The sequence below is a fragment of the Meriones unguiculatus genome, chromosome 16 (genome assembly GCF_030254825.1).
Source record: "Meriones unguiculatus strain TT.TT164.6M chromosome 16, Bangor_MerUng_6.1, whole genome shotgun sequence".
Classification (NCBI taxonomy): domain Eukaryota; kingdom Metazoa; phylum Chordata; class Mammalia; order Rodentia; family Muridae; genus Meriones; species Meriones unguiculatus.
This window is the reverse complement of record NC_083363.1, coordinates 1,360,222-1,497,049: the sequence shown is the minus strand read 5'-3', so window position 1 is coordinate 1,497,049 and position 136,828 is coordinate 1,360,222. Positions and strand designations below refer to the sequence as shown.

The 136,828-nt window shown below is 53.9% G+C and overlaps 6 protein-coding genes, 2 long non-coding RNA genes, 1 other non-coding gene and 3 pseudogenes across 18 annotated transcripts; 8 read left to right on the top strand and 4 right to left on the bottom strand.

Moving 5' to 3' along the window:
* The first annotated feature begins 2,322 nt into the window (after positions 1-2,322).
* LOC110543764 (H-2 class I histocompatibility antigen, Q10 alpha chain-like) lies at positions 2,323-6,533 on the top strand (annotated as a pseudogene).
* A 21,207-nt stretch (positions 6,534-27,740) lies between these two features.
* Positions 27,741-28,140, bottom strand: LOC132648283 (large ribosomal subunit protein eL22-like; annotated as a pseudogene).
* Positions 28,141-32,753: 4,613 nt separating this feature from the next.
* Positions 32,754-35,871, bottom strand: LOC132648284 (uncharacterized). The gene is made up of 2 exons (XR_009586650.1): positions 35,748-35,871; positions 32,754-35,201 (listed from the first exon to the last, which is right to left on the bottom strand). It is a non-coding gene; the product is annotated as an uncharacterized LOC132648284 (long non-coding RNA).
* LOC110542889 (H-2 class I histocompatibility antigen, Q10 alpha chain-like) lies at positions 35,421-49,874 on the top strand (annotated as a pseudogene).
* LOC132648425 (U6 spliceosomal RNA) lies at positions 42,127-42,233 on the top strand. Its single transcript, XR_009586827.1, has one exon. It is a non-coding gene; the product is annotated as a U6 spliceosomal RNA (small nuclear RNA).
* An 8,728-nt stretch (positions 49,875-58,602) lies between the features above and the next one.
* Pou5f1 (POU class 5 homeobox 1) lies at positions 58,603-62,628 on the top strand. The gene is made up of 5 exons (XM_021651357.2): positions 58,603-58,998; positions 61,546-61,666; positions 61,820-61,950; positions 62,075-62,233; positions 62,362-62,628. The coding sequence occupies exons 1-5, from the start codon at positions 58,603-58,605 to the stop codon at positions 62,626-62,628; spliced, it is 1,074 nt and encodes a 357-aa protein (XP_021507032.1).
* A 361-nt stretch (positions 62,629-62,989) lies between these two features.
* Positions 62,990-67,270, bottom strand: Tcf19 (transcription factor 19). 3 transcript variants are annotated; one of them, XM_060369004.1, is made up of 4 exons: positions 67,118-67,269; positions 66,314-66,863; positions 64,826-65,408; positions 62,990-64,059 (listed from the first exon to the last, which is right to left on the bottom strand). In XM_060369004.1, exons 2-4 carry the CDS (start codon positions 66,549-66,551, stop codon positions 64,053-64,055), a joined length of 828 nt encoding a protein of 275 aa, XP_060224987.1. In that variant the 5' UTR covers positions 66,552-66,863; positions 67,118-67,269; the 3' UTR covers positions 62,990-64,052. The 3 variants fall into 3 exon arrangements, with proteins under 3 accessions (XP_060224987.1, XP_021506961.1, XP_021506962.1); XM_021651286.2 differs by having other exon boundaries at positions 66,314-67,268; XM_021651287.2 differs by lacking the exon at positions 62,990-64,059 and having other exon boundaries at positions 64,822-65,408; positions 66,314-67,270.
* A 170-nt stretch (positions 67,271-67,440) lies between these two features.
* Positions 67,441-79,036, top strand: Cchcr1 (coiled-coil alpha-helical rod protein 1). Of its 7 annotated transcripts, none has more exons than XM_060369003.1 (19): positions 67,441-67,635; positions 68,299-68,356; positions 68,643-68,708; positions 68,956-69,163; positions 70,683-70,986; positions 73,913-74,076; positions 74,170-74,305; positions 74,396-74,506; positions 74,575-74,724; positions 75,241-75,351; positions 75,480-75,586; positions 76,330-76,442; positions 76,729-76,774; positions 76,921-77,069; positions 77,149-77,337; positions 77,412-77,513; positions 78,047-78,198; positions 78,496-78,619; positions 78,731-79,036. In XM_060369003.1, exons 3-19 carry the CDS (start codon positions 68,693-68,695, stop codon positions 78,865-78,867), a joined length of 2,319 nt encoding a protein of 772 aa, XP_060224986.1. In that variant the 5' UTR covers positions 67,441-67,635; positions 68,299-68,356; positions 68,643-68,692; the 3' UTR covers positions 78,868-79,036. The 7 variants fall into 7 exon arrangements, 5 of the variants coding, with proteins under 5 accessions (XP_060224986.1, XP_060224984.1, XP_060224983.1 ...); XM_060369001.1 differs by having other exon boundaries at positions 68,299-68,379; XM_060369000.1 differs by having other exon boundaries at positions 68,169-68,356.
* A 154-nt stretch (positions 79,037-79,190) lies between these two features.
* On the top strand, positions 79,191-81,732 carry Psors1c2 (psoriasis susceptibility 1 candidate 2). Of its 2 annotated transcripts, XM_021651364.2 has the most exons (3): positions 79,191-80,235; positions 80,388-80,578; positions 81,033-81,732. In XM_021651364.2, the coding sequence occupies exons 1-3, from the start codon at positions 80,223-80,225 to the stop codon at positions 81,471-81,473; spliced, it is 645 nt and encodes a 214-aa protein (XP_021507039.1). In that variant the 5' UTR covers positions 79,191-80,222; the 3' UTR covers positions 81,474-81,732. The 2 variants fall into 2 exon arrangements, with proteins under 2 accessions (XP_021507039.1, XP_021507040.1); XM_021651365.2 differs by having other exon boundaries at positions 79,191-80,578.
* Positions 81,733-94,172: 12,440 nt separating this feature from the next.
* Cdsn (corneodesmosin) lies at positions 94,173-98,464 on the top strand. The gene is made up of 2 exons (XM_021651285.2): positions 94,173-94,274; positions 96,385-98,464. The coding sequence occupies exons 1-2, from the start codon at positions 94,190-94,192 to the stop codon at positions 97,908-97,910; spliced, it is 1,611 nt and encodes a 536-aa protein (XP_021506960.1). The 5' UTR covers positions 94,173-94,189; the 3' UTR covers positions 97,911-98,464.
* A 1,144-nt stretch (positions 98,465-99,608) lies between these two features.
* LOC132648277 (uncharacterized) lies at positions 99,609-112,032 on the bottom strand. Its single transcript, XR_009586642.1, has 3 exons — positions 111,666-112,032; positions 105,147-108,129; positions 99,609-103,578 (listed from the first exon to the last, which is right to left on the bottom strand). It is a non-coding gene; the product is annotated as an uncharacterized LOC132648277 (long non-coding RNA).
* On the top strand, positions 103,747-105,225 carry C16H6orf15 (chromosome 16 C6orf15 homolog). The gene is made up of 2 exons (XM_021651278.2): positions 103,747-103,873; positions 104,026-105,225. The coding sequence occupies exons 1-2, from the start codon at positions 103,789-103,791 to the stop codon at positions 104,886-104,888; spliced, it is 948 nt and encodes a 315-aa protein (XP_021506953.2). The 5' UTR covers positions 103,747-103,788; the 3' UTR covers positions 104,889-105,225.
* Positions 112,033-136,828: the final 24,796 nt, after the last annotated feature.

Genomic DNA, 136,828 nt, shown 5'->3' with positions numbered 1-136,828 from the left:
GCACCTGTAGGTGTAAGGTACCAACACACAGGAACATATGCACAGGCACACACACACACACACACACACACACACACACATAAAATAAATACATTTTAAAAATGTTTTTCAATTCTCCACATTATAGACGCAAATGTAGGCAGATCTCTGAGTGTGAGACCAGCATGGTGCATATCGCCAGCCAGTTCCAGGGCCACATAGTGAGAGACTGTCTCAACACCAACAAATGTCCTCCTGACCAAATTCTCTCATCTTCTGAGGAATGGGCAAGACCTTTTCAGAAAGTAGAAACCTCTTGGAGTGAATTCTGCTCCTCAGTATTGCCAGGACACTTGCTCTGAGCAGGGAACTCTGAGCCCCGCCCCCATCTGAGCAGATGAGCTTCACATTGACCATCTGGGCTGTCCCCAGCCTCATCCGGGGTGTGGCTAGGGAAGCTAAGGTTGATCTGGTCACCTGCCTGAGGTGGAGATAAGGCGCTTCAGCCTGTCTCCCAGGCCTCTTTAGCAGCTCAGATGGCCGGCCTAACGCCTGTGGCTGACAAAAATGCAGCCCTCCTGGAAGCAAGGAGGCAATAAAGGAGCCCATGGTCCCTGAAACTGCTTCTACCAAGTGTGACCTCACACCATGCAGAAAAATACCCTGGAGAGGGGGCCGGAGAGATGGCTCAGTGGTTAAAGGCACTGTCTGCTCTTCCAAAGGTCCTGGGTTCCACTCCCAGCACCCACATGGCAGCTCACAACTGTCTGTAACTCTACTTCCAAGGGAGCTGACACCTTTACACCTTCACAAAATGAAAATTAAGTAAATACTATGAGTCATCCTGAACCAGCAACCCACCAAGATACTCTATCCTTCCTCTTTTTTTTCTTTAAGATGTATTTATTCATTTCTAATAATTTATTTGATTTTATTTTATGTATATTGGCATGAGGGTGTCAGACCACCTAGAACTGCTCAGGGACAGCTGTGAGCTGCCATGTGGCTGCTGGGACTTGAACCCAGGTCTCTGGAAGAGCAGACGGCGCTCCTAACCACTGAGCCATCTCTCCGGCCCTATTTGCTTATTTATTCATTGGGTTTTGAGACAGGGTTCCTGTTAGGACCAACTCATTAATTGGTCCTAACAATAGATTTTATATGAAAGAGGATTTTTAGATGGAGATGAAGAGAGAGGGAGAGCAAGAGGGAGAGATGATGGGTGGGAAAAGAGAGAGGGGCGCCCTGACAGAGAAAGGGGAGATGGCGAGAAGCCAAGAGGGCAAGAGAGGCTGAGACAGAGCAAGAGCAAACAAGAGGGGGACACCATGGCCAGCCTTTAAGGAGCAACCACAGCTTCCAGATGCTGTGCTGCTGGGTCCCGAAGGCCTCCACCAGGTCAGCAGAGATAGATGCTCTAGACGCCTGGCACTCAGGCTGACCCTCAGCCCTGGGCAGAAGCTAAGCCAGGGACCGCTGGACACAGGGGTGTAGTGTTCACTGTCTCTACTTTCTCCAGTTCTGCGGAGTCCCGACCAGGCCGCAGCAGAGCCAGCCTCACAGCAGACGCCTGAGCTCTGGGGGACCTAAGGCCAGTGAACCACAGCTGGAAACAGTGGTCCCCATCACCAGGCACTAATGAGTTCCGGCTCAGCTGTGCTCAGCTGTGCAGACCATTTGCCCAGCTGGGGAGCAATCCCCTCCCGTGTTCTCTGACCTTTATAGGGCACTGTGAGCCTTCCTAAGCCCACAGAGTGAGGCGGTAAGACGGGGTCCCTCAGAGGCTGGCTGCCCAACCCTCCGACTTATTTGATTTTGTGGGTTTGGTTGTTTTAGGGGGGCTCTTGCTGTAGGCCCGGGAGATTGTCCTGGTAGCTGCTGAGTCTCCGTCATTTTTAATAGATTCTGGAGCTGCTTGGTCTGCAGGTGGACAGAGCCTGGTCACTGTGGGGTCCGTGAGGGGCTTGAAGGCCTCTGCTTAAGGACAGCTTCTCTCCCTGTGTCCCCAACTGCTTGTTGTTGCCACTGTATGCCCGGAAGTGGCTTTTCTCCTAGAAAACTCCAGGGTGCGACTTCTGAAGAGAAGAGGCAGAGGAAGGGTGGAGAATGATGATGAGTTTGGCCTGTGTTTCTGTCCTGGTGTCCAGACAGCTTCTGGGGGAGAACGCGGAGACACCATGACACCCAGCGCTCTGTCCCCAGTTTCACTTCTGCTCCTAACCTTGTCAGGTCCTTCTGCCCGGACACTGATGACGCACAGGCGCTCCTCTCCCCCATTGGGTGGCGACATCCTGGGGAGCCAATCAGCGTCGCCGTGGGAACCGGTTATAAAGTCCACGCAGCCCGCAGGGCTCAGGCGCGCGGGATCCAGATGGGTGCGATCGCGCCGCGCACGCTGCTCCTGCTGCTGGCGGCCGCCCTGGCCCCGACCCAGACCCGCGCGGGTGAGTGCGGGGTCGGAGGGAAACGGGCTCTGCGGGGAGGGCGGGGCGGCCCCGTGGAAGCCGCGTGTCCGCGACCCCCGGACCCTCCGCCGTCCCCACGCGCGTCCCGAGCCCCGCGCTGCTCCCCTCCCGGCCCGCGCACCCGCCGGGGTCCCGGGAGGAGGTCGGGGTCTCACCGCGCGCCACCCCCAGGCTCACACTCGCTGCGGTATTTCTCCACCATCGTGTCCTGGCCCGGCCTCGGGGAGCCCCGGTACGTGGAAGTCGGCTACGTGGACGACACGGAGTTCGTGCGCTTCGACAGCGCCGCGGAGACGCCGAGATACGAGCCGCGCGCGGCGTGGATGGAGCGGGAGGGGCCGGAGTACTGGGAGAGGGAGACGCGGGGAGCCAAGAGCAGCGAGCAGATTTTCCGAGTGAACCTGAGGACCCTGCTCGGCTACTACAACCAGAGCGAGGGCGGTGAGTGACCCCGGGTCAGAGGTCACAACCCCTGCATGCCCGGACACGGGGGCCCGGAGATGTCTCGGGACCAAGTCCGAGGTTCGGGAGGAGACGCGCGACCCGGGACCGGTTTCCCTTTCGGTTTAGAGGAGTCCGCGGGTGGGCGGGGCCGCGGGTGATCACGTGGGGAAGATGGGCAGAACTGACCTCAGGGTCCTGCAGGCTCTCACACCATCCAGAGTATGCAAGGCTGTCACGTGGGACCGGACTGGCACCTCCTCCGTGGGTTCCATCAGGTCGCCTACGATGGTAAAGATTACTTCTCCCTGAACGAGGACATGAGGTCGTGGACAGCGATGGACACATCGGCACTGATCACCAAGCACAAGTGGGAGGAGGCTGGTCTAGCAGACATATACAGGGCTTACCTGGAGGGCACGTGCCTGGAGTGGCTCCGCAGATACCTGGAGCACGGGAAGGACACGCTGCTGCGCACAGGTGCAAGCCGCGGGCATCTCCTCCTCTCCCTCGGGCTGGGCTCAGTCCTGAGGAAGGAGAACCCTCCGCTGGGTCACGCCCCTGTCTCTGAGGGAACCGGGTCCCTGGGTCTCCTGATCCCCATCGCGGTGACTGCACTGACTCCAGGGCTCCCCTTCTCCCTGACAGTTCCCAGTCTGTCTCCAGGGGAGGAGAGAGGGTCCCCACATGACAACAGGGGCCCCTTCAGCCTGCAGCCCGCTGTCAGCCATGGCCTCTCCCAGGCCGGGGTCTCTGCCCACACCCACTGTCTGTGGAACTGACTCCTGTCCTGCTGAGTGTGTCAGCCTTACACTTCAGGACCGGAAGTCTGCTTTACCTGGTGGGAGACATGGACTCCCCTACCCTAGGCCGGCTCCCCCAGTTTCTAGTTCTTTCCAAACAGTACCTTCTCCCAGATGCCTGTGTGTGAGGGGGAGGGGTTGAGTCCCTTCCACACCCCAATTCTATCTGTTCCTAGAATGGTCACAGGAGCACTTAGAGGTTGATGAATGCTAAATAGTAGAATTTTTTCTTTTTCTGTTTATTCCTTTTCCTTTTCTCTCTTTTTGCTTTTTGTGTGTTTGTCTTTTGAAGGTATTTTGCTCTTAGTTTTTCCTCCTCACTTGTTGATACTGTTTCTCCACCCTTGTGTTATCATTTGTATCACTCAGAAGCCTTTGTCCTTTAAGGTAACATTGTTTCCTGCAGAATTCACCCTCCAGCTCTTCCTGCTCCTCCTCTGCCCCAACAAGCTACATTGCTCCCCTAGGGAATCAGGGATTGACCTTTCTCAGAGGCAGGGTCTTCTGCAGTGGAGGACTGGAGTGACAGGGAAGGTCCCCTCACCCTGTGAGCCTTTGTGCTCCAGTGAGTGTTGCACTGGGGTCCACAGCACACTCAGGGATCCTGTGTGACACACCTTGTATCTTGTCCCCCAGAGGCAGGGGCTGGGAGCCATTTTCTGTACCTGAGGGTCAGAGCTTGACCACATTTCTGCTACACACTTTGTGGTGGCTGCTCACAAGTGATAGTTTAATGCTGGTCAGCAAGATGACCACGGGGCTGTGCCTCAATGGTGGCAGCACTAGTTGGTGGCACCCTTCCTGTAGCCCTGCCCCTAATTCCTTACTGTGATATGAAGTTAAACAGATACTGTGTTAATTGTTTTCTGTTCCTTCTTCCGTTCTTTTACTACCTGTCTTATGCTCTAGAACTCCTCATCAGGAAGACCCTGTTGACCTGCTGGCTCATGTGGATTGTCTCTTAGCTTCGGATTCTCCCCAGGAAATGTGCAGTTCTGTGCTGAGGGGACAGCTCTGCCTGCAGGTCCCTAGTGTGTTGACAGTTGACGTGTTCAAACAGACACATAGGGCGTTGTCATTGGTTTAACTTTGTGCAGATTTCACTCTACCTTGTCAATTGTGGATTAAAAAAAAAACCAAACATTCATTTGTTTTATGTATGAGTGCTCTATCTGGATGTACACTTTCATGCCAGTAGAGGGCACTAGATCCCAGAGTAGGTGATTGTGAACTACAATCTATTTGCTGGGAATTGAACTCAGGACCTCTGGAAGAGCAGACAGAGCTCTTAACCTCTGAGCCATCTCCAGCCCCTTAATTTGTGAATATTTTTAAATCTTCTGCACAGATCCCCCAAAGGCACATGTGACCCTTCACCCCAGACCTCAAGGTGACGTCACCTTGAGGTGCTGGGCCCTGGGCTTCTACCCTGCGGACATCAGCCTGACCTGGCAGTTGGATGGGGAGGACCTGACCCAGGACATGGAGCTTGTGGACACCAGGCCTTCAGGGGATGGAACCTTCCAGAAGTGGGCAGCTGTAGTGGTGCCTCCTGGGAAGGAGCAGCATTACACATGCCATGTGCAGCATGAGGGTCTGCCTGAGCCCCTCACCCTGAGATGGGGTAAGGAGGGTGTGGGAGGAGAGCTGGGGTCAGGAGAGCTGGAGCCTTGTGCAGACCCTGAGCAGGTCAGGGCTGAGAGCTGGGGTCATGAGCCTCACCTTCCCTTCCTGCCCTTCTCTTCCCAGAGCCTCCTCAGCCCACTGTCCCCATCATGGCAGTCATTGCTGCTCTGGTTGTCCTTGGAGCTGTGGTCATCATTGGAGTTGCGGTGGCTGTTGTGAGGAAGAGGAGGAGAAACAGGTAGGAGAGGGCAGGGTCTGGGTTTTCTCTCAGCACATTTAGAAGTGTGCTCTGCTCACTAATGGAAACACATCTACACTCTCATTGCTTCTGTCTCTAATGGGGTCTGCTGTCAGTTCTGGAAATGTCCTAGGGCTGGGATCTTCCCTAGTCTCTCACAGCTTTTCTTCTCACAGGTGGAAAAGGAGGGAACTATGCTCCAGCTCCAGGTAAGTGTGGGGTCAGGATTGTCCCTGAGGCCCTTGGGGTTGAAGCTGGACATGATAGGAAGCTCAGCCAGACCATAATAGCCCCTTTACAAAAATCTTGGCGCTGTATTTGTACCTTGTAATAAAATCTTTCTTTCTTTTCCTTTCTTTTTTTCCCTAGGGAGGGACAGCGCCCAGAGCTCTGATGTGTCTCTCCCAAAATGTAAAGGTGACACTCTGGGATCTGATTTGGGGAGGGGCAAAGTGGACATGACTGAGATTCAGGGACTCCTGGAATCTCCTTTGAGTGAGGGGTAGTTTGTTGGATGTTGTCTTCAGACTGACTGTTCATGACTTGCTTTCTCTAGCATGAAGACAGCTGCCTGAGTGGACAGTGACAGATGGTATTTTCAGGTTCATCCTGTGACCGTCCAGAGTCCTCAGTTCTCTTTAGTCTATGGTGTCTCAAGTTCCCTGTGATCCTATGGGCTCAGCAGGAAGAACTGGACAGCCCAGCCCACCCCTGCACACCACCACCCTCTCCCTGCACTGCCCTGTCTTCCCTTCTACAGCCAACCTTCCTGGTCCAGACAGGCAGGAGGGGACATCTCCATCCTGTCAGCTCTTTGCTGCCCTGAGCTGCAGCTGCTCACTTCCCCACTGAAAATAAGAATCTGAATATGAACTTGATTGTTCGTGTCCTTGATCTGATAGGTTGATTGGCAGGAAAATGAAAGAATTGAGAATATTAGAGTTTTATGCAGAAAATACATGGCAGATGGAGAACCTTCCAGAGTCTGTGTCATTGTGCTGTTGTACCTGGTGGGACAGGATGAGGCTGTGGGAGCTGAGTGTGAACAGGGCTGTGTCCAGGTGGAGCTCAGTCCATTGTCATCTGTGACCTGGTCACTCCTCAGCTCTGTCACCTCCTGGCTCTGTTCCCTTCATCCCTGTGAACCACGTGCTGAGATCTGTGATCACAGGACACAGGGATGGTCAGAGCCTTGTTCTGTCCCAGAGTTATGGGCCCCAGGGCTGTGGTCCTGGCTGGGGCTCTTCATGTTGTCTTCCCTGTTTATTTCTTGTGTTTTTAGTTTGTATGGAGAACTAGGCCTGTCCTTGTTCTTGCGAGTGGTGTCTGTCTCATTGTCCTTTGGGATACCCAAGTGTGACAGCAGTAGGAGGTGTTTTTCCTGTTCTTGTCCCCACAGACAGCACAGGGCCCTTTACTCTGGAGACTGTGGGCTGAGATGAACTTCAGTCCTGAGCTCCTGTCTTGTTCCAGATGCCTCCCTGGAGGTTCTCTTCGTCTTTCCCATCTCTCAGCATCTAACCCCAGATTGTAGGATCCACAGAGAGGAGAGATCCACAGGGTCTCAGCTCAGATCTGGTCCTGTTGGATCTGTGTTCTGTCTGATGACCCCTCTCCTTCCCTGGCTCTGGGAATCCTGGTGCTATAGTGCTCATGTTAAAAAATTCTTTATTTGGGGTATTTAAGCCTCTCCCTCCTTTCCACCAATGCCCCAAAACTAGATAGGAGAAAGAAGGTTAGTGGGGGTAGTGGGTCTCCATGGAGCAGGATGGACCATTAGCACATGACCAAGAGAATTCCCCCTGAGGACAGATAGCCACAGCAGAAACAGCCGTGGCAGGACTAATTGGCAAAGTGACATTTGGCACATGGCTGAGAAATGGCAAAGTGGCACAGACAGTTAATATCTGCCCAGCTCTGGTGCTTCAAAGCTTATTAAATAAAGCTAAGAGGTCTCTGTCTCATTTATAGACAGGAGAAAAACACCCCATCCCCTTTAAATTTATTTCTGCACAATGTGGAAATTCTGCTAAGAGAACTTTCACACACTGAAGCAAGCAGTTGAGGAGGACACTAGAGAATGGGAAGACATGCCATGCTCACTCAGAGGCTGAGAGAATTAACATTAGGAATGACAGGTCCACCGAAAGCAATCTGCAGGTCTAAAGCAACTGATCAGAATTTCAGTGCTGTTTTTCACAGATACAAGGGAAAAATTAAAATCCATAAGCAGCAGAAAGACCCTAGACAGTAGAGCAATCCTGAGCTCTGGGGTTGTGCTGGAGCATGGGGGCGCACAGCTTTAGTCCTAGCAGTGAGGACACAGAGGCAGGTGGATCTCTTTGAGCCCTAGGTCAATCTGGTCCACACAGTGAGTTCCAGGCCAGCCAGGACTACACAGTGAGACCCTGTCTCAGAACAGCAACAACAACCAAACAACAAGAACATTGCTGGAAGGATCATCATATCTCATTTCAAGTCATACTTCACAGGCGTAGCCATACAACCAGCATGGCACCCACACACAAGGTTTATGTGTGTGAGTGTTCTGCCTGCGTGTGTTTGTGTGTACAACATGTGTGCTAGTGCCCTAGGAGATACAAAGATGGCCTCAGAACCTCTGGAGTTGTAGGTGGTTGTGAGCCACCACCTATGAGCTGGGATTAGAACCTAGGTCCTTTGACAGCTATAAGCACTCTCACCTCCAAACCAGTGGTTCTCAACCTGAGGGTCACATAGTGGAGGTCCTGCACCCCAGATATTTAAGTTAAAATTTATAAGAGCAGCAAAATTACAGTTATGAAATAGCAACAGAATCATTTTGTAATTGGGGGGTCACCATAATATGAGAAACTGTATTAACAGGTCACAGCATTAGGAAGGCTGAGGACCACGGCTCTAAACAATCTTTCCACTCCCCAGACAGCCAATTTATGCAAAAGAGCCAAGGCTAGATATTGGAGGAAAGAAAACATCTTCAAGAAATGGTGCTGATAATGTGCTATTTCATGATGAAGAATGAATCTCGATTTTATCTCTCTGCACACAGACCAGCCCCAAGTGTGTTAAGCACTCCAGTGTAAGACCCCAAACTCAGCCTGGCTGTGGTGGTACACATCTTTAAGCCCAGGATGAGGGAGGCAGAGACAGGTGAATCTCCAGAAGAGCCAGGAACACACAGAGAAAGTCTGTCTTTAAAATGAGAAAAACCGGAAACTCTCAGGATGCTAGAAGGGAAAGTAGAGAAAACACTTTTTAAAAAGGCAGAGGCAGGGGCATCTCTGTGAGTTTAAGGCTAGCCTGATCTACGTATGGAGTTCCAGGACAGTCAGGAGCACAGGACAATCAAAACTACATAGACTCCATCTCAAAACAGAAACAGAAACTGAAATTCAGAAGCAGAGCAAAGCACTTTCTAGTCACCTAGGAAATAAGACAACAAAGGGACAACATGGAACTCAAAAGCTTCTACTTCCTTCACAGGTTGATATCCAGAATACTCAGGCACTAAAGGAAAGCACTAAGAAAGCAAACAACCCAGTGAAACAGTGGACCATGACACTGAACAGAAATCTCTCAAAAGAATTACACACTCAGGAGGCTGAGGCAGGGGCATCTCAGTGTCTGAAGCCAGCCTGCTGTACATTGTATAGCAAGCAGCAGTGAGATGCTGTCTCAAAAAGGCTATTTCCAAAACCAGGGGTTGCTAAAAATGGTACCGACTTCTAGAGCTGAGCCATTTCCCTGTGTGTTTTTAGGCAGAGAGGCCCCAACAACAACACAGGAAACTGCCAGTGTTCTGGGCTGCCCACAGGAACCAGACAGCATGACCATGGCTGAGGATACCACATACTCTAAGGGCAGGACTGTTGGTATAATGTTCTTTTGGAATGTATACACCTTACCCTTTTTCATTCAAATGCTGATTTCTTTATCCCACTATTTTCAATCCAGACATTGCGTTTTGATGCTTATTCTAAGCATCACCTGTCTCAAATTTGTGTAAACATGCCACCATTTGTTCTCTGTATTGTCAGTTAAACAACCAGCCCCAATGGGGCATCCTAGTCAGGAGGGGAGAGAGAGGAATCAAGGGGTGAGGAGGAGCAGAGAAAATCTGCAGGAGAGGTCTTGGAATCACACAGAGAGATGAATCGGACCTAAGATATGACTTAAAGTAAGTATGATGGGTGAAATCTGAATGGTAGGAAACTAGGCAGGTTTGGAGGTTTAGGGTGGAGTAATCATTGCCCAGCATTGTTGAGGTAGCCATTCCATTGGATATGAGATGGTCATGTGCATGAAAGTCCTGCTGGCTCGCTATTCTTGTTGTTATCAGCAGACACCTCCTGTTTTGCCTAGTTAAGCCTCCTGTTTTGCTCAGTTAAGCCTCCTGTTTTGCTTAGATATGTTTACTTGGAAACCTGTATAAGTAGTTGACTCTGTAATAAAGATGAAACCTTGATCGGAGCACTGTCTTGGCATCACTTCTTCATGTTCTGTCTCTTTTAATTCCCAGACCCTTGTGCCGGGGGTTACTGTTGGTGGTCGTGGGCGACTACACATTGTGCTCTAGGTTAATTAAATAAGTCCCTGTCTCTGTGTGGTAATTTGGATAAACATCTGGTTTAGGAATAACCACTGGTGAACTAAAAGATAAAGCAATAATTAATATTAATACTCAACAACAAATGGTGCCCAACTAATCTAAGCATCCACACCCTTTAAATCATGCTTTAACATAATTTGGTGGGGGGAATAAGCTCCCAGTGACACAACACATACTTAAAACCTAAAAACTCCCATGTCAATTACTGTCTCTTTAAGAGACTCTTAAACAGGCCCAGGAGGAAAATACAGCCTACCATGGGCAGACCTGAGTCTTCCATAACAAAACTGGCTGCAGCCACAGTCTAACAGGATAGGAGAAACAGTAAAACAGACTTCCTGGAGCTTGGCTGATAGACTCTTCTACTGCTTTAAGCCAGAAATAAAGGAAAGTTTAGAAATTGTGACTACGGTTACATTCATAGTTCTCAATTTAACTTTAATCATTGGATTCACCTTTTATGTCTTCTGAAAGGCAAAGGCTTTAGAAAAGATTCTGGAACACAGCAAAGAACAAGTAAAACAAGATAAAGAAAAAAATGAAGGTTGGAAACAGGACACAAAACAAGAGATACAAAAACTTGCAGAACAGAATAAAGTAGGGCAGAGGTTTTAGAAAAGATACTGGAACAGCACAAAGAACAACTAGAACAATATAAAGGAAAATAAAAGTTAGAAATGAAGCATAAAACAAGAGATTCAAGAGATTCTTGAACAATACAAACAACAGACAGGTGTGAAATATGGGTACAGACCTTAAGAGAAGAATTTAGAATACTAAGTAAAGAAAATACTCAGGCAGAGACAAAAAGATAAAAATAAAGAAAGCCAACCAAAGATGGTTAGAAAACAAACATTAGCTCATCCAGTCAGTATACAGCGAGACCAGCAGCTGATGGTCATCCACTGGATTATCATAAAGCGGAATGATGCCCCGATGAAGTGCTAGATCTGAGGAAATTCAGGGAAAGTGTCACTCATTTTGGAATGCATTCACCATGTGTAAAACAAATGCTGACTTCCTGGCCAGTCAGAAGTAGAGTAATCCCAAAGGACTGGGAGGATATGGCAAAGCCAATGTTAGAACCTGGGCCATATTTACACTGGCTTTCATGGTGGAGAGAAGAGGCTAGAGAGATAGCACACAAAAATAGAGCCAGAGGTGCTGGTGTTTCCAAGGAACAGCTGCTTGGTGATGGCCAGTATGTTGACACAGATACAAGCTTTATATAATGAAGAAACCTTGGCATTATGTCGCCTAGCAGCCTTAAATGCCTGGGACAAGGTTGAGGAATCAGGAAAAAGGCTTGAGCCATTCTCCCAGGTCATACAAGGTCCAAGTGAAACATTCACTAACTTTTTGCAAAGATTGACCTCAGCTGTGGATAGAAGTATATCAGATCCACTAGCTAGAAAAGCACTAATAGCATCTTTAGCTTTTGAAAATGCTAATACTGAATGCAAAGAGGCAATAAGGCCATTAAGAGAAAGATCTGCTCCAAAAGACGAATGTCTTAGAAACTGACATCAGACCTCATTCACCCAATGTGACCTTGATAGGAGAAGCTACCCCTAAAGACCTTGGGAAATGCCTTAATTGTGATGGGCAAGGTTGCTACCAAGGGAGTTACAAGGAAAACCAAAATCATTCAAAAAGGGAGCCTGTGCTTCCTAGACTCTGCATTGGCTTAGTGAATATAGCTCAGTCACAGACAAATGGGGTAATCCTTTCTCAAAAAACAGCCAAGTAGGTCTCTTGCAGGCCCCAATACAGGCCAGGGATACTCCTCCACAAGAAAGTTAAACACCACTGCTCTGGGAATAAACATTAAAAAATTAGACAGTGAGGCCAGAGCAGATTCTATAGATAAATCAAAAAACCAGGAAGAGAACAAAAACCAAATATATTGGCAAACCTCTATAAATGATCAAAGGCCGAAGTTAAAGATAATTTTAAATAATATTGAAATTGAAGGCATGGTGGATACTGGGGCTGATGTCACAGTTATCACTCCTAAATCCTTGCCTCCAAATTGGCCACTTCACGAGGTGGATATCCAATCCCAAGGAGTTGGAACTTTATCTAAAGTTAAACAAAGTGTCAGGTGGCTTAAATGCACAGAAGGTCAAAGAGGAAAATTAAGGCCGTATGTGGCTGAGATAGCCATAAACTTATGGGGAAGAGATCTGCTACAACAATGGAAAACCCAGATTAACCTCCCCCCAATTTCAGAGGCAAGCCAAAAAACAGCTAACACTCCTGACAAAGAAGTTAAAATTATTTAAAAATGCCATCAAAAACAGTTACAGACTGTCCAGGCTGTCCATAAACAAAATACAGCAGAGGCCATCTTTTCAACTTCACATTGGGAAGACACTGTTGATAAAACCCCACAGCCTTACCACTAAGGTGGCTGGCCGACCAACCTATTTGGATTGAACAATGGTCTATGAGTGAAGAAAAATTACTGGCACTAGAACAGCTAGTCCTGGAGCAGCTGGAAGCTCAACATAGAGAGGAGTCCAAGAGCCCTGGGAATTCTCCCGTATTTGTCATTAAAAAGAAATCTGGCAAAAGGAGGATGTTAGCAGAACTCAGAGCAATTAACAAAATTATTCAGTCAATAGGATTGTTATAATCCGGAATCCCATTGCCTTCCTTGTTAGTTAAGGAATGGCCTGTTATAGTGACTGATTTAAAGATTGCTTTTTCACAATTCCTTTACACGAACATGATAGGGAAAGGTTTGCTTTCTCAGTACCCACTTTGAACAGAAGCTGTCCAATAAAGAGATATCACTGGAGGGTCTCACCACAGAGGATGTTAAACAGTCTTACTTCATGCCAATATTTTATACAATAGCCATTGGAGATAATTCGTAAGCAATTTCCTCAATCCATAATTTGCCATATATGGATGATATTTTATTAGCTGATTCGGATACAAAAACATTAGAAAAAAATTTTTGATGAAATAAATAAGGCTTTGCCTTGTTGGGGATTACAGATTGCTCCCAAAAAAATACAAAGAGGAGATTCTATTAATTACCTAGGATACAAAATAGGTCTACAGAAAATTTGACCACAAAAAGTACAAATTAGAAAAAAAAACAATAAAGAACTCTTAATGATTTTCAAAAATTTCAGGGGGATATATAAACATTGGTTTAGCTACTAAAGAGCTAAGTAACTTATTTCAAATCTTACAGGGTGATAAGGACTTAAATAGTCCAAGAACATTATCAACTAAAGCTGAAAAGGAACTGACTCTAAAAGATAGGAATTACAAGATGCACATATAGGGGGCTGGAGAGATGGCTCAGAGGTTAAGAGCCCTAAGAGCCCTGACTGCTCTTCTGAAGGTCCTGAGTTCAATTTCCACCAACCACATGGTGGCTCATAGCCATGTGGCTCTACAATGAGTTCTGGTGCATAAGGAGATCTGATGTATACATAATAAATGAAAAAAAAATTTTAAGATGCATATATAGACCCTATTGATCCAAAGATGCCTGTATTTTGGTTATCTTGCCTTCTACTCATTCTCTCACAGGAGCTCTTATGCAGAGGGAGGACTTTGTCTTAGAATGAATATTTTTAGCACACAAACACAATAAAAAATTAAAAACCTATATAGAAAAGGTTTCTGAATTGATCCTAAAAGAAAAAATGAGATTTTGTCAATTGGCTGGAGTAGATCCAGCTGAAATTGTGGTGCCCTTTACCAATGCTGAGATTGTGTCATTATGGACAGACAATAAATATTGGCAAAGAGCTTGCTGCAAAGTTTTTGGAGAAATCAACAACAGATACCCAAAAAGCAAGCGACTTCAATTTATAAAAAGAACCAATTGGAGTCTCCCTCACATAATAAAGTGAACTCCAATTTCTGGAGCTCCCACATTTTATATAGATGCCAATCAATCAAAAAGGGCAGATATAAGTCAGAAAATGTGAGTAAAGTGGTGGAGAGTCCTTATGATTCAGTTCAAAATTCAGAATTATATGCAATTCTCTTGGTGTCATCAGATTTTCAAGAATCTCTTAATATAGTCCCTGATTCTCAATATGCAGAAAGAGTTGTTCTGCATATAGAAACTGCTGATCTCAGGACATTTTGGACTTAACTTCACTGTTTCTTCAATTAGAACAAGTAATCAGAAATAGAAATAATCCATTGTATATAACACATGTCAGATCTCATATGGGTCTACCATGCCCTCTAGCACAAGGCAATGAGGAAATTGAGCAACTATTGATAGGAAGCATGTTAGAGGGCTCAGAATTTCATGAAAGACACCATGTTAACAGCAAAGGTTTAAAAAGCAACAAGCGAAAGAAATTGTGAGAAAATGTCTCACTTATTCTTTATATAGCCAAACTCCACTACCTGCAGGAAGTAACCCTAAAGGTAACCAAAGAAATGAAATTTGGCAAATGGACGTGCTTTATTTTACAGAGGTTGGTAAACTGAAATATGTGCATAATACTATAGACACATATTCGGGGTCTCAACGGGCAACAGCCTGAAGTTCTGAAAAGGCTGATTCAGTTATTACACATTTGTTAGAAGTGATGGCAGTTCTGGGTATTCCTAAACAAATTAAGACTGATAATGCTACAGCATGTGTCTCTAATAAAATGGAAGGATTTTTTACATCTTATAAGATAAAACATGTCACAGGTATACCTCACAATCCTATTGGTCATTGAAAGATCCAAACATACTTTAAGGGACAAGCTTAACAAACAGAGAGGAGTATCAAAGACCCCCAGAGATAGATTACATAATGCTTTATTGACCTTAAATTTCCTAAATGTTAATGAACAACAAACAACAGCTGTGGAGAGACAATGGGTTTTAAAAAAAACCTGCCAAATTATTTCAACCTATACATTTCAAAGATAACCTAACTTCACAAGTTGGAGAGCAGGGAATGTGTTACACTGGGGGGGAAGAGGTTTTACATATGTTTATACAGGAAAAGTGAAATTATGGGTTCCTTCAAAACTAATAAAAATCAGATATGACTGAGGAAGACCACCTAAGACCTTGGCCACAAACAAAAAGACAGAAATCACAAGACCAAACAGAACAGGTAACATAAATTGATAATCCCTTCACATGGGAACAACTCTAAAACTGACTGAGACATAAAAAATGTCTCTAGCCAAACTCCAACAAATACATGCCAGTAATTCCTTGAGTATAATATCCTCAAAATTTATTTTCCCATTCTTTTAATTGGCATAGATAAACTTGGTTTACAGTTTAGTTTCATCCTGAACATCTCACACATTTGTAATTTTAGAAGTGTATAATGCTTGTGAGAAATTATCTGTTTGTAGAACAAAAGGACTAGACACCAGAAATGCTGGATAAAACCTTCTTCCAGCATGCGGAGATACTGACACATCTGTTCCAGCATCTTCCATGTTCCAGCGTTCTGTTTGTTCCTGCCTCAGCTGCTTCAATTGCTGTTTTTCATCAAAGCCTGCTCCCAAGAGAGCTTTGAAGAAAGCTACTAATCTCAATTGAGCCAGCATTTTACACTGTTCCAAACAGGACTTGTATTAAGCCTGAAATTTCTCAACATTCAAAGACTGGACAACAAATATTAATGCTTGCTTAATTCACCATTTTTCCCAATTTTATTTGGGCTCCCAAACAGGATTTCTGCATGTTCAAAATGGCAGCTAGAAGAAATCCATAAGAATAACATCCAATTTTCCTTAATGGGGTTTGGGTAGGATTTTGGTTGTTTTCTGTGGCTATGTTTATTGTCACTGGGAGATGGTTATGAATTACTAATAATCTTATTCTGAGAGAAAACAAGGTTAGACTCAGGGATTTCTCTCTTTTCCTCTTTCTCTACCTTTCTTTCTTTGATAAGGAGAAAAGGGGTTGAAAAGAAAGAAAGGGGAATACAGGGATATCTTATAGGAATAATAAGACAAAATGTAGCTTATTGAATCTATTTGTTATTTGTTATTCTCAAATAAAGTTATTTTTAGCTCTGGTATAGGATTTTGTATATTGATGCAAAATAAGTCTATTTTTGATACACTGGTATAAGCTTTAGTATATTGATACACATTCAAGGTTACTTCCAATACTTTTAAACTGCTATTAAATACTGTTTAGGATATTAGGTAATTCAAGCTAATTGCTAGTTAATCAACTCACAGTCATGTCAGACTCTAGTCTAATTTATCACAGGAGTATGCATCCTAGGTTTAACATATATGATTTTGTAGACATATTGATTATATAAAGATAGGTAGTCTTCAAAAACTTCAGAGATCTACAGAATATGGTATTTAAAACTGTTCTACAGAATATGGCATTGTTCTTTTAAATGCCATATTCTGTAGATCTTTTAAATGGCGTTCTTTGAGCCTGAGAGGTAGGGTTGCCGCAGCTACCGCCACAGCAAAGTATTGCACGAAAGACATGACGAGGCCAGATGAGAACCCACGACCGCCCTGAGAGGGAGACACGTGCCTTCCTGAACTGTGGGTTTGAGGGTCCAGAACACGCTGAGTGACTTTAAAAAGGAATGCACACGGCAACGAGGCCGGAGGAAACCCGAGGAGATGCGTTTGGAACCGCCCGGAGCCCCGCTGCGTCTCTGGCAGGTTAGCCAGGGTGGCGGGGTTGACCTGAGCCCTGAGTCACCTGCCCGGAAATCTCTGCTTTCCCTGGAGAAGAGTCCAGAGGAGGCTTCACTCGGAATAGACTCTGCGCTGACTCCAATCTGCTGGAGGAGACAGGGCCTTCCCAGGAGACTGCGGTCTGCAGAGACCGCTTTCCCGCTCTGCGCTCTGCAAACCTGGGGGCTGAGACCCGGGCCTCTGCAGCGAATGCAGGCAGAGCAATACAGCAGTTGCTGCTCCAGAGCAAAGTCAGCTTCATTCGGATCTGCTCCAAAAAGAGGAAATGAGTCGCTCTGGCACGGTGTGGAAACGCAATAAATACCCTAAACTTAGCGGTGTCATGACACCCTTCCCTTTCGACTTCCTGAGGACGCTGTTCCAGAGCATCTTCCCACGGCCCGGCCTGGTTATCCCGGGACCCTCCGCGCCCCGCGGACTCCTCTCCCTCGGCCCCCGCGGAGCTTCCCGGGTCTCTCGGGCTCCTCGGATCAGGCTTCATCCCCGGTAGCCACAGCCTGTCCTGGTTCTAGCTGTGCAGCACCGGCTCCTCCGCCTGAGCCAGCAGCTCACAGATGGAGTAGATGTTGGGTGACCGCGTTGGCAAGGCCGCCGGCGGGGCAGAGGGGAGCGTCTTCCTCTATTTCTATTTAAATTGTCAAATAGTTGGCGGCTTCAGAGCTTCCCGGTTCCTCAGGCAGGAGCCTGGTGTGAACCAACAGCTAATTACGGGAGCCTCATCCTGCACAGGACCGAGGTACATGGGCCAGAGAGTCCTAAGTCTGCATTTAACCTGGCATTAACGTCCAGTTAACCTTGGGTTGACTTGTGTTAACCTTTCTGTTTTGTTGTCTCGTTCATCCTTTCTTTTCTTCTTCCTCTTCTTCTTCCTGTTCTTCCTCTTCTTTTTCTGCTTCCTTTTCTTCTTCCTTCACTTCTTCTTCCTCTTCTATTTCTTCTTCCTCTTATTCTTCCTCATCCTCTTGTTCTTCTTCCTCTTCCACTTCTTTCTCGTCCTCTTCCTATTCCTGTTCTTCCTCTTTTTCTTCCTCTTTTTCTTCTTCCTCTTTTTCTTTTTCCTCGTCTCTGTCTTCCTCTTCCTCTTCTTCCTGTTGCTCTTCATTTCTTCTTCCACTTCCTCATTCTCTTCCTCTTACTGTTCTTCCTCTTCCTTTTTTCCCTCTATTTCCTCTGCTTCCTCTTCCTCTTTGGCTTCTTCCTCTCCTTTGTCTTCATCTTCTTCCTTTTCCTCTTCTTGATCTTCTTCCTATTCCTCTTCTTTCTCCACTTTTTCTTTTCTTATTCTTGTGATTCTTGTTCCTCTTCACTTCCTCTCCCTCTTCCTTTTCCTCATCCTCTTTCTCTTCATCCTCTTCTTCCTCTTCTTGATCTTCTTTCTCTTCCTCTTCTGCTTCCTCTTCTTCTTTGTGATCTTCCTTTTCCAATTCCCATTCCTGTTCTTCCACTTCTTCCTCTGATTCCTCTTATTCCTCTTCCTCATCCACTTCCTCTTCTTCTTCCTCTTTTTTCTTCTTATTGTTCCTCTTCTCTTTCCTCTTCCTTTTCTGCTTCTTCCTCATCCTCTTCTTCCCCTCTTCTTTTTCTTCTTCCTCTTCTTCTTCCACAACTTGTTCTTATTACTCTTCTTCCTCTTCATCTTCCTTCTCTTCTTCCCATTCTTCCTCTTCCTCTTCCTCTCCAACCTCGTCTTCCTCTTCTTGACCGCATCCTCTTCCTCCTCCTCTTCTTCTTCCTTTTCTTCCTCTTCCACTTCATCTTCCTCTTCTTTCTCTTTCTCATCCTCTTTCTTATCCTCTTCCTCTTCTTCCTAGTCCTCTTCTTCTTTCTCTTCTTCCTCTTCTTTTTCTTCCACTTCTTCCTCTTCCTATCCTTCCACTTCTTCCTCTTTCTCTTTTTCATCCTCTTCCTCTACCTTGTCTTCCTCTTCTTTTTTCTCTTCTTCCCCTTCTTCCTCTTCCTCCTTCTTCCTCTTCCTCTTTTTCTTCTTTTTCCTCTTTCTCTTCTTCCTCCTCTTCCTATTCTTTCTTTTTTCCTTTTATTTTGCTTCCTCTTCTTCCTTTTCCTTTTCTTCCTCTCCATCTCCTTCTTCTTGTCTTCCACTTCTTCGTCTTCTTCTTCCTTGTCCTCTTCCTCTTCTTCGTTTTCTTCCTATTCCTGTTCTTCCTCTTCCCCTTCCTCTTCTTCCTCTTTTTCTTTCTCATCCTTGTACTCTTCTATTTCTTCTACTCTGCTTCTTCTCCCTCTTTCTCTTCTTTCTCCACTTCCTCTTCCTTTTTCTCTTCCTCTACTTCCACTTCTTTCTCTTCTTCCTCTCCCCCATTCTCATCCTCTTCCTCTTCTTCTACTTCTTCCTTTTGTTCTTTCTTTTTCTCCCTTTCTTTTGCCTCTTCTTCCTCTTCCTCTTCTTCCTCTTCCTCTTCTCCTTCCACTACTTCTTCTTATTCCTCTTCTTCCTCTTTCTCTTCCTTCTCTTCTTCCTATTCTTCATCTTCCTCGTCCTCTTCCTCTCCTTCCTCCTTTTCTTCCTATTCTTTTTTCTTTTCCTTTTCTCCTCTTCCTTTTCTTCCTCTTCTTCCTCTCCCTCTACTTATTCTTTTCTGGCTCTTTCTCATCTTCCTCTTCTTTCTTTTCCTCCCCAACCTTTCCTTCCTCTTCCTCTTCCTTGGCCTCATCCTCTTCTCCCTCTTCTTTTTTCTTTTTCTTCTTTCTTTTCTTCCTCTTCTTCGTTTTCCTCTTCTCTCTATTTCTCATCCTCTTTCTTGTCCTCTTCCTCTTCTTCCTCTTAAAATTTTTGTTCTTCCTGCTCCTCTTCTTTCTCTTTCTCTTCTTCCTCTTCCTCACCACTTCTACTTCTTTCAATTCTTTCTTCTTATTCTTTTCTTCCTCCTTTTCCTCTTCTTCCTCTTCTTCCTCCACTTCCTCTTCTTCCTCTTCCTCTCCTTCCTTTTTCTTTTTCTCTACTTCCTCTTCTTGTTTTCTTCTTCTTCTTCCCTCTTTTCCTCTTCTTCTTTCTTATTGGTCTTCTTCCTTTTCCTCATCTGCTTCTTCCTCTTCTTTTTCCTCTTCTTTCTTTTTCCTCTTCTCCTGACTTTTCCTCATCCTTGTCCTCTTCCACTTTTTCCACTCCTTCCTCTTCTTCTTCTTCCTCTTCTTTTTACCCTTCTTTTTCCTCTTCCTCTTCTTCCTCTACTTTCTCTTCTTCCTCTTCCTCATTCTCATTCTCTTCCTCTTCTTCTTCTTCCTCTTCCTCTTCTTCCACTTCCTCTTTTCTGTCTTCCTCTTCTTCCTCATCTTTTCTTCCTCTTCTTTGTCTTCTTCCACTCCTACCTCTTCCTCTTCTTTCTTTTCATTCTCTTCTTCCTCTTCCTCATCCTCTTCCTCTTCTTACATCTTCCTCTTCTTTCCTTTCTTTTTCCTCTTCTGTTTCCTCTTCCTCTTCCTTTAGTCTTCCTCTTCTCCCTATATTTCTCCTTCTTTCTCTTACTCATCTTCTTCCTCTTTCTCATCTTCTTTTTCTATGTCTTTCTCTTCTTTCTTCTTAATATTCTTCCTCTTTTACTTCTTCCTCTTCTGCTTCTTCCTCTTCCTCCTTTTCTTCTTTATCTTCTTCTTCCTGTTCCTTTTCTCCCTCTTTTTCCATTTCTTTCTCTTCTTCCTCTTACTCTTCCTTATCCTGTTTCCCTTTTTCTACTTCTTCCTCTTCTTTCTTATTTTTCCTGTTCTACCTCCTTTCCTCTTCTTTCTCTTTTTTTCCTCTTCTACCTCTTCTTCCTCTTCTTCCCTTTCTTCTTCTTCCTCGTCCTTATCCTTGTCCTCTTACTCTTCTTCTATTTCTTCCTCTTCTTTTTTCTTCTTTCTTAGTCTTCCTCTTCTTCTCTCCCTTTTTCCTTTTCATCTTCTGCTTCTTCTTTCTCTTTCTTTTCTTCCTCTTCTTCTCCTTCCTCTTTTCCCTCTTTTCCTCTTCTTTCTCTTCCTCTTCCTTTTTTCCTCTTCTTTCCTATTGCTCTTCTTCTTCCTTTTCCTAGTCACCTTCTTCTTTCTCTTCCTCTTCCTCTTCTTCCTCTTCCTCTTTCTCCTCCTTGTCCACTTCCACTTCTACTTCTTCCTCTTCTTTTTCTTCTTACTCTTCCTCTTCTTCCTCTTACTTTTTCCTCTTTCTCTTCTTCCTCTTCTTTCTCTTCCACATCCTCATACTGTTCCTCTTCTTCTACTGCTTCCTCTTCTTTTATTCTTCCTCTTCTTCCACTTCCTCTTCTTCCTCATTTTCCTCCTCTTCATCTTTCTCTTCCTCATACTTGTCCTCTTCCTTTTCTTCTAGTCCTTTCTCTTAGTCTTCTTCCTTATTCTTTCTCTTCTTTTTCTCTTTGTCTTCTGTTTCTTCCTCCTCTTCCTCTTCTTCCTCCAATTTCTTTTCTTCCTCTCCTTCTGCTTCCTTTTCCTCTACTCTCTCTTCCTTTTTTTCTTAATCTTCTTTCTCTTCATCCTTTTCTTTTTATTCTTCATCATCTCTTTTCTTTCTGTTTTTCCTGTCATTCTTTCTCTTCTTCCTTTTCCTCTTCTTCCTTTTCTCCTCCTCTTCCCCTTCTTCTTCCTCTTCCTCGTCCCCTTCCTCTTCTTCTACTTCTTACTCTTGTTTTTCTTCTTTCTTCTCATTCTTCCTCTTCTGCTTCTTCCTCTTCTCTTCTTCCTCTTCTCCTCTTCCTCTTCCTTCCTCTTCTCTTCCTCTTCTTCTAGGTCTTCCTCTTCTTCTTTTTTCTTCTTCTTCCTCTTTAGCTTCTTCTTCTTCCTTTTTCCTATTCTCCCTCTTCTTTCTCTTCCTCTTCTTCCTACTCTTCTTTTTCTTCATCTTTCTCTTACTCTTTCACATCCTCTTCTTCTGCTTCTTCCTCTTCTTATTTTTCCTCTTCTTCCTCCTTTCTTCTTTTGTCTCTTCCTCTTCATTCTCTACTTCCTCTTTTTCTCTTCATTTTTTCCTCTTCTTCCTCTACTTCCTATTCTTTCTCTTCCTCTACTTCTTCGTCTTCTTCTTCCTTTTCTTTTTCCTCTTCCTCTTCTTCCTCTTCTTCCTCTTTCTCTTTTTCCTCTTATTCTTCTTTTTTCTTATTTTTCTTCTTCCTTTTCCTCTTCTGGTTCTTCTAACTCTTGCTCTTTTTCCTCTTCTGCCTCTTCTTACTCTTTTTTCGGTTCTTCCTCTTCTTCCTCTTTTTCTTCCTCATCCTTGTCCTCTTCCACTTCTACTTCTACCTCTTCTTTCTTTTTATTCTTCTTCCTCTTTTATTTCTTCTTCCTCTACTTTCTCTTCTTCCTCTTTCTGTTCCTCATCCTCATCCTCTTCTTCTTATTCTTCCTCTTCTTCTTCTTCTCCTACCTCTTCTTGCTCTTCTTCTACTTCTTCCTCTTCTTCCTCCCTTTCCTCTTTTTTCTCTTCCTCTTTTTCCTCTTCTTCCTCTTCTTTCTATTCCTCTTCATCTTCCTCTTCCTTTTTCCTCATTCTCGTCCTCTTACTCTTTTTCTACTTCTTCCTCTTCTTTCTTCTTATTCCTCCTCTTACTTTTCCTCTTCTTTTTCCTCTCCTCTTCTGTTTCTTTTTCTTCCTCTTCTTCTTCCTTTTCTTTTCTTCTTCCTCTTCTCCCTCTTTTCTTCTTTCTGTTCCTCTTCTTCCTCTTCCTCTTCTTCTACTTCTTCCTTTTCTTTCCACTTTTTTACTTCTTCTTTTTCCTCTTCCTCTTCTTTTCTTACTCTTTCTCTTCTCCCTCTTTTTCCTCTTCCTCTTCTTCATCCTCTTCCTTTTTCTCTTTTTCTACTTCTTCCTCTTCTTTCTTCTTATTCTTCCTTTTCTTCTTCCTCTTTCTCTTCATTCTCTACTTCCTCTTCTTCCCCTTCTTTCTCTTCATTCTCTTCCTCTTTTTCTTGCTCTACATCCTCTTCTTCGTCCTCTACTTCTTCCTCTTCCTTTTCTTTTTACTCTTCCTCTACTTGCTCTTTTTTCTTTTTCCTATTCTTCCTCTTCCTCATTTTTGTCCTCTTCCACTTCTACTTCTTCCTCTTCTTTCTTTTTCTTTCTTCTTATTCTTTCTCTTCTTTTTCCTTTTCCTTTTCCTCTTCCTCTTTTCCTTCTTCCTCTTCTTCCCCTTACCCTCTTCTTCCTCTACTTTCTCCTTTTCCTTTTCCTCTTCCCCATCCTCATCCTCTTCTTCTAATTCTTCTTCTTCTTCTTTCTTCTTATTGTTCCTCTTCTTTTACCCTTATTTGCTGCTGCTTCTTCCTCTTTCTCTTCCTTTTCCTTTCCTCTTCCTTGACTTCCTCTTCTTTCTTTTCTACCTCTCCTTCCTTTTTCTTCGTCATCCTCTTCTTCCTCTCTTTCCTCTTCTTTCTTTTCTTCTTCCTCTTTCCCTTTTTCTCCTTCCTCATCTTCTTCCTCTTCTTTCTTCTTATACTTCCTCTTCTTCCCCTTCTTTTTCCTCTTCATTTTCTGTTTTTTCTTCCTCTTGCTCTTCTTGGTCTTTTTCCTCTTCTTTTCTTCTTCCTATTCTTTCACTTTCTGTTCTTGCACTTTTCCTCTTCTTCCTCTTCTACCTCTTCCTCATTCTCTTCCTCTTCTCTACTTATTTCTCTTCTTTCTTCTTTTTTTCTTATTCTTTCTCTTCTTCCTCTTCTTCATCCTTGTCCTCTTAGTCTTCTTCTACTTCTTTCTTCTTCCTTTTCTTTTTCCTCTTCCTCTTCTGTGTCCTCCTCTTCCTCTTCTTTCTGTTCTTCTTCCACTTCTTTTTTTCTTTCTCTTCCACTTTTCCCTCTTTGTCTTCTTCTCTTCCTCTTCTCCCTTCTTTCTTTTCCTCATCATCACCTCTTCTTCTACTTCTTCCTTTTCTTTCTTCTTTTTCCTCTTTTCCTCTTCTTCTGCCTCCTCTTCTTTCTCCTCTTTCTCTTCTTCCTCATCCTCTTCCTCTTCTTCTACTTCTTCCTTTCCTTTCTTCTTCTTTTTTCTTCTTATATTTCCTCTTCCTCTTCTTTTTCCTCTTTTCTGCTTCTTCCTCTTCTTCTTCCTCTTCTTTTCTTCTTCCTTTTCTTCCTTTTCCTCTTCTCCCTCCTTTTTTCTTTGTTCTCTTCCTCTTCTTCTTGCTCTTCTTCCTCTTCCTTTTCCTCATCTTCATCCTCTTCTACTTTTTCCTCTTTTTCTTTCTTATTCTTCCTCTTCTTCCTCTTCCTCTTCTTTCTCCCTTTCCTCTTCTTTCTCTTTTTCTTTTTCCTCTTCTTCCTCCCTACTTCTCTCTATTCTTGCTCTTCTTCCTCTTCCTCTTCTTTCTTTTCCTCTTTTTTCTCCCTTACCTCTTCTTTCTCTTCCTCTTCTTTCTCCCTTTCCTCTTCTGTCTCTTTTTCTTCTCCTTCCTCTTCTACTTCTCTTTATTCTTGCTCTTCTTCCTCTTCCTCATCCTCTTCATCTATTTCTTCCTCTTCTCCTCTTTGTCTTATTTTTTCTCTTCCTCTTCTTCTCTCTCCTCTTCTTCTCCATCTTCCTCATCCTCTTTTTCTTCTTCTACTGCTTCCTTTTCTTCTTTCTTCTTTTTCCTCTTCCTCTTTATCTTCCTCATCCTCATTCTCTTCCTCTTCTTCTACTTCTTCTCTTCTTTTTTCTTTTATTCTTCCTCTTCCCTTTCCTCTTCTTCTTCCTTGTCCTCTTCTTCCTCTTTTTTATTTCTATTCTTCCTCTTTTTCTTCTCCTTATTCCTCTACTTCTTCTCCTTCCTCCTCTACTTCCTCTTCCTCTTCTTATTCTTTCTCTCCTTCCTCTGCCTCTTCTTACTCTTCCTTTTTATCCTCTTCCTCTTCTTTTTCTTCTTCTTCCCCTTCCTCTCCTCCTTCTTCCTCTTCCTCTTTCATTTCCTCTTACTCTTCCTCTACTTCCTCTTCTCCCTCTTCCTTTTTTCTCTTCTTCCTCCTCTTCCTCTTCTTCCTTTTGCTCTCAAACCTCTTCCTCTTCTTCCTGTTCCTTGTACTCTTTCTCTTCTTTTCTTTTTTCTTCTTCCTCTTCTTCTCCCTCTTCTTCTTCTGCTTCTTCCTCTTCCTCTTCTTCCTCTTCCTCCTTCTCTCCAAACTCTTCTTCCTCTTCCTCTTCTTCCTTTACTCCCTCTTCCTATTCTTTCTTTTCATCGTCTTTTTCCTATTCTGCTGCTTACTCTTTTTTCTCTACGTTCTCTTTCTCTTTCTGTCCTACTTCTACTTCCTCTTTATCATCCTTGTTTTCTTCATTCATTCTTTCTTATTCTTCTTCCTCTTCTTCCTCTTCATTTTTTTCATTGTATTCTTCCTTGTCCTATTTCTTCCTCTTCCTCCTCTTCCTCTCTGATCTCTTCTTCCTCATTCTTTTTCTTCTTCCTCTTCTTCTAACTTTTCCCCTTCCTCTTCTTCCCCTTCTTCTCATTCTTCCTCTTCTTTTCCTTCTTCCTCTTCTTCTTTTTTCTCTGCTTTCTCTTCTTCCTCTTTGTCTTCCTCTTCTTCCTCTACTCTTGCTTCCTCTTCCTCCTTCTCTTCATCTTTTTTGCTTCTTCTTCCTCTTCTATCTACTTCTCCTACTTCCTCTTCTTCTTCTACCTCTACTAACTGTTCTTTGTCTTTTTCCTATTCTTTCTTTTCTTCTTCCTCTTCCTTTTCTTCCCCTTCTTCCTCTTCATGTTCCTCTTCTTTCTCTTCTTCTTCCTCCTTTTCTCATTCCTCTATTTCCTCTTCTTCCTCTCCCTCTTCCTTGTGCTTGTCCTCATTCTCTTCTTCTACTTCTTCCTCTTCTTCTTTTTCTTCTTCTTCCTCATTTCTTGATTTTCTTCTTTCTTCTTCTTCCTCTTCTTCTCTTTTTCCTTCTCTTCTTCTTCCCCTTTTCCTCTTCTTTCACTTCTTTCTTTTTCCTCTTTTCCTCTTCTTTCACTTCTTTTTCTTTTTCCTTCTCCTTTTCTTCCTTTCCCTCTTCCTCTTCTTCATATTCTTCTTCCTCTTCATTTTCTTCCCCTTCTTCTTCTTCCTATTTTTCCTTTTTTTTCCTCTTTCTCCTTTTCTTCTTCTTCTTCAAAAGGTTTCTGTTAGTAATTAGGCAGCCTGATTATGCATTGTTGAGTAACCTATACTGTCATCATGTGCCCCCACCCAGGTAGACTCAGGAGCTATAAATAGCTATTAATAGCTGTGCAGGATCCTCTTATTTCTCTGTCCTGAGCTCTGTATTGAGCTATCTTGCTCTCTTGCTCTCATCCTCTCTTCCTTTTCTCTGTTGGAGTGCCCTCTCCCCTCTGCCATCTTCTATCTATCTATCTATCTATCTATCTATCTATCCCTATATTTTCCTCTCTCCATCTCCATCCAATAAACCTTTTTTATATAATATATATATAATGATGTTGTGTGCATCATCATTTCAGTTTCTCTAGCATATTAGCCCTGGTTGTCCTGGATCTCTCTTTGTAGACAGGCTGCAAGTGCTGGGATTTGAGACTCCTGGGCTGCTAGCAATTGCTCTTGAGGGTTTTCCTGCCTTCAAGGTCTTTAACTGGCAGAGACAATAAACCAGATCAAGATGCTCTTAGGCTGAATCAATACTAGGTGAGCTTTAAACTTGAGAGTCCATATCTTGATGCTGAAACTGTATTTTGTTTGGTTTTCTGAGTAAGCTCCTTGAAAATTTTCTGGCAGCTGGCAGCACAGTGCAGGACATTTGTGGCTTGGGTGCCTGGAACAGACTAGTCCACGCTGAGCGCTGATTGGCTTACTCTCTCACCTTTCTAACCACTCTGCTGGCCATCACCTCCCCTCCAGCCTTTTACCTCCTCATAGAGTCCACCTCCCAAAGAGCAAAACTTCCAGCTGCTTCAGATGTCTTAGGAATTTGTTCAGTGTTTTAAAAATATTTCTTTATTTATTATGTATACAATGTTCTGTCTCATGTACACCTGCAAGAAGACAGGCTATGGCTATGATGGCTATGAACCACCACGTGGTTGCTAGGATTTGAACTCAGGACCTTTGAAAGAGCAGACAACACTCTTAACCTGTAAACCATCCCTCCAGCCCTTGTTCAGCATCTTCTGGATGTGTAGCAGAGGACGGTGCCTATGTCCTGATGAAATGAGTGTTTCCTAGCCAGGCTCTGTGGTACACAGTTCAAATCTAGGCACTCTGGGTAGTTGGATCCACACATGGGCTGGGGATGGAAACTGGGGCCTCTGATCCCTGAGAGTCTTGCTTCAAGTGGCCTCACCCTGTCTGACCACCCACTGCAGGGTTGCAGTGGCCCCAGCAGTCTGCAGCCTCTGGGGCTGTTATCCCAATGTGCTGTGTACCCTGCGGGATGATTTAGTCTCCCTGGTCATTGTGAGGGCTGCTGTGCCCTTGGCATGGATCCTCCTCCTGGAGGCTCAGGGGTTCCTGCTCACCAGGTGATCTCTAGTTCACCTAGTTCTTCCCTGTAAATGAGGAAAAATTCCACTATTGCAAAGCACGGGCATCACCTGCTTCTCTCATGGTTATCTTTGTCTGTTTTCACCAGTTGAAAGATGTTTTCTACAAACATGTGAATAGACAAAGAAAGAAAGAAAGAAAGAAAGAAAGAAAGAAAGAAAGAAAGAAAGAAAGGGAAAAAGAGAGAAGTCCAAGTTGTCTGTCCTGTGGGCAAGTCGAGCAGGGTCTATCTGAAAGAAGGGGTGGGAGTGAAAGGGGAAGAGACATGAACAAGGAAGTCAAGACAGGGTTCTGAGCAAGACTCGTTTTTTAGGCACTCAAGCAGCTTTTTTATTTTTGTGTGTGTTCCTAAATTTTATTTATGAATTAATACAACACATTCCAGACCAATGTGTCCTAATCCTCCTCCTCCTCCTCCTCCTCCTCCTCCTCCTCCTCCTCCTCCTCCTCCTCCTCCTCCTCCTCCTCCTCCTCCTCCTCCTCATCCTGGTTAATCTGGAAGTAAGGCAATTCATAACTCTCTTTGCTGTTGGCGACAACACGCAACCAGTCTCGAAGATTTTTTTCTTCTTCAAATATTTTTTGGTGAGATATTTCAAATCCCTTTTGGAGAAAGGCACCTCAGAGGTGACAGTGATCTCACTCTTGCTCCGTTCGATGCTCACAACCCTCCGCCAAGATTCCCAGCTTTCCCATTCACCTGATTCTCTCCTGGAGGAACTGCTCAAAATTGGCAGCGTCCATGATTCCATCTTCTACAGGATGGGTGCAGTCAAGGGTGAACTTCAAAACCTGCTTCTTTTTTTGCCCCCCTTCGCCACAAGCTTTTTCACTGGCGCCATGGCGGTAGAGGAGGCGGAAAGGGAGGGGGCGCACTACGCAGGCGCGAAAAGCCCGCAGCGCACAGCCTCAAGCAGCTTTTTTAAAGCAAAAAAACACAAGCAACTTTCTCACGATAACAGCTCATCTGCTTCACTTGGCAAAGCATCTGAGGATTCACTCAAGGTTACACAAAGTTTGCTCTCTGGTTTAAAGGTTGCATGGAGTTTGTTACCTAGTTCTCAGGAGAAGAGCACTCTGCTGGAGAAGCTGCCAAGGTCAGTTTCTGAGAAACTGAACTTCAGGTTAGACCCATATCTGCCAAGGCCAGGAGGCAAAATTCCATTACCAGACCCCTTCAACCAAAGATTTGGGAACTGTGGGGATGTTGACTCTCACCTGTGTGGGTTAACAGGCTCACCAGGAAAGCGGGTAGAGGTAGGAGGGGAGGTGATAGTGAAACAGGCCCAGCAAGGGACAAGGTGCCTAGGCAGCAGGGAAAACAGAAACTGACCTTCAGAAAACCTAGCAGGAGTTTCAAGGATGGAAGAAATAACTGTGTCATGTCAGTGTTCAATGAGATTGTGATGGTCAGTGTTGATCTCCAAAGTGACAGAATCCAGACTCTATTAGGAGAGTGCACGCAGGCTCACCCCAGGGAAGTTTAAGATGAAGTTGCTTCCTGGCAAGCCTGGGAGGCATCTTCTTGATGGCGATGAGTCTGGAAGACCCTTTTTGCCATTTAGTAACTATGGGCAGCTGTCCCGTGCAGCATAGAGGGGAGAGTGTTAGCCAAGCCTGGCCTCTGGAGCTTTCTGCTTCCTGGTGGACGAAGGGTGGGTGAGCTGCTGCTGCTGCTTCCTGACTCCCTGGCCAACCCAGGAGCTGTGAGCCAGCTACACACTTTCTCTCTGGTGCTGCTTTTGTCAGAGTATCCTGTCAGACAAGATACTTTCTTGTCATGGAGAAAGAAACTGAGACAGACACATGCGGAACAGTTGATTTTAGAAAGTTACAAACTGACACTCACTGGGGTTGTGAACTCCCTGCAAATGTCAAAAGGTAAAAGGAAAACTAAGGGAGTTTAGGAGATGACTCAGGCCAGGGAAATATTGCTGTAGGTCATTAATGGAACTCCAGCTCCCAAGCCAATTAAAGGACTCCATATCAGACTGGAGCCTAGCAGAGCTGTCCTCTGAGAGGCTGCACCCAGCAGTGGTTCCAAACAGATGCTGAGCCTCACACCCATACATTGGGCAAAGCACAGGGAGTCTTGGGGAATAGTGGTGGGTGTGAGGGAGGAAGGACAGAAGAACCTGAAGGGGACAGGAGCTCCACAAGAAGACCAACAAAGCCACCTAGCCAGAGCTCAGAGAGTCCTAGGGAGACTAAAGCACCAACCACGGACCATGCATAGACTGGATCTAGACCCCCTACACAGATGTAGCCAATGGGCAGCTCAGGCTTAATGTGGGTGCTCTAGCAAGGAAGAGCAGGGACTGTCTGTTACATGGACTCTGTTGCCTCCTTTCTGATCACTTCCCCCTGGAGGCGCTGCCTCTACAGACCCCAGGGGAAGAGGATGCGCTCATTCCTGATGCAACTTAGTGAGCTGGGGAGGGGGCTCCCCTTCTCTGAGGAACAACAAAGGGGGGAAGGGTGGGACCAGGAGGAGAGAAAGGAGGGAGTTGTAAAGTGAATAAATAAATTAATTAATTTGCAAAACCTATGCTGTGTCTGATTGGGGAAAACTGAGGCGTGTGAGTGCCGGGGAAGCAGGCATGGCTCAGAGACACTGAATAGCCCCCACAGAGGCTCCCACAGACTTCTGAGGAGAGGGTGAGGGTGGAGGTAAGTGAGGACAGTTGTTAGTTACATGAGATAACAAAGAAAGGGAGTGCTGGCAAGGATGTGGGGGAAAGAAACATACATGAAGAAGGGCAGGTTTTCACGAGGAAACTACAGGAAGTGGATAGCAGAGCTGCAGAATGCCGCCTGGGTCATGGGGTAGAGAGCACCCATACAAAGTCCCCTGACACTGAGACTCCAGAAATGCGGGGAGGAAAGAGGGACTGGGCATCCTAGCTCACTCTTGTCTCTGTCAGGGCTCCTTTCTAAGACTTCCTATGACAAACTGCCTGAGGATTCTTCAAGATAGGCCCATTCCCCTCCACACACCCCCTTCACCACCATTATACACTCTGCCCTCCACATGCTCCAGTTCTCTCCCTCTTTTCCCCCCAGATGTGACAGAAAAGCTACTCAGCAGAGCCAGAGAGACGCGGCTCCCAACCCTCCTGTGGTGACCACTATGGCCGCAGTCTTCCAAAGCCTGGGATTGGAGGAGAACCAAAGGAGTCTCAGCCTGGAGGGAGAAGTGTCCCAGGGGCAGAAAGAAGAAGCCGGTGTAGGGAAGCATTCCCTGCCTCACAGAGAGGGGAGCTCTGAGAAAAGCCTCAGGCCTGCGTGGGGAAGGAGGCAGCAGCGTCAGCTCTACTAGAGGGGCCCCTCAATCAAGATTGCACGGAGGCCATGAGGACTTTAGAAAATACGCTCCAATTGACAGTCAAGGAGAGGTGCTTCAAGCGGACAAGCAGGGACAAGGTGCCCTGAGCAGCTGGCCTTGAGAGGCGCTGCAAAGCCTCTGCCAGGACTAAAGGTGGACCGCCCACTTTGTTCAGTGTGCCCATGCTGCCTTGTGTAACGGGAGCAAGGGTCCTGGAGTGAGGTTAGCCTCTAAGACTGAAAGAAAGAAAGGCTGAGGTATGAGAGCTGACCGTGCGATCAGAGAGGGTTACAGAAAAGAAATGTCGACCTCTGCTAGCAAAAATTCATCATGGGAAAAGGTTTTCCACTCCCAGGTCCCAACTCAGGCCTTCCATGCCACCCTGAACCCCTCAATAGTGAGCAACCAGCCACATGGGGGGGTTTGGCCTGTCCCCTCCCCAAACTGTCTTCTCCTGGCTCTCTCACCTGGTACAGACCCCAGATCTGCTTACCAGGAAGAAGACATTCTGCTCCATGGCGAACAGGAGATCCTTCTATTCAGGGACCTGGTGCCCTGCAGATCAGCCGCCTGTGCTGGGCTGAGGGAAGTGAGGGGTCTGTAACTGTGAGTCAGTGGCTAATGTCAGGCCTTATTATGATGGAGGGATGGATCGAATGGGCTAGGCAAACCCATTTTCCTGTCAAAAAGCAGAACGTGTGCTCTCTGCCCCAGTACCCAAAGGAACCGCTTCCTATGAACCAAGAGAGCTTTTTCCTCTCCTCTGCTAGGAAGAACTCACTTCCTCCTTTGGTTTGTGATTTTTCCCCAGAGGTTCAAGAGATTATCTTGCACACTGAGTTGAGCTAGGCGTTGCTAGTGTTGGGACTTCTGGGGCTGGGTTGGCCAGGCGTGCCACAGTTCACCAGGGCATGCCAATCTGGGAGGCAGGAGGGACCCTGACCTCTCCAGGGCCCAGGGTGTGTCAATCTGTGAGGACTGGAAGGAGAGAGCCCGTGTGTGTGTGTGTGTGTGTGTGTGTGTGTGTGTGTGTGTCTGTGTCTCACTGTGACTGCTGTGTTTTTCCTCAGTTGAGCAGACACGGTAGAGGAGTCACCCTTCTGCACTGTGGCAGTCTGTCTTGTAGAAGAGACCCCGGGATCAGGGAGATGCCCCCGCCCCTGACAGCCCTCCTCCTGTCCTGTCCACGCTTCCCTCTGCGGCACCACCACTCCTGAACTGATTCCTGTTTATCAGAGTTGTTTTTGTTTTTTAACAAAACTAAGAATGAAATGACTGTGTCTGTGTTGTCTGTAACTGCTGTTTAGCCTCACCCAGGGTCCGTTACTCTGAGGGCTGCCAGCCCTATTGTGGGGCAGGTCAACGTGAGGAGGGCCCAAACCCAAGAGGCTGTGGCTCCCCAGCCGCCTTCTCTTCCGGCTTCATTCCCACCCTAAAGTGTCTGTGGAAGGTGGGGGTGGGGCAGTGTGCCAGGAAAGGTGAGGACAGCTAGGTCCATGTCCTGCTGTGTCATCTCCTTCCCTGGCTTCCTGTTCCAGGCCTTTCTCATCGGGAGGTGTCTAGGCCAACATCGGTCCAGTTCACACAAGGAACCTCAGGAAATGTGGCGCTCCATGCACCTGGGACATGGGTGCGCAGGGGTGATGGTGAGAATTTCAGATGCTGTGACTCACCTTTGTAGAGCAGCTGAGTGCCCAACATCCCGCTGAAGCACCCCGTTATCCTGCCACAGCCTCGTGAGCAGCCTGCTCCTCACTATCTGTGTTTCCTGGAGATTTCTATTTTTTATTATTATTTTTATTAGTTACATTTTGTTAACTCTGTATCCCAGCTGTATCCCACTCCCTCATTCCCTCCCAATCCCACCCTCCCTCCCTCATCTCCTCCCTGCCCCTTTCCAAGTCCACGGATTGGGGAGGACCTCCTCCCCTTTCATCTGACCCTGTTTTATCAGGTATCTTCAGGACTGGCTGCAAAGTCCTCCTCTGTGGCCTAGCAGGACTGCTCCTCCCTTGGAGGGTGGGGAGGTCAAAGAGCCGCCATTGAGTTCCTTGTAGAAATAGACCTTGTTCCCCTTTCTATGGGAAACCAACTGGTTACTGAGCTACCATGGGCTACATCTGAGAAGAGCTTCTAGGTTATATCCATACATGTACACTTTTAAAATTTTATTTTTATTTCATGTACAATGCTGTTTGACTACATGTATGTCTATATCAGATTCCGTTCTTCATCTGAGAAATGACAGCTGTGCTCCAGATAGGACAGTAATATTTGTCTAGCTTCTTTGTCTTTGACTTCCCCTCTGCTCAGGACTGTTTCTCCATTTCCAAGGGTAGGATCTGGCCGGGCTCTTCTCTTCCTAGGAGGCTGCGGTGTCACTGGTACTGCCACCATCTCCATTTCCAGGCCTTTTCTGCCTGTTCTTTTCTCTTTTGTTTTCACTTCAACATTTTTCTGTTGCAGACCAGAGTCTTCTTTCCTGGAGCAGCTCACTCCTCTTGCTCTCTGCACTCTGATCCTGATTGGCCTTTTGGAGTTCTCGCTGCTTCTGCAAACTGGTGTGCACCTGTCTGAGTACTCTGCTTTCTGGAACCCACCCATCCCGACTAGAGGTCAGGAGGGGTGCTGTGCTGAGGGAGCTCTTCAGGAAGAGGAAAAGGGCTGCACTACCCTCACGGGTCTTCAAAGGTTTTTCAGAGCCACCGGGCCTCACGGCACTTTTTTTTTTATTCCAACCACAGTAATGGATAAAGGATTTCACTTGTTTGTCCTTTATGGCAACCTGTACACACTTTGCTTCCTTAAGAAGAGGCCCGGGAAAGCACAGCACTCACTCTCCCTCCTGGAATTTCGGCTTCATGTCCTGCTTGGGGCCATTTATAAGTGTTGCCTCCTCTGGGGCATTTTCTTGACAGCTGATTCATAGGTAGCAGAGGCAGCCCTGAGTGAGCGAGTTCCTGAGTGAAAGTGTATTTTGACTTGGGCATGGCCGGTTTAGGACGCCAAGAACAAGGGGCCCCTGGTACATTGGCAAAGCCATTATTCATATAGGCCTGGCTCATGAAGGGTGGCAAAGCTTTCCTTGGGAGTCCAAGTGTGAGAGGTTATGAAGTATTGATCAATGTGTGCAAAGATTATCACCTGTGGCCTCCTGTTCCAGCCCGAGACTGCTCACCTATAGAGACCCTGTACCCAGAATAGGTAATCCCTTCCCCCATGTACACTTTTAAAATTTTATTTTTATTTCATGTACAATGCTGTTTGACTACATGTATGTCTATATCAGGTTCTGTTCTTCATCTGAGAACTGACAGCTGTGCTCCAGATAGGACAGTAATATTTGTCTAGCTTCTTTGTCTTTGCCCAACTAGCTAAGCTTTAGTTATCTGGATAAACTGAGTCATACAAAAACTATTATATTCTCTAATGGTACACTGTAAAAAATACCAGTCTGTTTTTAAAAGTTTTTTTTTTCTTTTGAGACAGGGTTCCTCTGTGTAGCCTTGGCTGTCCTAGACTCACTGCCTAGACCAGGCTGGCCTCGAACTCCCAGTGATCCTCCTGCCTCTGCCTCCCAGAGTGCTGGGACTACAGGTGTGTGCCACCACACCCAGCTCAAGATACCAGTTTCCTATGGACTAAAGTTTACTGCCTTGATCGTTTCTTTTGTTGCTAAAGGGTCTTTAACTCGGATTTTTAAAGCTAAAACTTAACATGGATAAAGCTATAAAACCCTAATCTTATGAAAGCTACTGACTTATTGTAAACTGTTGAAGACAAATAAGACATGCTGGTTAATAGGCACCATATAAATGGTCAAATGCTTTCATGTGTGCAAAGCTCTCCCTGCTGTCACGCTAAGTCCTGATGTAATTAATTACAGAAATCAGCTTATTTAGCCTCCTGTATATTTTCTAAAACAAGTAACTAGAAACAAGCAAAGCTTGTTTAGTTTAAATACACTTACCAGATAAAGGTCCTCAAAACCTTTCCAGATCTGTTGACTATGGCATTTAAAATGTTTAACGGAAAAGGCTTACGATGACAAAGACCCCCAGGTTCTAGCAGTGACCCCAAGGTCACACAGCTGATGATGTGGTGGAAGAACTCCACTTGGAGCTTGCTGGGAATGTGGCACAGTCAGCCACTGGATGAAAAACTCCCCTTTCCCTTGCCCGTCGCCAGGACCCTGTCCAAACTGTGGACAAGCAGGACACTGGGGAGTTGACTGTCCTGCGTTGCTGAGACAGAGCAGGCCGGTCCCCCAAGTCCTAGCCCACAGGAAAGTCTGTTAGACCCTCTGAGCCTGGCAGAGAAGACTGACGCTGCCCTGGGCCCTCTGCTCCCAAGGACATCGAGATTACCACAGAGGAACCCGGGAGATTGTCCGGGTAGCTGCTGAGTCTCCGTCATTTTTAGCAGGTTCCGGAGCTGCTTGGTCTGCAGGTGGACAGAGCCTGGTCTCTGTGGGGTCTGTGAGGGGCTCGCAGGCCAGCGCCTCTACTTAAGGACAGCTTCTCTCTGTGTCCCCAACTGCTTGTTGTTGCCACTGTATGCCCGGAAGAGGCTTTTCTTCTGGAAGACTCCAGGGTCGACTTCTGAAGAGAAGAGACAGAGGAAGGGTGGAGAATGATGATGAGTTTGGCCTGTGTTTCTATCCTGGTGTCCAGACAGCTTCTGGGGGAGAACGCAGAGACACCATGACACCCAGCGCTCTGTCCCCAGTTTCACTTCTGCTCCTAACCTGTGTCAGGTCCTTCTGCCCGGACACTGATGACGCGCAGGCGCTCCTCTCCCCCATTGGGTGTCGACATCCTGGGGAGCCAATCAGCGTCGCCGCGGGCAGCGGTTATAAAGTCCACGCAGCCCGCGGGGCTCAGAAGTCCGGGATCCAGATGGGGGCGATGGCGCCGCGCACGCTGCTCCTGCTGCTGGCGGCCGCCCTGGCCCCGACCCAGACCCGCGCGGGTGAGTGCGGGGTCGGAGGGAAACGGGCTCTGCGGGGAGGGCGGGGCGGCCCCGGGGAAGCCGCGTGTCCGCGACCCCCGGACCCTCTGCCATCCCCACGCGCGTCCCGAGCCCCGCGCCGCTCCCCTCCCGGCCCGCGCACCCGCCGGGGTCCCGGGAGGAGGTCGGGGTCTCACCGCGCGCCGCCCCCAGGCTCACACTCGCTGCGGTATTTCCACACCGTCGTGTCCCGGCCCGGCCTCGGGGAGCCCCGGTACATGGAAGTCGGCTACGTGGACGACACGGAGTTCGTGCGCTTCGACAGCGACGCGGAGACGCCGAGATACGAGCCGCGCGCGGCGTGGATGGAGCGGGAGGGGCCGGAGTACTGGGAGACGCAGACGCGGATCGCCAAGAGCAACCAGCAGATTTACCGAGCGAGCCTGAGGACCGCGCTCGGCTACTACAACCAGAGCGAGGGCGGTGAGTGACCCCGGGTCACAGGTCACGACCCCTGCACGTCCCGACACGGGGCCGGAGACTCGGGTCCCAAGTCCGAGGTTCGGGAGGAGACGCGGGACCCGGGACCGGTTTCCCTTTCGGTTCCCCGGAGTCCGCGGGTGGGCGGGGCCGCGGGTGGTCACGTGGGGAAGGTGGGCGGGGCTGACCGCGGGGTCCCGCAGGCTCTCACACCATCCAGCATATGTACGGCTGTCACGTGGGACCGGACGGGCGCCTCCTCCGCGGGTACCATCAGGTCGCCTAAAACGGCAAAGATTACATCGCCCTGAACGAGGACTTGAGGTCGTGGACGGCGGCGGACACGGCGGCGCTGATCACCAAGCGCAAGTGGGAAGAGGCTGGTGAAGCAGAGAGATACAGGGCTTACCTGGAGGGCACGTGCGTGGAGTGGCTCCGCAGATACCTGGAGCACGGGAAGGACACGCTGCTGCGCACAGGTGCAGGCCGCGGGCATCTCCTCCTCTCCCTCGGGCTGGGCTCAGTCCTGAGGAAGGAGAACCCTCCGCTGGGTCACGCCCCTGTCTCTGAGGGAACCGGGGTCCCTGGGTCTCCTGATCCCCCATCGCGGTGACTGCACTGACTCCAGGGCTCACCCTCTCCCTGACAGTTCCAAGTCTGTCTCCAGGGCAGGAGAGAGGGTCCCCACATGACAACAGGGGCCCCTTCAGCCTGCAGCCCGCTGTCAGCCATGGCCTCTCCCAGGCCGGGGTCTCTGCCCACACCCACTGTTTGTGGGAACTGACTCCTGTCCTGCTGAGTGTGTCAGCCTTACACTTCAGGACCGGAAGTCTGCTTTACCTGGTGGGAGACATGGACTCCCCTACCCTAGGCCGGCTCCCCCAGTTTCTAGTTCTTTCCAAACAGTACCTTCTCCCAGATGCCTGTGTGTGAGGGGGAGGGGTTGAGTCCCTTCCACACCCCAATTCTATGTGTTCCTAGAATGGTCACAGGAGCATTTACAGGTTGAAAAACGGTAAATAGTAGAATTCCTTTTTTTTTTTTCCTTTTCCGTCCTGTGTGTCTTTTTGCTTTTTGGGTGTTTGTCTGTTGAAGGTATTTTGCTGTTAGTTTTCCCTGCCCACTTGGTGATACTTTTTTTCCATCCTTGTGTTGTCATTTGTATCGGTCTCCACAGGTGTAGGGGAGGGAACTGATAAACTGGATAATTAGACAAGTTAACTCAGTCTCAGCTCTCAGAAGCCTTTGTCCTTTAAGGTAACACTGTTTCCTGCCAGAATTCACCTCCACCTCTTCCTGCTCCTCCTCTGCCCCAACAAGCTACATTGCTCCCCTAGGGAATCAGGGATTGACCTTTCTCAGAGACAGGGTCTTCTGCAGTGGAGGACTGGAGTGACAGGGAAGGTCCCCTCACCCTGTGAGCCTTTGTGCTCCAGTGAGTGTTGCACTGGGGTCCACAGCACACTTCAGGGATCCTGTGTGACACACCTTGTATCTTGTCCCCCAGAGGCAGGGGCTGGGAGCCATTTTCTCTAGCTGAGGGTCAGAGCTTGACCACATTTCTGCTACACACTTTGTGATGGCTGCTCACAAGTGACAGTTAATGCTGGTCAGCAAGATGACCACAGGCTGTGCCTCAATGGTGGCAGCACTAGTTGGTGGCACCCTTCCTGTAGCCCTGCCCCTAATTCCTTACTGTGATATGAAGTTAAACAGATATTGTGTTAATCATTTTCTGCTCCTTCTTCCATTCTTTTACTACCTGTCTTATGCTCTAGAAATTCACAAAAAAAAAAAAAAAAAAAAAAAGAAAGAAATTCTCATAAGGAAGACCCTGTTGACTTGCTGGCTCATGTGGATTGTCTCTTAGCTTCTGAGTCCCCTCAGAAAATGTGCAGTTCTGTGCTGAGGGGACCAGCTCTGCCTGCAGGTGGCTAGTGTGATGACAGTCAAAGTATTCAAACACATAGTTCAGAGTTACCACTGGTATACCTTTGTCTTTGCAGATTTCACATTACCTTGTTAATTGTGGGAAAAAAATTATTTCATGAATGAGTGCTTTATCTGCAGGTACACCTTCATGACAGAAGAGGGCACCAGATCCCAGGGTAGATAATTGTGAGCCACTCTGTATTTGCTGGGAATTGAACTCAGGACCTCTGGAAGAGCAGACAGAGCTCTTAACCTCTGAGCCACCTCTCCAGCCCCTTAATTGCGAAAAATGTTTAAATCTTATGCACAGATCCCCCAAAGGCATATGTGACCCACCACCCCAGACCTCAAGGGGATGTCACCCTGAGGTGCTGGGCCCTGGGCTTCTACCCTGCTGACATCTCCCTGATCTGGCAGTTGGATGGGGAGGACCTGACCCAGGACATGGAGCTGGTGGAGACCAGGCCTTCAGGGGATGGAACCTTCCAGAAGTGGGCAGCTGTGGTGGTGCCTCCTGGGAAGGAGCAGCATTACACGTGCCATGTGCAGCATGAGGGTCTGCCTGAGCCCCTCACCCTGAGATGGGGTAAGGAGGCTGTGGGTACAGAGCTGGGGTCAGGAGAGCTGGAGCCTCATATAGACCCTGAGCAGGTCAGGGCTGAGAGCTGGGGTCATGATCCTCACCTTCTCTTCCTGCCCTTCTCTTCCCAGAGCCTCCTCAGCCCACTGTCCCCATCATGGCAGTCATTGCTGTTCTGGAGCTGTGGTGGCTGTTGTGAGGAAGAGGAAGAGAAACATAGGTGTGAGAGGGCAGGGTCTGGGTTTTCTCTCAGCACTTTTAGAAGTGTGCTCTGCTCACTAATGGGAACACATCCACACCCTCATTGCTACTGTCTCTAACTGGGTCTGCTGTCAGTTCTGGAAACTCCCTAGGGCTGGTGTCTTCCCTGGTCTCTCACGGCCTTTCTTCTCACAGGTGGAAAAGGAGGGAACTATGCTCCAGCTCCAGGTAAGTGTGGGGGCAGGATTGTCCCTGAGGCCTTTGGGGGTGAAGCTAGAGATGATGGGATTTCAGCCAGACCATAATAGCCCCTGTAGGAAAATCTTTGTGCTGTATTTGTACCTTGTAATGAAATCTTTCTTTCCTCCTTTTTTTTCTCTCCTTCTTTCTTTTTTCCTGTCTCTCTCAGGTTGTAAAGGTGACGCTCTGGGGTCTCACTTGGGGAGGGGCAAAGGGAACATGACTGAGATTCAGAGACTTTTGGGATCTCTTGATTGAGGGGTGGCTTGCTGGATGTTGTCTTCATAGTAACTGTTCAGGTCTCTCATTTTCTAGCATGAAGACAGCTGCCTGAGTGGACAGTGACAGACATTGTGTTCAGGTACCTCCTGTGACATCCAGAGCCTCAGTTCTCTTTAGTCAATGACTTCTTTTTTTTTTTAATTTATTTTTATTTTATGTGCATTGGTATTTAGCCAGCATGTGTGTCTGTGTGGGGTGTCAGGTCTTGGAGTTACAGACAGTTGTGAGCTGCCATGTGGGTGCTGGGAATTGAACTCAGGTCCTCTGGAAGAGCAGTCAGTGCTCTTAACCACTGAGCCATCTCTGCAGCCCCAGTCAATGACTTCTTAAGTGCCCTGTGATTCTATGGGCTCAGTGTGAAGAATTGGGGAGCCCAGCCCACCCCTGCACACCACCACCCTCTCCCTGCACTGCCCTGTGTTCCCTTCCACAGCCAACCTTCCTGGTCCAGACAGGCAGGAGGGGACATCTCCATCCTGTCAGCTCCCTGCTGCCCTGAGCTAAAGCTCCTCATTTCCCCACTGAAAATGAGAATCTGAATGTGACCTTGATTGTTCATGTCCTTGATCTGACAGGTTGATTGGCAGGAAAGAAAAGAATTGAGAATATTAGAGTTTTATAGAGGAAAAACATGGCAGATGGAGAAACTTCAGCAATCTGTGTCATTGTGCTGTTGTACCTGGTGGGACAGGATGAGGCTGTGGGAGCTGAGTGTGAACAGGGCTGTGTCCAGGTGGAGCTCAGTCCATTGTCATCTGTGACCTGGTCACTCCTCAGCTCTGTCACCTCCTGGCTCTGTTCCCTTCATCCCTGTGAACCACGTGTTGAGATCTGTGATCACAGGACACAGGGATGGCCAGAGCCTTGTTCTGTCCCAGGATTATGGGCCCCAGGGCTATGGTCCTGGCTGGGGCTCTTCATGTTGTCTTCCGTGTTTATTTCTTGTGTGTTAGTTTGTATGGAGGACTAGGCCTGTCCTTGTTCCTGTGAATGGTGTCCTTTGCGATGCCCAAGTGTGACAACAGAAGGAGGAGTTTTTCCTGTTCTTGTCCCCACCAGACAGTACAAGGTCCCTGCTCTCAGGAGACTGTGGGCCAAGGAGATGAACTTCTGCCCTGGGCTCGTGCCTCCTTGGAGGTTCTCTCCATCTTTCCTATCTCTCAGCATCTAACCCCGATTGTAGGATGCACAGAGAGGAGGGATCCACAGGGTCTCGCTCAGCTCAGTTCAGGTTCTATTAGATCTGTGTTCTGCCTGAGGACCGCTCTCCCTCCCTGGCTCTGGGAATCCAGGTGTTATAGTGCTCATTTTAAAATTTACTATATTTGGGGTATTTAAGCCTCTCCCTCCTTTCCACCAATGTACCCAACCCTAGGTAGGAGAGAGAAGATTAGTAGGGAGAGGGGTCTCCATGGTGCAGGATGGACCACAAGCACGTCGTCAAGACAATTCAGCCCTGAGGACAGACAGCCACAGGAGAAACAGCCCTCATGGGACTAATTTGCAAGTGACATTGGGCACACAGCTGGGAAATAGCAAAGTAGCAGAGACAGTTAATATCTGCCCAGCTATGGTGCTTTAAAGCTTGTTAAATGAATCTTAAAAGGTCTCTGTTTCATTTATAGACAGGATAAACAGGAGAGATACACCCAGTTCCCTTTAAATTTATTTCTGTACAACATGGAAATTCCGCTAAGAAAACTTTAACACACTGAAGCAAGTGGCTGAGAAAGACACTAGGGAATGGGAAGACCTGCCATGCTCACTCACAGACTGAGAGGATTAACATTAGGAATGGCGGGGCCACCAAAAGCAATCTGCATATCTAAAGCAACTGATCAGAATTGCAGTGCTGTTTTGCACCCTTACCTGGGAAAAATTACAATCCATAAGCAGCAGAAAGACCCTAGACAGTAGAGCAATCCTGAGCACTGGGGTTGTGCTGGAGCGTGGGGGCGCACAGCTTTAGTCCTAGCAGTGAGGAGACAGAAGCAGGTGGATCTCTGTGAGTCCTAGGTCAGTCTGGTCTTCACAGTGAGTTCCAGGCCAGCCAGGACTACACAGTGAGACCCTGTTCCAAAACAGCAACAACAAGAACATTGCTGGAAGGATCATCGTATCTCATTTCAAGTCCTACTTCACAGGCACAGCCATACAACCAGAATGGCACCCACACACAAGGTTTATGTGTGTGAGTGTTCTGCCTGTGTGCATCCATGTGCACAACGTGTGCTAGTGCCCTAGGAGATGCAAAGATGGCCTCAGAGCCTCTGGAGTTGTGGGTGGTTGTGAGCCACCACCTATGGCCTGGGATTAGAACCCAGGTCCTCTGCAAGAGCTGAAAGCACTGTTCACCTCTAAACCAGTGGTTCCCAACCTGTGGGTCACACAGTGGAGGTCCTGCACCTCAGATGTTTAAGTTAAAATTCATAACAGCAGCAAAATTGCAGTTATGAAATAGCAACATAATTATTGTGTAATTGTGGGTCAACATGATATGATAAACTGTATTAACAGGTCGCAGCATTAGGAAGGCTGAGGACCACAGCTCTAAACAACATTTCCACTCCCCTGACATCCAGTTTATGCAAAAGAGCCAAGGCTAGATATTGGAGGAAAGAAAACATCTTCAACAAATGGTGCTGATGTTATGCTGTCTCAGAATGAAGAATGAAACTGGGTTTTATCTCTCACTCTGCACACAAGCCAGCCCCAAATGTGTAAACACTCCAGTGCAAGACCCCAAACTCAGCCTGGCTGTGGTTTAAGCCTCTAAGCCCAGGACGAGGGAGACAGAGACAGGTGAATCTCCAGACCAGCCAGGACTACACAGAGAAAGCCTGTCTTTAAAATGAGAAACAGTGCTTGCTTCGGCAGCACCTATACTAAAATTGGAACGATACAGAGAAGATTAGCATGGCCTCTGTGCAAGGATGACATGCAAATTCGTGAAGCGTTTCATATTTTTCTAAAAAAAAAATGAGAAAAAAACCAAAACTATCAGGATGCTAGAAGGAAAACTAGAAAAAAACACTTTAAAGTAAAGGCAGAGATAGGGGGATCTCTATGAGTCTGAGTCCAGCCTGGTGTCCATTGTATAGCAAGCAGCAGGCTATGGATAGTAAGTGAGATGCTGTCTCAAAAAGGCTATTTCCAAAACCAGAGGTTACTAAAAATGGTGCCCACTTCCAGGGCTGAGCCATCTCCCTGTGAGCTGTCAGGCAGAGAGGCCCCAACAACAACACAGGAAACTGCCAGTGTTCTTGGCTGTCCACAAGAACCAGACAGCATGACCATGGCTGAGGACACCACATACTCTAACTACAGGACGCTGAGAAACCAAGCTGGAAGTGGGCTGGACCTGTGTCCCTGCTGAGTTCATAGGGCTAACAGGTGCTGTGGGAACCAGGGGAGAAGCTTCATCAGCAGTCTCCCTCCGCTGTGGTCCCGTGTGTGTGTGTGTGTGTGTGTGTGTGTGATGAAGTACCCCCAGGACCATGTCCTTCAAGACCCAGGACACTGCAGCAGACAGGACAGAAGGAGGGGTGGAGGTCGGTGAAACTGTCTCTGGGTACGCTATGGCCACTGCAGCATGGAACTCAGGAGACCAGCTTCAGACTGGCCTGCCAAGATGCCAGATGAGGAGGAAAGGCTCCCTTTCTGAGGACGGCTAGTCAGACAGTAGTGGTTGTAGCCACTGGAAAGGAGCTTGCACTCCTATGAGCACCCCCCAATTAAACATGCCGGACCACAACACAAAGCAAGAAAGGCATGGAGGCGATATCCTTGTAGAAGAAGAAGAAGTTGTGTTTCTACAAGGCTGTTAGAGAGGTCAGTGGTCATGGACAGTGCTGGCTGCTCTTCCACAGGACCAGGGTCAGTTCCCAGCTCCCACATGGAGGCCCACAGCCATCTTTAACTCCAGTTCTGAGGGATCCAATGCCCTCTGAGGGCCCCATACACCTACACACACATGCAAGCAAAATGCACACTCACACATACATAAAACAAATGAACCAAATATCCTAGCCAGGGTGTGGCGGGGCACACCTTTAATCCCAGTGCTGGGGAGGCAGAGGCAGGCAGATTTCTGTGAGTTTGAGACCAGCCTGGTCTACAGAACAAGTTCCAGGCCATCCAGGATATGAGCCAAGAGCTCAGTGCTTGGCCATCTCATCACCGTGAACACTGCGTTTCTAGCAAGCGCTGTTGATGCCCCTGCTAGCTGTCCTGAGGCCATGCTGTAAGAGTCTCTGTCCCAAGCCAGCCTGGCTGGGTCCTCAAGTCAGAAAGCAGAGAGAGAGAGGGAGAGGAGAGGGCATAGGAGCAGGCCACACCCTGTCCATCCTGATCCCCAGCACTGACAGACACTTGGGGAGGGAGCAGGCGTGGAGTCAGAGTTGAACCAGAGGCAGAGACTCCACACTGCACAGGCCCCGCAGTGCGCAGGCGCTGTACCGGGCTAGCGGGCCTTCTGGTTGACCCTGTACTGTGGCTGCTCTCAGGGCTACGATGTGAGGAGAGGGGCTCTGGGCCTCCTCTCACCCTCAGACCTAGTGGCAAGGTTTGAGGGCTATGAGCAAACTGCAGGGTTGACACAGGGTGACACAGTGACTCTGAAAATTTGGCAACTGGCTTCAGGTGTGCTGACCTTTGGTGTGCTGGAGCCGAGGGGGCACGAGAGGGCGCGCTGAGCCCGCAGAACCCGCACTCCTGCCCCAGCCACCCAGAACCCTTCCAGGTGGGGCTCTCCTGAAGGCTGGTCACATGGTCCTTTGCTAAACTGAGTTTATGTATCACGACAAGCATCTTGGGCTTTATTTTTTAATTTATTCTATCACTTTATGGGTACGGATGTTTGGCCTTCTATGTATCTGTGTCCCTGGGAAGCCAGAATGGGATCCTGGAACTGGAGTGAACCGGCTTCCTGGTGCTGAGACTCAAACCAAAGTCCCCTGGGAGAGCAGCAAGTGCTCTCAACCACTGAGCATCTCTCCGGCCCTGTGCTTTCCTTTATTTCTCTGGGGAAGGGGTTCTGAAAAAGGATCTCCCCTGTACCCCAGGCTGGCCCAGTGCACCATGTGGTCCAGGCTAGTCTCAGACAAAAGGTGATCCTCCCACCTCAGCGTCTCGAGTGCTGAGATTGTTGGTGTGAATCTCTGAGTTCAGCTTTATGGTGCCTTTTAACCCACATGTAAAGAAAGGTGGGGAAATTAGGAAAACCCTATCAAAATGGTAGGAGGCATCTTCCCTTGAGGGATGCTAATATTCCAGGACAGTTTCTCTCATTCTGGTTCTTTTGTATTACAGATTTATTTATTTATTAGTTTTTGTGCATTGGTGTTGTGCTTGCATGTATGCCTGTGAGGGTGCCTGGAGCCCTAGAACTGGAGTTGCAGACAGTTGGGAGCTCCTTGTGGGTGCTGGGAACTGAATCCAGGTCCTCAGGAAGAGCAGCCAGTGCTCTTAACCCCTGGGCCATCTCTCCAGGCCTCTGGTCGCTTTTATTAATGATTAAAACTCAGGCTGGGTGAGATAGACCTTTAAATCTCCGTACTTGGGGGGCAGAGGCAGGTGGATCCCTAAGAGATCTAGCCTGGTCTACAAGGGGAGTTCCAGGAGAGCCAGAGCTACACAGTCAGGCCTTGTCTCAAACCCAAACACAAAATGGGTGTGTGTGTGTGTGTGTGTGTGTGTGCTTTCATGTGTGTGTGTGCATGTGTATGTCCAGTGCTGGGACACAGACATTTTCCCAGCACGAAGCTCAGCTTTTTAATGTTGTTTTATTAACAATAATGAAGGAAGAAAAACATTGATTTGGGCATAGTTTTTGTGCTTTGTTTTGTGTTTGTGTGTCTTGGTGCTAAGGATCTGTCCCAAATCAATCTTAGCCTGTCCCAAGCCACATCCCAGGTTAAATTTTCACTTTTGTTGTTGTTCTGTTTGCTTTGTCTTTTTTTTTTTTTGCTTTTAAAAATGGACAACTCAAAGGGCTGAAAGTCTCTCTCTCTCTCTCTGTCTCTCTCTCTCTCTCTCTCTCTCAAAGGGCTGAAAGTCTCTCTCTCTCTCTCTGTCTCTCTCTCTCTCTCTCTCTCACACACACACACACTCGCACACAATTTTATTTTGGCCTCAATTTCATGGTCCTCCTGCCTGTTTTTACAGTGCTGGGCTTTCAGACATGGACCACCACAGCTGGCTTCCATCACTGTCCTTCAATTCTGTTCCTTTTTTCATTGTGGAACTACTTCCCAATAACACGTGACTGGGCAAAGCAAATACAGGGAGAGTGGGGCAGCCATTGTGAGGCGGGGGACAATGACAACCTGGTGCTGCTGAGCCCGAGTGACCTTGAGCAGAATGACTTCCAGAGGAATGTGGCCTGAAGCCAGAACAGAACAAAGTGAGGGGGAAGAAAGGTGCCTGAGGAGACAGGGTGGAGGAAGCTGCCGGGCATTCCTCTTTATCTCTGGGACCTAGACAAGGGGGTTCCTGTCGACTTAGCTCCTTCGGCCTCAGAGAACTCTCCTGAAGCAGGTTTTAAAAGCTGAAAACTCCTCCAGCACTTCTAGACCTTTTGGAAAACTACTGTACTGTGGCCCAGTTTCTAACTTCCCAGGAATGTCCAGAGGGCTGGCCCTCACCTCAGGACTTGGGCCACTGTTTCTGATAGTGTGCGATGAAAACACTCAGTAGGTTTTCAGGGTTGACACTAGGCTGAGCAAGGCATCCTTCTCCTCACTCCAGAGGCAGCCAGGAAGAAAAGACAAGGGAGAAGGACCAGCCAGGCAGCTGCCATGACCCAGGCAGCTCACAGTACCCCCAGCTCAGGCACTATCAGGAGTGTGGCTGGAGGGATGGGGGTGTTGATGGAGGCAATGGTTTGGCACACAGAGACCGGGAGGAGGGAGGTTAAGGGCAGCCTGAGCATGAGGGGGTGGGGAGCTGCGATGGGGTCATAGGCATGAAACCACCAATCTGAAGCAGGTGAAATACAATGCTCAGTGCCAGGCGGCCATCACTGGGCCAGACCCTGCATCAAAGAAAGGGACAAAAAAGATGAGAAGCGAAGCCCAAGAACTAAGAAGAGCCTGGCTGAGCTGGTACCCTGCCCGGCCCTCCCCTCCTCTAGAGCAGGACACAGCTCAGTGTCTAGGGTGTACTCTCTTTGTGAGGTGCCTGTGGGGACACACAAAGGATCACAAAGGATTCTGGGATCTTCCAAAGGGATCTGGTTTCTAATATCCCTTTTTGTTTTTATTTTTTTATGGTGGAAAAGTAATATATTTAGAATTAACCAGCTGGACTCAGTTTAGATGACCCGGATCATGTTGGCAACATCCAGAGCATCATAATCAGGAGCCAACGGAACATAGGCCTTCTGCTCTCCATCAGGCCTTGACCGTGTTGACTTTGGCCACATCCGTGTCATAGCTTGCTCACGGCCTGCTTGATCTGGTGCTTGTTGGCCCTGACATCCCCATGAACACAGTGTCTTGCTGTCCTCTATCTTCTTCATGGCTGACTCAGTGGTCGAGGGGAATTGGATGATGGCACAGTGGTCAAGCTTGTTTCTCCTGGGTGCGTGCTCTCCAGGGTATTTAGGCGGCCTGTGGAGCCGCAGGGTCTTGGGCCACCGGAAGGTGGGTGACTGTGAAGTGGGGTCTTCTTTTTGGGGCTGTGGACGCCTTTCAGCACCAACTTCTTAGCTTTCAAGGCCTCTGCTTTGGCTTCGGCTTTGGGAGCGGCAGGTGCTTCCTTCTTTGATTTCTGCGCCAACTTGGTGAAAGCCCCCCTTTCCTTCTTTACGACAGTGATACAACACCTAAAATGTAACATTTTTTTTTTCGGTGGGATTATTTTCTCTGTCTATTTTTGATGCAGGGGATTGAACCCCTGACCTTCCACACTCCAGGCTTTGTTCCAATTTGTCTTAGAACTACCTCCAAAGCCCTAGAGGGGTGAGGGGCTGGAGAGATAGGTCCACAGCTGACAGCACTCTTGCCAAGGACCTAAGTGCAGTTCCCAGTGACCGCTGGGCAGCACATAGCTGCCAGGAACCTCAGCTCCAGGGGATCCGCTGCCCTCTTCCGGCCTCCTCAGGCACCTGTAGGTGTGCGGTACCAACACAGGTACATACACACACACACACACACACACACACACACATATAAAATAAATACATTTTAAAAATGTTTTTCAATTCTCCACATTATAGACACAAATGTAGGCAGATCTCTGTGTGTGAGACCAGCATGGTGCATATCGCCAGCCAGTTCCAGGGCCACATAGTGAGAGACTGTCTCAACACCAACAACAAATGTCCTCCTGACCAAATTCTCTCATCTTCTGAGGAACCGGCAAGACCTTTTCAGAAAGTGGAAAACTCCTGGAGTGCATCTGCTCCTCAGCATTGCCAGGACACTTGCTCTGAGCAGGGAACTCTGAGCCCCGCCCCCGCCCCCATCTGAGCAGATGAGCTTCACATTGACCATCTGGGCTACCATCCAGGGTGTGGCTAGGGAAGCTAAGGTTGATCTGGTCACCTGCCTGAGGTGGAGATAAGGCGCTTCAGCCTGTCTCCCAGGCCTCTTTAGCAGCTCAGATGGCCGGCCGAATGCCTGTGGCTGACAAAAATGCAGCCCTCCTGGAAGCAAGGAGGCAATAAAGGAGCCCATGGCCCCTGAAACTGCTTCTACCAAGTGTGACCTCACACCATGCAGAAAAATACCCTGGAGAGGGGGCCGGAGAGATGGCTCAGTGGTTAAAGGCACTGTCTGCTCTTCCAAAGGTCCTGGGTTCCACTCCCAGCACCCACATGGCAGCTCACAACTGTCTATAACTCTACTTCCAAGGGAGCTGACACCTTTACACCTTCACAAAAAATTAAGTAAAAAATTAAGTAAATACTATGAGTCATTCTGAACCAGCAACCCACCAAGATACTCTATCCTTCCTCTTTTTTTCTTTAAGATGTATTTATTCATTTCTAATAATTTATTTGATTTTATTTTATGTACATTGGCATGAGGGTGTCAGACCACCTAGAACTGCTCAGGGACAGCTGTGAGCTGCCATGTGGCTGCTGGGACTTGAACCCAGGTCTCTGGAAGCGCAGACAGTGCTCCTAACCACTGAGCCATCTCCCCGGCCCTATTTGCTTATTTATTCATTGGTTTTGAGACAGGGTTCCTGTTAGGACCAACTCATTAATTGGACCTAACAACAGATTTTATATGAAAGAGGGTTTTTAGATGGAGATGAAGAGAGAGGGAGAGCAAGAGGGAGAGAGATGATGGGTGGGAAAAGAGAGAAGGGCACCCTGACAGAGAAAGGGGAGAGGGCGAGAAGCCAAGAGGGCAAGCAAGGCTGAGAGAGAGCGAGAGAGAGATGATGGGTGGGAAAAGAGAGAGGGGTGCCCTGACAGAGAAAGGGGAGAGGGCGAGAAGCCAAGAGGGCAAGCGAGGCTGAGAGAGAGCAAGAGCAAACAAGAGGGGGACAATGTGGCCAGCCTTTAAGGAGCAACCACAGCTTCCAGATGCTGTGCTGCTGGGTCCCGAAGGCCTCCACCAGGTCAGCAGAGATAGATGCTCTAGACGCCTGGCACTCAGGCTGACCCTCAGCCCTGGGCAGAAGCTAAGCCAGGGACCGCTGGACACAGGGGTGTAGTGTTCACTGTCTCTACTTTCTCCAGTTCTGCAGAGTCCCAACCAGGCTGCAGCAGAGCCAGCCTCACAGCAGACGCCTGAGCTCTGGGGGACCTAAGGCCAGTGAACCACAGCTGGAAACAGTGGTCCCCATCACCAGGCACTAATGAGTTCCGGCTCAGTTGTGCTCAGCTGTGCAGACCATTTGCCCAGCTGGGGAGCAATCCCCTCCCGTGTTCTCTGACCTTTATAGGGCACTGTGAGCCTTCCTAAGCCCACAGAGTGAGGCGGTAAGACGGGGTCTCTCAGAGGCTGGCTGCCCAACCCTCCGACTTATTTGATTTTGTGGGTTTGTTTGTTTGAGGGGGCTCTTGCTGTAGGCCTGGCTGGCCTAGAGCCCACGATGTAGAGCAGGCTGGTCCAGTCTTTGCTGAGACCCTCCTGCCTCTGCCTTCTGAGGGCTGCAGTCACTGTGAGTTCCAGCACACCTGGCGCATTGCTTTGTGCTTTGAGCAGCTTCTGGGTGTGTCACCACACTGTCCCAGGCTGGAGATCCTCCTGTTTGTTTGTTTATCTATCTATGTATTTATTTATTGAGGGTGGGTTGAGGCAGGGTTTCTCTGTATAGCCCAGGCTCTTCCGGAACTGGCTCTGTAGACCAGACTGGCCTAGAGCTCACAAATATTCTCCTGCCTGCCTCTGCCTCCCTAGTGCTGAGATTAAAGCTTGTGCCACTGCTGCCCAGCTGCGGTGTTTTTTAAATTTATTTTATGTGAACAGTGTTTTACTCCTGTGTCTGTACCAGGTGCCCACAGCCGGAAGACAGCGCTGGACCCCCTGGACCTGTAGTTATGGATGTTTATGTAGGAGCCGGGAACCAGGAACCAAAACCCTGGTCCACTGCAAGAGCGGCCAGGGCCATCTCTCCAACCTTCAATAAATATTCATTTTATTTTGTTGCATTGGCGTTCAGACTGATGCATGTCTGTGCGAGGCACCCAGGACTATTACACAGAGAAACCCTGTCTGGAAAAACAAATCAAAAGCGTCCCATGGAGATGACCACTTAACATGAGCTGAGCAAGGGTGACAGTGGGCATGACAAAGGGATGGAAAGCTCCCACCCTAGACAAAGGACTACAGGCAAGTAAGGAATGCTGGGAGCAGGAGAACTAGCCTTCCCCAGGGAAGAGCACATGAAATGGTAAACCGATACCAAATGGTCAGCCCTGAAAACATGCCTGTAAGTAACATTCCACAGCTGTGTACACACATACACATCCATGTATACATATATACTTATACATACTTAACAGCAGCTACTGCGGAAAATGAGGCCCTGAATTTGAAAGAGAGCGGGGAGGATTTGGAAAGAGCAAGGAAAGCAGGAAATGAGGTGGGGATTTCATTCCTGCTTTACCCTAGTGAGTCTGCAGAGGTGCCAAAGGCCTGCAGGGGGATACTGGAGAGGGAAGAATGAAGCCAAGACCCCCCTCTTCCTTCACTTAGGTTTTCCCCTCTTTAGTCATCGCCTCCAGCCTTCCCTGTAGGGAAAAATCCAACGCAGCCTTTTCAGAGTCAGGAGAAGCTTTCTTCCTGGAGCCCTGGCCCTGCCCCAGCAGTCACAAAGACAGGGTCCTAGGCAAAGGGTATTTCTAGCCTGTGGAAGTGTGTTTCTAACCAGCAAACAACCCTGGGGCTGCTAAGCGTCTAGGTCAGGCTACCCCCAGCCATGGTCTTCCCAGTGGCAGCTGTCCTCACAGTGTGTTTCACATCTATTTGGGCACAGCATCTGGCCTTGCACATCAGCCTGGCCTTGAGAGGAGATCCTGCCTCAGCTTCCCCAGTACTGCCATGACAGGTGTGCCACCACATCTGGCTTGCATCTTTTCTTCTCCTTTTCTTACCCCTCACGTTCTTTTAGACAGGCTCTCACTAGCGCAGGCTAGCCTGGAACACCCAGGGCTCTGCCTGCCTCTGTCTCCTAGCCTTACAGATGGGAGGCAACACACTCAGCGTAAATCATCATCATCTTCTTCTTCTTCGTTTTTGAGACAGCGTTTCTCTGTTTTAGCACCGGCTGTCCTGGAACTCACTCTGTAGACCAGGCTGGCCTTGAACTCACAGAGAGACGCCTGCCTCTGCCTCGCCCTCCATCCCCAATGCTGGGACTAGAAGTGTGCACCACCACTGCCCGGCTTAAATTCTGATCTGTATGGTTTCTGATGTTGTTTTCTGAGCAGTGCTGGGGATGGACTCTGGGGCCATGCGTGTGTTTGGCGTGAGTTCTGCCACGGAGCCTCACTCCCACCTGGGCTGTCTCTTCTAACCTTGTGTGGTAGCAGTGGTGGAGGGGGGGGATGGAAAGCACCCTGTGTGGCCTGCTGCATCCTCGGCTCATTCTCCAGTGAGCAATGCCCAGCCCAGCTACACCACCCCTCCCCCACCCCACCAGGACATCTCAGTGGGAGTTTAAGGGAACCAGCTGTTAAAAAAAAAAGAGGTTCTGCTTTCTGAGTTAGGACTCAGGGAGTGAGAGGAGGGCTGGGCGTGGCGATGTATGACTTAGCCACTCAGAGGCAGAGGCAGGCGGCTCTCTGGGTTTGAGAGCAGCCTGGTCTGAAGGAGGCCTGCTGGGAAGCGGGAGGGAGCCCCTGGCAGCCAGGACAGAGGGTGGAGCACAGCGTGGGGCCTTTTCCTGGCTCCTGTGTGACAGAGAGGATGAGCAGGTGTCTATCAGTGAGACGGGAATTCCAGGCCTTTGGAGGGAGAAGAGCCACTGCCTGGCTTCTTTGTAACAGAGTCAGGCCCTCTTGCCCAGGCTGCTCTCCTGAGCCAGCAGGAAACCAGAGGACCAGGGTAAACCTGCCTGCAATCATAACTGCCAGGACGCACTTCTCAGCTCTGTGGAGTCTTTCAGATCGCTGCGGAACTACCAAGAGGGGCAGATCCTCTCTGGAACCCCCTGACAGCTGGGTCACTGAAAGGGGGGCTGGAGATGCAGAGGACATTGGGGTTGGGGGTGCTGGGAGAGTAGAGCTCTACGCCAGCTGCAGACCCTCCCTTTCAGCCTCTGGGCATGGGGGTAGGGGCCTTACTGCCACACCTGACACCCAGAAGTTCAATTCCTGGCCCCCTACATGGTGGGAGAACACAGCCCACTACCTAAAGCTGTCTGTTCACACACACTAAATAAAAATTAAATTAAGAGATATTTTATTTACTTTGTTTTTTTCATGGCATAGATTCTCTTTGTACCCCTGGCTGTCCTGGAAGTCACTCTCTAGATCAGGCTGGCCTCCAACTGGACATCCCCCAGCCTCTGCATCCTGAATATTAGAGACGTCCACCACAATGCCTAACTGGAGTAGAAATTTCATACTTTCTTTTTCTTTCTCTCTTAGCCTCAGCTGTAATCACCTCTTTAAGCCAGTAGAACTGCAGGATCTCCCTCAGCTGCAAGCTAGAGCACCTAGCTGCGTGCCTCTCCTAAGGCCTGAACTTCACTCTCAAAGTGCGTGGGTCTGACTCCCAACAAGCTGACTTAAGTCCTTCACTCTAGTCTTCTGAAGGTTCTTTTATGTCTAGAATCCAAAACTTGGTTTGGGCATGGCACACGCCTGTAATCCCAGGAGGTGGAGGCCAGCCTGGTGTGCAAAGTAAATTGTAGGCCAGCCAGGGCTACACAGTGAAACCCTGCTATACTCCTTACAGGAACAGGATGGGGATGGGGGGGCATAGGTGGGAGTAAGGGCGGAGACAGGAGGATCCATGGCATGCCAGTCAAGGCAGAGGTCAGGACAGAGGTCTGTTCCCAGCACTAGGACTGAATGTCACCTACGGAGTCATTTGTCCACCTAGCACCTGAGTAATCCTCCTCCCAGCTCCTCCCAGCTTCCTCTCTGTTTTTGCTACCAGCATCATCATGTAGCTCAGGCTAATCTGCAATTTGCCACACTCACACCTCAGCTTCCCGAGGGCCAAGATCACAGGAGTCTGCCCGCTGCCCAGCCTGGGATGTGTTTCTTGATGGGGACAATTAATGAATGATGAGGCTCACAATAGATTTTATATGAAAGATGTTTATTAGATGGAGATGGAGAGAGAGAGAGAGAGACAGAAGGGAGAGCAGGACATGATGGGGGGAAAGAGAGGGAAAAGAAAGAGGGGGAAAGAAAGGGGAGACCGACCGTCAAGAGGGCAAGATGGGGAGCAAGAGGCAAGAGAGAAGAGAAGGCAAGAGCAAGAGAGGGACCACATGGCAGGCTGATCCCTTTAAGGAGAACGTAACCACACCTTCCAGGTGTGGACACCTGGCTAAGGACACATGATGACATCATAGGTTGCTAGGCAACCCAGAAGCAGGTACGTAAATAATAACATTTCTCACGGGCATCCAAGTGCTGAAACCCAAGCCCAAACCCGGCTTTCAGACTGCGCAGGTCCAGCTTGATCAGACCTTGAGAGAGGAGAGACCTTGGCAGCCCTCAGGAAGGCTGTGTGGAGGTGGAGGTGGGGTAGAGAAGGCGTGCTTTCCTTTCACAGACTCCCCCTCCCAGCTCTAATGCCAAGTTTCTCCTTACAGAGAGAACTGCCCACCCCCACCCAATGGGGAGTGAGGAAAATGGGGAATGGGATGGGACCGCAACCCTCTTGCCAAGTTGGAAGGAAATGGAGTTAGGCCAGGCATGGGAGTGCACACACATGCACACACATTCGCACACACGAGTAATCAGCCCCTAGCACTGGCGGTGTGAGAAGGTGGACTTGCGTACTTGGGATAACAAAGTCATAATTTATGGTGCTGAGGGTCGTCACACGAGGGTCACACTATCACTTCCTTACAGCCTACCCGACTGGCTGCTCACTGAGCAGTCTTAGCTGAAGGCCAGGTCCTGCCTCTAAGGAAGTCTCTGATTGGAGGGTCAGGGTCCTGGGGGAGCCTCTCCAGCCGCAGAGCAGGCCAAGCAAGGTGGCTGGTTACCTTCAGTGAGTGACGTCCCTGGGTCCCCGGGTTGTCAGACGCAGCCTTGGACATAGCGGGGGTTCATGACAAAGCTACTGTGTAAAAGGTGTTTACTCTGTGCCTTAGAACTGGGAAAGCCAAGCCAGAGGTCAAGGGCAGCCTCTGCTACATGTAGCCCTGCTTGAGAGCAAAAAGAAAATACAGAATCTTTCATTGCAAGTGGACCTTCCTTTACCTGTCCTTCTCTCTCTCTCTCTCTCTCTCTCTCTCTCTCTCGTTCTCTTGTAGCACGAGGGGTTGAACTCAGGAACTCGGGAATTTTTGCAAGTGTTTCCCTCTGCTACTGACCTACGCTTCAGCTCCTAGACCTTTTATTCACTTTATTTGTTATTGCAGTGTGTGTGTGTGTGTACCCGCGTGCCATAGCATGACTGTGGAGGTCAGAGGTCCACAAAATGGAAGGAGCCAGTTCTCTGCTCTGACAAATGGGCCCCAGGGATCAAATCCAGGTTGTTAGGCTCAGCAAGGGCCCCCACTCTGTGGGCGTCTCCAGCTTCCTCTCCTGAGCCTCCCCAAAGTCTCTTTGACTAGACAGGAAACCCAAGGCAACGAAAGGAGATGCAGTCAGCTGAGGAAGCCATGCCAGGCTGGAGACCCCTGGCTTCCCCAGCTTCCCACTTCTCCAGCTCCCCTCCCAGCCAGAAAAGCCTTCTCCTTTCCAGTCCAGACCATCAGGGTTTGTGAGGGATCCCACAGGGCAGCTGCTGCAGCAAGGGCAGCTCTTCCTGCCTGGGCCCACATCTCTGCCGCCTTCATGTCTTTTCTTCCTTTTCTCCATCAGGAGACAGAACCCACAAGCTAACCTAAGCGGCTTCCCAGCTCTAGTCCACTTCTCCTCCACGTGAGTCCATTTAGGGATTTTCCAGTCAAACTGCAGCTCCAGCCCAGTGAGGGGTGTCTGTGCTCTCCGTAACCAAACTGCCCATTCATTTTGTTTTAGACCAGGTCTCTGTGGCCCTAGCTGGCCGGAAGGCTCTTGTGGTTAAGGTTGGTCTTAAACTCTGTTTGAAAAAAAAAATATATATATATATATATATGTATATGTGTGTGTCCATGTGTGGGTGTGTACATATGACTGCTAAAGCCAATGGAGGTCAGAGATTTGGGTCCCTGAGCGGTGGAGTTTAGGTCATAAGCCACTATGTGGGTGCTGGGAACACAGTTTTAAAAGGGTCCCTGGAAGGACAGTGCACACTCTTAAATGCTGACTATTTCTCCAGCTTCTGGCCTTGCACTGTTGGGTTTGCTGCCTCTGACTCTCCAGGGCGAGGATGATGGCTGTGGAGTAGCACATCTGGCTTCCTGTACCTTTTTGCCACGTCGACGGGTCACCCTTGAAGGAAGTGTGGCCCTGGTTCTCCAGCCAGAACCCTGGGTGTTAGGCTGTGCAGGCAATTCAACCCACCTTCCCTTAGAGACCTTTAGGGACCTGACAATGTCCTATGTCAGAACCTGTGTCCTATGACATCATCTGGGCCAGGTGCATAGTGACCTGTCAGCCCCTCCCCCTGCCTCTTGCTCTCTTACTCTCTTGCTCTTCCTTCTCTTGCTTTCTCTCCCCTCTTTCTGTCTGGGGGGCTTTCCTTTCTCCCACCATGTTTCTCTCTTTCTCTCTCCATCTCCATGCAATTAACCTCCTTCACCTGTTGTGTGTGTGACATCATTTTTAAGTAAATGGGAGTATATAGAGACTTAATGAATTTTAGCTTAAATTTAGGGGATTTAAGATATTATGGTAATTCTTTTTTAAAATTTATTATGTATACAGTGTTCTGCCTGCATGTACACCTGCACACCAGAAGAGGGCACCATGTATTGTTATAGATGGTTGTGAGCCACCATGTGGTTGTTGAGAATTGAACTCAGGCACTTTGGAAGAGCAGCCAGTTCATTTAACCTCTGAGCCAACTCTTCAGCCCTTATGGTGACTCTTAAACCAGGAGTAATGGTGCAGGTCGCTAATCCCAGCCCTCAGGAGGTAGAGGCAGGTTGGTCTCTGTGAGTTCAAGGCCAGCCTGGTCTATATAGGGAGCTCCAAGCCATCAAGTCTATGTAGGGAGACCTGGTCTCAAAAAACAAACAAGCAAACGGTATTGTGAAGATTCCCTAGGGTCCAAGAGGCAAGAAGCCTTAGTCAACCAGCCTTCCAGTTCCCAGGGCAACAGTCTGACAGCACTGCCCAGGCCAGGGAGTGGTTCAGCCTCAGGCAAATTCTGGGAAGATTTACTGGGACTTCAAACAAACTTTGTTTCCTGAGACAGGGTCTCTCTGTGTAGCCCTGGCTGTCCTGAACTCACAGGGATCCAGCCTGCCTCTGCCTCCCAGAGCGCTGGGATCACAGGAGTGTGTCACCAAGCCCAGCTAACTTCAGACAAACTTGATTTGATGTCTGCACTAGACTCCAGGCCTGCTTGGGGTCAGCCTGGCTCAGTCAGCCAAGGACTCAGAATGTGCGGCTTGCCCAGGCCAGGGAGTCACCACGCAGAGCAACTGCACACTGGAACCCACGAAACAAGGTTGGTATTGAGTGGGGATGGGCTGCTGGGAAAACGCAGCAGCGGGGACTGTTGTGGCCGGCTGGAGAAGCTGGGTGTGGGGCCTTCTAGCCTGCTCCTCCCCTCCCCCTCTGGGAGGCCGAGTCGTCAGGGCAGACAGTGGGTAAGTGCATGACAAAGGTGCGTGTGATGGCTCTGTCCTGGGGGCAGAGAATTGGGTGGGGAGGCCAGCCCCTTCCTCCCTCCTTCAATCTGCCTGTAGGGCAGCCTGAGGCGGCCTCCAGCGCAGAGCTCCAGCTTCTCTAGCTGTAGGTCTTCCAATGAACCCGTGGAAAGTTCTACAATTAATGTGGGGGGGGGAGGGTAAGAAGTGAAGGGCGTGGTGCTCGGAAGGGAAGAGCAGAGATCAGCAGACTGAGGGGAAGGCTCCTGCCTCCAAGCCCCTGGACCTAGGTGGTGGAAGGAGGGACCTACACCCCCCCTCCCACACAGACACCCCCCCCACACACACGGAATGTAAGGTCTCACAGAGCGAGGTCGATGCTCACGCTGTAATCCCTGCCTTGGAGAGGCTGAAGCAGAATTATCACGAGGTCAAGGGCAGCTTGGTATACAGGTTAAGGCCCCATCTCCTAAATAAACAGAGGATGAAGGTCATTGAACACCAGCCCGAAGGCTGTCCACAGACACTGCCCCCAGGCGGGCTGGGCCCCGAGCGGCCTGCAGAGGTCAGGGCCCAGGCTCAGAACTCTGCAGAGGTCAGGGCCCAGGCTCAGAACCGTGGCTGTCTACAAGGTGTGACGCTCCAGCCTAGAGCCTTTTGGGGGGGCTGTGTGGTACAGCCTAGGGCCTTCACTTAGGTGTGGGAGCAGACAGGCGCTCCGAGGGCTATTCTCTTGCAAACACAACTAACAACCGGGCCAGCAACAGGACCCAGGAGGGTGCTCCGACCAGGCCCAGAAAATCCCTCTAGGAGAGTTTAAGGAAGGCTTCCTGCACCCCTCCTCCTTAATCCCATCTCCTTGGCACCTTCTCGCCAGCCGACCCCCCAAACAAAGGTCTCCTCGACCTGGGGGCTGGGGGAGGGGTGGGTGACCAGGCCGGACGCCAGAGTCCCTGGAGGAAGGGAGCCGGGTACCTGGGTCTGAGGCTCAGTCTTTGAGGGGAGGTGGGGGGAGCTCTCTGTAGAGCTGAGGGGGAAATCTTGTGTGAGAGGATTGGGTTGGGGGGGTTGGGGAGCAGGAAGTTGTCCCCAGGGGAGCCATTCAAGGCCTGAGCACTTGTTTAGGGTTCCAGCCGCCCCCTCTGGGGATGAGGATTGCTCAGCCAAGGCCATTGTCCTGCCCCCTTCCCCCAATCCTTCCCAGGCTTCTTTGAACCTGAAGTCAGTTTTTTTTCCCCGTCTACACAGCTCCCACCCTTTGGGTTTCTCCACCCAGGAACTAGGCTGGAGGCCTGGGATGGAGTTGGGGGGGAGGAGGAGACTGGGCCTACCGGGAAATGGGAAGCCTAGGTCATGACTGGAGGGACCGGGCCTGAGCCAGGCCTTACGATGGGGGGTGGGGGGCGTCCCCGTGTGGTTGACATCTGCCCGTAGGCGACACAGGTAGGAAAATGTGTGCTGTGAGAAGGGGCCTCTGAAGCCTGGGACCTTTAGGGATGGAGCGGCAGCCTCCTTCCACCCGCCCTGGAGACGGGGTGAAGTGGAGGGTTTCACCAGTATCCCGAACCTAGCATTCTAGACGGCGGTGCGAGCGGCTGGCCAGTGCTCCTGTAAGTTAGAGAACGGCAGCAGACCTGCCCGGCACACGGACACTGTAAAATGTTGTGGGCTCTGAGAGGTTGGCCAGGAGGGCTGCAGAGAGGGGCCGGGGCCGAGGCGCTTTGTGGTGGGATGGGAAGCCAAGCTCCTGCGGAATGTGGAGGTGTTCGGGGGCCCCTGGGGTCCCGTCCTAAGGGCTGCCCCGTCAGGACGTCCCCCCTTCCGCTTCCAGACACAGGCAAACATCCTTCGCCTCAGTTTCTCCCACCCCCATTGACTACTCCTCCACCCACCCAGGGGGCGGGGCCAGAGGTCAAGGCTAAGGGTGGGATTGGGGAGGGAGGGGAAGCAGTCCTGGGTGAGCCCTCCTTGCGTCAGGGCCCCGGCTTGGGGTGCCCGCCTTCCCCATGGCCGGACCCCTGGCTCCAGACTTTGCTTTCTCGCCCCCACCAGGTGGGGGTGATGGGTCGGGAGGGCTGGAGCCGGGCTGGGTGGACCCCCGAACCTGGCTCAGCTTCCAAGGGCCTCCCGGTGTTCCCGGGGTCGGGCCCGGCGTTGCCCCAGGCTCCGAGGTGCTGGGGATCTCGCCGTGCCCCCCGCCATATGAGTTCTGCGGAGCGATGGCGTACTGCGGCCCTCAGGTGGGGCTGGGCCTAGTGCCCCAAGTTGGCGTGGAGCCTTCGCAGCCTGAGGGCCCGGCCGGAGCGGGATCGGAGAGCAGCCCGGAGGGGGCCTCGCCTGGGTCCTGCCCGGTCCGCCCCGGGGCCGTGAAGGTGGAGAAGGTGGAGCCGAGTCCCGAGGAGGTGAGTGGGACCGCCGGGGACCGTCGAGGCACGGCTGCAGGACAGCCATCCTAGGTGTGGAGGCGGTCGCCGAGGGCAGGCAGTCTTGGGGAGCAGGGCAAGGTCTGAACCAGAAGCCAGGATTGCAAGACTCGGGCAGCGGCCTGCATTGGTGCGGCCTGGCCCTGGTCACGGAGGTGCTCTGTGGCCTGTGCCCGCACACTTGCTGCAAACATCACTGTCTGCCAGTGTGTGGCGGGATTCAGCCTTTTCCCCACCGTGTTTGCCCTCCCTGTCAGACTGAGGATCGTGGCCTTGGGCTTAAGCATGGCTGCAGGGTGAAAAACGCCGCCGGTCCTGGAGTCGTCGTTGGTGAAAGGCTTGGGTGTGCCTGGCTGCTGATAGGAGCTCCTGTTCGGGCTGTGTGTGGAGCTGGGCTCACCTGAGTCCATTTTACGCCTGTCTGCCCTCTGCTGCCCCCGGAGCCGTCCTCAGGCTGAGTGCACAGCCGGGCGCCCCTTGGACCGTGCCGGGGTGCGGACTCCGTCCGTTCAGCCCTAACTGCCTTGGGCTGCAGACAAGGACTGACACAGCTGTGTGGGACAGGTTATCTCCAGGCCTTGCTGGGCGCCTGCCGGCCTCCAGCCCTGGGAAGCGAGGGGGCAATCAGCCACGGGGGAGAGAAGGTGGCGCTGGGTACAGGTGGCAGGCAGTAGCCCCGACCTCTTGGCAGTTGGTGTGTCGGTGGGGGCGCCCCCTCTGGGTGCCTGTTTCTCTTCCATCCTTTAGTCACCAGGAGTACCCAGGAAGGCATTAGCTGCTAATCTCATGGCTTAAATGGCCTTAATGAAGGAAGGCCGGGATTGAACTACCGGGATTAGCTTATCCCAAATATCCAAAATAGGATTTAGAAAAGGCTGAGACCCAGCTGAGGGCGCTTGCAAGTTGTGGCCTCCGAGGAGATGGCCTCTGTTGGGGATGATAATCTGTCTGATGGAAGGTCTTAGAAGCCCTTTCCATCGGATCATCTTCCGGAAGGGCTTGAGACGGCCGTTTGGCTTTTCCAGACAGGGAACAGGGTTTTTCGGTGTAGCCTGGGCTGTCCTGGCCTCGCTTTGTAGACCAGGCTTGCCTCTTCCTCCCTGAGGTAACATTTTTGTCAACGGGGTTTTAAAAAACAATTTGTCGGCAGCTGGAAACACTGGGATTCTGGGCCGGCGTTTCTGTTAGAGACAGCCTGCGATGCCGTCAGCCATATTTGCCCCGTCCAGTAGCCGCTCCTCCGCACACTCATCCGGCCTGGCCCCAGCCTCACACCCCTGCTTCCCCTTGCCGCTCCGTTGCTAACACAGCAGTTGGCACTGCTGTTTTAATTTTTTCTTTTTTTGAGAAGATTGTGCGTGCCTGCTTGCCACTGTGCCCCGCAGCTGCCGGAGGTCGCTTTCCCCCTCAGGGTCAGGCTATCCTGCAAGCACCAAATCAGTGCCTTTTTGTCCTGTTTTGTTTTGTTTTTCGAGACAGGGTTTCTCTGTGCAGTCCTGACTCTCCTGGACTCGCTTTGTAGACCAACCAGGCTGGCCTGCAACTCACAGACCTCCGCACACCTTTCTCCCAGAGTGCTGGGATCACAGGCGTGCACCACTGTGCCCAAGTTCTTTTGTTTTCAATTTATTTTTATTTTATGCGCACTGGTGTTTAGCCTGCGTGTAGGTCTGTGTGGGGATGTCAGTTCTAGGGTTACAGACGGTTGTGAGCCGCCATGTGAACGCTGGGAATTGAACCCGGTTTCTCTGGACGAGCAGTCTGTGCTCTTAACCGCTGAGCCATCTCTCCAGCCCCAAGCCCATGTTTTAAAATGTGAGAGCCAGGCAACTTTTGTTTGGTGGAGAGCAGAGCTTCCTAGGCATCTTCTGGCTCTATAGCTCATTGAAATCAGCTCCCCGGCCTCTCCTGCCGTCTCCTCCTGCCGTCTTCGCGCTCTCCATTGCAGGGTAGCAGCCTCCTCTCTCCCCCCCCCCCCGCACACACTGGAAGGTCAGCTTTTGGGGTCAGGGGCGTTTGCTTACTTTGTGTGGTTTCTAGGTCCTCGGGGCTGAGACAGGTGGGATGGGTGGCCCCAGTTTCCACATCCCCACTTGTGCTGTGTCCTACTTTGGGACCTTCAAAGCAAGCTGGGGGAGGGAGAGTGGACCTGATGCTCTTTGTTCCCTTAGTTCCCTGTATTAACAGAGCTGGGGACTCTATTCCCCTGCCTCTGTTTCTTGAGTGCAGGGATTCCTGCCTGCTCTGCCCTGCCTGGTGATTTCCATGGTCCTAACTTCCTCAAAGTGTGGTAATAGCCTGTCAGTGGCCCTGCTACGCAGCAATTGGTTAGCAGGTGGGAACTGCTGGGATGCGTGGAACTCATCCACGCAGGTAGTGTTGTGTGGCCAGCTTTCCCATCACTGGGGATAGAGTGAATGACATTTATACAAGCATTTTTAGTGGGAGCCTGGGGGCGCCGAGGTCTTTCACAGAGCAGGGGTGGGGCCCCCATGTGGGACTCAGATCCCGCCTTTCTCTCCACAGTCCCAGGACATGAAAGCCCTGCAGAAGGAACTAGAAGAGTTCGCCAAGCTGCTGAAGCAGAAGAGAATCACCTTGGGGTACACCCAGGCGGACGTGGGGCTCACCCTGGGCTTTCTCTTTGGTGGGTCTCCATGTTCTTAACCCCACAGCTGGCACAGCCCCTGCACAGGTTATGGGCTGCCGTGGAGAGGGAGAAGACGGGCCTGGGCCGTGAGGGAGGGGTCCTGGGGGCCCTGCCTGCCGCCTCACTCCCCCCTTGACCGGCCTCCCTCAGGAAAGGTGTTCAGCCAGACAACCATCTGCCGCTTTGAGGCCCTGCAGCTCAGCTTCAAGAACATGTGTAAGCTGCGGCCCATGCTGGAGAAGTGGGTGGAGGAAGCCGACAGCAATGAGAACCTTCAGGAGGTGAGGGTCCCGGGGTGGACGGCAGCTGCCGGCCTCGGGGCGCCTGCTGCTCCCACTCCTGCCTTGGCGCTCCCGGGTGGGACCGCTGCCTAGCCAAACCCGTCAGCCCGTCTTCCCTGCCCAGCTTTGCAAAGCGGAGACCCTGGTGCAGGCCCGCAAGAGGAAGCGGACGAGCATTGAGAACCGCGTGAGGGGAAACCTGGAGAGCATGTTTCTGCAGTGCCCAAAGCCCACCCTGCAGCAGATCAGCATCATCGCCAAGCAGCTGGGGCTGGAGAAGGACGTGAGTGCCGGACCCCGCCCCGCGGTGCCCGTTCCCCCACCTCTGACCCCGCCCCGCGGTGCCCTCTCCCCCACCGCTGCCTCCCGCGTCCGTCCCTGAGCTTACAGTCTGTGTGTCCTCCGTCCTAGGTGGTCCGCGTGTGGTTCTGCAACCGGCGCCAGAAGGGCAAACGATCGAGCATTGACTATTCCCAACGGGAAGAGTATGAGGCGGCGGGGTCTCCTTTTCCGGGAGGGCCTGTATCCTTTCCTCTGCCCCCAGGGCCCCATTTTGGCGCCCCAGGCTATGGGAGCCCCCATTTCACCACGCTCTACTCTTCCGTCCCTTTTCCTGAGGGCGAAGCCTTTCCCAACATTCCTGTCACTGCTCTGGGCTCTCCCATGCATTCAAGCTGAGGCGCCATCCCTGCATGTGGATGGCGTGAGCCTGGTAGGCAAGGGGAGGCAGGTAGGCAGAACCTGGAAACCACCACAGCTTTGCGAGTAAGCTCGTTTACCTTACCCGAGGGATTGAAATCACAGAAAGGGGGGTGGGAGGTGGCCTTCAGTGACGCTGTTGATGGCGATCACTCATCATTTCGTTCTTAAATAAAAATAAATTTAATTTTTTTTAATGGGCATCGGTGTTGTATGCTTGTGAGGAACTGGAGAGCTGCCGAGTGGGCTCTGGGAACTGAACCCAGGTCCTCTGGGAGATCAAGCGGCCAGTGCTCTTAACCAATCCAGCCCCTAAATAAGATAAGAAAGCTCGAGACGCTAGATGGCTAAATTCTGTTTTCTGTCAGTCGGGGGATAGAGAAAGCCAATGAGGGGTTCCCACACCCAAAGAGTCCACAAAAGCGTTTCCACGGACACGGGGGAGGGGTTGCAGAACAGCGGAGGAAGGGTTGAGAATGGCTGCAGAGGAAGGCGTCATCGCCTGCTTCAAGCTGAAGAAGCCTCAGCTGGTGGGAGTCCTGTCCGACAGCAGCTGGTCTGCGTCCCGTCGCTCAGGTGGTTTTAAGCTCTGGGTGGGCTCTACATGTAGCCCTGGCTGTCCCGGCTGTAGACCAGGCTGGCTGCGACCTCACAGAGATCTGCCTGCCGCTGCCTCCCCGGGTGCTGGGATGGGTGTCCTGTGTGCACCTATGACAGAAGAGGGCTTTGGATCCTCTGGAACTGGAGTTACAGTTGTGAGCAGCCATGTGCCACCACAGCCTGGCTAGCCCCTGCTAACGCTGAGCAATGGCTCCCACCCAAGAGACCAGTCTTTTGAAGCATTCTTGCTGCCTGCCAGCCCCCCCAGAACCCCACACTCTGGCCTCTGTGCACCAGACACAGGCCACAGGCTCGGCAAGTGCCTTCACTGTGTCACCTCGTGCCCAGCCCTGGGCTTTCTTGACACCAAGGTCCGTTTCATTTCCTGTGGAGAATTCAATCCCATCATTTGAAAAGCAGACTTGGACTCAAGAATAAGTACCCCCCCGTGTAGATGAAGCAGTTTAGTCTTTATTTGGAAAGGAAGGCAGAGCTCTGAAAAGCTAGTCACACACTCAGTCCTCCAGGCTGCCTTAGCTGATGCCATTCAGGAATGGGGGTGGGTCCGGGGTGTGGCTTGGTGACAGAATGCTGGCCTCCGCAGACTAAGACTTCAGCCATCCCCTTCTGTCTTGGGGGATGGGTTCTGTGACTGATGAGCACTAACTGCAGATAGGGGGTGTGGAAACAGGGCTGGTTCCTTATGGCTGGACAGTCCAGCTGGTACACTTGGCAGCAATGTCTTGGACAGGAAGAAGCCATCTTTTTGTCAGCTCAGCCGTGAGGGTTGTCCGGGCCTGTGGTCATTCCCTTTGGAGAAAGACGTTTCTCAAGATCTGTTTTTAACTTTTGGGATGAGTGTTGCCTGTACATACACAGTGGCCACAGGAGAGGCTGTTGGATCCATGGTTGAATCTGACCGTGTACTGGAGGAGCTGAATCCCTGACCTCTGACCTCTTGGATGCTACGATGCAGGCCACTGAACCCAGTGTGAATAACTTGCCTCAGGGTAACCGATCCGCCTAGCTAGACCTGTAACCCCAGCAGGAGTTACTGCGTCCCCTCAGCTTCCCTTTCCCGACCACTATATATTCCCCTGGGGAATTTGAAGCTAGCCTGGGCCACACAGTGAGACCTTGTCCCGAGCTGCTCTTCCAGATGGGTTTGAGTCCTAGCACCTACTTCACGGCTAGTAGCCATCTCCAGGGGATCCAGCGCCACCTCCTGGCCTCTGCGGGTACTGCACGCACAGCACATTGCAATGCAGGCGCGTAAAATAACAAAGCATCCCGAGTTGACCGGCTTACTCCAGTTTTTGCTTCAAGACAAAGGGGCCAGGTTGGGCAAATCCTGTCTGCCTCGACTACCAAGTGCTGGGAAGATATGTTTTATGTGTGCCCCTGGGACTCCAACCCTGGACAAGGCAGGTGCAGGCTGGACAGTGCCCTCCCAGTGAGACATCCCCCAGCCTCACACATAACTAGCCATCTCGTGGCGAAAGCTAACCCAGGGGTCTGCAGGGCCTCACCGCTGCCGTAAGTATGAGGCTGTAACAAACAAGGGGACCCCACTCACCCACTGGATGTCACAGCGGCCTTCTCCATGCGGAGCTTCTTCCTGGGCTCCATAAGGACGGACAGGCCCAGGGAGGCCTCGCTCAGGGAGGCCTCGCTCTCGTCATCCAGCTCCGCCAGTACTCTGTGAGCCGATTTCCTCCGGTTTCTCGTGGGTGGGGCAGGCGGGGCTCCCACGTCCCCAGGCCGGGTGGGAACAGCCAGGCTCTGTGGCCTGCCACTGCTGCCAACGCCGCCACCACCACCACGGGAGAAGGTGAGGGGCTGGGGCTGCAGCTTGCTGAGGCTGCCGATGGAGTTGAGGATCAGTGTGGCCTTGGGGGCAGAGGAGAGGGTGCTGAGCGGCCGCTGGGGCGCCCCCTGCGGGGGCAGCATGGGCTGGAAACCAGTCACAGCCTCTCCCTTCGACCGAGGGACAGTAATCGCAGCGAAGTCCTGAGGTCTGACCCGGACTTGCTGGAACATGAAGTAGAATTCCGAGGAGCTGGCTCCTGCTTGCCCTTCAGGGCCAAAAGTCAGAAGGTCACCATCACTCAGCTCCAGCCTGTGGCCTCTTGGGAGTCGGACATTATTGACCAAAGTCCCTGTTGGTGGTGAGGAACAAGAGAAATGACAGGGATAGAAACATGTCTAGTCAGAAGTGCCAGGACCTGGCCATTAAACGCAAACCCTGCACACCAGCTGTGTCGGCTGGGGACAGGCTTATTCTTCCTGCCTACAAACGGGAAGCTTCCTTGCTGTGCTTAGCTCCTGCCTCACACAGCACTAAGCAGCTTTGTCTCATTCTGAGATGCGGGCCCAGAACTCGATCCTCCTGCCTCAGCTCTGAGGCGCTAAGATCACAGGGTAACCCCCCTCCCCCATGCTCACCTCCTGCTGCCACTCCTTTTTGTCTTTTTGGAGACAGGGTTTCTCTGTGTAGCCCTGACTGTCCTAGACTCACTTTGTAGACCAGGCTGGCCTCGAACTCAGAGATCCATTGGCCTCCGCCTCCCAAGTTCTAGGATTGAGGCGGGCACCACCATGCCTGGCCTCTGCTGTCACTCCTACCCACTTTGTGCCTTATTTTCTTTACTGTAAACGGTATCAGCTCCATCTGCACGTAACAGTGCCGGGCCTGGCCTACACCACATCACTGCTGCCCCAACACCTCAGGTCGGGGTGCTCCAGACCTTGTGTCTGACCTGACAGGAAGCTAAGAACTGAAGCCGGAGGGCTGAACTGTGAACTCCAGCCTTCTGAGGCTGCTTGGGTTGGGGCGGGATGCCTAGGCCACCAGACGGCTCATCACTGCCTTCAGGGGAGCCTGGAAACCGAGTCAAGTGTGCGCTGAGTACTGGAGAGCCCCACTGTGACACTTTGCTGATGACGCCCAGCGCCTCCCTCCCGGGCCCTGTGTGAGCTAAACCAGACGAACAGGTTAGCCCGAGGAGCAGTGCACAGTTCTGACGGCAGACCCGGCCTCCGGGAGGCGGTGGCAGGAGCCTACCTTGGCTGCTGTGGTCCTCCAGGCTGACCCTCCAGTCGTCCCCTTGCAGCTCAGCATGCAGCTCCGCATGGACCCCAGAGATGAGGCCGGGCTCCCGCTGCGGCCGCAGGGCCACATCGCACAGGTCAGCCCTGCAGCCCAGCCGATAGGTGCAGCCGGACCTGGCCGGGGGGTGGAAGGTGTAGAGGTCACCTCCCCGGCCGGCCCCGATGCGCAGCAGCTGGAAGCAGGGCAGCATGGGGGTGCGCCTCTGCACCTCGCCTCCCGCCTCAGCGGCTCATCACCCCTCCTGCTGCCGGGTCCCGCACCCCGCGGGCTTCCGACCGGTTCTGTCGGACGTCAGCAGCTGTCTAGTTAGTGCCAGCTCGGGAAGTGCAGACGCAGGGCGCCAGAGGCTAGACGTGCAACGCGGTGGTGGCTGTCAAGACGAGGCTTAAAGAAAAGCACCTCCAGGAGAGTCCCGCTGCGCCGCAAGACCCGAGCAGGAGCCCGGCGGCACCCCTGGGAAGCCGGATCCTCGGGCCGCTGAACCCCGGAATTCCTTAACAATCTGTGCAAGGCAAAGCCACTTTAGACGGCCGCTGGGGCCTCCGCGCAGACGGGGTGGAGCGGTCCTGCTACACAAACGCGCGTGCGGCACGAGCCTGCCCGCCCAAGTGTAACCCGGGGCCAGGGCGCTGGTGGTCCAGCTTGCTAGTCCAGCCGGCGGAGCTCCCCCTCTCCTCCCCCGCTCGGCGGGCCACTGTCCCCCACACAGGGCGGCGCGGCCCGGGCCCTGACTCTTGCAACGAGAGCGGATCTCACCCTTTCCTCTCTCGCTTGCGGGGTACGCTGAGGAAGGGGCTCCGCATCCCGCGCCCCGCTCCCGCCGCGGTTTTGACAGCCGGGAAGCCGCCCGGAGGGCGCGGCCTGGGCGCGCGCGCCGCGCAGACTCCTCCTCCCGAATTCCCGGGTCCGACTTCGCGCCTGCGGGCCCGCGCCCGCCTCCCGATGGTCTTGATTGGCCGGCCCACTCGCGCTCCTTCTCCCTATTGGACGATGCTCAGAAAGACACCGCCCCTGTCCCTCCCTCCGCCATTCCTGATTGGTCTGCACGTTTTCCCGGGTTCCCGGGGTGGGGAGGGGCCGCCAGGGCGCGGAGCAGGCCTCGGGCGTCTGTGTTCGTGGGTGCACCTTTCTCCTTCCTCTTTCCGGTAGGGAGAAGTGGTGCTTTTAGAGCAGCCCGCCAGCCCGCCCGCCTCGCGCATGCGTGATCAAGAGTGTCCGGCCTGGCCCCGGAGCTAGGTGCAAGGGGCGTGGCAGGACGGCGGATCTCGCGCTGGGTAAGGGGCGTTCGGGAAGAGTCGGTTGGGGGCGGGAGGGTCTGAGAGGGGGTGCTAGGGTGGGTGGAGGGGGTCCACCGGGGAAGAGGGGTGCAGGAGTCCGGCCAAAGAACAGATGAGGGCATCAAGACAGCCTTAGAGCGGGGGTCCTGAGGGGCGGGGGATGAGCCAGGGCTGTGTGCGGGAGAGCAGACGGGAGGCAGCAGGACAGGGAGCGCCCGGGATAATTCCGTCAAGAAAAATGCAGACTAGCGCTAGGAAGGGAAGCGGGTAGGAGTCTGCGGGCCGAGTGAAACAGAAGTTTGAATTCTGATGGAAGTGGGGGAGAGAAGATGCTATAGGACTCCGAAGAGAGAAGGGCATCGGGAATGAAAGCCGAGGGGCTAGAGAGAAACTGAGGCTGGTTCCAGAGAGGCTGAGATGAGATGGCGGGAAGCTGGCGTCCCAGCAACGGGCTCTAGGCTGCTCGGGTTCCCCGGGGATCCTAGGGCAGCCGCTTAATCCCACATGTGGCGTCATTCTTCTGGGGCCAGGGCATGGGCTGACGCTCTGTTAGGAAATGACCCAGAAAGCATGGGTCGGTGGTGCCTCGATGGGCTACCCAGCGACCCTGCCGTGCCGTGGCGAGAACTGTGGAGGCTGAGCTCCCTGCGTTTTGTACAGGCCCTCTCATCTTCAGCCCTGAGCTTCAGGGAATACAGACACTTGCTTACGGAGGAAGGTAAAGGCACCACCCAGAATCCTGTAAGTAGAAGCACGCCTCGGGAGCACCCCGGTCCTCCCGCCTCAGTAGATTTACCTTAAGATCGGTGCCTGGTTCGTTCTATCAGGAGCATGTTTGGGACAAGCGAGCGGTTTGGTTCTTTTTTAGGGAAGTAGGAAGAGAGCAGCTTGGAGCGGGGTGCCTCTGGCAGTAACGAGGGTTATGGCCTTGCTGTTGTAGGCTTTCTCTTTGGAAGGTGGCCTGAAAGCTGAACTGGAGTGTCCTTGTCTCTCCTTTTGTCCAGGGAACATAGATGGCTGGAGACAAGATCTAGAGGCTTCTGATAAGGAGGAGATGCTACCACCTTCAGGTCAGTCAGGCTAATCAAAGAGGCTGGGGATCTCTGTCTCCCCAACTGGCTTTACTCTTGTGACCCTCCCTCCCTCCCTCCCTTCTTTCCTTCCTTCCTCCCTTCCATCCTCCCTCCCTCCCTCCCTCCCTCCCTCCCTCCCTCCCTTCCATCCTTCCTTCCTTCCTCCCTTCCTTCCTCCCTTCCTTCCTTCAGGCTTTGCTGGGTTGGTTCCTCCCTCCCTCCCTTCCTCCCTTTCTTCCTTCAGGCTTTGCTGGGTTGGTCCCTCCCTCCCACTTCCAAGCTCGGCCCTTCTCCACCCTGTCACGAACGACGCAGACCCGGGCTTCAGACATCCCCCTGGTCCAATCCATGGCCAGCCAAGATGTCCCAGAGAGACGGCTAGATGCTGAGAGGCCGACAGTGTGGGAACACGACCTCTGTGGAGATGGGCAGGGGCCCTGGCGGAGAGGCAGGTAGGGACTCTGTTGTCAGCCTTCTCTCACTGGTGCTAATGAGGCCTTGAGCATGCATTCCTCTCTCTCAGCCCTGGCTCCCTAACCTGTGTGGGTTTCTGTAGGTGATGGTTGGGGCCTACACTGCATGTGCCGTGTGATGGGGAGTAACGAAAAGAAATAATCTGGACTTAAATTCTCAGCTCATGAGGAATGTGAATGTCTTAAGAGAGGAGCTGGGTTTCCCAGGAGCTGTTGCGCGCTGTTGAGGGCGCCGTGAAGCTTAGGACACAGTGACCCGGTATGGTGGCATGCTGCTTCTCTCTCTTCCAGAGTAGTTAAAGGGGCCTTTATGGGACTATGGCACAGGAGCTGGCTATGCTCTGTGAATGTGTGTTTTAAGGTTTCATTTTTGAGCGGGAAACAAACAGTCCACCTTTCCTCTCAGCACTAGAGAGGCAGGCAGATCTCTGAGCTCAAGGCCTCTGGTCTACAGACTGAGTTCCAGGACAGCCAGGGCTACATAGGGAAAACATGTCTGAAAAAGCCCGAAACAACAACAAAAACAGCATTCACAGTTGGAGGCCGGAACTGTGGAGCTGGGGTCACAGGCAGCCGTGAGCTGCCGAACGTGGGGCTGTGAGAGCAGCAAACACTCTTAACCACCGAGCCGCCCTCCAGCCCCGTGTCTGTGTGTGAGTGAGTTCTGCCCTGGTGATGAAGGAATGTTAGGAGCCAGCGTCCTCACAGCTAGTTTAGCTGAGTGTGACAGTGAGTCCTCTGGAGATGGAGTACCGCCAGCCTCCCCGCACACTGTATGGAACACTCGCCGCTAGCCCGCGCACCTGAGCAGGTGTCGGGGTGCGTCCCTGGAGCAGGGGCAGCGAGCCCAGGTCGGGACGGCCACCCCTGGCAACTCAGAGGTCGGGAAGGCGCCGCCGAGACCGACAGAGCCCGAGTGGCTTTAGTTGTGCTTTTTGTTGTTGTTAACGTTTACATTTTTGTTGTGGGTGTGGGTGTGTGCACACCATGGAACAGTGGAGGCAGGAGGAACCCAAGTTCAGGCCTCTGCTACATACTTTGTTCAAGGTCAGCCTGGGCTACACGGGACCCTGTCTCAAATGAAACAAAACAACAAAAAAGTCTATTAAAAAATAATAAGTCACCCGGTTCGCCACCACGCTGGTTCCGAAGCCCAGTTCCCACGCCCGTGCTGTCTCCCTGCCCCTGGACTGTGGCTGGAGTCCAGACTGCACGCTGTAATGGGTCTTGCACTCAAAATGTGTGGCCCCCAGCCACCCACCCTTGGGGTTTTTCTTCAGTCTGCTTAAGCGTGGATCTCTGGAGAGATCCGTTTCTCGGCGGGGCCTCCCTACCCCTTAGGTCATCTGAGGCCAGGCGGCAGAGATGGTGGAGGCCTGAATGCCTCCATCCTCCTGCCTCAGCTTCAGCCCCCGCTTCCCACGTTAAGTGGAGGGTCAGTGCCCTCTCTGCTGCCAGCACCCTCCAGCCGCTCACCTGTGCCCACCGTCCTCTGAAGGTCCCTGGAGCTGGAGGTCTCCAGCACCCTGACCCAGCAGTCCGAGCTGATCTCCCGTCACCTCAAAGAGCTGCGGCGGCTGGAGGAGGAGGTCCAGGCCTACCGCGAGACCTCCATGAAGCAGAAGATAAGGTTGGAGGCGCAGGCCATGGAGCTGGATGCGCTGGCGGTGGCGGAGAAGGCTGGCCAAGCGGAGGCTGAGGGCCTGCGTGCCGCCTTGGCAGGAGCCGAAATGGTTCGGAAGAACCTGGAGGAGGGGAAGCAGAGGGAGCTGGAGGAGATGCACAGCGTCCACCAGGAGCAGGTACGCGGGCCGAGGGCCTGGGGGCGGTTCAGGGCGGACCTCAGGGACCCTGCCAAGCCGCCCAGCTGGTCTGGGAAAGAGACTGTTTGGGTTTTCCTTGGGCTGCAGCTGTTTCTTGGGGAGTCGGGCGAGCTTGTGCCGTTTGAAACTCTCCGAAGGAGGACTTCTACCCTGTGTCAAGTACTCTGGAAACCTGGGGGTTCTGGGGAAGGCTGGAAAGGTCAATTTTTCAGGCAGGATGCCCACTGCTTCTCTGTGCTGTCCTCGAGGGAGGAGCCAGCTGGGGATTCAGCTTCCGAGCTGCTAAGCCTGTGCTCAAGCCTGTGCTCGGGGTGCAGCTGACTGCCTAGCGTGGGCCGCTCTCTGTTGCGGCTGGGAGAGCACTGCCAGGGTCAGGACCACCGCTGAGGGCTGCCCAGGTGATGGAGAGGTCGGGAAGGGAGGCCCGTCCTCTAGAACACTGGAGCAGGGACAGCCTTGCTGAGCCACCAAGAAGGCCCTCTGAATTGGCTGCTTCACCGGGCAACGCGCCCGCTTTGGCGTTTGAGAACCTGTGTAATTGGTGCCACGCTCACAAGGCCACTGTGGACGGTCAAAGAGAGGGGTGCGATTGAGCGGTTCTAGCCGAGGATGTAGCTAGCTCAGCGGTAGAGGGCCTGTCCGGTGCACGCAAGGCCATCAGGTCAGCCCCAGTGTCAGCGGAAAAGGAAGGTTTTGGTTTGTTGTTGAGACAGGGTCTCGCTGTGTAGCTCTGGCTGGTCTCGAACTCACAGAGATCCTCTTCTGCCTCCCAAGCACTGGGACTAAAGGTGTGCGCCACCACCCCGAGCCTCAGAAAAGAAGCGGAGAAGTAACGCTGCTGGGTTTGTGTTTTCCGTCTAAAGAGGCTTTGTGTTTCTCAGTTCACAAACCTGACAGTGGTAGTGGAGGCTCTGCTCTCCCTCTCCATCCAGTTCCTCCCCATCCCCTCCATCCTGTGGAACTTGAGGGGTCCGGTGAGAGAGGCCACCTCTCCCTAGAGCATCCCCACGCACACACGCTGCTCAAGTAGGCTCAGGCGGGCTCAGGGAGGCTGCCCATGCAAGAGGAGCAGGGGAGAGGCAAGAGCCACAGGAGGGAGCTTGAGGAAGCATGTTCGACTGGCAGGCCTTGTGGTAAGGCCAATCTTCTTTGGTGGGGAGTGTGAAGGCAGGGTCTTGATAGGTAGCCCTGGCTGCTTTGAACTTGAGGTATCCCTGACTCAGCCTCCCAAGTACTGGGGTGTCTGGGCTGTCTGTTGCCGTGGTAAAGCACTGACAAAAGCAACTTGGGAAGGGAAGGGTTTGTGGCTCCTGGTCCACGGAGAAGAGGCAGGGCGGGAACCAGAGCAGAGGCTGTGGAGGGGGTCGCTTGCTCCTCGAGGCTTGTCCAGCCTGCTTCTCAGTACAACTCAGGACCAGCTCCCTGGGGGCAGAGCCACCCCAGGCACACTGGGCCCCTGCACATCAGTCCCTAATCAAGAGCGGGACCTAAGGGCTCATTTGCTCAGTTGAGTTTCCCTACCCAAACCACTAGCTTGTGTCGAGTTGACCAGAAAGTAGCCAGCACACAAGAGTGTAGGCACTCGCGGCCACCATGCCCAGCACCACTGAGGGGTATATGCACACTCAGATGCGGGCACATGTGGGTGAGGTGTGAGTGTGCGTGGCACATGTGTGAAGGTCAGAGGACAGCCTTGGGTGTGGGTTCTCAAGTTCTTTTGTTTGAAAATTTTTTTTCCTTGGCTGTCCTGGAACTCGGTAAACCTGGCCCGCCTTGAGCTCATGGAGATGGGCCTCTGTGAGTGCTGGATTTGTTTGTTTGTTTTTTGAAACAGGGTTTATCTCTGTGTAACCCTGGCTGTCCTGGAACTTGCTCTGTAGAGCAGGCTGGTCTCAAACTCAGAGATCCAGCTGCCTCTGTGCCTCCAGAGCATTGGGATCAAAGGCATGTGCCATCAATACCACTTACCTGGCTGACATAGTCATCTTTTGTTTTGTTTTGTTTTTAAGACAAGGTTTCTCTGTGTAACCATCCCGGCTGTCCTGAACTCACTTAATAGACCAGGCTGGCCTCGAACTCACAGAGATCCATCTACCTCTGTCGAGTGCTGGATTTAAATGTGCACCACCACTGCCCATTGAGACAGGGTTTTTGCTGGCCTGTACTTTAGCGCGTAGGCCAGAGTAGCTAGCCTGGGGGCTTCGAGGACCTGCCCGTGTCCCCTCCCCTCCACAGAGTGGAGGTAATTGCAGGTGTGCACCGGCCTGCCATAGGGCTTGGGGATCCCAACTCAGGTCTTCACACTTGTGAGGTAAACGCTTTCCCGACGCTTTCCCGTCTCCCCAGTTTACAAACACCAGGCACAAGGTGATGGGCAGTGATGGGGAGGGGAACTGGCAGGAGCTGACGTTGTTGGAAACTAACTGGGGTGAACAATGTGCCAAGATTTCTCCCTCTGCTTAGAGCAGGGGTCCCTGGGAGACAAGGCCCCAAGATGGGGTGAGGTTTGTTTTGTCTACTGAATAAGTAAATTTAAAGATTTATTTATTACGTATAGTGTCCTGCCTGCGTGTACACCTGCACACCAGCAGAGGGCACCAGATCTCACTATAAATGGCTGTGAGCCACCGTGTGGTTGCTGGGAATTGAACTTAGGACCTCAGGAAGAACGGCCAGTGCTCTTAACCTCCGAGCCATCTCTCCAGCCCTAAAGATTTATTTATAAGTTGTTTATTTGTGAGTGTGTGTTCTGTTGGTGAGTGTGTTGTGGGCATACTGGATCCCCCGAGCGCCTGCCGTGGGTGCTGGGTGCTGAGTCCCCTGGAGGAGCAGGGAGTACAGCTGCCGGCTGAGCTCCTCCCAGCCCTGCGGGCCACCCATCCTTGAGTGCTCCCTTCCTCCACAGCTGACTTCCCTGACGCAGGCTCACCAGAAGGCTCTTGCCAGCTTGACCAGCAGGGCTGAGGTCTTGGAGGAGTCTCTGAACAGCCTGGAAATGAAGCGGGCGGAGGAGGTGAAGCAGCTGGCCATGGCCCAGAAGGAGGTGGAGCAGCTCAGGAGCCAGCTGAGGTGGCCAGGGAGCGGGGGTGGCATGGTCGGTTGGTCGGGGTGTCTCTGTGCCACCCCGCCCTGAGGGCCGCCCCCCTTCTGCCTCAACCTCAGTAAGACCCAAGAGGAGCTGGAGGCCCAGGTGACCCTGGTGGCCAGTCTCAGGAAGTACGTGGGCGAGCAGGCCCCTCCTGAGGTGCACAGCCGGGCCTGGGAGCGGGAGCGGAAGGAGCTGCTGGACACCGTGCAGGTGGGAGGAGGGACGGGCCGGGTGGCCTGGAGGAGGGGGCACAACCCCCCGAAAGGGAGGCCCTGTGTGAGGCGTGCTCCACCCACCCAGCACATGAAGGAGGACCGCGCCGACCTCCAGGCCACCATAGAGCTGCTGCAGATCCGCGTGCAGAGCCTCACGCACATGCTGTCCCTGCAGGAAGAGGAGCTGACCAGGAAGGTAGGCCCCTCCCTGGGAGACCCCCCCACCCTCCCCCCCCAGTCCTCACTGTGCCCCGCCCCACACAGATTCAGCCCTCAGAGGCCCTGGAGCCCCAGCTCCCCAGGAAGTGCCGGATGCTGCTGCGCAGCTGGCGGGAGAAGGTGTTTGTCCTGATGGTGCAGCTGAAGGCCCAGGACCTGCAGCACAGGGACGCCACGAAGGGCCTGAAGGACCAGGTCAGGGCACGGGCCTCGGCCACAGTCACAGTGCCGGCGTGCAGGGCGAGTCAGAAAGGTTCAAGCCGGCGTTTCTCTGTGTAGCCCTGGCTGTCCTGGAATTCACTCTGTAGACCAGGCTAGCCTCAAACTCACAGAGATCCACCTGCCTCTGACTCCCAAGTGCTGGGAAGACAGCCAAGGCTATGTAGTAAGACCCTGTCTTAGAGGGGAGAAAAAAAAGATGTATTTTATTTTATCTCGTGTGTGGATATTTTGCCTGCATGTATGTCTGTGTACCATGTGACCATGGAAGTCAGAGGGAGTTGGCTCCCCTAGAATCAGAGTTACGGGTGGTTGTGAGCCGTCGTGTGGGTGAAGGGATCGAACTCAGGTCCTCTGTAAAAACAGCCAGTGCTTTTAGCCCTGAGCCACTCTCCAGCCCCACGTTGGAGACTCCTGCCCTGTGTCCTGCACCCCACGCTCCCCACGGCCTCGGCTCTGGACTGGCCAGCTCAGCCCCTTCTGCTCCTGTAGATCGCGGAGCTCCAGGAACAGCTGACAGCCCAGACCCAGGAGCAGGCCATCCTGCAGCGCGCCCTGCAGGACAGAGCTGCGGAAGTGGAGGTGGAGCGGATGAGCGCCAAGGTCCGAGCAGGGAGACCGCGGGATGAAGCAGTCCCTGGCCAGGGTCTGTGGGCCAGACGCCTGAGAGGGAGGCTTGAAGGGGAACACGCGTGCACGCACACACGCGCGCACACGTGCACCCTTACCAGACCCTGCAGGTGGAGCTGAATCGGGCGCAGGAGGCCAGGCGGAGGCAGGAGCAGAAGGCAGCCTGTGCTGAGGAGCTGCTCAGGACCTTGGTCAGTTCCCTGAGCAGGTAAGGCAGCCCGCAGGGCAGGGAGGGGCTGGAGGGTAGGGGGGCGGCGGGGAGGTGCTGGAGGGGCAGGGGAGCAGAAGGGAGGGGCTGGAGGGAGCGGGGAGGGGCTGGAGGGAGCGGGGAGGGGCTGGAGGGAGCGGGGAGGGGCTGGAGGGCCAGGGGCGGCGCCTCAGTGGCACACCAGCCCGGTCGGGAGCTGCAGCCCAGTTGCAGCCTTTGAGGCTGAGCAGGGCAGTGAGGCAGGCTGTGGCCTCAGGACTCCGTCCCTCCTCCCTCTCTTCCCCCTTCCTTGCTTCCTGTACACATGCCTGCTCATGGAGGAAAGGTGTAACCACGTGGACTGGTGTGTGGTCAGTGACCGGGCACCTGCTTAGCATTCCAGGTCTCTGCTCTCAGGCCCTGGCACCCGGGGAAAACGAATGTTTGAACTTGCAGGGAATCAGGCTAGTGTGGAAGGAGCACTGCCCGGGTTCAAGGTCTCAGAAGTCTCTGAGAGCCGCCCTGTCAGAGGACTGAAAGGAACCAGGGGTTTGTTTTCAGCTGACAGTTACCAAAGCTTAAGCACTGAGGTTCTCTAGGTCTGCTGAGGAGCTTGAGCGACCGGCTATGACCTGTGGGGTTTGCCAGAGCCCTGCTCCTCCCACACTCATGTCACAGGATGGGAAGTTGTGTCCTCTGCGGGACCCTGCAGGGCTTTAAGAGATGAGGGAGTGCAGACGGGCAGTGACCTGTGCCTTTCTCAGCACGCAGGCCAACCTCCACAGCTCCATGACCAGGCTGGACCAGGCTGTAGCCCGGATTCCCAGCCTTAACAACAGGCTCAGCTATGCCATCCGTAAGGTCCACACCATTAAGGGTACGTGCAGCAACTGTGGGGTTCCAGCCTGTCTCCCTCCCTCCCACATTCATCCTCTGTTGCCTTGGAAACCATCCCTCTGCCCTGAGCCCCTGCACCCTTCCATCCTGAGCCCCTGCACATCCCTCTGCCCTGAGCCCCTGCATCCTTCCATCCTGAGCCCCTGCACCCTTCCATCCTGAGCCCCTGCACATCCCTCTGTCCTGAGCCCCTGCACGTCCCTCTGTCCCGTGTCCCTCCACCCTTCTGCACATCCATCTCCCTGCCCTGTGCTTTTCTTTCTCAGGTTTGATGGCTCGAAAACTGACTGTTTCTCAGCTGCGCCTGGAGAGGTGAAGCTCAGGCACATTGAGGTGGAGGGTGTGGATGTCGGGGTCCCTATCGGCTGCCGGGACCCAGAGGGACAAGGCGGGATGGAGGCACCAGTCAGGTAGCTGCTGGGGGAATGTTCTCCGGCTCTTTATTATTTCCGTCCCAGCTGTCCCTCAGACCCACCTGCACCCCCACTGGGTGCAGACCTGAGCCTTGAGCTGGAGCAGCTGCGGGAAGAACGGAACCGCCTGGATGCCGAGCTGCAGCTGAGTGCCCAGCTGATCCAGCAGGAGGTGGGCCGGGCACGGGAGCAAGGTAGGCCCGCACGGGTGCCGAGGGCGGCTCGGGCTGTGCGGGCAGTGCCGGGAGAGGTGAGACAGCAGCTCGCTTTCAGGGGAGACCGAGCGCCGGCAGCTGAACGAGGTGGCCCAGCAGCTGGAGCAGGAGCTGCGGTGCGCCCAGGATTCCCTGCTCAGCGTGGGGCAGCAGCTGCAGGCAGCCCGGCAGGGCCAGCAGGAGAGCACAGAGGAAGCCGCCTGCCTGCGGCAGGAGCTGACGCGACAGCAGAAGATCTACGGGCAAGGTGTGGGGGAGGGCAGGCGTGCCCCCTGCCGGCCGGCCGGGCAGCCCCCTGACTGCCTCGCGCCCTCTCCGCAGCTCTGCAAGAGAAGGTGGCGGAGGTGGAGACCCGGCTGCGGGAACAGCTCACGGACACAAAGAGGAGGCTGAACGAGGCGCGGAGGGAGCAGGCCAAGGCCGGTGAGCTGCCAGCCCCTCCTGCCCTAGCACGCATGCGCAGTGAATTAGTGGAGGGGGGGGACCCTAAGCGATCTCACTTAGTGAACACACCCCAGCCCGGCCAGATCTAGAAACAGCTTGTGACAACTGTGGCTCCTGGGCCTGTCACTGGTGTCCTCACCTCGGCAGCCGCCCTCACCAGAAACTTAACCCTCGGGTGAGCTAGGGTCGTAGGATGATGCTGTGTGGTCCCTCAGTGAGAACGGTCCGCGCCCCCTCTCCTGCCTCTGCGCCCGCGGTTACACGTGTAGACACTGGGGTCAGGTCGGTTGCAGGCGTGGCGCTCTGAGCATGCCCCACCGACGGGAAGTTGTCAGTCTCCTGCGCCATCCGGGTCTCGTCTACGGAGCTGATGTCGGGGATGGGGGTGGGGCAGGCTCACAGAGGACCCCCCTCCCATGCCATCAGCCACCGCGGAAGAGACCCTGAGAGCCAGCGCTGGGAAGTGAGCGTCGATTGTTGGGCTCTGGGCTGACCCACTCCCATCTCCTTAGTGGTTTCCTTGCGCCAGATCCAGCACAAAGCCACTCGGGAAAAGGAGCGCAACCAGGAGCTCAGGCGCCTGCAGGATGAGGCCCGGAAGGAAGAGGGGCAGCGGCTGGCCCGGCGGGTGCAGGAGCTGGAGAGGGACAAGAACCTCATGCTGGTAGGGGTGGCGGGGAGCAGGGCCCGGGAGCTGGCGCTGGGGAGAGGGGTGGAGAGGCCCGGGAGCTGGTACTGGGGAGAGGGGTGGAGAGGCAGGAGCTGGTGCTGGGGAGAGGGGTGGAGAGGCAGGAGCTGGCGCTGAGGAGAGGGGTGGAGAGGCAGGAGCTGGCGCTGAGGAGAGGGGTGGAGAGGCAGGAGCTGGCGCTGGGGAGAGGGGTGGAGAGGCGGGTGGCCAGCCCGGCGCGGCTCGCCCGCTCCCTCCCGGCCTCCCTGAAGCAGGAGGGCCTCTCTTTACAAGCAGCAGCGCCTCCTGGCCGTGCTTCCGGTGCTGCAGAAGAAGCCCACAGGCCCCTGTCCCCCGCCTGCGGAGCCCCCAGAGAAGGAGTCTCCTGCAGCTTCAGGGTCCAGGGAGTCCAGGACAGGTAGATATGCTGGGGGACAAATGGCAGCCCAGAGGCCCTCGGGGCGCGGGCAGGGCAGCCCCGTGCCTGGGCGGCGTGCAGCTCGCTCTCAACCTGATCTCCATCCTGCAGTGTCTTGTGTGTCCAGCTCCCTGAGAACCCTTTTCAAAAACCTGCAAGGCCTGAGCGAGGCCATTTCCAGAGAGGACTCTATTTGTCTGGAAGATAATCACAGCGCCCAGAGCATGTCTCCTGACCACTGCTGCTGAACCGGAGCTGTCAGGAGCAGGAGTGAAGCCAGCCCGGAGCTGGATTCCCCAGGAGGGTTGGAGAGGGAGGACATGGGCGGGGACAGCCTCTGCCTGTTCCCCAGCGAGCCTTGGGACCCAGCTGCCACCAAGTCCAAATTCCGAAATAAATAAAGTCGGCTATCATGGAGACGTTGCTTGGAGAGTTTGGGAGACCAGGGTTCTCCCTGACGCCGGCTCCTGGGGCTGAGGCTATGAACCCTAAGAAAGGGGGTTCCCTTCTTAACTGCTCGGGAAGTTCGGACCAGGCTGGCCTTGAACCACAGATCCATCTGCCTCTGCCTCTGCCTCCCAAGTTTTCTTCCTTCTTTTGACAGGGTTTCTCTTTGTAGCCCTGGATGTACTGGAACTCTTAGACCAGCCGGCCTTGAGCCCCTCTTTTCCCCCCCCAGTGCTGGGATTAAAGGCACATATCACTGCCCTCCCAGACCAAGTTTTTTTTTTTTTTTTTTACTGTCACCTTTATTTTGAAATTACTTTCTTTGGGTGATGATGAATGCATAGAACAAGATACTAAATACTCAACATTCCAGGAGTCTCAGCTGATGCCACCCAAGCCCAGGGCCAAGCGACAGGCGGCCTCAGGAGGGGCAGCAGGCTCAGTCAGGGCTGGAGGGCTGGAGGGCCCGGCAGCCCACAGCTCCCTAGCGCCAGCTCTGACCTCCCCACGCATTGCTGTGTGTCCCATACAGACGCACACGTGTGCAGGCAAAATGCCCGTTCACATAGGAAAATCAAAATCTCTGGATGGGAGGAGTAGCAGCAGGGGGTTAAAACCTTGGGAGCCCGAGTGAGATGGCCCGGGATCAGGATGTGACTCAGGTGGAAGACACTCTGGGGACAGGGCTCCCAGCTCAGCCATGCCCCAAGCAGACCACGTGGGGAGCAAGGTTCCTGGGAAACAGGGCCAAAGAATTCAGATACTCAGACCACCTTAGGGAATCTCTTGGGGGTGTGGCAGGGCCATCCTGAGGAAGGAAGGGAGCCAGCTCACGTTTAGAGCATCTTCCTGATCCTCTTTGGGTTGATGCAATTGTCTCCGCATGGGGTCAGGAACCAGGATATACTGGCTTCTCCTCACCAGGGTGGCTCCCCATGGAATTCCTTAGATGTCACTCCCTGGGAGGTCCCTGAGGCCCGAAGAGCAGCCTGCGAGGTCCAGGGGGCAGGGGAGGGGCCCTGGGGCCGGGATGCTAGTCTAGGGGGTGCTAGCTGACCCAGGCGTCCTGCTTTCGCCTGTAATCACAAAGCTTCCCCACGCGGGCTGTCCTGGCTTCCGGTAACTACGAGGATGAAAGACAGCCTTACCCGTGATTATGAAGATGACAGGTGGGTCCTGACTGGGAAAGGGAAGTGTGAGAACAGGGAGGAGCCTCCTGGGGTCCAAGCCACTGATAGGGAAACCTGGCTGCTGGGACCAGGGCTGGGGGACTGAAAAGATGCTGCCGGCAGGCTTTTAATAAACGGGTTTGACCAGTCAGGCCCAGATGGGGACTCCTCACGTCAGCGGGCCGGCCCCTCCCCACCAGCTGGCCGCCTCCTCTGCTATAAAGCTCTTGGGTTCCAAGCACCTAGAGTGAGAGAGAGTACCCCGCCTCGGGGGTCCAGTAGACAGCCACGATGCCCGCCTGGAAGCTGCTGGGGCTCCTGGTCCTTTGCCTGTGTGCCGGAGGTGAGTCGGACGAGGCCGGGAGCATGGCTGAGGTGGCTCACCCGCAGGGAAGGGATTCTGGGGTGTCCTTAGTGAGAGCCTAAGGGAATGGGGGGAGGGCTGGATTCTGAATATGGTGCTGGGTGTGGTAGGAGCCTGGGCGTATGGAGTCTTGGAACCGGGTGCCTGCTGAGGACAGGTTATGGCAGAGATGCGGCCTGAGTGACAGCTCCAGTGGGGTATCCCAGCCGAGGTTGGACGGGGTCATAGGCTTCGTCATGTGAGTGGTCCCGGTGAGCCCAGGGCTTCCATATCGCGGGAGGACGGATCCGTGTTTGGGAACGTCCGGAGAGCGCGCTGGAGTCACTCAGAGGTCTATCTTGGAGCCAGCTCAGGCTGCGCCGGTTCCCCAACGTGAGGCTCAGCCTTCAGGTATGTGACTGCGTCTCTTCCCTTTCTCTTTTCCCCTCTCCAGGCATCTCGGGCAGTGGAGACCCCTCTCCCAGGCCCACAGACACCCAAGAAGAGGAGGATTCTCCGCCATTGCCTCTGGGCCCCCCAATCCCCGGTGACCCCTGGCCAGGGGTACCTCCCGTGTTTGATGAGCCTCCACCTCCAGGCTCCAACCGCCCCTGGAGAGATCTGCCTGATGCTGGTGCCTGGCCCCCGGAGCCCCCTAGCACTGATCCCCCTCACCCTCCTCTGCCTGATGACCCCTGGCCAGCAGGAACGCAGCCCCCAGAAAACCCCTGGCCACCCGCCCCTGAGATGGGCCACGGATCTCAGGAGGAACCAGACCTTGACCCACCCCAGGAAGAGTACCGATAGGGAGGAGCCAGGGAACTCCACCGAGCGCACCCAAGCCCCCTCTCTCCTGCGCGGACCCTTAGAGACTCAGGTTTTCCCGCTTTCCTAGCTCCCTTGCTCAGGCTCTGGTTGTGCACTGTGTTCAAGTGTGTGCGTCCTGCACCCCCAGTTCACCTTGAGGTCCGTGTGCAGCCGTCACGTTGCCCCTCTTCTTTTCTTGGTCCCCAGAAGGCAAGCACCCCACCTGCTGCATCCTCTTCCCAGGGCGGAGCGCTCTGCACTCCCTGCTGCCATCTGGTGGCCTCAGCTGAGAACTGACAGTTGACCAGGACGGTGCTTCCGATGGAAAAATAAAAGCCACGGTTCCTTACCCCTGAATCTAGGTTGCTTCTTTGCCGCTGCTTGGGTTTTTAAGTATTCGGGTCCTCGCCTCTCAGCCCTTAGCCTGCAGAGATCGAGGCGGGATGTACGCTCCCGTCTTGCTCACGTGCGGCGAGGACGGCTGGGTACGAAGATTCACCGGGTGCACAGACAGACCCACGTTCCCGTTTGTCTGGAATCCCTGGGAAGGAGAAAGCTAGCAGCTCTCCACTGGCTGTGACTTGTCTGCCCCAGCGGTGCGTGCAAGCCTTAGGGAGTATGGGTAGTTTGTTTTGTGTTGGAGACAGGGTTTCTCTGTGTAGCCCTGGCTGTTCTGGAACTTGCTCTGTAGAGCTCCAGGCTGGCCTCAAACTCACAGAGACCACCTGCCTCCCTAGTGCTGGGATCACAGGCGTGTGCCACCCTGCCGGACTCTTCCCAGCCTCTTAATGCATTTTCAGTGGAAGTTTGTGTGTGTGTGTGTGTGTGTGTGCTTAAGCAGTATGTTTAACAGTTGTGTTTTAGTTACACAAATCTTATGAGCTAGCACATTTCTAATCCTGGCACTCCGGAAGCGGAGGCAGGACAGTCCAGCCGTTCAGGTTCATCTGTAACAACAAATCAAGTCAGATGCCATCTGGGATACCGAAACCCTGGCTCACCCAACAGAAAGGGGAATGGCTCAGCTGCTGGAGTGCTGGCCCGGCCTGTTCGCAGCCCTCAGTTCAGTCCTCAGCCTCACTCCAAGTGTGGAGACGTCCCAGATCCACAAGACCCTCAGATACAGTAACAGAAACACAGGAAGGAGGTGCAGCGAAAGCAGCCTGGAACCTGGACAAATATCCCTCAGAGAGGCTGCTCCCAAAGCTGAAGGGAACGGATAGAGACCCACAGCCGAACACGGGCAGAGAGAGAGCCCGGCCTGGCGCTCTCCAGGGATCCCTCCCCTCCACACTCAGGGAACCCTGAAGAAGGGAAGAGGGCTCCAGGAGAGCACAGCCCACAGAACCAACTCAGCAGGGCTCACCGAGACTGAAGCAGCAACGGCAGAGCCTGCATGGGCCTGCACAGGTCCTCTGTACACATGTTATGGCTGTTAGCTCGGTATTCCTTCTTCGTTTGCTTTTCAAGACAGGCTCTCTCTGTGCAGCCTTGGCTGTCCTGGACTCGCTTTGTAGGCCAGGCTGAACTCAAACTCATGAAGATCCGCCTGCCTCTGCCTCCCGAGTGCTGGGATTAAAGGCCTGCAGCTTGGTGATCTTGTCGGATGGGGGTTGTCCCGGACTCTTTTGCCTGCTCTTGGGACCCTTTTCCTCCTACTGGATTGCTTTGCCCAGCCTTGCCATGAGCATTTGTACCTGGTCTTATTGTAACTTGTTATACCGTATTTGGCTCATATCCCCTGGGAGGGCTGTTCTCTGCAGAGAAGCAGAGGAGGACCTAGGTGAGATGGGGTGGGGGCAGGAGACTGGGAGGAGTGGAGAAGGGGAAACTGTGGCCCAGATGTATGAGAAAAAAATACATATTTTTATATATAATATTACATATAAGTATATAAAATATATATTATTTTTATTTATAATAGAAGACTATATGCTTATATATTATATGTAATATATGTATATGGCCTATAATTTATGATATATAATTTATATATAATATATAAAGAAATACAATGACAGACCCTTTTCACGAGGGTAACATTCTAGGGACTGGGAATAGAAAGAAAGGAGGTGATTTCGCACTGGCTGAAAGGTTTGCACGCGGGGCTGGAAAGCTCAGCTGTTCGAGCGCTGGCTGCTCTTGCAGAGGGTCAGGTCTTTCCCAGCTCCCACGTGGTGCCCACAGCTGCCTGTAATTCTAGGTCCAGGGGATCCACACCCTCTCTGTCCTCATGGCATGGCATGCATGTGGCACATACATGCACGTATGCAAAACACTCCTACATAGGGAAATAAAAGGCCTGCACACCTACTTCTGTACAGATGGAGATGAGTGTCTCGGGAGGTTTATGTCCTATCTGTGAAAGGGGTGTGTGACTTTGTTGCTGTTTTGTTTTTAGAAACGGAGTCTGTTAGGCAGCCCTGGCTCTCTTGGAAGTTGCCACATAGACCAGGCTGGTCTCGAACTTGCAGGGATCTGCCTGCCTCTGCCCCCAAGTGCTGGATTAAAGGAGGCAAGGGTCACTACACCTGCCTCGTTTTTTGTTTTGTTTTGTTTTGAATTTTCCCTTTTGAGATTGAGTCTCACCATGTGGCTGAGTCTGCCCTCCACAGATCTGTCTGTGTGCTGGCTAGTTTTATGTCAGCTTGACACAAGCTAGAGCTGTCTGAAAGGAGGGAACCCAACTGAGAAAATGCCTCCGAGAGATCAGGCTGTAGGGCATGTTCTTGATTAATGACTGATGTGGAAGGGCCCAGTCCACTCTGGGCTTTGCCACAGCTGGCCAGGTAGTTCCGGGTTGAGTAAGAAAGCAGGCCAAGCTGGGCAGTGGTGGCACACGCCTTTGATCCCAGCAGAGGCAGAGGTAGGTGGCTTTCTGAGTTCGTGGCCAGCCTGGTCTTCAGAGAGAGAGAGTTCCAGGGCAGCCCAGGCTATACAGAGAAACGCTGTCTTGAAAAGCAAAGCTTAAAAACCTGATTCCACGGGCAGGAACTTGAAGGCAGGAGAGGCAGGATTTGCATTTTAGGTTAACTAATCATGAGCAAGCCTGCCTATGAGGAAATAGCCATGTAAGCCATGTCCTGTGGGCAACGCTTGAGTTCGGGGGAGTCACACTGAGGTGGGTGGGAGTGGTCAGGCAGGACCTGAGCAAGGGCAGGCTGGAGTCGGAGGGTCCCGAAAGCACAACCCAGAGCCCCAGGCGCTCGAAGAAGCTGCTCATGCTTTGTGCCCTGTGCCCTCACCTGAAGCTGGTCACTGTCCTGGCGGGGTCCAGGAGACGCCATCCTGGGGAGGGACTCACGGAGGTCCTGCAGGAGGCAGTGACAGGCTGGGACTCCGGCTGAAACTACTGACCACTCTGAAGCTACATGTGCTCGTCTCTGCCCGCCTGTGAGCGCCTCAGCCCAAGCCCAGCCCAAGCTGTCCTGGCACCCTTAATGCATGTGTGCATTGTTTAAGATTTCTTTATTTTTATGTGTACGGATGTATGAATAGCTTCTCTGCATGTGTGTGTGCGGACCCTGTGCATGCCTGGTGCCCAGGGGTAAGAATGAAAACCCGTGAGATTCCTGGAACTGACGTTAGAGAGGACCGTGTAGGTGCTGGGACTCGAACCCAGCATCTCCCAACTCCTGAGTCCTCTCTCCAGCCTCACAATCTCTATCTTACGGGTAGCTGAAGTCAGTAACAGATGGCAAGAGAGGGGATGAAATGGTGGTTGGGGAGGCTCTGTTGCCTGGACAAGAGACAGACTGGGCGTGTCGGGGAAGGCCCTGGTGCCAGGCTCAAGGTCTCCTTCGCCCCTCCCTGCCCTTCGGCTCCCCTTGCTGCCCCTTGCTGCCCATAGCCTCTTTTCCCCTGTAGTGAGAATTTTGGTTTCTTTAAAAACACAGAAATGTGGGCTGGAGAGATGGCTCAGAAGTTAAGAGCACTGTCTGCTCTTCCTAAAGGTCCTGAGTTCAATTCCCAGCAACCACATGGTGGCTCACAACCATCTGTAGTAAGATCCGATGCCCTCTGCTGTCCTGAGGCACAAATGCAGGCAGAACACTGAATAAATAATAAATAAATCTTTAAAAAATAAAATATTTATTTCCCTTAAAAAAAAAACACAGAAATATTACAAAAGTATGTTTTTGTTTTTTGTTTTTTTTTTTGTGTGTGTGTGTGTTTGCTGGGGGCTGTAGAGATGGCTCAGTGGTTAAGAGCACTGGCTGCTCTTCCAGAAAAGCTGGGTTCAGTTCCCAGCACCCACATGGCAGCTCACAAGTGTCTGTATTTCTAGTCCCAGGGGCTCTGACAGCCTCACACAGACATGAATGCGGACCAATGCACATAAAATAAAACATATTATTTAAAAAAAATACATTTTTGTTTAAATCCCAGGTGTGGGGATATGGCCCTGACTCTGATTCTCAGACCATTGAAGGAGCAAGGATTGAACAAACAAAGCAGTTCTGCAGTCCCTGGGTGGCCCAGGTGAGGAGCAAGGGCTCCTGGCTTCATGGCTAGCACCTGCTTCTGAGCTGTGCTGTTTGCTCTGTGTTTCTGTCTGCTAAGCATGGGCTTCCTGAGACAGGGACTGCGGCTTGCCTGGCTCTGTATTTTTTATTATTATTATTTTGTTCCACGGTGCTTAGCCAAGAGCTGTTTGGCAAACCAAGTTCTTGGTCCCATTTCAAAGGTTAGGTTCTCTGAGCTGGGGGTACGGTGCTGCTTGCCTGGAGCTCCGGCTGCTTCGGCCCGAGGGGGCAGGGCTGACACCGGGCCCTGTAGGGAGAGCCCATCTCAAGGAAAAGAAAGGCAGGCAGGCAGGAGACGGGGAGGGAGGGCAGGGGCAGAGAGGACGGGAGAGGGCAAAGAAGCGGGGGAGGACGGGCCAGTCAGGACAGCGCAGGGCTGCCCGCTCCGGCCCGGCTCAGCTGGCTCCAGCAGTGATGAGCGGGTGGTGAGCTACCCACCTTCCCGGTGCTGTTAAAGGGCCGCCGTGCACCGGCGCCTGCCATGTTTCGCCAGCCGCGGGGTGGGAGAGCCGCGGTGCCAGTGGGCGGCGCTGTGCACCTTGTCCCACCAGGGAGCGCCGCACTGGGCACGCGCCCTCCGTCAACACTACGTCACGGAAGAAAAGGAGGAAACAGACCGGCAGGTTTGCTCAGCAGCGGCAACCAGCCGGGAGGGACAGGCCACAGACGCTCGGCCAGGGAGAGAAGAGCCGCCGGTTTCGCGGGATCAGCTGATTACAGGTGCACCCCAGGAAGCTTGGCGGCTCCTCCAGGGAGGGAGCCCTCCGGGGTACGGTGAGCAGAGAGCTCAGGCGGGGACCTCTAACCACTCATTTGCTCCTGTTGGCACGCACTCAGCTGCCATGTGGGGTGCGGGAGCCGTGACGGGCCAGGAAGGCCCTCCCTGCCCTCCAGGGGCTCCGTGTCCAGGGGAAAACAATAAACACGTCTAGGCTGGAGAGACGGCTCAGCACTGGCTGCTCTTCCAGAGGTCCTGAGTTCAATTCCCAGCACCCACGTGGTGGCTCACAACCATCTAGAGTGGGATCTGCTGCCCCCTTCTGGCGTGCAGGCGTATATTCAGACAGAGCCCCCACATACATAAAATAAATGCACAAATCTTAAAAAACATAAACACGGCAATCACTGCGGCAGTAAGCCGTATTAGGCCACTTAGAGCATCCTCCCCGTGTCGCCTTGAAGCTCTCCTGACTGAGGACTTGCTTCACCGAGAGCTCAGCCTCTCTCACGGACACTGTTTTGTCCCTGCTTTTTCCTTCTTTCTCGGGTCTTGGGATGGTTCCGACGGCTGCTGTTTGACACAGGGTCCAGGCTGCCTTTGAGTTCTGCGGGTGGCTGTGGGTGACCTGGCCTGTCTGCTCCCCTGCCTCCACCTCCCGAGCGCTGTGTGTGCACCGCCATGCCTGGGTTCTGAACCCAGAGCTGCATGCAAGCTCTACCCACAGAGACAGACCTCACTGTGCCGCTCTGGCTGGCCTGGAACGTACCATGTAGACCAGGCTGGCCCACGTCTTCTGCCTCCCGAGTGCTAGGCCTGAAGGTGTGTGCCACCGCACCCGGCTTGAGGTTTGTTTTTGTTTTAGCAGGCTGGCGATTTGTAGCCCAGGCTGGCCTTGAACTGGTGGCCAGCTGTCCTGGTTCAGCCTCCTGAGTGGGGCTGCAGCCGCCACACGGCCACACGCCTCGCTTTTTATTCTGTATGTGGAGACTTGGTTCCTCGTTGCCTGGTTGGACTTGGGCTCCACCGGGCCGGTGCTGGGTTTACAGCCGATACCAGCCCCAGACCAGGCTTCTCCGGGCCCTCACGTCGCCCGCGTGGGGCGGGTGTTCCTCACTCTGCCACCAGGGGGCGGCCGAGCGCCTCCTCACCATGTTCAGAGCGGTGTCAGCTCAGGCAGACCCTCTTGGTTACCAAGGTGAGCCAGGGAGCTGCGGTGAGGTGAGAGAAACTGGAGGCTTCAGGAAAACTCTGAGATAGGCTGCTTGGCTTCACAACCGTGTGCGTGCGTGCGTGCGTGCGTGCGTGCGTGCGTGCGTGCGTGCGTGCGTGCGTGCGTGTGTGTGTGTGTGTGCCCCGAGGCTGAAGTTTGATGTCAGGAATCATTTTCATCGCTCTCCACCTTATTCACGGAGGCAGGGCCTCCCAGGCGGCCCAGAGCTCACTGAGAGGCCTGTCTCTTGAGCCGAGCCACACTGCGGCAACCATTCCTCGCCCTCTCGGCCATCACTTAATTCCTGCAGAAGCCAACTGAAGCTGGCCTGTTAGCGGCCTGAGGGTGGCCCGGCTCACAGAAGACCCGTCTGAGGGGTGACAGGTGACAAGACAGATGGGAACTCGGGAGCAAGGCACCCTGGGAGCAGCCCGGGGAGTGCTGATCATGGCTGGTGGCATCCAGGGTGAAGCCCAAGGCTGAGCGGTGGGCTCAGGTGGCGCTGAGGAGGAAGCTGTTATCTCCCTGAGACCTGGCTGTGGGGTCCAGGGACTGTCTGCTCTCTGATGGGGGTGGCCTGCCTCCTTACCGCTCACCGCTGTTGGTGACACACCAGACCCCAGGGAGAGTCCAGAGAGCAGAGAGAACCCGGCCCACAGCTGGCCCAGAAGTCGCTCTCCATACCTGTCCGTCCAGCCTCCCTGGAGGCCACGAAACCAGGAAGAGACTGTGCTCTGCCCTTCCTCCCTCTGTCCCTTCATCCCTTAGTTCTTCCCTTCCTCTTTCTTCTCTCCTCCCTCCCTCCATCCATCCATCCCTCTCCCTCCCACCTACTCTCCTTCTTTTCTCTTTCTCCACCCCTCCATCCCTGCTTCCATCCGTTCCTCCCTTCATCCCTACCTCCTTCTCCTCCTTCCTCCCTCTCCCTCTTTCTTTCCTCCCTCTATCCATCTATCACTCTCCCTCCCACCCTTTCTTCCTTTTTCCTCCCTCCCCCTCCTCCAGCCTCTTTGGCATGTGTGTCCTGGCTGGGGAGGGACCCGGATCTCCAATTCCAGTGGACTCAGAGGAAGAATGACCTAACAGCCGTCTAATTGGCAGGCGGTGAGCACAGGTTCCCCTGGCACTTGATCCACAAAGTAGACAGAGAAAAACATTTTGTTATTCTGAGAGCTAATCTCACCCTCTTTCTGTGCCACCTGACAGGACGAGGGTGGTGGCTGAATTAGATGTCACTTAATGGGGCCAGGTACCGAGCTCAGGGAGCATGACTGTCTCTCGAGTGACTCTGCTGCTTTGAGGACTGCTGTGTGCCCCCCCCTACCAATTCTCTCTGTTTCAGAATTCAAGCCTGACGGTACACCTGGCTCTGATACACTCCTCAGGGTGCTTCCTGGGTCCCCCAGAGGGGCAGTGGGCTGCAGAGAGGGAAAGGATAGGTGGGGGCAGTGCGGAAAAGTGGAAGCTGGCCTGGCTGGGCTCACACGGGCAGTCCTGGAAGAGAGAGAAGCTGGCCAGGCTGGGCTCACACGGGCAGTCCTGGAGGAGAAGGATGGTTGGAGCTCAGGGGCAGAGGTGGGGCAGATGTGATAGCATCACACAGCACAGCACCTTCTGAGGACACAAGGTAGATGCCCCCTCAGCCAGGGAGGGGGCACCCACTAGAGCCCTCGGGGGTTACAGTTCTGGGCACTGCCCTGCCCCAGCCTAGCCTCTGACTGTTTCACGGTCCTGGGAAAACCCTGTACTTCCTCGTCGCAGCCACATGAGCACTGCTGTGTGTCAATACAGAGGTGTTGCATCCCTCAGGAGGGAAGTAGGATCCATCACGGAGAGGAGAGGCTTCGGAGAGTTAGTCAGGGGAGGAGTGAGGGTGGCTCTCAGGGCGGCATGGACTGAGAGCCAGCAGGGAGTCGGTGGCTGGGCCTGGCCATCTGCTCTCTGTCACTAGCATGGCGCCCCTGGAGCTCAACAGCTCTGGGGGCTTTGCACATGGCAGGAAAGCGAGGGGGGTGAGGCAGCCGGGAAGGACGGTGTAAGAGCCAGAGAGAGGTGCCCTGTACTCTGAGGAAGCAGCAGGAGGCGGTGTGGGCTCAGGAGATGGCTCAGCCAGCAAAGCGCTTGGTGCAAGGACCAGGGTCTGCATCCTGCATCCACAGCATCTGCACAGAGACCTATAATCTGAGGACTCGGGAAGTTAACGGGGCTGAGCCAGACCCACCAAGCAGGGAGCTCCAGGCAAGGAGAGACCTCGACCCAACCAGGGCGCTCCAGGCAAGGAGAGACCTTGACCCAGAAGAACAGATTTAAAAGGTAAATGGTGATAGAGGAAGAAGACGCCCAAGGCAGACCTCTGGCTTCTGTGTGCGTGTGTCAGAACACACTGACAGAAACATGCATAAACACACGCACACACACCCACATACAGACACACCCACACAGACATCCACCCACATCTACCCCCCCCCTCCACATCACCACTGCCTCCCAAGGATGAGTGCTGGGAATGCTGGGCCACACATGTCACCCACTGTCCCAGAGTCTGAGGTGGGAGGGAAATGTGCAGCGTCTCAGGGGCTGTGTGAGGAGAATGAAGGAGCTGGCAGTCTGCCATGGGGCAGCGACAGCAGATGCCAGCTCAGTGCTCCAGGAGGGAAGTAGGGAAGAGAAGAGACCCTGGGACCCACAGGGTCCTGTCACAGGGGCCTGGCCGGATAGGGACACTGCACAGAGACAAATCCTGTCCCTCTGTGCTCCTGACGTGAGAGCCGCCCATGGGAGCGGGCCGGGGAGTCACCTTCTGCTCAGGGGACAGGAAGGGATGTGACAGGGCTGAGACCTCCTGGGCAGATTGGTGATGGAGGAACTCAGGGAGAGAGGGGCGGAGCCGATGGGCTCCCCACAGCTTCAGTCCAACGTCCTCACACAGACAAGCCCCTTCAGCCTTTCCTGTCCCTAGCCTAAGCCTCAGGCCTCCTAAGACCCCCTCTGTGGGATTCTTACTCGAGACCTTCTGCCATGATGCCCCAACCCGTCACAGGCTGGGACTGCTGGGATGAATGGAGGCCTCCCATCCCCCACCCCACCCTGCAAAGACGGGGCTTCTCTGTGTAACAGCCTTAAAAAAAAGCTCCATCTGCATATACACCTGCATGCCAGGAGAGGGCAGCAGATCTCATTATGGATGGTTGTGAGCCACAGTGTGGTGGTTGGGAACTGAACTCCGGACCTCCTAACCACTGAGCCATCTCTCCAACCCCTAGTGCCCCCATTCTTACGGCCTGGATCGTCTGCCTGTCAAAAGCTCAGGCTTTGAACTTGGGTTTCCTCTGGGGGAGGGGTTGCCCCATATCACCCACCGCTTCTCACCCAACCAACTCACTGCCTGCCCTAGGCAGTCACTCGCTCTCTGATTGACCAGCTCTCTCCCACCCCCACCACAGAGAGCAGCCTCCAAGGGAGATCCGGCCTGTGCAGACACCCAGCCTGTGTCGCTGCTCCCCCCCCCAGTACAGCAGGGTCTGTTAGCTGCAGGGGATGCAATTCAAGAGCCCGATGATGCCGGGGAGCAGCAAATGCACAGGCCACGGGGACGTTCAGTTCATGCATTATCTAGTGACAGATAAACAGAGAAGCAAGACCCCTGGAGCTGGAGTTACAGATGGTCGCGAGCCTCCATAAGGGTGCTGGGAATTGAACCCGGGTCCTTTAAAAGAGCAGCCAGTGCTCTTAACCCCCAAGCCATCTCACCAGCCCCTTCCAGGCATTATTTTCAGATGATGGATCATGGACACAGTCGGGAGGGAAACTGGAAACAGGGGAACGGACAGGGTTTCGGTAAGAAGACAGAGCACTGATTGGAGCGTCTGGGTCCCAGATACGGGCAGGGCAGTGGAGGATGGGAAGAGGGTGGCCGGAGAAGACTGGAGGAGGGAGGCCAGGTGAGGAACGTGACTGTGTGGGCGGCTGGAAGCTGGCGGGAGGCCGAGAGAGAGACTCCTCAGGAGGCACCGGCTGGCTGGGCTGGCCAAGGTCTGACGGCAGCGGGGAGGAATGCAAAGATGAAAACAAGGCAGGTGCCTGCTCTGATGCCGGGGAGGCTGTGCCTGCTCTGATGCCGGGGAGGCTGTGCTGGAAGGCGGTGTGGCTTTCTCCCCACCCGTCTGGGGATGCCCACATTCTCAGACCACAAAGGCTGCTTTCCGTGGTGCTGGCCCTGCCCTTCTCACCCTACCGCAGCCCGGGGCTCCTTCCCCAGGTCCTGGCTGGGGCCTGAGAGTCTAGGGAGGGTTGGGGAAGGCACCCGCAGGCTCCAGGAGGCGAGGCTGCCCCACGATCCCTGTGAGGACTGAAGGGAGACGCCTGGCTTGCCTTTCCAAAAGAGGGAGCAGCTAGGAACTCCAGCGCTGAGCCACCCTGCAGGGACCACATCCGCTCCCCTTTAATTTATTCTTTCTGATAACTGCCTGTCCAATCTCTATAAACCTTTAAAAGCCAGCGGTATGTAAAATAATCCCAGCGGATAGAAAGATGGCTCAGCAGTTAAGAGCTCTGACTGTCCTTCCAGAGGACCTGGGTTTGATTCCCAACACCTTCCATAGAGGCTAACAACCACCTATATCTCCAGTTCCCAGCACCCGACACCCTCTTCTGGCCTCTTTGGGAACCACAAGCTCACTGTGCACATGCACACAGAATTAAAGCAGAACAGAACAAAAACAAAACTGGGAGGAATACAAAACTAGCCCCAGCAGGAAGAGGGCTAGCTCAGGTCGGCATCACATGCCTAAGGGGTGGGAGGCTCTGGGCTCCATCCTCGGTGGCCCCTCCCCATCCCAGGTTGCTAAATTGCCCAAAGCACAGGAGCAGCCAGGACTGAGACCCCCGTTCTCCTAGTCCTAAAGCTGCAGTTGTTTTGCTGTCCCCATCCACTGCCCATCTCAGGTCTCATGTTCCGGTCGCTCCCGTCTGCAGGGCTCCCTGGGCCTCTTCCCCTTCCAGCCCCTCCTCTAGGCACCAGCAAGAAGTGGAGGACAAGCTGGTGTTTAATGAACCTTAAATAACACAAAAGACTCAGTGGCTTACACCAGCCCTAAGTGCTTGTAGCCCGTGCAGCGTGGGGAGAGCTGGGGTGTCGGACAGTACCGACATGGGCCACGTTCACCGTCACACGGGCCAGAACTTGGGGCAGGGCAGGGAGAGAAGACCAGCCCAACGGCTGGAGGGAGATGCTTTGCAAAGAGACTGACATCTGAAGGAGTGTGGGCGAAGCAGGGAAGGACTGAGTGAGGGGCCCTGCCTCCGATACTGATACTCCCACGGCTAGTGAGCAGTTGGCTGGGGTGGGGCCTGGGCTGCAGCAGGAGGGAGGGACGTCAGTGCAGGGGAAACTGCCTCTTGGTGGATCCCAGGGCTCTGGCCCTCCTTTATCCTGCTCAGGAGCAAACCTTGGATGCTCTCTGTTTGCCCATCCAGGCCAAGCTCATGGCCTGGCCACCACCTTCCCAATTAGCCTCATTGGCCTCTTGCTCATCCTCCTGCGTCTGGGTCACTACCGTGGGACAGGGACTGTGAGTGGCCTGTGAGTCATCGAGGCCTAGCCATGACAGGGGTTCCAACCCAGGCCTCTCCCTAGTCCAAACTCTGGTACCCACTGCCTGTTCCCCATCCCAGCCGCCAGGAAAGCCCCCAGAAGGGAGCCCTCCAGTTTTCAGTGCGTGGATGTCTAGTTTGAGAGGGGGAAAGTGTTGATTAGACCCTTTAATGGGCCGGTGGCACTCGGGCATTGGCTCCAGGGGACCCCAGGAAACAAACAGACAGGAGGGCGGTGTGAGCCCTCGTGGAGTTGGGACTGTGTGATGGGCTGAGCAGGGGCAGGAGGGGAAGCTGAAATGCCCACTCTTTTTCCAGTGGAGGAGGCTGGGATGTGGGCAAGCCGGGAAGAGGGAAGAGCAGGGTGACTGGGCCCCTGGGCGAGAGTGGCCACCCTCTAGGGGGCGGCCGGGCAGCACCTGATTCCCCTGGGCGAGAGTGGCCGCCTTCTAGGGGGCGGCCGGGCAGCCCCTGGTTCCAGACTAGGCAGTGCGGAGCCAGGGAAGGCCAGCGAGGGCAGTGTCCAGTGCCCAGTGGCCTCAGGTTTCTGAGCTGCAGTCGCTATGGCTGCTGAGTAGGCAGATGTGACAGCAGATTGCTTCAGCTTCTCCGGCCACACCAACTTCCCCCGGGGCAGCCTCCCCCTCCGCCCCTCCTCCTCCCTGCCGTGACTCCTGCCCAGAGAATGTCCAGCCCCGGCATAAATGTCCCTGTGCCCACGAGTTTCTGTCAGTCGGGAGGCCACACTGTGTACCATGGGTTCCTCTCGGGCACCCGGGTTGGGGCGTGTGGGAGGGCACGGGCTGATGGCATTGCTGCTGGCCGGTTTCATTCTGCCAGGTACGAGTCCGGGGCCTTGGGAGGGGGACAGCCGGGGATGCAGGCCTTAGGTTAGAGAGGCCGGGGCACAGGCAGGGCTCTAGAGTCCGACCTCTCTCTGGGACTGCTCCTCATCCATGCCTGGGCCCTCTCTGTGGTGGCTGCAGGCACATTCTTTTTCCTTTGTGCCACGGTGGCCGAGCAGGCAGGCACTTTGCCGCCAAGCTGTCCTATGAGAAAGTAGTTCTGAGCTTGTTTCTGAAACCTAGGAGTGAGGTTACTATCACCCTGCCCCAAGTTCTGTCTCAGATTAAGGACCGCACACTAGGAGATGGGATCTGCCTGTTCTGCGGGAATGGCGGTTGCTGCCTCTTTTACAAGCATTTCAGGCGCGTTAATTAACTTGCATCTATTTACTCACTTACTTGTGTATCCATTTTATTTTTACCGAGGTGCTGGGAGTTAAGCCCCAGGCCTCGTGCTTGCTAAGTGATCAGCAGCCTCAGTCCTCTTCGCTTTATTTATTTATTTATTTATTTATTTATTTATTTATTTTTTGACACTGTCTTGCTTTGCAGCCCAGCCTAGCCTCAGCCTCCTGAGAGCTGGGACTACAGGCAGGCATCACCCTGGATTAAGAGCCTTTTAAATGCTAGCTGGTAGCTAGCTAGCACTTTAAACACATTAGCAGTCTGTGATGTGTGTGGTGGGCTTCCTAGTCCCACTCTGTAGCTGAGGATCGGGAAGGGCTCAGAGGTCAGGGAACTGGCTTCAGATTGCAGTTAGAAGCCGGGTATCCAGGATTCTGAGTGCAGGCTGGGTTGCTTGTGGCCTGTGCTGAGGGGTAAAGGGGAAGTGCCAGGGGGCGCTTTGCTGTGGGGGTAAACCAGGGCTTTTGTTTGAGACAGGGTTTCTCTGTGTAGCCTTGGCTGTCCTGGACTCGCTTTGTAGACCAGGCTGGCCTCGAACTCACAGATTCTGCCTCTCCCTGTGCCACCAGGAATTCGGGGCTTTTCTGTTTGAGATGAGGCTGGGATGTGCCAGGTGGTGTTGGCCCGGCGGCTGGTGGGCTGCTTCTGCGTGGTTATGACGCTGATTTTGGTGTACATTGGCTGCTTTGGGGGCACACAGTGCAGAGATCGATCACGTGGGCTTTCCGGAGGCTCTGTAGGGAGCCGCGGCAGGCTCTGCCTTTCTGAATTAGTAAGCCAGAGAAGGTTAGTCACCTGCTGCCGTGTGGCTCTGAAGGGGCTGAGGTGGGCAGAAGACACCGAGGGGAGGGCTGTGGAGACAGACCTGGGTCCGGGAGTCAGACGTGGGCAGAGCCGGGGCAGCAGGTGTGTGCGAAGGCTGGGCGGGAGAGAGGGAGGTTGACGATGGCCACGCGCCTTGGAGGTTTCCTGCTTTGTCCCTGGGCTGGGACAGTGGGGAGAGCATGGGTGGCTCAGGGTGCGGTGTCCTGTCACACTGGTACTGGCAGGTTCTGTAGCAACAGGTGAGTGCCCCCACAGCCGGCCCCCACCCAGCCTTACTGGCATGGTCAGAGCTGGGGCAGGACATGGGATCCCACGCCTTACCCAGTCTGGACTCTCACCAGGGAACTGGTGATCAAGTATTAATTGTGCTCTTCTTCTGCAAGCCGGCACCTCTGTGCTTGCTTCCTCTTCCTGGGGTCGAATGTTTCCTTCCTGTCTCTCACATACACCCGTTTTGGTGGTACTGGGTCAAGTCTATGGCCTTGTGATCCTAAGCCAATGCCCCAACCCTGCTTGGCCTTCTTATGTTCTTTGGTTTGGTTCTGTGGTCTGAGCCACGATTGCCCGCACTGCTTACCCCACAGCTCAGCCTCCCCACTCTGTCTTGTTTCTGACCTCTTCGTTCGTTCCCCACTGTCTGAAGGACACTCCTTCAATGCCTACCACCAACCTTTGGTTTGACTTCCCCCACTCAGCCCTCACTGCTGGAACAATGGAACTGCCCTGGTTCTAGCACCTCCTCAGACAAAAACCAGGACTTCCTCTTTCTTCCTCTGAACTTGGGAGACGCTGGGCAGACGACCTCCATGGGCTGATGGGCAAGGGATGAGGCCTGTTCTAATCTAGTCCTTACGGATCATTGTTCTTCTCTGCAGGAACATTGGCTAAGAGCATTGGTACCCTCTTGGACCCCTGTAAGGACCCCACAAGGATCACCTCCCCCAACGACCCCTGTGTCATTGGAAAGACTGGCTCCAGCAGCTTCGGCAGCCAAGGCGGATCCAGCAGCTTCAGCAGCCATGGCGGATCCAGCAGCTTCAGCAGCTCCCAGGGAGGCTCTTCAGGATCTTTGATATATAAACCAGGAACAGGATATTCCCAGAGTAGCTATTCTTCTGGCTCTGGCTCCTCCCAGTCAGGAAACAGCGGCTCTCAGTCAGGAAGCAGTGGCTCTCAGACAGGAAACAGCGGCTCCCAGTCAGGAAACAGCGGCTCTCAGACAGGAAGCAGTGGCTCTCAGTCAGGAAGCAGTGGCTCTCAGACAGGAAGCAGTGGCTCTCAGACAGGAAGCAGCAGCTCTCGATGGGTAAGCAGCAGCTTTCAGTACGGAAGCTCAAGCTCAGGGAGCATCCGGGAGGGCCCAGGAAGTGGCTCCGCTCTGCCAACCGATGACAGGGCTTCAGGCACCTCCCAGTCTGGAGGTTCCCACGCTTCCCAGAGCAGCAGCTCCAACCTGCGGCCCTGTAGCTCCAACGTGCCCGACTCTCCCTGCAGTGGGGGCCCTGTCATCACACACTCGGGGCCCTATATCTCCAGCTCGCACTCCGTATCAGGCGGGCAGAGGCCTGTAGTGGTGGTGGTGGAGCAGCACGGCTCTGGGGGCCCTGGAGGGTTTCAAGGCGTGCCCTGCGCCAACGGCGGCCCCTCGGGCAAGCCCTGCCCCCCCATCACCTCTGTCCAGAAACCGTACGGTGGCTACGAGGTGGTGGGTGGCTCAGCCAACAGTTATCTGGTCCCAGGCATGACCTACAGCGGGGGTAAGATCTACCCGGTGGGCTACTTCACCAAGGACAGCCCCGTCAGGGGCTCGCCAGGGGCCCCCTCCTTTGCGGCTGGGCCCCCAGTCTCCGAGGGCAAGTACTTCTCCAGCAATCCCATCATCCCCAGCCACAGCTCCTCCGTCTCCAACGCCTACCCCTCGGGCCTGGTGTTCCAGCCCGTGGGCACTGGCGGGGTCCAGCCCTGCGGCGCCGGCTCTGCCAGCTCTAAGGGGCCTTGCTCTGGTTCCAGAGTTCAGATCGTCTCCAGCAGCTCCAGTACCTCCTACCACCCCTGCGGCGGGGCTTCCCAGGGGCCCTGCTCACCTCCAGGCCCCGGCTCCATCGGAGGGGGAGGCTCCTCCGTCTCCACCGGCAAAATCGTGCTTCAGCCCTGCGGCGGTCGGCCCAGCTCCTCCGCCTACCCCTGCCTTTCCGTTTCCACCTCCACCCTGAACGGGGCTCTGAACGGCTCCCCTCAGCCTATCCCCTCGGCCGGTGCCAAGCCCTGTGGCCTCAGCAGCCCCGGAAAGGTGCCCTGCCGTTCCATCCGGGACATTCTGGCCCAGGTGAAGCCTCTGGGGCCCCAGCTAGCGGACCCTGAGGTCTTTCTGCCCCAGGGAGAGCCGCTTGACAAGCCGTAAGTCAGCCGCAGCCGTCTCCCGGCTGGAAGACGTCAGGGGCCCGGTTGCCTGCCCTTCCCGGAGAGGAGCCTCCGGCTCCAGCTAGCCCGGGGACGCAGGCTCCGGTCGGCAGCCCCAGCGGTGGGCTCGTCCCTTCCCCCGCCCTCTCCTGGTGCTCCCGCCCCCTCCGCTGCGGTGCCCTCTCGCCTGATCGCCCGCTCTTGACCTCAACCCGATGCCCCACAAGTCAACCGCGCCTCTGCCGGGTCGCCAAATAAGGCCAAGCCCGATCCATCCCCGAGAACAAGCCGCACCCTCGCCGACCCTCCACCATCTGCTCCCACAGCCCGCTCAATTGTTGGGTTCCCGCCGCCCGTCACGGCAGGCCCTACCGGGCCCATTTCCCACCCACGCGTGCCTCCCGGCTCTCCATGTCAGTCCCTGCCTGCTTGCCACGTCACCCAAAGCACAGGTGTTGCCCTGTGCGCGTGTGGAGCAGGGCACCCGCGGAGCCTGGCCCGGCCCTGGCTCTCCGGACCCTGACAGGGCTCAATAAACTTCGTGAACTTTGTGCAGACCTTTTGCCTTCTTGGAGTCCTAGGCGTCTTCTTCGAACCCCGGTAGTACCCCGCCTCTGCCTCTAGAGGGCCCACGCGTCGTCCAAGTCCCGCGTGGTGCTCCCGCCTGCCTAATTTGGCTCAGTGTTTCCCATCTTACACCTCCTCCTCCCACGGAGAAGCAGAACAATTGGCTATTGACTGAGCTGACAGCAGACTTGCTTGGAGTCCTTCCGTCCACGGCTCACTTCTCACCTCCAGGAGTCACACGGGAGCCTCCCCCTCCCCCCTCAGAATAAAACCCCGCATTATTTCCTTCTCTCTCACCCAGGCTTCCCATCAGCCTGCCTCGCCTGCCAAACACTGTCCTCTCTGGGAGTCCTTAGTGTCTCGCTCTTGAGTTTCTGGGACGGCGGGCCAGCCCAGGCGAGATTCCTGGGCACTGAGCAGGAGCCTGGGTGCTCTGGGAGGGGGCGGGGGAGTGCGCAGCCCGTGAGACAGTGACTCACCGGCCTGCTCAGTGAGGCTCTGTGATAGACAGCCCACAGCGCGCTCTCCACCCCGCGCCCAAGGCCTGCGGTGTGAGCTGTGTGTGTCCCAACGGAAGGGCCTCGTTCCCCGCGCAAGGCTCTCAGAGCCTTTGAAAGGAAACTCACAGCCTTTAACCTCAGCACCCAGGGAGGCAGAGGCAGGTAGAAGGTCTCTGTGAGTTCGAGGCCAGCCTGGTCTACATAGTGAGCTCCAAGACAGCCAGGGACGTGGGGGTGGGGGTGGGTGGGGTGCTGGAGAAACCAGCCAGCACTCAATACTTTCCTCAGGCGGACACCTGCCGGACAGTTGCGTAGGGGAGACGAAGAGAACAAAGGCGCTCAAGGGCCAGCAAGATGGCTCACTGGGTAAGAGCTTGCCCCGTGAGGCCAGTGGCCTGAGTTGGGTCACCAGAACCTATGTAAAGGCAGAAGGAGAGATGGACTCTGGACCTCGACATGCATGCTACGGCACGCACACACATACACACACACACACATACACACAGGTCATACACGGCACACACACACACATACACACAGGTCATACACGGCACACACACACACACACACACAGGTCATACACGGCACACACACACACACACAGGTCATACACGCACAAAATATTTTAAAACTTAAAAAGGCAACTCAATTTTCTTTATTAACTGGCCTGGTGGTATAGGCCCATAACCCAGGCATTTGGAAGCCTGAAGCAAAAGAATGACAAGTTCGAGGCCAGCCTGGGTACAGATGAGCGGAAGGCTTGGCAGACCTTATTTCAAACGGGGAGCAGGGGGCGAGGCAGAGCTGAGTGGTACAGTGTTTGCCCAGCACGTGTGAGGACCGGGTTCAAGTCCCAGTATTACAAAACAACGTAAGCTCCTCTTATTATAAAAATGTCAAGCAACGGACATTTGCTACTTTTATCTGTGAGACAGGATTTAGTATAGCTCTGTCTGGCCTTGAACTCACTGTGAAACCAAGGGTCCTGGCTAGTTTTATGTCAGTTTGACACAAGTTAGAGTCATCAGAGCGGAGGGAGCCTTAACTGAGAAAATGCCTCTATAGGATGGGTCTGTAGGTCGTTTTCTTAGTTGGTGATCAGTGGGGAAGGCCTATGTGAGTGGGGCCATCCCCGGGCTGTGGTCCTGGGTTCTACAGAGAGCAGGCTGAGCAGCCATGAGGAGCAAGCCAGCAAGCAGCACCCTCCCTGGCCTCTGCACCAGCTCCTGCCTCCAGGTTCCTGCCCTGCGTGGGTTCCTATCCTGACTTCCTTTGATGACAGTCATCAAATGCTGTCCTTCCCAGGTAGCTTTGGGCACAGTGTTTCGTCAACTAGAAACCCTAACTAGGATGAGTGTAAACTCCTGATCCTCCTGCCACTCCTTCCCCAGTGTTGCAATCGAAGGGTGTGCAGCTTTGTGCAGGATGGGACGAGGCCTCTGTATGCCAGGCGGGCACTCTAGTGGCTGAGCCATGCCCACAGCCCCCGAGTGTACCTGAATTAGTTCACTTTCTGTTGCCATAACAAAGCACCTGAGACTGGAAATGAGCAGCAACACAGGCCAATTTGGCTCATAGGTCTCTGCATCTCTTTGTTTTTAAGCTCAGTTGTCAAAGCTCAGGAGCATGGCTCCAGCACCTGCCTGGTTCTGAGGGTCATGGGAGAATGGGATGAGAGGAGAGGTCACACGGCAGGGTGCTGGGAAGGCTGGGCTCACTGACAGTTTGTCTGTTTACCTTATTTGTTTGTTTTGTTTTGTTTGTGACAGGGGCTCTGTATAGTCTGGCTGTCCTGAAACTTGCTGTATAGACCAGGATGGCCTCTGACTCACAGAGATCCTCCTCAGGAGTACTAGGACCAAAGGTGTGCATTACCATGCCTGCTGATTGCTTATTTTTGCAGTGGTGGGGACTGAATTTTTTTATGTCAGGCAAGCGCTCTACAGTTGAACTATTAAAACAAACAAAGACCCCCCCAAAAAAGACCAAACCAACCAAACAAGCAAAACCAAAATAAATCAATAACCCCAGCCCCCCAAACTTTAAAAAGTATTCGTATTAATATTTAGTTTTTAACTTTGTGTCTGGGTGTGGCTGTGTCTGGTATGAGCATGAGGCACCCTAGGAGACTGGAACAGAGTCCATCCCTGAGAGCCGAGTCCCAGGCGGTTGTGGGTACTGGGAAGTAAACTCAGACCCTCTGCAGAGGCAGCAGGCTCCCGAAGCCTGGGCCGTCGCTCCAGCCTGCTTCCTCCACTTTTCAGCCTTTTTCTTCTGACACCCGGTCTCACTACACTGCTCAAGCTGCCCTTGAGCCCACTCAGTAGCCCAGGCTGGGCTTGAATTTGTGACCTTCCTACTTCAGCCTCCAAGAAGCTGAGACTATGGGCTGGAGGCTCAGGCTCAAAAAGCAGCAAGCCTTTGCCACAGGTGTGAACTCACTCCAGCGAGACCTCACCCACATCTCTTACTATCCACAGCATCTATATTTAAAACTAGACAGATCACTAATGAGCTCCCACCAACCCAATGCAGCGGGGTTGAAGTCATGGCCATTTGACTTTAAATGTCCTTCTCTGTGGGTGTTTGGATATAACCACTGTCTCTGAGTGTTTCTTCTTTCTTTCTTCCTTTTTTAAAGATTTATTTATTATTTATACAGAATCTGCCTGTATGTACACCTGCACACCAGAAGAGGGCAGCGGATCTCATTATCGATTCCACTATGTCGCTGCTGGGAATTGAACTCAGCAATTGTACTCTTTGGAAGAGCAGCCAGTGCTCGTACCCCCTGGGCCGTCTCTCCAGCCCCTGAGTGATTCTCCTATCCCTCCACACCAGCTCCCTAGATTTATAATTCGTGGGTGTTTCCTGTGCGTATTCACACCATGCGGGCGGCTGGTGCCCACAGACATCAGAAGAGGGCACTGAGCCTCAAGGAGCTGGAGTTGAGGAAGGTTGTCGGCCACCATGTGTGTGCTGGGAACCAAAGGCTGCTCCCCAGCGACAGTCACTCAGCCAGGTGGGGGCAGCGTGCGCCTGTCTTCCCAGCACTCAGGAGGCAGAGGCAGGGGGATCCCTGTGAGTTCGAGGCCAGCCTGATCTACAGAGTGAGTTCCAGGTCAGCCAAGGCTACACAGAGAAACCTTGTCTCAAAAAATAATAATAATAAAATCAAATAAAAGCAACAACTACTTTTACCCGCAGAGCATCTTCCCAGCCCTTTTTCTTACATTCTTTGGGTGCACCTGGCCACCTGTGTTAGGCCAGATGGCGCCTCCACCCCAACAACGCTGAAGATGTCATCGCCACCCTAATCCTTGGAATTTACAATCATGCTGTATCACTCAGCAAAGGGTCACGGGCCTCCTGAAACAGTCCTGACACGGTCAGGTCATTAGTCTCTGACCTTACCATAAAGGGATTATCCAGGATTATCCGGGTGGGTCCAGTATAAACACTGTTTAAAACGTGAGCTTGAGAGCCAGGTGACACACAGTGGAACACCTGCTCTGTGTGTGGGCTGGGAAGGTGGGAGAAGAGAGCCAAGAGGCCAGAAAACACAGGTGGCCTTGGAGACTGGAAAAAACCAGACCTGGGGCCTCTCTGGAGCTTCTACAACAGCACCCAGTCCTTCAGGCCCCCTTATTTTAACCTGGAAAGACCCATTCTAGACTTTGTTTCTAAAAGGCGATCACAGGGCTGGAGAGGCAGTTAAGAACATTGGTGGCTCTTGAGAGGACCAAAGTTCAGTTCTCCGCACTGACATCAGGCGCCTCACTGCTGCCTGTATCTCCAGCTCTAGGGCGCTGATGCCCTCTTCTGGCCTTTTCAGACTCTACACTCACATGGGCATCCCCACACTCAGGCTGACAGACAGAGCTGAGATTAAAGCAAGGGCTGGAGAGGCGACCTTCTTCCAGAGGAAGCTCAGCTCTAGGTATTCGCACCATGGTTCCCTTCAGTTCCAGGGATCCACAGTCCTCTCCTGACCTTCGAGAGCACCAGGCGTTTGCCTGGTGCACACACAAGCCTGTAGGCAAACACTTATACGTATAAAATAACAAAATAAATAAAATCTAAACGTCTTTTTACAAACTTGGTAACAGGGGAGGTATGACAGCACATTCCTGTCATCCTAGCCTGGGGAGGCCGAGGCAGGGGGATTGGCCAGTCTTAACCCACCTCAACTCCACCCCCCAAAGGAAAACCAGACAACACAGGAAAACAAAGGAGCAAACAAAACAAAACAAAAGCCCCAGTATAATGTACATCCGGACTCGTTAGCCGGTGGCGTTTTGTTAAGGAAGGATGGGATCAATATGTCACGTTATCCTGCTGGCGAATAAACCTGTTCCTTCACACTGAGGGCCTCACCTAGGAGAGCTCCTCGGATGGGGGCACGCTTGCACCCCAGGACCTCCTGCTTTGTCAGCATCAGTTGAGGAGGTGGGGACGCATGAGTCAGGGGTGCTGGCGTGAATGATCTGGGTCCCAGAGGAGAGGGACTGTTGGGTGGTGAAGACAGCAGCATCGTAGGCCTTGGCGAAGCTTCGAGACAGAGCAGGGCTGACAGCTGGGGGTGACCCTGGTCAGGAGCACCTGGGTGAGGAAGGGGAAGGAGAACAAGGAAGATGCCAGGTGAGGGAACACCCAGTTCCTCTGGGACTTTCAAGTGACAGCTGTTGCCACAGACCGAGTCAAGAATGAGGGTGGCATGGCAGAACCATTGTCTCCATAACCGCTTTCCCAGGCTGTCTGCGCCTCCCCCACCCCGCCAACAGGATAAAGCCTGCTGTCCGGGCCAGGCAGATGCTGAAGCTGAGCAAGATGCAGGGCCTCGCAGGTGGGAGCCGCGCTCCCCTGGGCCTGCTCCTCATCTGTCTGTACCTGCCAGGTATGGACTGCTGGGGTCCTTGGGAGCCGGATTAAGGGTGAAGGCAGGAGTGTACACGTAGGAGGGGGGCGCCTGCAGAAAGCGGCTTTCCAGAAGGGGCCAGCCAGTCAGAGCCGGCTCCTTCACAGCTGCTTTTCTTCCTTTTCCTGCAGGCCTCTCTGCGCGGAGCATTGGGGCACCTGAGGAGAAAGCCTCCCTGCGTTCGGGACAACCTTCCTTCACCAGCCTCTCTAGCTCCGGGCAGCCTCAGCCCAAGCTCGATCCCCTCAATAACGAGTTACCAAGGGCTCTTCCAAGGCTCGGTGACCCGCCAGGCGGCGCTGGACCTGAGGGGCCCAGAGGGCCTCCCTTCTGGAGCCCGTCCCCCTGGCTCTCAGAGGACCCTCAGCAAGGCGTGGCTGCTGCCGCCCAGGAGGCCCGGGACTACTTGGAGCAGGAGCCGCCGGAAGCCCTGCCATACCTTCCCGGAGGCGGTCCCCTGCCCGTGGCTTCCTTTGCCCACGTCAGGCAACCCTCACCAGAGACTTCCCGGCCTCAGGACTCAGAGCCCACATGGCAGCCCGGCTCCGGTCCACCGGGATCAGAGGCAGAAGCCCTTGCCCAGGGCCCGTTCTGGTTCCTCTCCCACAGCTTTCTGCCTGCTTTACCCGGGAGGAGCCTAAATGCCAGAGCATCTTGGGGAGGTGGAGGGGCTGGAACCGGGTGGGGAGCAAGGCCCATGCCATACCTTTCTGGAATATGGGGTAGCAATGGTCAAGGATCAGGTGCTAAATTGGGGGTTAATGGCTGGAACCCAGCAGGCGGCTGGGGGGTTAATGGCCGGAACCCAGCAGGCATCTGGGGGGGTAATGGCCGGTTCCCAGCAGGCATCTGGGGGCGAAATGGCTGGTTCCCAGCAGGCGGCTGGGGGGGTAATCGCCTGTACCCAGCAGGCGGCTGGGGGGGGAATCGCCTGTACCCAGCAGGCGGCTGGGGGGGGAATCGCCTGTACCCAGCAGGCGGCTGGGGGGCGTAATTGTCGGTCCCCACCAGGCAGCTGGGGTCTAACAGAAGCGGCCTCCGAGCTCCTGGCTCTTCCAGCAGCCTCGCTTTTCTCCCCACCCCTTTGCAGCTGGTTTAGGACTCAGTGGAAGCATGCGCAGTCAGGCTCAGTCACAGTCACGTGGTTTCCCCTCCCCTTTCCCCGCCCCCAGAGACCCGGCTTCTCTGCGTCGCAGCCCTGGCTGTCCTGGACCCTGTAGACCAGGCCGGCTTCGAGCTCACGGAGACCCACCTGCCTCTGCCTCCCGAGTGCTGGGACTATTCCTCTGTTGACCTGAGCTGGTTGCCAATAAACTCACGCGGTTCTTGCACGTGATTCCTCTCCGTGTCGTTTCTGGGAGTAACTGCAGCTCACCTGGGCCCTCCTCATTTTCTGGCCGTCCCACCATCTCTCCAGGGGCCCCTGTAGGCCTCACCTTGGCCCCTTTTTGGGGCGGGGAGAAAGACCAAAGCCCAGGAATGTGAGGGTGGGCCCACTCCATGCTCCCACCCTGTGGAGGGGGGGAGGGAGGGCCGCAGGGCGGGCGTGCCGAGGCCAGGAGGGACAGGGGCCGTCCCATTCAGGGAACACGGGCCCAGTGAAGGTCGTGCGGCCTGCGCTCGTCTTTTATCCCCCGACGGTCACGCTTCTTGGAAGGGGAGGGTGCACTGATCTCCGCCCTCACACGCACCGCTGAGCGCTTTGTGTGCGCTCGGAGACCTTGAACGTCTGCGGCAGCCTTGACAAAGGGAGCGGAAGGAGGGCGCACCCCCCCCTGCCCCCCGGGCCACCGCACCTGCTGCTTTGTTCGCTCGCTCACACTGCCCCTTCTCCCTCGGGTTTCCCAGAAGCCCAGCAGCCTACTGCAGGGAGGGAGGGCAGCCAGAGCGGAGGCAGAAGTCTGGGGGACAGACAGCTGCGTTTTCTCCACTGCGTGCCCTCCCTGCAGCCTGGCATCAGCCCACACCCAGGAGGCTTGGCAGCCGGTAGGAGAGGGGCAGGAGGAGCCTGAGGGGCGGGAGTGGGGCGTGCTGCCCTGGTGTCCGTGGGAGAATTCCGTGTGGGAACACGTCCTCCTAAGCCCGCGTTTCCCCTAGCCGACCGGCCTTCTCGTCCCTCAGCCTTCCTGCCCGCTCTTCCCTCCTTGGACGCTTGATTCTCCCAGTCCTGGGGTGAGAGCAGGGACGGCCTCCAGCTTCTCTTTTCCACAGGTCCAAGGTCGTTTCAGGCAAGCTCATTTCCCTCTCTGGTTGCCTCCCTTGCTGCAGTCACCTCTATTTGCATTTTCTTTTTTTTCCGAGACAGGGTTTCTCTGTGTAACCCTGGCTGTCCTGGAACTCGCTCTGTAGACCAGGCTGGCCTCAAACTCACAGACATCCGCCTTCCTCTGCCTCCCCCAGAGCTAGGGATTAAAGGCTTGTGCCGCCACCGCGCCTGCCACAGGAAGGAGCACAGAGGCATGAAGCGACCCACACAGGTCACGGAGGGCAGACGCAGTGACTTCCTCACCGGTCCTCAACCGGTCCAGGGAGTGTTCAGGAACCAATGCACTCAGCAGAAATCCAGGCAACTTTTATTGTGTGTGTCAGGTCACGGACAAGGTGTTCAGACATGATCCTTCCAGCTCATCCTTCCGGGACACGGTAGTGTCCCGTGCACGGGGGAGATACCAAGGCCCAGACAGAGTGGGGTGAGGGCTTGCACGCTGGCAACAGTGGCAGTGGCAGGGCAGATGAAGCTGGGAGTGTGATGGGAGAGGGCTCCCAGGGGTGTGTAGCAAGAATCCTGGAATTTTGGTTTCTTTAAAAAAACACAGGCCGGTTGTGGTGGTGCAGGCTGGTAGGATTTACTGAAGGAGGCAGGAGGATCACAAGTTTGAGGCCAGCCTGGGCTACACAGCTTTTTATTGGGCTGGAGAGACATCTCAGAGGTAAAGAGCACTGGCTGTTCTTCCAAAGGTCCGGAGTTCAATTCCCAGCAACCACACGGGTGGCTCACAGTCATCTATAGTGAGATCTGGTGTCCACTTCCAGCCTGCAGGCAGAACGCTATACAAATAATAAATAAATCTTTTTTTTAAACCTCACAGAGATGTTACAAGAATATGTTTTTATCTTAATCCCAGGTGTGGGGCTGGCGGCTGCTTGACTGTCCGAAGCAGCTGACTGTGCTTTGCCTCGTGCTCTGGCAGAGGCGTGGTTTTGCCAGCTGCAGACAGTTTCTGGGAGTGTGTGATGTTTGGAATCCTGGGAACTTTCCAGAGGGCCCTGAGAGGTGGGGTGTGTGGTTGTTGGTCCTTGGGGAGGGGGTGGTGGTTGTGGTTTGTTAGTAGTTCTTCTCAAAGAACCCACAAAGGGCCAAAGAGCAGGCACAGTGGTCAGTCATGTCAGACTGGTCTCGAAACATGATTCATTTTTATGTGTCTGAGCGTTTTACTTCTGTGTATGCATGTCACCAGCACATGGTATGGAGGTCAGGAGAGGGGGCAGGGTGGCCCTGAGAAGAGTTCCAGGCCTCTTAGACTCCCACATCGCGGTCCACTTGGGGCAGGAACTGAGGCAGAGGCCTCGGAGGAGTGCTGCTCCCTGGCTCGCTCTCCCCAGCTTGCTCGCTTTGACTTCTTACAGCGAGGACCACCTGGCCAGGGGTAGCACCACCCACAGTGAGCTGGGCCCTCCCAGACCAATCATTACTCAATGAAACGCCCCCCAGGCTCACCTACTGGCCAGTCTGTGAACACACCCAGACTCGCCGAGTGGGCTCCTGCATCCTCCTGCCATCCCTGAGCCTGGCCTTCATGATGAGCATCCCCAGGCCTCCCAAGGACCTAGCCAAGTTTCTTGAAAGGAAGAAAGGGAATGCCGACCAGCAGGAGGTGGTGTCACGCTCCCTGAGTGTCGAGGCAGCTCCCTGTGGCTTCTCCTTGGGGGTACAGACAGGTTGGTGACCCAGTGAGGTCTTGAACTCACTGTTACCCAGTCAGAGACACCCCCGCCCCAGCAGCTCCTGCCCAGCTCTCCGCCTCCTACTTTCTGTCCCTTTGGTTCGGTCTATCTGAAGCACTTCGTGTAAGATCACGCAGAACTTGATCTTTCGTTAGCGCCAGGTTTGCCGTGTGGCAGCGTGTACCAGTCCTTAATTCTTTATTGTCATGGTGATGGTGGTGATGGTGATGACGGTGATAATGATGGTGGTGGTGATGACACGTCCCTTGGGCTAGTCAAATAGGGTCTACCTGAAAGATAGAGTGGGAATGAAAGGGGCAGAGACTCGAAGAAGGGAGTCAAGACAGGTTTCTGATCAAGACTCGTTTATTAGGCACTCAAGCAGCTTTTTTAAAGCAAAAAACCACAAACAACTTTCTCATGGTAACAACTCATTTGCTTCACTTGGTAAAGCGTCTGAGGATTCACTCAAGGTTACACAAAGTTTGCTCTCTGGTTCCAAGGTTGCATGAAGTTTGCTATCTGGTTCTCAGAAGCAGAGCACCCTGATTGAGAAGCTGCCAATCAGGAGCAGAGCATGTTGTTGAAGAAGCTGCCATGGTCAGTTTCTGAGAAACTGAACTTTAGATTAGACCCATATCTGCCAAGGCCAAGAGGCAAAATTCCATTACCAGATTCCTTCATGGTGATGATGGTGATAATGATGATGGTGATGATGGTGATAATGATGATGATGGTGATGATGGTGGTGATGATGATGGATGGTGATGATAATGGACGGTGATGGTGATGATGATGGATGATGATGGTGATGGTGAGGATGATGACTATGATGATGATGGTGATGATGATGGTGGTGGTGATGGTGGTGATTGAGACAGGACCTTGCCGGGCTCACCCTGAACTTGGGATGAGCCTCCATCTAGCAAGTCTCCCTCGTGCTAGCACTACAGGCTGGCATTAAAGGCCTGCACGACCACGATGGGTTATAACAATTCGTTTTGGATACACGGTGCTCACAGTTTTTGAGAGCTCGCAGTCTACTTTCTCCTGTAATATAAACTACTTCAGAGTCTCCCTTGGGCTGACCTTGTGGTCAAACCCAACGACCTGAGTTCAATCCCCAAGACCCCCATAGCAAGGGAGGGAACCGGCTCCAGAAATACTGCACTCCACACGTGCGACGTAGTGCACGCGTGTACACACACACACACACACACACACACGCACACGTGTGCGCGCACACAAACTATTGCGCTACTAATAAATGTAAAAATATCTTTAAGAGTCTACACTGAGTGTCATTACACAATCCACTTCCTCTTTTGAAATGCTGACTTGATCAGCTACCACTGTTAAACATACTCTTAATTCTATTTTCTGTAAATATAATAATTTAATATTGTATTATTATATTAAGTAATTGAGTTGACTCGGATAGCTCGCCTTTTTAGTGATTTTTGGCATAAATTTATCATCTTGGTGCCTGATATTGAAGCTGCCTTCTCTGGCATTTCTGCCTTTGGCATTATTTGTCAGACAGCTTTCTGAAAAGGGTATTCCGTTAGATTTACTTGTTTTGCGTGTATGAGTGTCTTGTGTACGGCAGGCATGCCTAAGGTCAGGCATTTCAGTCAGTGTGAGCTCCACGTGGCTGCCGGGAACTGGACCCCGGTCTTCTGAAAGAGCAGCGAGTGCTCTCAACTGAGCCGTCTCTCAGGCTGTGCCAGCGGCCAGACAGGTGCTGGCATCCGAAGGAGAGCTTTTCCCCTGGGAAATCAGGGCGGCGCTCATGGTAGGGGCGTGTCTAGCACGCGTGGGGCCTTGAGTTTGGTCTCCAGCATTGGAAATAAAAAGAGCTAATTCATCTGTCCTTCAAGGTAAGCAGACGATGTCAAGTCACGAATTTGCTGACTTAAATATGTGGGTTGTATCGTCCTTTTGTTTGTTTGTTTGTTATTTTTGCGTCTGAGCAGGGCATCACATTAGCTCGGTGCCTAGGAATAGCCTTGAACTCGTGGGCCTCCCGCCTCTACCTCCCACGGCAGAAGGGTTGGGCGGGCACGAGTGAGGCCGGCCTGGGTGCTCTCGGCGTGCACGCGGGACACCGGAGCCTGCAAGCCCCCGGCTGGGCGAGGCGCCGGAGGGAGGGACTCCTCCGATGCCACCCAGGGCCCGGTGCACGGAGCTGCCGTTGGTAGCCATTAGATGCGCTTCCTACGGGCCCTTCTTCCGCGTGGGGACCGCGGCCTCCTGCCTGGTTGTGGCCGGTCCCGTGGCAGCTCCGTCACCGCCACCCGTCGCGCCCTCCCTCTTCCGGGACAGCTGGCTGCAGACCCGGCGCGGGCTGAAGGGTCCTGTGCGCCCTCCCGGGTCCTGTGCGCCCTCCGGGCCCTGTGCGCCCCTCCCGGGCCTGTGCGCCCTCCCGGCCCTGTGCGCCCCTCCCCATCCTGTGCGCTCTCCGGGCCCTTTGCGCCCTCCCCGCGTGCGCCGGGCTGATCCGGCTCCTCATCCTCCCCGCGCGGGCAGGCGCGGCGCTGTTTGCTGAGCCGAATCACACCTTCCTAATCGCTGCAGGCGCCCGCTGACCCGCCCGCCTGCTGACCCGCCCAATGACCCGACCTTAAGGCCGGGGTCACCCCGCTCCTGCCATCCGCCCACCTCCTGCTCTGGAATGGCCCAGCCACCCACTAGATCCTAGTTCCAGCGGGTTCACAGAGTCTGGGGGACCTCAGGGGACCGCAGGGTGGAGGTGGGCGGAGGGGCAGAGGGGAAGCTAAAGGCCTGCGGCGGGCGAGCATGAGAGCGGGGTGATGGCCCGCTGGTGAGGTGTTCGCTCCCCGGGCCTGGCAGCTCACAGCCGTGTCCTTAACCCCACGGCAGACCACAGCCCCGCTCCGTCCTCCGTGGGCACCGCGCATGCCCGCAGCGTTCATACACAGAAAGAGGAGATATAGGTCTTTTTAGACGGCCGGGCGTGGTGGGCAGGACTGGGGAGAAGGAGACAGCGCGGCCCTAGGCCCCGCTGGCCAGCCTGCTCCAGGCCCGCGGGACGCAGCGATGGACCACGGGTAGAAGGCCCGAGGTCGCCGGCCTTCAGGCTCACGCGCGCCTACACACCGCGTGAATGCTGCCCTAGAATGGCTTTGCTAGGAGTTCAAGAGTAAAGACTAGTTAGAAGAGATGGTCTCTCTGTTCCCAGTCTCCCCAGAGGCCGCGAGGTGGCCAGCGGCGCAGAGGGCCGGGAAGCGCACCCCAGCAGGGCGGAGCCCGCCTCCGGTGTGGCCCGCCTCCGTGGCTGCGCCGCCCGGGCCCTCCGGGGCCGATCCACCTCTTCTTTGTTCTTTTTCGAGGACCGTGCAGCCCGGCTCCCCTGAGGCCGGAACAGCCGAAGGGCCCGGCCTGCACCCGGGGGTGACTCACCGTGTCCTGACCCGGCCGCCTCCCCGGGCTCGTGACTCGAATAATTACAGCTCCGGCCAACACAGATGGGCCAGGCGCACGCCCCCACCTCGGTCTCCTTCTCCGTGGAATGGGGATCGCCCGAGCCCCCGCGCAACGCGGCTGTTGGGGTGAAGCCGCCCAGCACCGCCTCGGCCGCGCAGCCCGGGCGTGGGTGCTGAGGTGTAGACTCCCTGCGCCCGTTCGCAGCCCGGGCTTCGCTATGGCCTGGTTCAGACGCCCTCAAACATCCGCCTCTCCCGGCTTTGGCTTCCTGGTCCTCACCCAGGGTCTGGCTGGCAGCCGGCCTTTCCTAGGCAGCCTGCACCCGTCCATCCAAGGACATTCCGCCCCGGAACTAAGCGGCCAGAGCCCCAGCAGTTACCTGGAGGTCAGCGCGGCTTCTTTTCTGGGTCCGGGGCTGCTCTGGAGCCGAGCCGCCGCCCTGCCGTCAAGGCTTGCACATACAGCATGGCCCTCTGCCCTCAGAATGAAGCCCGCGTGAGGACTGGGCTGCCCAGCGGGGGGAAGGGAGAGGGCCCGCGTCAAGGGACCAAATCCAAGGGCGTCAACACCCAGATCAGGCGGACCACGGCGCTGGTGGCTGGTGGCGCGCGGGACCAGCTAATCTGTAGCGCAGGGGTAGACCACGTCACTCCCCTCTTGGCAGGGATGAAATGATGAGAAACATTAATTTTTCTCGCTACAATTCGTTAAGAGGGTGCGGTAACCCACGCTTAAAAAAAAGAAAAAAAAAAAAGCCCGTCATTCCGCACTCCACCACTAGAGGGCAGGCTCGGCCCGCAGAAGATGGCACCGTGGTACCCAGAGGCTGCCCTCTCGTGGCGAGTCGCGGAATGACAGGCGCCGAGAGGTAGGTCTGTAACTGGGTTCCCCCAGCTGTGGAATTTTGAGGTTCTGGTCCGGCTGGCGCTGGGTGAACTTCCTGGTCGTCCTTTCCATGACCTTGGGGTTTCCGGGGCAGGGTCTGAGGGCAGCTGGGACTCCCGGCAGAAGCTGTCAGCCGCTGGCGCAGGCCACACCGGGACAGCCAGGCACTAAGCCATGACATCTGTAATGTCGCTCTCCTCCGCCTTTCAGAGTCCACTCTCCCGCGTTGCGGCTTTGCATGCACACGGAGCATGAACAGCTGCCGTTGGAGAGAGCCGCGAGTACAGTTCAGGGCCATTGCTTGCATCACGGCTTTAAGCAGCCGCCAGCGCTGGTCCCACAACTTCCCATCACCACGGTCTCCACAACTTCCCATCACCAGGGTCTCCACAACTTCCCTCCAAGTTCTCCAAGCGAACTCTGCCCCGATGGTAGTCAGCCGCCTGGCTCCAGTCCTTGCTGAGCGGCAGCCTGCTCCGTCCCTCGGAGCTCCCCGCTTAGATGTTGATACAGCGCAGTGGCTGCCTTCAGTGGCTGGCACAGTTCATCCAGCGACGTGTCCTGTGAGGCGTCTGCGCCTGAGTCGTGTTATCAGGACTGAACAGCAGCCGTGGCAGTGGGTCACACAGATACATGTGTGTATATAAACATGTTTGTATATATACATGTGTGTATATCTGAGTGTGTTTCTTCTTCCCCGTGTAGCCCTGGCTGTCCTGGACTCGCTCTGTAGACCAGGCTGGCCTCAAACTCACAGAGGTCCACCTGCCTCTGCCTCCCAGAGTGTGGGTTTACAGGCGGGCACCACTGTGCCCAGATGGGTGAACATTTTAATGTATTTTTCACAGCTTTTACCAACCTAACATTTTCAACTTAGAAACTACGCTGACGGTATCTGTATCTGCGCAGTGATTGGTTGATGGCGTCTGTGTATGTGCAAGCGTGTGCCGTGGAGTGTGGGGACCGCGGGTATCAGTTTCCTTGTACCTGACGTGTGCACAGGTCACGGCATTAGTGAGTAAGTCCACGCGGCCAGCGCTGTTGCATTAGGAGAGAAACAAAAGCATCTCCCTATGGAGCCGCTTAGCCAAGAGGGGTCCAGATGCGAATTCTCTACATTGCGCTCCCTGTGCCTTCCCTCCTCCGTCTGTCTGTCTGTGGGAGTCTGGGTCTGTGCCTGTCTGTGCCTGTGGGTCTGTCCCCATGTCTACGTGTGTCTGTGTTATACCATGTCTGTCTGTCTCTCTGGGAGCAGTATCCATCTGTCCCTCTCAAGGGCTCTTCTCTGTATTTAGAGCGCAGAGGGCATCCCGTGGGGGAAGGGACACTTTCCCGAGTTGAAGGATTAAGTCTCTGGCTGCAGCTGACCCCAAGTGCTCCTTGGGTCAAATGTCACTGTGTGTCAGCCGCCGGGACAGGGATAGGGCATTGCTTTCGGCTTCCGGGCCTGCCGCCTTCAGCGAACAAGGCACACGCATGGTGCGGGGCCTGGAAGAGCACGGAACGTAAAATCACAGCCGTGCACCCGGTTAGGTGGTGAGGGCTGATTTCCTGGCCAATCAAGGCAAGCGAGGTTGGTTTTACGCCTTCTCTTCACGGCAGCTGAAGCAGACAGTTTGTGCACTCGAAGGCCGCAGCCGCGGTCCTGAGCAACCTCCAGGTTTGTTGTTAACCCTGGCTGTGAGGCCCAGAAGAACCCCCAGCCGGGGATGAGGGATGTTCCCAGAACAGCCTGTGTCACAGCCGCGTGAGTCCCGGGATCAAGGTCAAGCCCTCAGACTTGGCACCTTTACCCACTGAGCCCTCGCCAGCTCCTTAACGACTTCATTCTATTTTATGCCCACTGGTGTTTTGCCCATGTGTGTGTGTGTGAAGGTGTCAGATCTGGAACTGGAGTCACACACAGTTGTGAGCTGCAGGGTGGGTGCTGGGAATTGAACCCAGGTCCTTTGGAAGAGCAGCCAGTGCTCTTAACCTCTGTGCTGTCTCCAGCCCCCACTGAAGAGGATCTTGAAGATAATCGACCTGCCTCCACTTCCTGGGGGCTGGGACTACAGGTGTCTGCTACCCAGCCTGCCTTGCGGCTGGGTGTGGTCCAGGGCCTTCCCTGCTCTGCAGTGGGGGGAAGCATTTGTGCAGAGGACCTGGCGTTCACTGCACTGAGATGGAGGAGAAGGCTGTTTGTCTGTTTGAGACAGAGTTTCTCTAGCCTGGACTCACTCTGTAGACCAGGCTGGCCTCAAACTCACAAAGACCCACCTGCCTCTGCCTTCTGAGTGCTGGGATCACCACGCCCAGCTTTGACAGTTTTGTTTGTTTGTTATTGTTTAATTGAGACAAGATTCCCCAGAACCCAGGGACTGGAGAGATGGCTCAGAGGTTAAGAGACAAGATTGCACTTCCAAGCAAAAGCCAGCCTGGAACTCATTGTGTAGACCAGGTTAGCCCCAAGCTCTCAGGGATCCTCCTGCCTCAGCCTTCTGAGTTCTGAGAACACAGGCATACATCCTTAAATGGACAAAATTTACATAAGAAAATTCTAACCATATGTTAAGATCTAAAGAGACCAGAAAGGACAACGGGGCGCCCCAGAGGACAGAGGCTAGGGGATCAAGGCTGGGTGGCTCAGCAACAATGGCGTCCCAGAGGAGGAGAGGACTGGCCTGGGGGAGAAGCCGCTCGGGAAAGCTATGCGCCTGTGGTCAGGGGCGGCAGCTGCCATCAGGGCCTCCATTAGGGTTGGCACAGGCCGCCCCCCTGCAGGCCTTTGCCTGTGCTGATAGGATGGGAAGGTGGGAAGACACCGCTGCCCTGGGGCTCGCTCTCCTCCTCGGAGGATAACCCAGTCCGCGCAGGACCACCTTGCTGGACCTCTGCAGTGTCGTTTGACCTGGTCACTCTCCCCAGAGCGCATTTCTGTGTCACTCTTCCGGGAACAGGTCTGGCCGCCCAGCTCTCAGGACTTCCGGAAGAGCCGGGATCTACCAAACAAACAGCAAAGCTAGCAGCACCAGGGACAGCAGCAGGTGCCTGTGAGCCCAGCACCCAGTGGGCAGAGGCAAGACAGTCAGGAGCTCAGGGCTAGCCCTAGCTACACAGCCAGTCTGAGCGGCCCCCACACAAGACTGTCTCCAAATAACACAGACTTCTCTGCGATCGGTGGTTAGAGGGCTGTGTTCTGTCAGAAAGGCTGCTTCAGTCATTGTGAAGCCAACAGACCCTGGACGCACAGCCTGGGCTAAGGGTGCCATGGTGCTCTCTGGGTACATAGCCTGGGCTAACGGTGCCATGGTGCACCCTGGTGCACAGCCTGGGCTAATGGTGCCATGCCTGGTGAGCGTTACTGAGACTTCCTGCTCCCCTGGCATGCTGGCTCCTCAGGGGTGTGTGACCTTCGCTTTGGTGTCTGCCTCATTGCGTCTCCACACGGATGCTCTCCCGTGTAGATGAGGGAGCCAGGCTCCTACCATGGTCGCCGTCTTAACAGTGTTTAGTTTACATGGGTGCTTCGCCTACATGTGTGTAAGTGCATCACACATGTGCCTGGTGTCTGTGGGGGCGTTGGATGCCCTGGAACTGGAGTTACGGGCAGTTGTAAGCCACCATGGGGGTCCCGGGGACTGAATCCAGATCCCAGCAGAAAAGCACCCAGCGGTCTTAACCGCTGAGCTATGCTTTAGTCCCGCTGCCCCTGAGGATTTAAAAAACATGGTTATTCATGTGCATATTAATAACTTACATATTAATACATGTGTGTGCATGAGAGTGCAGTGCCCTTGGAGGCCACAGGAGGGCGTCAGAGTCCCTGGAGGGAAGCGCAGCGCATCCACGTGGTGCACAGCCACATTAGGCATGGACACACGGACACACATGGTTACACACACCGATAAAGTATTTTTTTAAAGAACTGTTTACTGGGTTTGTTGCGACAGGGTGCGCATGGCTAGGATTTCCCTGATGTCACCCGTGTCTAGCCGGGCGTCACCAGCTGCTCCCCTGCCCCACTCCCGGAGCTGCGCCTCCACACTGGCTTTGCGCAGTGCTGGGGACTGAACCTGGGCCCTGGGCGTGCCAGCCTTGCACTGTACCAGCTGAGCCCAGCCCTTAAAGCTTGCTCCTGGCACACATGTGATCCCGGCGGGTGAGAGCTGAGGCAGGGGGGTGTGGATTTTGAACCCAGCCTGGACTACACAGAGAGACCCCGTCTCACAACAGAACAGGAAAGCAGCGGCCCCCGGCCCCCAAGGTGGGTTCCTCTGTGGGGTCTCCTGTCCCCCACACCCCCGTTTCCTGAGGCATCGCTGGTGACCGAGCTTCCCTCCTAGCTGTCTTCCCCCAGGAGTGGGGGCGAGCTTCCCCTGCCCAGGCTTGTTCACACCCACAGGCGGCCATGACAGACAGGGTCAGCTTCCTCTCCAGCATGGCTCCGCCTGCTTATCCCCCTACAGCCTTTGCCCTGAAAATGTGGGGACCACCGAGCCCCGCCCAGCTTCCCCTTCACCTAGGCAGAAAACCAGCCTTGTGCTCAGGTCTGTGTGTCAGACCCAGCCCGCAGCCGTCCTCCGTGGACTAGGAGACCCTCAGCCATCCTCCATGGACTAGGAGACCCTCAGCTGTCCTCCATGGACTAGGAGACCTGTGGCCATCCTCCATGGACTGGGAGACCCTCAGCCATCCTCCGTGGACTAGGAGACCCTCAGCCGTCCTCCATGGACTGGGAGACCTGTGGCCATCCTTCGTGGACTGGGAGACCTGTGGCTGTCCTCCATGGACTGGGAGACCCTCAGCCGTCCTCCATGGACTGGGAGACCCTCAGCCATCCTCCGTGGACTAGGAGACCCTCAGCCATCCTCCGTGGACTAGGAGACCCTCAGCCATCCTCCGTGGACTGGGAGACCCTCAGCCATCCTCCGTGGACTGGGAGACCCTCAGCCATCCTCCATGGACTAGGAGACCTGTGGCCATCCTTCGTGGACTGGGAGACCTGTGGCCATCCTCCATGGACTAGGAGACCTGTGGCCATCCTCCGTGGACTGGGAGACCTGTGGCCATCCTCCATGGACTAGGAGACCTGTGGCCATCCTCCATGGACTAGGAGACCTGTGGCCATCCTCCGTGGACTGGGAGACCTGTGGCCATCCTCCGTGGACTGGGAGACCTGTGGCCATCCTCCGTGGACTGGGAGACCCGCACTTTAAATGTTTACATTGATAGGATGTTCTTATTCTGGGTTAGATGTTTATATGTAGAAATTTATACTGTTTAACACCTACAGGTATCGTGAAAAAGTCTGGGCTGTTCTTGAACCCAAAAAAGAGAAAAAGATGGGACCTTGGTTGTGGTGGAACCACAGCCACAGGTACTCTGATGTTTTTGTTTGTTCATTTTTGTGACAGGGTCTCAGTGTGTGACCCGGCTGTCTCGGAACTTGCTTTCAGACCACACTGCTCTCAAACTCACAGGTACTCCCCTGCCTCTGTCTCCTCAGCGCTGGGCTCAGCGACTGTGTAACTCTGCCGGCTACTTTACTGTCTTGTTTTGCTTTCTAAGATTCATTTTTACCCTATGCGCGTGGGTGTTTTATCTTCACGCACCTTTGTGAACTATGGCACGCCTGGTGCACATGGAGGCCAGAAGAAGTGCTGGATCCTCCAGAACTGGCGTTATGGTCGGCTGTGAGGGGCGCCGGAAGCACCTGAGCACAGGGAGCCCCACCGGCACCCCTCCGGCCCGCAGCGCCCCCGCTGCTCCCGCTGGCCCGGCCTCCGAGGCGCGTTTCCCTCCGTTCTCATCGCTGCGTCTGCGGTCAGGTGGCGTCGGTGTGTCGGGGTGCTCAGGGCCCCGTCACGTCCCGCCCACCTCCGGGGACCCGGCTCCGGCCCAGCAGCCCCGCGGCTCCTGCAGCGGGGAGCAGCCGCCGCTCCGCGCCCGGGCTGGGTGCTGAGGAAGCCGCGGCCCCTGGTCCACCTTCCCCCCTCCTCCCTCCCCCCTCCTCCCCTCCCCCCCACCTTCCCCTCTTCTCCCCTCTCCCTGCTTCCCTCCCCCCTCCTCCCTCTCCCCTCCTCCCTCCCCCTCCTCCTTCCTCTCCTGGTCTGTGAGGCCTCCCGACTGGTGGGGCGGTCTGCGGGCTCCTGAGCCCTGCTCAGGCTGGAGGAGCTGTCCAGCTCATGCGCTCCCTGACTTTAGCCCTTAGGGCTTTTGCCATCGTGCTTGCTTGTCCCGGTTCAGGGCCAGGGCTCACTTCTGCGAGCCTGCTTCCTCGCCTCCTGAGGAGGAGGGCTGGGGAGGAGAGGGGGGCTGAGGGAGGCTGAGGAGGCCTGGGGAGGAGAGGGGGGCTGAGGGGGGCTGAGGAGGAGGGCTGAGGAGGAGAGGGGGGCTGAGGAGGAGGGCTGGGGAGGAGAGGGGAGCTGAGGGGGGCTGAGGAGGAGGGCTGGGGAGGAGAGGGGGGCTGAGGGAGGCTGAGGAGGCCTGGGGAGGAGAGGGGGGCTGAGGGGGGCTGAGGAGGAGGGCTGAGGAGGAGAGGGGGGCTGAGGAGGAGGGCTGGGGAGGAGAGGGGAGCTGAGGGGGGCTGAGGAGGAGGGCTGGGGAGGAGAGGGAGGCTGAGGAGGCCTGGGGAGGAGAGGGGGGCTGAGGGGGGCTGAGGAGGAGGGCTGAGGAGGAGAGGGGGGCTGAGGAGGAGGGCTGGGGAGGAGAGGGGAGCTGAGGGGGGCTGAGGAGGAGGGCTGGGGAGGAGAGGGGGGCTGAGGAGGAGGGCTGGGGAGGAGAGGGGGGCTGAGGCAGGGCTGAGGGGGTGGGATGGGGAGAAGGGCTAAGGGGGAGTTGAGGGGGTGGGCTGAGGGGGGCTGAGGAGGTGGGCTAAGGAGGAGGGCTGAGAGGTGAGTGGCCAGCATGACTCAGTAGGGCCCGGGGTCTGCTCTCCAGGACCCACATGGCAGAAACTGAGAACTGACTCCCGAAGCTGACCTCTGACCTCCACTCTCCCCCACCCCACGGCACATGAAGACCCGCCCCCAAGCCCCCTCCCCACACAAGAGAAATGAATACGTACAGAAATGCAATAAAAATAAAGAATTCTAGCACATTTCGACCCTCCTGTAAGGGTTCTTAGTTCCCTTGGGTGCCCAAGCAAGGCCAGAAGAGAAGCAGCACCGACAGAAAGCGTGCGAACTGAAACTTGTCCCGTGGGCTCTGAGATGACCTGGCACCACTGTCTGTGTCCACCCAGGAAGGAGGCAGAGCCGAGAGTGGCCACGGCATCATCATAGTAAGACACGGCCCCTCCTTAACCCTCAGCACGGGAGGAATGTGTGCCCGCCTGGGACAGACAGACGCCCTGCTGCAGGCATGAACAGATACAGTGACACAGACATGAACAGACACAGTGACACAGACACAGACATGAACAGATACAGTGACACAGACATGAACAGACACAGTGTCACAGACACAGACATGAACAGACACAGTGACACAGACATGAACTGTGGAGAGCTGAGACTCAGACGCCACTAGATGGTGCTGACATTCCACCCTCAAAACTGTAAACAGCCTCCAGTACACATGCGCGGATTGCGTAAGCACGCTAAGCATGCTGGGCCTGAGTCATCAGGCGGGGTAAAGAGTGAGCAGCCAATCAGGGTATTGACACGTCACTTAGGTGCGACCCGGGCTTATATAAACAGTGCCACATCGGGGCTCTCTCTCTCCTCCCCTCTCCTCCTCCCCCTCTCCCCGCCCGGGGCTTGCCGGCCCCGGCCGCGACCCGTGGGACACTGCGGCGTCTCTCGGCCAATGCCCGCAGCCCTCTCCTCTCCTCTTTTCATCGCGTGACTGTAATAAAGATTTTGTTGCAGGAGGATCCTTGAGTCCGCGTGCGTTTCTGCCGGCGAGACGATCACGCGGCTCTCAACAATGAAGAGACACAGTGTCACAGACACAGACATGAACAGACACAGTGACACAGACATGAACAGACACAGTGTCACAGACGCAGACATGAACAGACACAGTGTCACAGACATGAACAGACACAGTGTCACAGACATGAACAGACACAGTGACACAGACATGAACAGACACAGTGACACAGACACAGACATGAACAGATAGAGTGTCACAGGCGTGAACAGATAATAATACAGCAGTGCATGCGTGATGGTGGTGATGGTGATGATGGTGGAGGTGGTGGTGGTGGTGATGGTGGAGGTGGTGATGATGGTGGTGATGGTGGTGATGGTGATGATGGTGGTGGTGGTGGTGGTGGTGGTGGTGGAGGTGGTGGAGGTGGTGGTGGTGATGGTGGTGATGGTGGTGGTGGTGGTGGTGGTGGTGGAGGTGGTGGAGGTGGTGGAGGTGGTGGTGATGGTGGTGGTGGTGGTGGTGGTGGTGATGGTGGTGGAGGTGGTGGTGGTGGAGGTGGTGATGGTGATGGTGGTGATGGTGATGGTGATGGTGGTGATGGTGGTGGAGGTGGTGGTGGTGATGGTGATGGTGATGATGGTGGTGGTGGAGGTGGTGGTGGTGATGGTGGAGGTGGTGATGGTGATGGTGGAGGTGATGGTGGTGGTGGTGGTGGAGGTGGTGGAGGTGGTGGTGGTGATGGTGGTGGTGGAGGTGGTGGTGGTGGAGGTGGTGGAGGTGGTGGTGGTGGTGGTGGTGGTGATGGTGGAGGTGGTGGAGGTGGTGGTGGTGCTGGCAGAGCCTACCGGGCTTGGTTTCTCTCCTTAATCACACAGAGGCTTTATCGGGGTGCAGGGGCGGGTCGGCCAAGGGGTCGGGGCTCTCCAGTGGGAGTTGATCCGGGCACCAGCATACCCGAGCACCCAGTCATGGGCGTTGTGCCGGCTGCTGTGGCTGGAGGCGGCTGCCGGCCTTTGTCACTGTGAGGTTTGGGGCCTGTGAGGGTCTTGGGGCCCAGGCGTGTGCTCTTCATGCTCCCCTTCTGGTGCCTCCACGTCCTTCCCTCACCCACCCTCACCCACCGCCACAATCCTGTCCAGAACCGCTCCAGCAACTTTTAGGGCCCTCAGCACAAGAGCTGTACGGTCCGCCCAGCGCCATGCAGAGGTGGCCGTGCTCTGGCGAGCTTGGGCTCGGGGGATGCAGAGACACACATGGGATGTGGGGCCTGACGTGGAGGATGAGCCATCTATGGCCGGCATCAAGGTGTACCTCAGACCCCTCCAGGGTGCTTCGAGGGTCTTTGCAGGGCTGTGGAGACAGACTGAGTGCTCTTGAATTTGGCAGAAGTCGAGGCTGAAGAGATGGCTCAGTAGTTAAGAGCACTGTCTGCTCATCCGAAGGAACCAGGTTCAATTCCCAGCACCCACATGGCAGCTCCCAACTTGTCTGTATCTGACACCTTCACACCAATGCACATAAGATAAAATTAAATAAGATCAAATCTAATTATATATAAAAAGATGACCCCAGATTTCCAAACATGAACTATCTGCAGCTGACAAAAACAATGACCTCCACCTCCCCAAGCATGAGACAATCATAGCCCCATATCCCACACCTAAAACAAAACCCAAATTCTCACTACAGATACTTGAGTCACAAAAGCCTCCACGGGGAGCGTTTTGTTCTTTTCCCCATACCCCTTCTCTCCTTCTGTTCTTGAATCTCAGCTTAGCAATGACCTGACAAGGACCCAGACGGGCCCCGGATGTGGTCGGAGGTCTGCAGCTCCCTTGTGATGTATCTGTTGTCTAGCTATACATCTGTTTTAGATACCTAACACACATGAGATTACATACATTATTTTACTTTCAGAGCCGGTCTCCTCATGCAGCCCTGGCTGGTCTGAAACTCACAGGGATCCTCCTGCCTCTGCCTCCTGAGCGCTGGGACTACAGGCGTGCGCCACCAGGCCCGGCCCTTTGTGCTACTTTTAAGGGCAGTGTTGGAGCAGTTATCTCTGCATTTGGTGGAATCCCAGAAGCTCCCAAAGGAGCGAGGTCCGTCCTCCTTAGAGGAGGTTTCGAACCAACGGTTGTGGTGTGTCCATCCCTGCTGCTCCGTGGGCTGAGGTAGGAGAATCATTTGTGCTCAGGAGTTCAAGGCCAATTTTGGCAATGAGATCCCATCTCCACCGCCACACACACACACACACACACACACACACACAATGCTGGAGATTTTACTGTTTAATTTTAATAGATTTGCTGTTTCGTGTGTATGAGTGTCTCACTCACGTGAATGTCTGTGTGCTGTGGGTGTGTCTGGCACCTACAGACATGGAATGCAGTTTTAGACGTCTGTGAGCCTTCGCCTGGTTCCTGGGAACCTAATCTAGATCCTCTGCAAGAGCAGCAAGTGCTGAGACTTCTCCCCAGGCCCCACACAGTTTACACAGTGATAGGAGGAGGGAGGGAGGGAGGAAGGAAAGAAAGAAGGAAAGGAGGGAGGATAGGAGAGAGGGAGGGAGAAGGGAGGGAGGAAGGAGGGAGGAGGGAGGGAAAAGGTAGGTCAGTGGGTGCTGAGTTACAGTTAGGAGCAAGAAGCCCTTTGAGCTATTACACAGCAAGGTGACTAGAGAGCCACAGTGAAACGTGCGTGTGTGATATCCATATAAAGTACATATGTAATGTGTAAGTGTGCACTAAGGGTGCGCAGCGTGTGTGCAGCGTGTGTGCGCAGCGTGTGTGTGCACTAAGTGTGCACAGCGTGTGTGCGCAGCGTGTGTGTGCATTAAGGGTGCGCAGCGTGTGTGCGCAGCACCCATGGCTGCCGGTGCAGGGCGCTGCGGCCCCCGAAGCTGGAGCTGCAGGCAGTTGTGAACCAGCTCGTGTGCACAGGAACGGAGCCCAGGTCCCTGCAGGAGCAGCAAGCGTGTCCTCCCGCTCTGCCCTTCACTCACAGCCCCCGGCTTCTGCTTGCTCACTTCACATAGTGGCTGAGGTTAGCCCACCCCATCAGGTCATGGCGGCTCGTTGTGGGGCATGGTCCTCTGAGCAAATCGGCCGCCCTCCTCGACCAGGCAACTGCTCTTGCTTCGGGCAGGCCTTCCCGAGGACCTGCGGGCTGCTGACTGTCCCGCAGAGAAGGAGGGGTGAGGGGGTCACTGGACCCTTCCCTGGGATTTCAGCTGCTCTGCCGTGTCGAGAGGTTGGGGTCTCGGGTGCTGGGGTAGGCTATCTGGGCGGGGCATGTCTATGCAGTTATGGGAGCATATCCACCCCGTCACCCACCCTGGCTCCCTGGGGTGGACTTTGGAGGAGCTGTTCTTGGGTTTTTCACTGGGACCTTACAAGGATGGGTAGCCAGTGCCGTATCTCCCCAGGGGACGAGCCTTGCAACACTCTTCTGTGGGGGCTTCAGGCTGCATATTGACTTTGAGCCCAGCCTGGAGATGTGGGACCCAGTCTCAGAGAACAGAAACAGCTGGGCGGTCAGGGGCACACGCCTTTAATCCCAGCGCTCAGCAGGCAGAAGCAGGAGGATCTCTGTGAGTTCGAGGTCAGCCTGGTCTACAAAGTGAGTCCAGGACAGCCAGGGCTACAGAGAGAAACAATGCCTTGAAAAACTATTAGAAGAAAAAGAAAAAGAAAAAAAAAAAAAAAAAGAAAAAGAAAAAAACAAACCCTGTCTCAAAACCAAAACAAAACCCAAAACCAAATTTGCAAGCCTGGGCATCTAGGGACGTGGGTGTGCCTCTTATTTTCTACGGGCACCTTTCTTTTGTTTGTGGCCTCAGGGTTGGAGAGGAGGCGGCCAGTGTGGGAGCCGGCCTTGCCAGGGCGTTGAGTTCTGGTTTGGAGGGAGGGAGGCCCCATGGAGCTCACGCCAGGACCCAGTACAGCTCCAGAGACAGGCCTGTGGGAGCCTCTGAGGGCGGCTCCGGGTTTGGTGAAAACTGAAGCGGGGGAGGGGCACTTTCCCGTGGGCTGGGACCGTGGGCTGAATAAAAAGAGAAACTGAGAGCTGGCATGGACGCAGCAGTTACCTTGCTGTGCCTGCAGGGGACCTGGGCTCAGCTCCCAGGGACCACGTGCTGGCTCACAGCCACCCGGAGCTCCAGGGCCAGGGGTCTGATGTCCTCCTCTGGCCTCGGGTGGGCACCAGGCACGCGCATGCACACGCATGCACACACACACACACACACACACACACACCCATAAAATAAATAAACCAGAGACATAGAGAGACAGACACACAGAGAGAGAAAAACAGAGAAAGACACACAGACAGACGGGCAGAGACAGACAGACACACAGAGACAGGCAGAGACAGACACACAGACAGACAGGCAGACAGACCGCTGGCCACAGCACTCTCCTCTCCCCTCTGTTTCCAGACAGCGGATACAATGTTTCTGACACTTGAAGCTCGTGCATTAGCCGCCCCGGCAGGACAGACAGACAGACAGACCCTTGCACTGAGTTGATAAACCTGCTAGAGTCCCTCTGTCAGGAGAGAGGTCACTAACAACCCCCTGGCAGAAAGTTGTGTGGGTGTGGGGGAGGGGTGGTGGGGGTGGGGGTGCTCCCAAGGCTTCCTCCACAAGCAGGGGCCCTCCCACCCAGCTCCGCTCCCGCAGGCTCTGAGTGTGAGGCCGGACGGCTCGGGTGCCTGTGGCCGCTTCCCTCCCGGTGCTCCAGCGTCAGGAGTCGGCACCTGAACCACGTGTGCGTCCTCACCGAGGCTCGGTGCCCCGCGCCCCGGTAAAGGCCCCAGGGCTGTGGCTTTGCCTCTCAGGCACAGTCAGCGCGCACTCAGCCGCCGGTCAGTGAGGCCCAGGCCCTGACAGCCGGCTCGGCTCCCAGGCAGGCGGCAGCCCAGCCGAGGGCCTGAGGGCGAGGGCCGGCTCCCACAGCGAGGGCTGGAGGGGCTGCTCTGCGGGGAAGTGTGCAGGCACACCCAGGCCCTGCGGATGGGAAGCAGAGGCGAGGACCGGTTGAGGGGGTTGTGGCTCAGCTGACAGAGGTGAAGGAGAGAGCGGCCCTCGCTCTGAGGCGGAAGACACCGTTCTTAAGAACGGCCTTTGAGAGCGCTGCGTTGCCTGCCCACTGCTAAGGCCGATCAAAGCCACCTCCACCACCTCTCGGTTTCTACCCGGCTAGGAAGGGGAACCTCGTCGTCCGGGAGGCATGGCTGGCGAATGCTGTTCCTGCGGCGAGCCGGGACATACTAGCAATCAGCGGACAGGAGGCCCCAGGACAGGACAGGAGGCCCCAGGACAGGACAGGAGGCCCCAGGACAGGACAGGAGGCCCCCTAAACCTCAGCGCGCCCGGTCCGCTCGCTGAGGACATGGTGTGCCTCGTTGGCTGTGCCCTGGCTGCCAGAGAGGTGGTACACTCCCTTTTCCGTGGCCCCTGGTTGTGGAAAGCTCCTGTTAAGACAGAGAAACCGGGTGAAGGCCACCCCGGACCCCTCAGTCACGGCGGTAAATCAACAGCCTCTGACAACCAACCCATCTGTCTGCAGTGGGGGACAGTCCAGCGGCTCAGCGGAGGACATCCAGCAGCTCAGCAGAGGACAGTCCAGCGGCTCAGCGGGGGACAGTCCAGCGGCTCAGCGGGCAGCCCTGGGCAGGGGACCGGCCTCTGCTCCACCTCCACAGCATTGCCTGGCTCCCCTGTGCTCTGCCCCCTCCTAAAGGGACACGGGGCTCCACCTCAGTGAGGGAATAAACGTGGTCCCTGGGGTGGTTGATTCTGACTTTCCTGGAGACATTAAGATTATTGTTCAACCTCCTAAAACAAAACAAACAACAACAAAAACTGTTCAGAGTCACTCAGGACAGCAAATTGCTCAGCTGCGTCTACTGCCCTCTCAGATTTCAGGCAACACTATTTATTACCCGAGCTCCAAGGGGAGCCGCAGGGTTTGGCCCAGATGGGGGGAAGGCTCCTGCCCAATAAAAGCCCTTACCATTCAAGGAAAGGAAATGAAAGGGCTCGTAGGTACGAGCCGATGAGTCCGGTACAGCAGGAAAAGACTGGGCTTCAAATGGGTCAGCCTTGGTTACATCCTCTGCCGTTATGGGGCCAGGCCGGGCGGGGGGGGGGGGGGAGGGTGGGGGGAGGGGGAGGGCGGGGGGAGGGCGGGCCGGGCTGGGCGTCTCCTGTGGCTAAACGTTCAGAAATACTACATTGGTCTGATGACGCAGAGCAAGGAACTCTGCGGCTGCATGGTTCCCGCTCTCCCTTTTAGTCGTGTACAACAGACGCTAATGTTGCTAATGTCCTCTAATGACCTGCTGTCAGCTCAAACGTTACAGATGGGAGCTGATCAGAAAGAGGCCTGGGTCAACAGGCCCAAGGCAGGATTGACCCAGACGTCAGGCAATGGCGAAAGTGTTGCAGTTTCTTTGGAAAATCAGCCGGTGTTGATGTCTGAGCGGATACTTAGCCTCACGTTATTTATACTTTGTAGCCAGTTCTCTTCCCGCTGAGCCCCAGGCTCTTCCGGTCAGCCTTTGCTTCACTGTTTCACGATTTGGGGAATGCCAGGGCCTTTAAAAACGGACAGTGCTCCTGTTTCTGCTTCAGAAGCTTTTTTGTTTGTTTGTTTTGTTTTCGTTTCTCTGTAACCTTGGCTGTCAGGGACTCGCTTTGTAGACCAGGCTGGCCTCAAACTCACAGAGATCCCCCTGCCTCTGCCTCCCAGAGTGCTAGGATTATAGGCGTGTACCATCCCGCCCACCATTTCAAAAGCTTTTAAAACTCGGTGTTTAACTTACGGTATTTCACATTCCGCTGGCGTTGCCTGAGATCCGCAGGGACAGGCTACAGCAGAGTGAGACCATCGAACCTTAGAGGCACAGATCACAATATGGAGATTATAAAGTCTCCTCGTTCTATTTAAGTCATGCCTTATATGTTATTAATCGTATAAACTCTATAGAACAAAATCTAAGTCTCTTCAAAAACATTTTAAAATAAAATTTACCCCAAAACCTCTAATAAAATCAGGAGATTTGCTAACGGCACAGCAGAAAAGAGCAGGTGTTTTGTTCTGGAGAAGCTTCGCTTGTGTGTGTCCGCAGGAGGCGGACTGGCCCTCGTGGCTGTCACACTTCACGCCAGGACTTTCTCCACTGACAGGCAGAGACTTTCGCCCCACACCCCCCTCAGCTGTCCATCTCTCCGCATCTCCCCCGGGGTGGGACACAGAGGTCCTGGCCTCGGGTGCTGGGGGTGAACCCTGGGCCTCTGATTTTTCACCTCTTGCTGTTCCATACAGAGGGGACATGAAAATTACTAAGAACGGGACCACGTGTGGCATTTCCCGTGAAGCTCGCTGCGTGGCTAGTTGCGTAAATTCTGCCACGTGTCCTAGTGTTTGGTTCTGTTTGTTTTTCTCCTGGAACGTCGGCCCCCCTGCCTCACCCCCGCTGTTCTTCCCCTGCGCGGGTTCGGGATTCTGCGCGCTCTGGAGTGGGTGGCCCGGGCTCCCTCTCGGCTGGGAGGGTCAGCGCTGCCCCTGTGTGTCAGCCTCAGCTGCTGGCTGGTTCCGCGGGGCACGCTCAGCACACGCTTCCTCGTCCGGGGAGGCTTCCTTGCCTTGACTGTCAGGGGGAAGCAGGCCGAGGCTCGGCCGATGAGGAAGCCGTGCCTTACATGCACCCCCAATTCAGACGCTAGGCCCCGCCGGGCCGCCTCCGCCCTCCGGCCACCTTTAAGTGCATTTGTGACACACCTCCGCCACATGTTTTAGGAATTGGCCTGGGCTCATCGCAGAGGAGCGTGAAATAGCCTTCCGGTTGTCCTGAACGCTCTTTACCCACAGCTCGGCATGGTTCGCACGCCAGACTGCGAGCCCCTCCAGCGAGCAGGGGCCAGCTCTCCTCCACGTCAGTGGGCAGTTTTGCTGAGCACAGTTCTTTCTGGCGAGTTTTGCTGAGCACAGTTCTTTCTGGCAGTTTAGGGACCGTTATTTTCACTTCTGCTCCGGCGTCCACTCACCCTCAGCGTCTAGGAGCTGCCATCGCTCTGCCTGGGGAGACGCGTGGCTGGGTGAGAGGAACAGCCAACAGCTTCTAGAACTCAGGAGGGTGTCCCACTGGTTAGCGCAGCCACCGTGGATGTTCTGAGGCAGAGCGTCTCCTGAGGACGTCAGGCTGTCATGGAGCATCACTCTGCTTGCTGCCTTCGTGGTCTCCAACCCCTCATAACCTGTGAGCTGTATGGAAACTGAGGGGCTTCCAGCCCCTTGCGGGCAGTGTCATTGGCAGTTACAGTAATGTGCTTGATCTCTTCCAGGCATTGCTGCTGGAAGCAGGTTCATCATTCAACCACCCTTGGAAAGAACTTAGAGACGTAGTTAAGCTAAGATGTTTTCCTTAGTGGCTCTGATGTAGAAACTCTTAACAAACAATTTAAAGTTCAGAACAGCACAGTTCTGATAATTGAGCGAGGGATTTTGTGAGGTCAGGGAGCAAGAACAATTGCAGCCCGACTGATGCTAGCTGACGCGCCTTTCTGCTAAAGCTGAGTGGGTGATCAGGGCCATGGTTAATTTACTGTGCCTGTTTCTGCCCTCGGCTTCCTGATATGACTTAATAAAATTGTTAATGAGCAGGTGTGTACTCTGAAGATTTAGAGTAGAAATGGCTGCCTGTTTTTATATAAAGGTTTAGATTTCTGATGCTCTTAAGGTTTTTCTAGGATTAATTTACAAATTGCAGCTTGTCAGTAAGAGAAATTGGCTGGAAAAAAATAAAAGACCTTGCTTGCTTACTATTTGCTAATCTGTAGCATGAATGTTTGTGGGTCCTTGGGAATAATTTTTCACCTGTAATATGGAAAATATTTAATAGTGTAAAGGCACTGGGGAACATGCTGGTTTTTACTTGTGCTCACTGTAATCACTCACTTGAAGAAAAACAGAATGTCAGTGCATTGAGCTTTTTATATTGCTTGAAAGATTTTGCTTTGATATACAAACTGTGGGAGAAGAAATAAAGTTGTTGGAGTCTTGCTTCATCCTCCACCAGTGTGTGTTCGCCAGCCCCAGAGAACTAAGCTTTGCTCCCTCACAGGAAAGTCTGCGGAGTGATTAATTCCGACTCCACGCCTCTCCTCTGTGGCCCTGAGCTGTGGGAGCGGGCCCTCAGCTGCTGCTTGTTAAAATCGAAGTGAGCACCTTGGGTCCTGAGCACAGACAGGAGCAGCTGTTCCTGGGGAGCCCAGAACACAAGGGCAGGAGAAGCCAGAGCTGACCGACCTGTGGTCAGGTCTCCGAGATGGGGTGCCCTACTGGTGGTTCCATAAACTCTCCACAGGATGGCGGTGTGAGGCCTACCCAGCCTGGCTTCTAAGACTCTCACGATTCCTGACATGAAGCAGCCCAGATCTCTCCATTTCCTCTGCTGCTCTGTCTGCAGTTTGTCCTCCTCTTACAGACATGTCCAGACTACCATATCTGCCTTTCTCGGGCTGACCTAGGCATTATTTTTTTTTTAATTTCTAATCATTACTTTTATTAATTTTCATATGTGTTTTATAAAACACAAAAGAAGAAAATTACATGTTTCTAATTTAGGATATTTTTTTAATTATTTTTACTTTTATTAATTACAGTTTATGCACTTTGTATCCCCCCTCTACCTCCCTCTCTCCTCCCCTCCCAATCCCACCCTCCCTCTTCCCCACCTGTGTCCCTCTCCCAGTCCACTGAAAAGGACGGTTCTCCTCCCCTTCCCTCTGACCCTAGTCTATCAGGTCTTATCAGGAGTGGCTGCATTGTCTTCTGTGGCCTGGTAAGGCTGCTCCCCCCTCGGGTGGAGTTGATCAAAGAGCAGGCAAATCAGTTCATGTCAGAGACAGTTCCTGTTCCTATTACTATGGAGGCCACTTGGATACTGAACTGCCATAGGCTACCTCTGTGCAGAGGTTCCAGGCCATCTCTGAGTGGTCTTTGGCTGGAGTATCAGTTTCAGAAAAGACCCCTGTGCCCAGAATTTTAGGATCTGTCGCTGTCCTTGTGGAGCTCCTGTCCTCTCCAGACTTACCATCTCCCTCTTCTTTCATAAAATTCCCTGAACTCTGCCCAAAGTTTGGCTATGAGCATCAGCATCTGCCTCCATATCCTGAAGGGCAGAGCCTTTCAGAAGTCCCTCTGTGGTAGGCTCCTGTCCGGTTCCGTTTTCTCCCTCCTCCGATGTCCATCCTCTTTGCCTTTCTGAATGGGGATTGAGCATCTTAGCCTGAGTCCTCCTTCCTGATTAGCTTCTTTAGGGGTCTTTATGTTTTAAAGAATGTATTTACTTACTTTGTGTACATTTGTCTAAGTGGGCACATGTCCACGGTGCAGGACACCGTGGAAGCTAGATGAAGGTTCGGAGCCCTGGGGATAGAGTTTCAAGCAGTTCTGAGCTGGAAGATGGTACTGCTTCTTCCATCTGGGTTCCAAGATGGAACCCAGGTCCTCCGAGAAAGCGTTTGGCCTCAGGGCTGGGCCCTCTCCAGATGAGTTGTTTGCTTGTGTTTCATGTAGCTCAGGCTGCTCTCAAACTCACCTTGTACTGAGGATGGCCTTGAACTCCCGATCCTCCTACTTCCGGCTCCCAAGTGACGAGATCACAGTGCCCATGACCAAGCCTGCTTCATGCTGCAGACCAAAGCCCAGGCCCCACAGGCACTAACCAGGCCACACTCCTACACACTCCTGACTCCCACAGCCCTCCTGCCGAGTGCTGGGGCTGCAGGTGTGTCCACACACCTGTGTCATGCTTGCATTTTTGGCTTTTTTTCTGACAGCCTCCTTTCATTTTCTCTCCTCCTTCCCCTTCCTGCCTCCTCTTCAGCCTCACAGCGTTTCCCGTCTTCCCCCCTCAGCTTCCCTACAGTTTCTCCGGGTGCGTGTCTCCACAAAGTTCTCGTTCACATCCCTTCTCCTTCCTCCCCAGCTCCCAATACCCCCCTCCACACACACGAATACCCCCTGCGGAGGTTTGAATAGGAAGTGTCCAGAGCAGATACCGGACACCTTGCCTCCAGCTGCTGCCGCTGATCAGGGAGATTTAGGAGATGTGGTGTCGCTGGAGGAAGTATGGGGTGGCCTTTGCTCATGAGCTTGACCTCCTTCTCCTTTGCGCTGTCTGCTTGGTGGCTTTGGTTGCAGACATGAGCTCTCGGCTCTGGCTGCCATACTTTCATCTTCTGGAAGCTACAGTCACCTGCAGAAGCTCACAGGGTCTCACTCACTCTGGGGGTGTGGCTAGTGGCAGGTGTGGCCGGGTAGGGTCATTCCAGTTCCTTCAGGCAGCACTCATTAGATTCAGTGAGTCATGAAAGTGTGAGGAGCTGTGTTCGGATGAGGGGAGTGTGTTGGGGTGTGAAGGGATAAGCTGGGGGGCAAGGGAGGTGGAGGTGGATGTGATCAAGACACAGTAAATACTTGTATGCATCTGTCAAAGATTATAGAAAGGCGTTTTAACCTAGCGCTGGCCAGAATGTCTGTGAAATCCACGTTTTTCTCTTCTTCCCGTTCCTGCTGGGCACCCTGGGTGTGTTTGTTTGTTCGCTGGGGCACAGCAGAGCTTCCTGGCTGGTTCTGCCCTCCTTTCGCAGGCGATCAGCTCGTTCTTGTTTTTTTGTTTTTCTTTTGTCCCGAACACCCTGCTCTGCCCTGCTGGCTGGCTTCCTGTTGGGCAGGCCGAACTCCCGACTCCTCCCTGTGGTGTTCCTAGCCCCCTGCTAACCCCGGTACCTTCCCTGTGTGGTGCTTTCTAGTTCCTCAAGTCTTCTGCCCGGTGGTGGCCATGCCCTGGCTGGCACTTCTCGAACTCCTGTCTGTTCCATAATTCTTCATAATCCGCTGTCTTCTGCTGCCAGCAGCCCTGCCTCTCCCTCTGGGGCAGGACGATTGAAGCGAGGACCACGGCCTGTAATTCAGCTGCCTGCAAGCCCGTCTCCTCCCCACACAGGGACCTGCAGGTCATCCTTGTCCCCCACCCTGCCTCCCCAGCTTCCTGGGACCAGGCAGGCACTTAATGCCATTCAGTGCGAGAGTGGATGGAGAAATGAGGAGGTGGATGGGAGTCTTATGATGATGAGTCTTATGAGGGATGAGGGAGAAGAGGAGCTAGCTGAGCGGCAAGTCTCTGCTTCAGAGTGTTGTTTTATGGCCCTTACACAGTTCTTATTTTAACAGAGGTAAGGTTTCCAACGTTCTAAAGCACACCTCTCAAGCGTCCATGAATCTCAATGCTTTCTATGCTCAAGTTTATTTTTATTTTATTTTATTTTGGCTGCTTTACATGCGTGAGAGTGTATCATGTGCCTGCGTTGCCTACGGATGTCAGGAGAGGGCTTCAGAGTCCCTGGAATTGGAGTTACCACGGTTGCAAGCAGCCAAGGGATGCCGAGAGCCAAACCTGGTCCTTCCCAACAGAGAAAGCGTTCTTAGCCGCGGAGCCAGCTCTCATGTGGGCAAGCCAGCCACCCAGGAGGCCCTCAACAAGAGCACTGACATAGCCCCAGCCCCTGGATAGATGTCCTGGCATCCTTGTCAGAGTCCTAGATCGCAGGCCAGGCCCAAAGGCACAGTTCCCCCTGTAGGACGATACCTACCCACTTTCCCCATGGAGCACTTGTGCCTGGAGCTGCCCAGACAGAACACCTCCCGAAGCCCCACCCACCCCACCCCCTCCACCTCGAGGTCTGTCTCACTCACTGTGAAGCACAAACCCAAAGTCCACACTGCCTCCCCCAATTTCACTCTGTTAGGCCCAGCATGAGCCTAATTTTCAGGAAGGATGAAGAGAACTCAGGAGACCAGATCTCATCGATGCAAAATTGCAAGAGGTTTATTAACCATTGCGCAATGGTTAGCAAAGAGTGGCACCCGGAGACAAAGGCCTTTAGGTTTTTAAAAGAAAAATTGCGGGAACTTTGAAGTTGCAGTTTTGGCAATTCAGGATTGGATGAGGAAGCTTATAAAGTAAGATAATTGGTTAGTCTTAGGTGCTCAAGCTTGGCCAGTCCTGCCAAGTGTGGATGCAGCTGCAATTGAAGGTGGGGGTGGTTAGCTCATCCTTGAAGATCAGGGCTGTGGGCTTTTGGCTGGAGGTCAGGATCTACTCAGAAGAAGGATTGAGGCCATCTGGGTTGGTTGCTAAGAAACACTATCTCGAAGACAAGGGTCTGGTCCTTTTTGCTGACTGAAGGTCATTGCTTGCTTGATTTTTTTATATCTGTCCTCACAGATAGGGTCACATTTCTCCATTCTCTGGAAAAGTACTAAGAGGCTTTAGCTTAACCTGGACTTAAAACTCAAAACTATAGGCTTTAGAAGACATATAGGTTACAAAGTTAGTCTGATCCTTTCAACTCAAGGGACTGAGAACTGGGGGAATTCTGGGAAGGGTTGTTATACCCAGTTCGCGAGCCCCCAAAAGATCTCCAGGAATCGACTCCGTTGCAAAACACATGAGGGTCTTTTTATTGAAAATTACAAGCTGCAGCTTGGGCCTACGCAGCCTCACCACCGAAGCGGTGGGAGCTGAGCACGCCGTGCCCAGGATAGTGGGGTGATTTATAGATTCTGGTCCATCCCAGCATGCCCAAGGCAGGGGAAATTCCTGCCTGGCAAGCATCTATTGGTCAAGATGCTACATTTTGAATCGATTGGCTATAGGAAGGTCCCCAGACCATAATGACCAGGTGTCCCTCCCCAGGGGGAGGGTCCAGTTTCCTAGCAACTGTATCTCTAGTGGGTGGGGAAAGGACGCAGCGAGGTGGTCCTTCCCCTCAGGGCATTACTAGACTTCTCCACCCACATAGTTCAGGCCTTAATAATAGCTGCTAATTTTTAATCTTTTTGGTCTCTCAGGGTATCTCTGGGCCCCCTGGTTTGACTCGACGCATCCTCCCAATGGAGGAGTTGCCTATGTTAGGTCGGCCTGTGGGCACACCTGTGGGGGGTCATCTTGATGGCTAATTTGTGCATAAGTGCCCAGCCCCCTCCCCCCCCGCCGTGGGTGGTTGGGGTGTGGGTTGGAAGTCCTGCTGTGTAAGAAAGCTAACTAAGTGGGCGGGAGGGAGCCGGGGCGCCGGGGCGAGCTGGCGAGCATCGAGCAGCATCCCATGGCTCCTTATCCAGGTTCCTGTTTTGAGTTCCTGCCCTGACTTCCCTCAGTGATGGACTGTGACCTGGAAGTGAAAGCCAAATAAACCCTGTCCCCACCCCCACCCCACCTTCACCCCAAGTTGCTTTCAGTATGAATTTTGTCACAGTAGCAGAGAGCAAACTGCAGCGTGGGGGTGGGAGGTTGCGGTGGGGAGGTGGGGGGTAGGAGTGGGGATGGCGGGGGTGGGGGGTTGGAGTAGGAGTGGTGGGGGTGGGGGAGTAGGGGTGGGGAGGTGGGGGGGGTAGGAGTGGGGATGGCGGGGGTGGGGAGGTGCAGGTGGTGGAGGTGGGGGGGGTAGGGGTGGGGAGGTGGGCGGGTAGGGGTGGGGTGTGGAGGTGGTGGGGGTGGGGTGGGGAGGGGGAGGTGGTGGGGGTGGGGAGGTGAGAGTTGGCATCTATCTTCAGTGACGTGTAGACATCCACAGCCATGTGTATTCGTTCCTTCACGTTTATTTAATCACAGAGCTGTAGACCCCGCCTTTTCCTGGTGAAAAGCCTTGTAGGAGGGAGGCTGCTTGCCTGGGATGGAGACTGCTCCCCTGGGGCTGAGTCCTTCGGTCAGCTCCCTCCTGCCGAGGATGCTGGGCTGACCCTGGCCTTCTGGGACACTCAGGGGCAGTGCCTCCCAGTCAGTTCCATTTCTGCATGAGGACTCGGGTCCCTGAAGCCAGGTCTGGTGGCCCTTGGCCGCTGATAGCCTTGAGGGCGGTGGCTCAGGCTGGAGATGAGGTGTCTCAGGCAGGGGCAGTTTTTCTGGGAAGGAAGATGTGGCCCCTCATGAGGCTGAAGCTCTTCCGAGGCCTGTCCCCACCCCCTCTTTCCATCCCTGCCCCCTTATCCCTGTGGGGCTCACTCCTCACCTCTTCTGCCCTCCTCCCTCCTCTGTAGCACCCAGCTTTCCTGACCCTCTCTCTCTCTCTCTCTCTCTCTCTCTCTCTCTCTCTCTCTCTCTCGCTGGTTCTAGCTACCACATCTGTGTAACTCTCGGTCCTTGTTACCCGCACCAAGAGGCTCTGCTCTCTACCCCTGCGTCTCTAGCCACTGGCCTTCATTTGCAGTTAGAAGAGGGGGGTGGAGAGATGGCCCAGCACTGTTCTTCCAGAGGTCCTGAGTTCAATTCCCAGCAACCACATGGTGGCTCACAACTGCCTACAGCTGCCCCCTTCTGGCCTGCACAACATTGTGTACATTATAAATAAACAAGTCTTTAAAAAGGGGGGAGGGGAGGGGCTCCCGCTCTGTAGGCACTTACAAGGGAGGCTACAAGCCCCGCAGTCAGGATCCCAGCCATGGCCACGGAGGCCATCGCGGTCAGAGCCACTTCCCAGGGCCTCAGCTGGCCCGATTGGCTTCCCTCACTTCCCGAGGGTGAGCTGGCACTGGAGGTCGCGGCTGCCGTGGCGATGAGGCTGGGGGCTGCTGCGCCGGACCCAGGAGCCACCAGCATTGTCATTGGCCCAGGTGTGGGGGTTCCAGAGGGACCCTCGGTGCTCTGACTGGACCCTGGGGACGGAGTGGCGGGTGGGTGACGTGGACCGAGTGGCTGGTCATTTCCTTCGCATGGGTAGCTCAGTTCCGCAGCTGCCAGCCAGCGTGACTGCTCACAGGCAACCACAATGTCAGCCGCCACTGCGGAATCCAGGCAGCCTGAGCCTGCCACCCAGGCAGGAATCAGTGCCGCAGACCCATCCAGTCCTCCTCGAGGTAGGGTCTGCTCTCTCCCAAACTTCAGAGACAGGGAGCCGGAACGTGAGCAAAACAAAGCAGCGCGCTGCAGGCAGACAGGCGTGCGGAGGAGTCTGACCCGGGGCCTCTCTCACGGCAGACAGGCCTGCAGCAGGCCTAACTCAGGGAAGTCTGACCCGGGGCCTCTCTCAGCTCTCGGCCCACACTGCAGGCAGCAGCGGCCGCACAGGGCCGTGATGTGGATTCTCTGGTCTCCCAGGAGGTTTTACAGGTGGAGCCCATGAAAGGGAAGGTGGAGTGGCCCGGACGTGCAAGAGACATGGCCAAAAGGACTCAGGTCGGGGCAGGCGGAAACCTGTACTTTACCACCATCAGGAAGTACTTATGCACACAAGAGTTGGGGGTCACCAAGGAGCCCCCAGTGGCCTTGGCACACACTCAGCGGAGCCACCAGATGTCACCTCAGCTGTCCTCCGGCTTCCACGTTAGCCAGACTCACGGCAAGGCCCCCTCTCCTTCCTCTGATTTTTCCATCTTTTTGTGCCCAAATATTGGCCTTCCAAATGTTACCCAGGATCCCCTGGGGGCACAGGTGCCCTCCCTTCCTCCACACCCCAGATGTTTTCTTTCCTCACTGACTAACGTGGAGAACACACTTTTGTTTATGGGAAGAGCTCATGGTGCCTGCAGTTAGGGCCAGGGTCAAAGCTCAGGCGAGAACAGGTGAGAGGCGGAGAGGAAAGGCTGACCGGAGGGGGAGGGTGGTCTGTAGGAAAGGCTGACTGAAGGGGGAGGGGCGGTCTGTTTTGTGTCGCTCAGAAGTACAAAGAGAAGGAGTCAGACCGTGGGGGGAGGATTTCAGAAAGAACTAAAGCCCCGAGATCGT

Coding starts and splice junctions, on each gene's coding strand:
- Pou5f1 (XM_021651357.2), top strand. CDS start 58,603: ATGGCCGGACCCCTGGCTCCAGACTTTGCTTTCTCGCCCCCACCAGGT. Junction 58,999..61,545: donor TGGAGCCGAGTCCCGAGGAG/GTGAGTGGGACC, acceptor TTCTCTCCACAG/TCCCAGGACATGAAAGCCCT. Junction 62,234..62,361: donor AGCTGGGGCTGGAGAAGGAC/GTGAGTGCCGGA, acceptor CCTCCGTCCTAG/GTGGTCCGCGTGTGGTTCTG.
- Tcf19 (XM_060369004.1), bottom strand. CDS start 66,551: ATGCTGCCCTGCTTCCAGCTGCTGCGCATCGGGGCCGGCCGGGGAGGT. Junction 65,409..66,313: donor GGAGGACCACAGCAGCCAAG/GTAGGCTCCTGC, acceptor CACCACCAACAG/GGACTTTGGTCAATAATGTC.
- Cchcr1 (XM_060368999.1), top strand. CDS start 68,143: ATGTGGCGTCATTCTTCTGGGGCCAGGGCATGGGCTGACGCTCTGTTA. Junction 74,725..75,240: donor CGAAGGGCCTGAAGGACCAG/GTCAGGGCACGG, acceptor CTGCTCCTGTAG/ATCGCGGAGCTCCAGGAACA. Junction 75,352..75,479: donor TGGAGCGGATGAGCGCCAAG/GTCCGAGCAGGG, acceptor CACCCTTACCAG/ACCCTGCAGGTGGAGCTGAA.
- Psors1c2 (XM_021651364.2), top strand. Junction 80,579..81,032: donor CCTTTGCCTGTGTGCCGGAG/GTGAGTCGGACG, acceptor TCCCCTCTCCAG/GCATCTCGGGCAGTGGAGAC.
- Cdsn (XM_021651285.2), top strand. CDS start 94,190: ATGGGTTCCTCTCGGGCACCCGGGTTGGGGCGTGTGGGAGGGCACGGG. Junction 94,275..96,384: donor GGCCGGTTTCATTCTGCCAG/GTACGAGTCCGG, acceptor TCTTCTCTGCAG/GAACATTGGCTAAGAGCATT.
- C16H6orf15 (XM_021651278.2), top strand. CDS start 103,789: ATGCTGAAGCTGAGCAAGATGCAGGGCCTCGCAGGTGGGAGCCGCGCT. Junction 103,874..104,025: donor CATCTGTCTGTACCTGCCAG/GTATGGACTGCT, acceptor CTTTTCCTGCAG/GCCTCTCTGCGCGGAGCATT.